This window comes from Ovis canadensis, chromosome 17, assembly GCF_042477335.2.
Source record: "Ovis canadensis isolate MfBH-ARS-UI-01 breed Bighorn chromosome 17, ARS-UI_OviCan_v2, whole genome shotgun sequence".
Classification (NCBI taxonomy): Eukaryota; Metazoa; Chordata; class Mammalia; order Artiodactyla; family Bovidae; genus Ovis; species Ovis canadensis.
In genome coordinates this window covers 46472529-46616707 of record NC_091261.1, presented here as the reverse complement: position 1 = coordinate 46616707, position 144179 = coordinate 46472529, and the positions used below count along the sequence as shown (strand labels likewise).

General features: G+C 37.5%; 1 pseudogene; it reads right to left on the bottom strand.

The window, feature by feature from the left end:
* Positions 1-52775: 52775 nt before the first annotated feature.
* On the bottom strand, positions 52776-140070 carry LOC138422281 (tubulin beta chain-like; annotated as a pseudogene).
* Positions 140071-144179: the final 4109 nt, after the last annotated feature.

Genomic DNA, 144179 nt, shown 5'->3' with positions numbered 1-144179 from the left:
CAATAGTTTTGTCCAAAGTAATGCTTCCTATGTCCCAGCTGACTTCACATTCCAGGATGTCTGGTTCTTAGAGATTGGCCACACCAACATAGTTATCAAGGTTATTAACACCTTTCTTGTACAGTTCTTGTGTATTCTTGCCACCTCTTCTTGATATATTCTGCTTCTGTTAGGTCCTTACCATTTCTGTCTTTTTTTGTGCCCATCTTTGAATGAAATGTTCCCTTGATATCTCTAATTTTTTTAAGCAATCTCTAGTCTTATCCTATTGTTTTCCTCTAATTTGTGCATTGTTCACATAAGAAGACTTCCCTAACTTTCCTTTGTTATTCTTTTGAACTCTGAGTTCAGTTGGGTATATCTTTCCATTTTCCCATTGCCTTTTGGTTCTCTTCTTTTCTCAGCTATTTGTAAAGCTTCTTCAGACAACAACTTTGTTTTCTTGCATTTCTTTTTCTTTGGAATGGTTTTGCTTAACACTTCCTGTACAATGCTATGGGCTTCTCCCCATAGTTCTGGGACTGGATCTGATTTAATTCCTGCTATTTGTTTGTCATTTCCACTGTATAATCCTGGGCTTCCCATGTGACATTAGTGATAAAGAACCCACCTGCCAATTCAGAAATCATAGAGATGTGGGTTCAATCCTAGGGATGAAAAGATACTCTGGAGTAGGGTAAGGCAATCTACTCCAGTATTCTTCCCTGGCGAATCCCTTGGACAAAGGAGCCTGGAGGGCTACAGTCCATTAAGAGTCAGATATTACTGAAGCAACTGAGCACACACTGTATAATCATAAGGGATATCATTTGGGTCATACCTGAATGGTCTAGTGGTTTTCCCTACCTTCTTCAGTCTAAGTCTGAATTTTGCAATAAGGAGCTCATGATCTGAGAAACAGTCAGCACCCAGTCTTTTCTTTCTGACTGTACAGAGCTTCACCATCTTTTGTGGCAAAGAATGTAATCAATCTGATTTCATTATTGACCATCTGGTGATGTCCATGTATAGAGTTGTCCCTTGTTTTGTTGGAAGAGGGTGTTTACTATGACCAGTGCATTCTCTTGGCAAAACTCTGTTGGCATTTGCCCTGCTCCATTTAGTAATTCAAAGCTAAACTTCCTTGTTACTACTTTTGCATTCCAGTCCCCTATAATGAAAAGGACATCTATTTTTGGTGTTAGTTCTAGAAGTTCTTGTAGGTCTTCAATGAACCATTTGACTTCTGCTTCTTCAGCATTTGTGGTTGAGGCATCAGCTTGGATTACTGTGATGCTTAATGGTTTGCCTTGGAAACAAACTCATATCATTTGGTCATTTTTGAGATTGCACCCAAGTACTGCATTTCAGCCTCTTTTGTTAACTCAAGGGTTACTCCATTTTTTTCTAAGGGATTCTTGCCCACAGTAGTAGATATAATGGCCATCTGAATCAAATTCTCTCATTCCCATGCATTGATTCCTTAAATTTGATGTTCACTCTTGCCATCTCCTGCTTACCTTGATTCACGGATCCGACATTCCAAGTTCCTATGGCAATACTTTTTTTCCAGCATTGGATTTTACTTTTACCACCAGGCACATCCACATCTGGGTGTCATTTCCTCTTTGACTCAGCTTCTTCATTCTTCCCAGAGCTATTTTTCTGCTTTCCCCCAGTATCATATTGGATACCTACTGACCTTGAGGGTTCATCTTCCAGTGTCATATATTTTTACCTTTTTATACTGTTTATGGGGTTCTCAAGGAAAGAATGCTGAAATGGTTTGCCATTCCTTTCTTTAGTGACCCACGTTTTGTCAGAACTTTCCACCATGATCCATTCATCTTGGGTGGCTCTGCATGGCGTGGCTCTGCATGGCATGTCTCATTTTTTCTTTGAGTGGCATATGATCATTTTGGTTAGCTTTCTGTGATTGTGGTTTTCCTTCTCAAGGTCATGGGGTTAAAGTTCTTACTTCTTTTGTCTGCCATCTGATGGATAAAGATAAGAAGCTTGTGCAAGCTTCCTGACTGGCTGTGGGGAAATTTGGATCTTGCTCTGGTGAGCAGGGCAATGTTCTATAAATCTTTAATCAGTTTTTTAGCTGATGGGTGGGGTTGTGCGCTTGCCCTGAAATTTGGCCTGAGGCAACCCGGTCTTGGAGTTTGCTGTGTCTGTGATAGGGCTATAAACTCTTTGGTAGCACAAATACCAACCTCCTCCAAGAGAACTTATGCCAACATGTTGCTCCTCCCAGGTCTGCTGTTGCCACTGCCTCTGACTCTGCAGCAGGCCACTGTCAGCCCATGCCTCTGCTGGAGACTCACAAACACTCACAGGCAACTCTGGCTCAGTGTCTTCAGGGATCACTGCTCCTTTCTCCTGAGTCTGCTGGGCACAAGATTTTGTTTATGCCCTCCAAGAGTCTGTTTCCCCAGTTCTCTGAAAGTTCTGCATTCAAATCCCACTGACTATCAATTCAGGTCCCCTTGGCATTCCCAACTCCATTGACAGTTCCCCAGGTTGAGAAATCTGATGTGGAGCCTATAACCTTTAGTTTATTGCAAGAACTTCTTTGGTATAATTGTTCTCCAGTTTGTGGGTTGCCCACACAGCAGCTCTCTGGTCAGGCTAATAGTGGCATCCTCTAAGAAGACTTATGTCACAAGCCATGCCTCATAGGACAGCTGCTGCCAGTGCCCCTGTCTCTGAGGCAGGCCACTGCTGACCATGCCTCTGCAGGAGACCCTCAATCTCTCACAGGCAGGTGTGGCTCAGTCTCTTATGCAGATCATTGCTCCTTTCCCCTGGGTCCTGCCATGGATAATGTTTTGTTTTGGCCTCCTAGAGTCTGCTATTGGAGTGGGGTTTGATTTTAATGTGATTGTGTCCCTCCTACTGTATCATCTATGCTTCTCCTTTGTCCTTAAATGTGGGGTATTTTTTTAGGGTGGGTTCCAATATCCTCCTATTGATGGTCGTTCAGCAAGTAGTTGCAATTTTGGTGTTCTCGAAGGAGAAGGTGAGCACACATCCTTCTTCTCTGCCATCTTGTAACTAATGTCCTCTATGAGAGTAATATTTACCTAAAAATTATTGCACTATACTACATTACATTACACTGAAATATAATCTTAGTATGAAAGTTATAGCCTTCTAGTTAGAAATGGAGATTAGTTATTAGTCTTCAAACAAGAAATGTTTGGAAAGTGAAAGAGCTATCAACATACTTTTAATGTTGGGATCAAAATAAACTGGATGGGGCCAGGTGTTCACATCAGACCTGGAGTTCAGTCATAAACTGTGTTTTTAGAAAACCCACAAGTTGAAATTACATAAGCCTGTAAGTTTGTCAATTTTTCTGCTTAGAAAGTCCCTAACCAAAATTGTTGATATACGCAGTCTTCAAGGATTTTCAGTCATGCTGTCAAGGTCACCCAATCCCTTTAGGAGTTTCCTATCTATGGTTTCTGCAGTTTTTCCCTTTAAAACCCCTTGTCTGCAGTTCACCTCCCCTGAAACATGCTTTCAATTACTGTTGAAAGCAGTCTGTACCCCAGGTAAACTCTGGAAACAATGAAGTTGCCCTCTTGTTTCAATACCACTCTGATTACTTTCTGGAATTTATTTCTAATTTAGGATGATATTCTTTGGTGTCAGAAGTGGGATCCGTAGCAATTACCAAACACCTACCCATACTATCCCAGACAAAGTCATGGTACCTGCATGAGCAGCCCCTTGAGCTCAGTTGCTCCTTGTCAGTATTGAGAACTGGCCAGGAAATCCAGGGCTTTCCATATCTTGATCAGTTTCTTTTGGTTTTCTAGTCTCCTTTCTCATTAGTTTGGGCCTCATTTGTCCTTGATAGGGGATTTACAGACAATGTTTTTGTTTCCAGTTTTCTATTATAAGACATAAAGTTATTCTGGCCTTCATAAGGATGAAATTTAGTGGACTAACTCAATGGTCCTAGAAGAAAATTTATAGGCAAAGGCAATTTCCACTTCTCTGTTAATAGGTAAAGAACACAGGTAAAAGTGGGGAACTCCTGTGTTTTTGATGAATTTGAGGATCTTGCTTTATCATGAAAGAATTTGGAGATGAAGTGATAGATAAGAAGTGGATTTATTTAGAGAGAAACACACTCAACAAACAGAGTATGGGGCACCTCAGAAGGTGAGAGAGCCCCAAAATGGTATGATTAGTTTTTATGGGATTAATTTCATAGGCTAGTGAATGAAAGGATTATTCCAATTATTTTGAGGAAGGAGTGGGCATTTTCAGGAATAGGGCCACAGCCAACTTTTTGGACTTTAATGGTTAGCCTCAGAATTGTCATAGCATTTGGTAGTATGTCATTTAATGTATTATAGTGAGCATCAGTTCAGTTCAGTTCAGTCACTCAGTCGTGTCTGACTATTTGCACCTCCATGAATCACAGCATGCCAGCCCTCCCTGTCCATCACCAACTCCAGGAATAGTGAGCATATAATGAGGCAAAGTCTTCTGGAAGTCAAATCTTCCTTCATCTTGGACCTACTTAGTTCTAATCAGATTCTGTCATGTTCTATGTACATCATATTCTTTTAATAACTGTGCCCTGCCCCATCCCTCTTCTTTCATCTGTTCTAAAGAGACTACAGGTGACCAACCTCCCTCCAGAACAAAATATTTTAAAACTTTGTTGAGCCATGGGATCTACTTGATATCTCTAAATTGGTTTGTGTGTTCAGTTACAAAGAAGAGGATATTGGACTCATCAGATTCAATAGAAAATTTATTTTAATTAGTATTTTGAGGATTTCAAAAAATCAAGAATCCATTTTGCCTTTATGCCTCACTGAAAGAAAATAATTCTAAATTAATCAATGCAGTGGAAAAGTTAGGAAAGGCTAGTCCTTTACAAGAATGTTGCTCAATTTCATCCTTCTTCACTTTCTCTTTCTTATGCTGTTCCACTCCCTCCCCACTATCTTTTTCCTCTGCCTCCCCCACCCCAATTGCCCCTTTCCAAATTAAGTCAAATAAGGAAAAAGGACTTGTGACCTAGTGACACTGAGGAGGTTACTCACTTGAAAGACAATACAAATTTTCTCAGGTGAAAGATACCAGGAAAATTCAGACTATGTGATAAGCTAAGGGACTCACCTGGCAGCCTTTCTCAAACTGGTTATTTCAACAGAATTTTTAGAACAAAAATGAAAACACCACAGAGGCCTTTGCTTCCTCAAGCAATTAAAAAACTTGGGAAAATAAGAGAAGCAAATCTTCATAGTATGCACCAGTCCCAAAGGGAAAACCACTTATTAATTAACAAATTGTTCTAACATGTATAAGTAAGGATTGATCACCTAGTACTCCTGCTACGCATGGCACTTGTGACATAGTAGAAACAAAGACACATAAAAGAGGTGAAACGACTCCAGGGTCACACCTAAAGGAGGTAAGCTCACAAACAACACGCTAGCCCAACACAGTTTTCAACAATAAAATTTTGTCTTAATAAACCAACATTAAAATGAGAAAGTCACTCAAACAGGAAAAAAAGAGGGGACAACAGGCAGCCATCCTCCAACGAAGACCCCAGCTGAGTTTTTGTACATATGAAATTTACACTTGCAAGTGAAAGCATGTAACTCAGATTGGGACTTGAATCTGCGGTGCTGGGACTTGAACCTGGCCAAAATCAAGTTGGATTCTGAAATGTCCAAAACCCACAGCCTTTTAGCTGAGATCACACACCGTCCTGGTTTCAGGACTTAATGAAGCTCAGGTTCTTGATGTTTCATTGCAGAAAGAATTCAGTGAGAGGAAAAGTGATAGGTAAGAGGTAGATTTATTTAGATAGAAACACACTCGTTTGAAAGAGTGTGGGTCATTTCAGAAGACAAGAGAAGCCTTGAAATATGTTGTGGTTAGTTTTTATGGGCTGGGTAATTTCATAGGCTATTGAGGGGAATGATTATTCCAACTATTTCAGGTAAGGGATGAAGATTTCCAGGAATTGGGCCAGTGTCCATTTTTTGGACTTTGATGGTTGGCCTCAGAATTGCCATGGCATTGGTGGGTGTGTCAATCAGCTTTCTCATGTATTATGATGGGATGGGTGTATACTGAGGCTTGAGGTCTAGTGGAAGTAGATTCTGTCATCTTGGACTTATTTGGGTCTAATCAGTTTACATCAGGTCCTTGGACTATGATTGTGCCCTGTCTCCTTCTGTCCTGTTTCAAAAGTATTTACTTAAATATAAGCTAAGGGAGACTGAGCTACGAAATGACTGAGATGAGGCTCTTTGAAAATTCAAAATTTACTTTTGTGTATGTACTTAAAGAAAGTCAACTTGATAAAACATCTTTTCAAAATTTTGACCCTGAAGGAATAAAAGTCCTTCTGGGGAAAGTTTACATTTATCTCTCTTTGCCTTTGAAATGTAAATGTTCTACAAATTCTCCTCAGGAAACTCTTTTCTAGACCACCTAGAATTCCTGGGACAGAGGGAAAAAAGGGAAAACAAAACTTTTTTTAACTCAATTGAATAAACAATTTATTCCAACGGCTATTTATAATTGATGAATTTTATATTTTAATACCTGATTCATGACTAAGTTTTAAAACAAATAAACGAAAAAAGAGATATCTGTCTCTGTCTATCAAGATGTATGAAGGTCTATATATGGAGATTATAAAAGCTTATAAATATGTTTTTACCTTAGGATGGTACTGACAAAATTAGTTTGTAAATAATCTACATTTTAATAGTTTAAAGGAAATTAAGTGCTTAAATAAATTATTAGGAATATAATAGAAACTACCCCCAAATAAGTTTCAGGTTCATATAATCTGAGCAATTTCACTATTAAATTAATATTTTATATCAAAGTTAGGTTAAATTTGCTGTTTTAATTAATGTAGATGTGTCTTTCAAGTAATCAAAATTAAGTATAATAGTTGTGTTGTACTTAGGTTTACTGAAGCTCAGTAAGCTTATGTTATCTACATTACAGAATTTGTCAACAAGAAGAACATGGTATGATGACTTTTTGTAAGGAAATCTAGTGCAAACGGCATAAGAGTTCTCAGGTGAACTGTATAGCGATAGTTATGTCCTGTGATACGTCTAGATAAAATTAGTTTATCTAGACTTTATTGATAACTTGAAACTTTGGAGTTTTACTAAATTAAATAATGTCTTGCTCACTTCCAAACACAATAAAATACTGAAACATTAATTACTGAACATTTACTTCTGCTTTATTGACTGTGTTAAAGCCTTTGACTATGTGGATCACAACAAACTGTGGATAATTCTTGAAGAGACAGGGATACCAAACCACCTTACCTGCCTCCTGAGAAACCTGTATGCATATGAAGAAGCAACAGTTAGGACTGGACATGAAACAATGGATTGGTTCAAAACTGGGAAAATGGAAACAGTGGAAACAGTAACAAGTTTTATTTTCTTGGGCTCCCAAATCACTGTTGACTGTGACTACAGACACAAAATTAAAAGATACTTGCTCCTTACAAGAAAAGAGCCATTACTTTGCTGACAAAGGTCCGTATAGTCAAAGCTATGGTTTTTCTGCTAGTCATGTGTGGAAGTGACAGCTGGACCGTAAAGAAAGCTGAACACCAAAGAACTTGTGCTTTTGAGCTGTGGTGCTGGAGAAGACTCTTGAAAGTCCCTTGGACTGCAAGGCAAACCAGTCAATCCTCAAGGAAATCGATCCTGAATATTCATTAGAAGGACTGATGCTGAAACTGAAGCTCCAATACTTTGGCCACCTGATATGAAGAGTGAACTCGTTAGAAAAGACCCTGATGCTGGGAAAGATTGAAGGCAGGAGGAGAAGCAGATAACAGAGGACAGATGGTTGGATGGCATCACTGACTCAATGGACATGAGTTTGAGCAAGTTCTGGGAAATGGTGAGACATAGGGGAGCCTGGCATGCTGCAGTCCATGGGATTGCAAAGAGTAAGACATGACTGACTGACTGAACAACAACAATTACTGAACACAGGCTTTCTTTCACAGAGACAAAAAGGTATTTAGAACTATTGATAAAATTTGGTACCATATTGAGAAATTTCTATAAAAATGCATATGTTTTTAGAATTTATAAATAGTAAGTATAAGTTATGACCAACCTAGATAGTATATTCAAAAGCAGAGACATTACTTTGCTGACTAAGGTCCATCTAGCCAAGGCTATGGTTTTTCCTGTAGTCATGTATGGATGTGAGAGTTGGACTGTGAAGAAGGCTGAGCGCCGAAGAATTGGTACTTTTGAACTGTGGTGTTGGAGAAGACTCTTGGGAGTCCCTTGGACTGCAAGGAGATCCAACCAGCCCATTCTGAAGATCAACCCTGGGATTTCTTTGGAAGGAATGATGCTAAAGCTGAAATTCCAGTGCTTTGGCCACCTCATGCAAAGAGTTGACTCACTGGAAAAGACTCTAATGCTGGGAGGGATTGGGGGCAGGAGGAGAAGGGGACGACAGAGGATGAGATGGCTGGATGGCATCATGGACTCGATGGACTTGAGTCTGAGTGAACTCTGGGAGATGGTAATGGACAGGGAGGCCCGATGTGCTGCGATTCATGGGGTCGCAAAGAGTCGGACACTACTGAGCGACTGAACTGAACTGAACTGAACTATAAGTTTGCCAATCTAAAGAATGGTAATAAAAGAGTTAATACTTGTTCATTCTTAGTTTACATTAAAAATAAAGTTTTTAAAGATTAAGAATTCTGAATAATATATATAATTAAAACTACAATATAATAAGGAAAACTTTTTTAAGCATTTTATTAAAGAAAAAAATTAATTTTTTCCTACAGTTATAAAAGTAGACTAAGAAAAAAGAAAAACATAGTACAAAATCTGAAGGTCAAAAAGGAAGTTTTAGAATGCTTGTGGAAAAGAAACCCTGAAAATATCATTTCATGAGTGGTCAGAACTGATTATGATTAGAATAAATTTAATTAAATAATTAAATTTATTAACATTAAGTAAATACATTTTTATATTTAAAGTGAGCTGATGCAAAACTAGAATTTGATTTTCTCTGTTAAGGAAGCAAAATTTTTCCGGACTATTGATCTGTTTTTGATTCACAATATAAAGCTTCTTTACCTTTTAAGCTGTTGAAGTTTCCTGTGTTTATCTACTGAAATATTTTATTACATCTTTGATTATGTGAATAAGTATTGTTTCATAGTAACCTATAATCCTATTTGACCAAATATTTTTAAAACTTTTGCTATCTTTGACAGAATTCCACCAATCAGATTTTAAATAAATTTCTTTTGACTTCTCACTAACTTTGGGAAGATTCAGAGGGTCACTGGATCATTTCAGAGAAATTAAAATAATTAGGCTTATTTGTTATGTTACATGGGAAACATTATCAAATGATGAAACTTTTTAGGTTATATTTTATGGGTAAGTTTATTAATATAAATGTCCTTGAAATTATATGAGGTCCCTAAAATCTGTATACCCATCTGAATGCAGAGTTCCAGAGAATAGCAAGGAGAGATAAGCAAGGCTTTTTAAGTGAACAATGGAAAGAAATAGGGGAAAACAATACAATGGGAAAGACAAGAGATCTCTCCAAGAAAACTAGAGATACCAAGGGAATACTTCATGCAGAAACAGGAACAATAAAGCACAGAAACAGTATGGACCTAACGGAAACAGAAGATATTGAGAAGAGATGGCAAGAATACACAGAAGAAGGAGATGATGATGCTTTAAAGTGTTGCACTCAATGTGCCAGCCAATTTGGAAAAAGCAGTGGCTGCAGGACTGGAAAAGGTCAGTTTTCATTTCAATCCCAAAGAATGTTCAAACAACAGCACAGTTGTACTCATTTCACATGCTAGCAAAGGAATGCTCAAAATCATTCAAGCTAGGCTTTTACAGTATGTGAATTGAGAACTTCCAGATGTACAAGCTGGATTTAAAAAAGGCAAACAAATCAGAGATCAAATTGCCAACATCCATTGGATCATAGTAAAAGCTAGAGAATTCCAGAAAGACATCTACTTCTGCTTCATTGACTATGTTAAAGCCTTTGACTATGCGGATCACAACAAACTGTGGGAAATTCTTCAAGAGATAGGAATACCAGACCACCCAACTTGTCTCTTGAGAAATTTTTTATGCAAGTTAAGAAGCAACAGTTAGAACCAGACATGGAACAACAGAATGGTTTCAAATTATGAAGAAGTATATCAAGGCTGTATATTGTCACCCCACTTGGTTAATGTATATGCAGAGTACATCATGAGAAATGCCAGGCTGATGAAGCACAAGCTGGAATCAAGATTGCTGGGAGAAATACCAATAACCTCAGATATGCAGATGACACCACCATTATGGCAGAAAATGAACAGGAATTTAAAGCCTCTTGATGAAGTTGAAAGAGGAGAGTGAAAAAGTTGGCTTAAAACTCAACGTTCAGAAAACTAAGATCATGGCATCTGATTCCATCACTTCATGGCAAGTAGATGGGGAAACAATGGAAACAGTGAAAGACTTTTTCTTGGGCTCCAAAATCACTGTGGATAGTGACTGCAGCCATGAAATTAAAAGATGCTTGCTCCTTGAAAGTAAAGCAGTGACAAACCTAGACAGTATATTAAAAAGTAGAGCTATTACTTTCCAGCCAAAGGTCCCTGTAATGAAAGTTATGTTTTTTTCCAGTAGTCATATACAAATGTGAGAGCTGGCTAATACTAAAGAATTGATACCTTTGAACTGTGGTGTTGGAGAACACTCTTGAGAGTCCCTTGAACTGCAAGGAGATCAAACCAGTCAATCCTAAAGGAAATCATCACTGAATATTCGTTAGAAGGATTGATGCTGAAACTGAAGCTCCAGTACTCTGGCTACCTCATGTGTAGAGCTGACTCACTGGAAAATACCTTGATACTGGGAAAGATTGAAGACAGGAGAAGGGAACAACAGAGGATGAGAGGGTTGGATAGCATCACTCGACTTGATGGACAAGAGTTTGTGCAAACTCTGGGAGATAGATAGAAGGACAGGAAATCCTGGCAGTCCATGAGACCATGGGGTCGCAAGGAGTCAGACACTACTGAGCAACTGAACAACACCAACAAAAGCTGTACATATCCTGGTATATTGTTATAATTCTAGCTATTATTTTTAAATGTATGTTGCAGAAATAGTCAAATGTATTTATCAATAGCATTGTAATTAGATCCTTTGCCATGCCATTTTAAGTCTTCTGTCATTTATAGACAGCTATTGTTCTACTGTTTTAGAAAAAATGAGAACTTTCATAAAATGGATTATTGAGAAATAAACATTTTTGACAACTTTTAGATCATACTCCCCAGGTGACTCAGTGGTAAAGAATCCACCAAATAATGCATGAGATTCAGGAGATTCAGGTTCAGATCTCCTGGAAGGAGGAATGACTACACAGTCTAGTGTTCTTGTCTGGAAAATCCCACGGACAGAGGAGCCTAGTGGGCTACAGTCTAGAAAGTCGCAACGAGTTTGACACAACTGAGTGACAGCATGCACTCATTAAGCTGGATAAAAAATTACAGAATTCTAACAGAAGATCTGATGGTTTCATAGACTGCTAACAAAAGAGCAATATCAACAAGAATTAGGTGTATAAAAATGAATAAGCTAATCAATATGATTATAATTTTTGTCTGAAATATAACTTTTTAATCTTTATTTTCCTGTTATGAAAAACGTTTATCTTAAGCTAATCATAACTTGTAAGAGTTTAAGAAAGTGCATCTTTGCAAACCAAGATTAAACGTTTAACTTTTTCTCTGATCCTCCAGAAGTGGAAAATCTTAGTTGAGTATTCTTATTTTTATGGCAACATAATTATTTACATAGTTCAATAAGAATCTGTTCTCCTTAAAACAAGACACAGTGGGAAGCATTGATTATATTTCAAGGCTTTGACAGGAATAATATGTTTGAGAGAGACATACCTAGACTCAGATATGACCAGACAGTTTTAAAGAATAGAAATGGACTTTCAGTTCAGTTCAGTTCAGTTCAGTCACTCAGTCGTGTCCTACTCTTTGCGACCCCATGAATTGCAGCACACCAGGCCTCCCTGTCCATCACCAAATCCCAGAGTTCACTCAGACTCACGTCCATCGAGTCTGTGATGCCATCCAGCCATCTCATCCTCTGTCGTCCCCTTCTTCTCCTGCCCCCAATCCCTCCCAGCATCAGAGTCTTTTCCGATGAGTCAACTCTTCATATCATGAGGCGGCCAAAGTACTGTAGTTTCAATTTAGCATCATGCCTTCCAAAGATATCCCAGGGCTGATCTCCTTCAGAATGGATTAGTTGGATCTCCTTGAAGTCCAAGGGACTCCCAAGAGTCTTCTCCAACACCACAGTTTAAAAGCATCAATTCTTCGGCGCTCAGTCTTCTTCACAGTCCAACTGTTACATTCATACATAACCACAGGAAAAACCATAGCCTTGACTAGATGGACCTTAGTCGATAAAGTAATGTCTTTTCTTTTGAATATGCTATCTAGGTTGGTCATAACTTTTCTTCCAAAGAGTAAGTGTATTTAATTTCATGACTGCAATCACCATCTGCAGTGATTTTGGAGCTCATAAAAATAAAGTCTGACACTATTACCACTGTTTCCCCATCTATTTCCCATGAAGTGATGGGACCGGATGCCATGATCTTCATTTTCTGAATTTTGAGCTTTAAGCCAACATTTTCACTCTCCTCTTTCACTTTCATCAAGAGGCTTTTTAGTTCCTCTTCACTTTCTGCCATAAGGGTGGTGTCATCTGCATATCTAAGGTTATTGATATTTCTCCCAGCAAACTTGACTCCAGCTTGTGCTTCTTCCAGCCCAGCATTTCTCATGATGTACTCTGCATAGAAGTTAAATAAGCAGGGTAACAATATACAGCCTTTACGTACTCCTTTTCCTATTTGAAACCAGTCTCTTGTTCAATGTCCAGTTCTAACTGTTGCTTCCTGGCCTGCATACAGATTTCACAAGAAGCAGGTCAGGTGGTCTGGTATTCCCATCTCTCTCAGAATTTTCCACAGTTTATTGTGATCCACACAGTCAAAGGCTTTGGCATAGTCAAGACAGCAGAAATAGATGTTCTTCTGGAACTCTCTTGCATTTTCCATGACCCAGAAGATGTTGGCAATTTGATCTCTGGTTCCTCTGCCTTTTCTAAAATCAGCTTGAACATCTGGAAGTTCACAGTTCACGTACTGTTAAAGCCTGGCTTGGAGAATTTTGAGCATTCCTTTACTAGCATGTGAGATGAGTGCAATTGTGCAGTCGTTTGAGCATTCTTTGACATTGCCTTTCTTTGGGACTGGAATGAAAACTGATCTTTTCCAGTCCTGTGGCCACTGCTGAGTTTTCCAAATGGGCTGGCATATTGAGTGAAGCACTTTGACAGCATCATCTTTCAGGATTTGAAATAGCTCAACTGGAATTCCATCACCTCCATGAGCTTTGTTCGTAGTGATGCTTTCTAAGGCCCACTTCATTTCACATTCCAGGATGTCTGGCTCTAGATGAGTGATCACACCATCATGATTATCTGGATCGTGAAGATATTTTTTGTACAGTTCTGTGTATTCTTGCCACCTCTTCTTAATATCTTCTGCTTCTGTTACGTCCAGAACATTTCTGTCCTTTATCAAGCCCATCTTTGCATGAAATGTTCCCTTGGCATCTCTAATTTTCTTGAAGAGATATCTAGTCTTTCCCATTCTGTTCTTTTCCTCTATTTCTTTGCATTGATTGCTGAGGAAAGCTTTCTTATCTCTTCTTGCTATTCTTTGGAAGTCTGCATTCAGATGCTTATATCTTTCCTTTTCTCCTTTGTTTTTCACCTCTCTTCTTTTCACAGCTATTTGTAAGGCCTCCCCAGACAGCCATTTTGCTTTTTTGCATTTCTTTTCCATGGGGATGGTCTTGATCCCTGTCTCCTGTACAGTGTCACAAACCTCATTCCATAGTTCATCAGGCACTCTATCTATCAGATCTAGGCTCTTAAATCTATTCCTCACTTCCACTGTATAATCATAAGGGATTTGACTTAGGTCATACCTGAATGGTCTAGCAGTTTTCCCGACTTTCTTCACTTTAAGTCTGAATTTGGCCATAAGGAGTTCATGATCTGAGCCACAGTCATCTCTCTGTCTTATTTTTGTTGAGTGTATAGAGCTTCTCCATCACTGGCTGCAAAGAATATAATCAATCTGATTTTGGTGTTGACCATCTGGTGATGTCCATGTGTATAGTCTTCTCTTGTATTTTTGGAAGAGGATGTTTGCTATGACCAGTGCATTATCTTGGTAAAACTCTATTAGTCTTTGCCCTGCTTCATTCTGCATTTCAAGGCCAAATTTGCTTGTTACTCCAGGTGTTTCTTGACTTCTTACTTTTGCATTCCAGTCCCTTATAATGAAAAGGACATCTTTTTTGACAGAATGTGGCCCACTGGAGAAAATGGCAAACCACTTCAGTATTCTTGCCTTGAGAACACCATGAACAGTATGAAAAGGTAAAATGATAGGATACTGAAAGAGGAACTCCCCAGGTCAGTAGGTGCCCAACACACTACTGTAGATCAGTGGAGAAATAACTCCAGAAAGAATGAAGGGATGGAGCCAAAGCAAAAACAATACCCAGCTGTGGATGTGACTGGTGATAGAAGCAAGGTCCGATGCTCTAAAGAGCAATATTGCATAGGAACCTGGAATACAGCATCTGCCTACAATGTGGGAGACCCGGGTTTGATCCCTGAGTTGGGAAGATCCCCTGGAGAAGGAAATGGCAATCCACTCCAGGACTATTGCCTGGAAAATCCCATGAACAGAAGAGCCTGGTAGGCTACAGTCCATGGGGTCACAAAGAGTCGGACACGACTGAGCGAATTCACTTCACTTCACTTCACTTCACTTCGCTTCACTTCTTCACTTCACTTCACTGGAATGTCAGGTCCAGGAATCAAGGCAAATTGGAAGTGGTCAAACAAGAGATGGCAAGAGTGAACGTCGACATTCTAGGAATCGGCGAACTAAAATGGACTGGAATGGGTGAATTTAACTCAGATGACCATTATATCTACTACTGCGGGCAGGAATCCCTCAGAAGAAATGGAGTAGCCATCATGGTCAACAGAAGAGTCTGAAATGCAGCACTTGGATGCAATCTCAAAAGCAACAGAATGATCTCTGTTCATCTCCAATGCAAACCATTCAATATCATAGTGATCCAAGTCTATGCCCCAACCAGTAATGCTGAAGAAGCTGAAGTTGAACGGTTCTATGAAGACCTACAAAAATGGTACATACATACAACGCAATATTACTCAGTCATAAAAAAGGAATGAAGTTGGGTCATTAGTCGAGATGTAGGTAGACCTTCAGTCTATCATACAGAGTGAAATAAGGTAGGGGGGGAAAAGCATATATTGTATATTAAGGCATATATATGGATTCTAGAATACTGTTACAGATGAGCCTATTTCCAGGGCAGGAATAGAGACAGAGATGTAGAGAATGGGCATGTGGTCACAGAAAGGAAGGCTAGGTGGGGTGGGATAAATTTGGAGATTGGGTTTGACATATATGCAGTACCATGAGTAAAATAGATAGCTAGTGGAAATGTGCTGTATAGCACAGGGAGCTCAGCTCAGGGCTCTCTGGTGACCTACAAGGGTGGAATTGGGGATGGAGTAGGAGGGAGGTCCAAGAGGGAGGGTATATATGTATACTTATACTTGATTCACTTCACTGTACAGCAGAGACTAACACATAATAAAACAATTATATTTTTTATTTGTATTACTATTATTAATTATAAAGCAATATATATTATAAAGCAATTATACTCAAATGAAAAATAAAGCCTCATAGCAAAACAGTCTGATGCTTTGCCCACAGGGTCCCAGCAGCTTTAGCAGCTAAAGAAAAATAATTTTTTGACAAATCTTAGAACCTGAAGATTTGTTGGGTACTTGAAAAGAAAGAAATTCACCCAAAACTGCAGGCATTTGAGACAAAATGTGATCTTTAACATAACTTTCCTGGCCTTGAGAGATTTTAAAAGTTTTAAGATTCCTTATGAAACTTTTAGCAAAGGTAAATTAAAGGAGACTAGGTGATCAGTTGCTCTTCTCATTATACTTATGTAATTAATCAGGCCACATTTACTAAAACCAGACTTATTTTGCAAATAAATTAGTCAATATGACTATATTTAGTAAAAAAGTTATTTTAGACAGAAAAAATGTTTCAGTGAACATTAAGTTCTAATGTTGTTAATTGTCTTTAAGTTTTGATATTTACTGCCTGAAACTTAGTTTCTAGATAGTTCCTTGTTACTATGTTACATTATTGTAAAGTTTAATTAGGCTATTAAAAGGACAGTCTAAGCTGGTTTCTGAAGCCTATCACTATAATTTGCCTTTGGTTGAAGACCAGATGTCCCATGACATGCAACCAGGAGATCATGCATCCTGGGAAATGCATCATTTAGAGCAGAGGTCCTCAACCTGGGGTCCAGGAATCAGGGAGCAATTTCATCAAAGACAATTTTCCCATGGACTGCAGAGGTAGGGGTGAAGGGGCAATGGTTCAAAATGGTAATGCAAGCTATAGAGAGCAGCAGAAGAAGCTTTGATCACTTGCCCTGATGCTCATCTCCTGCTGTGTGGCCCAAGAAAGGGGAGCTGGGAACTCCTGATATAAAAGGTTTTGCCCAGTCTGGATAGAGGGATCCTAATCAGGTACTCTTAACTAGCTCATGTACAGCAAAACTGAAGGGAGCTGATTCTTGGATTCCTATTTTCCACACAAAGAAAGGCCACTTCACCTGACTAGTCTATAGAGAAGACAGCTGACTTCAAACTCTCCTTAAAACAACAAACAGAAAAGAAAGGATATCCACACCAGGTAGAGAAGAAACCATTTGAGTAGAGAGTTTTCCCAAGGAACCATATCAGACCAGTATAGTCATGTTCAGTGACCAAATTTTCAGATTGTTCCTAGAGATCTTTACCCTTCCAGTTCTAGTCTTTTAATGCCTTAGTTTAAATTGCCTTCTCCCAGTGTGACTGATCTTTATTTGGGTCCTGCTTATTAAACTGTATAACTTCTTTTGTCATCTGACAACCTTCCAGCATACGCATCCTGTCTCCAACTCACAAAAACATTGTCCCTGCCTCTTCAGACTCTCCACACTGAATGACCCATGACTCCAGGTAAGCAATGACCAAACTCTGTCCTAAAACCCCAATAAACTTGTAAAGAGATGCCCAGCACACACTATCTGCATAGCCCAATTTGCTCACTTGGCTGCTTAAGACCCCATGAGCCCCAGGTCCCTCTGTGGGTAAAGATCGTTCCAGGTCAGGTAGGCAAGCTACACAGAGAATGAAAAGGGCCATTTGAAACTCACTCTGAATATCCACACTGCTTTAGGCAGATTTTAATCAAAATGGGTAAATGTTAGAATTAAATTAAAATCCCCTAAGGAAAGAATTAACAATGGATCTGGTGTGGTTAGGAGGGACCCAGAATAAAATGGGACCAGGCATTCATGACAGATCTGGGGTACTGTACTTTGCGTTTTAAGAAAAACCATGAGCTGAAAATATACGAACTTTTAACTCTTTATTTCTGCTCAGAAATCCCTTAAGAAAATGTCCTGACTACAACCAATTATCAAGGTCTTGCAGTCAAGTTGTCAAGTTCACCCAGTCCTTTACCAGTTTCCCAGGTGTGGTTTCCATGGTTTTTGTCTCCATTCAATTCCCTGGGAGCATACTTTTGGTTACTGCCAAAGACTATGTGTCCCTAATTTACAAACTCTGGAAGCAATAAAGCTGTCTTCTTGTTTCCAAAACATACTGTTGCTTTTCTTGAATTTATTTCTAATTTGGGACAACAATTTGATTTAACATTCCATTTTCACATTTTTTTTTCTTTAGCTAAGAGCTAATTATTTGAACAGCAGAGTAAAATGAAACAGTTTTTCCTTTAAACATTAAAAAAAGAAGAATAACAAAAAGTAACAAAGTAGAATCTTGATGAGGCATTTCCCTGGTATGCTAGTGGTAAAGAATCCACCTACCAATGCAGAAGATATAAAAGACTCAGTTTCGATCGCTGTGTTGGGAAGACCCTCTGGAAGAGGGATGACAACCCACTCCAGTATCCTTGCCTAGAGAATCCTATGGCTAGAGGGGCTTGGCAAGCTATAGTCCACAGGGTCGCAAAGAATGTGACATGACTGAAGTGACTTAGCAGGCACGCATGCAGAATCTTGGTAAACAAATGAATCATTTACAATATCTCCTTTTTATGCCATATGCCACCTGGAATATTCAATTCAATGGCCAATAATGTGAACATATACAATATTAACTAACATTATATTTTGTATATAACTCATATGTTTTATAAAAATATAAGCAATGGAATATGTTCTAGATTAATGCATTTATCTTCCAGAGTTTTAAATTTATCATTTAATGGGTTATGTTATGTTTTTCAATTTTCTGGAAGAAAAGCTTTAGTCATTATTAGGAAAACTAATGTAAAGCATGCTCACAAGACATGAAGAAAAAATGAATTTCAATCATTATTTCTTAAAGTATAAACTCCTATAGAATATTGTAATAGAAAAAACACAATATTTAAAAATCCTCTTTATTGCATATTGTTTTCAAAAGTACAAAATTCATTCAGATGATATCAACAAAAATGTCTTGTCCTTCTCTGGTACGTTAGTCTACAGTTGATAATGTATTATTCATAAAGTTGATAAATACTGGAAGCCAAATGAAGCTTGTGTATGTGTATGCTAAGTTGCTTCAGTTGTATCCGACTCTTTGCAACCCTATGGACTCTAGCTGGCAAAGCTCCTCTGTCCATGGGATTCTCCAGGCAAGAATGTTGGACTGGGTTGTCATGTCTTCTTCCAGGGGAACTTCCCTACTCAGGGATCGAACCCATTCTTCTTACATCTCCTGGACTGGCAGGTGGGTTCTTTACCACTAGTGCCACTTGGGAAGCCCAAATAAGGCTTAAGGAAAACTAGTTTTTATTGTCCCATTCTCTCTCCAGACCTTTCCTCTTTCTTATTGATGTAATTCTCATTATAGGAACAGTTAAAATTTTAAATGGAAATGAAATGACACCATATTAGCCTAAATCTCAGGCAAGGAAAATAGAAAATGATGTATTTCAAGGATTCCACCCTCCAAAAAAAACACATAGATGATAATGATGATATAGATATATTTATTAATAGATATATGGATACAACAGTCATTGAGAACTCTCCCCTTGTAACATACTCCATTCATTCTGTTGAAAAGATGACTAAAGTGAGCAGATCCATTTGGAAAAAAGAAGAAATTGGAAGCAACACAGTGATCACTGCCATATCTCTCAGGGCATTTTCATTTTCTCTAAATTTACTCCCTGAGAAATTTTCTCATATATACTATACTTCATGATCAGATATGAACTGGAAACAGAAAAATAACTCTTGTAGAATCTCTATATATTTTGTGGTTTACCTTCTATGCATATGTTTAGAGATGCTTAAACATTCTTAAGATTTGCAAAATTATGGATCATTGCTGAAAAGGCCTGAGATTTGTTCATTTTGCAACTAAATTTGCATATACACACATACGCACAGAAGATCTTACTAGAGGATACAATAAATAGCTGATAGAATATTTATACACTTTACATTTCCAGTTTGCTGTTGTTGTAACCTTCATAGACACACAATTTGATTCCCAAGTTACACTACTTTAAAATGTATTCAGCTATTTGTACGTCAGAGTAAGGATTACCAACTCAGCCAACCCCACAGATGGGGGCCTCTCACTTACCACACCCAAGTTATGGTAGCAATTTGCTTCAATAAGAACATCTGAGGTTGAAAGACTGAAAAAACACCTGAGATTCCAAACTAGAAAACCAGCATCAGGCTTAGATGAGACAACATAAATATTTCCACTGATGGTAGCAAAAGAATAACTTCTGTTTTTGGGGTGAATCTTCCCAGAAGTAGACCCTCAGACATGGATTTAAAAGCAATAATTTTATTGTCAGATAATCCTTGGAAATATCAGTAGTGCAGAGTGGAAGTAGAATGTGTAGGAAATGGAGCCTGAGAGAGTGAGGAAATGACTAGTTTACTCAATGGTACCCATGAGAGGTATTTATCAGCCTCAGACTTTTCCTACAAGAAGAAAGTATGTATCTTTTCCTATAAGTCTCATAACATATTACAAAAGCACAGCATTTTAAACAACTCAAAATTATAATCTTCAGTTCAGTTCAGATGCTCAGTCGGGTCTGACTCTTTGCAACCCCATAGACAGCAGCACACCAGGCTTCCCTGTCCATCACCAACTCCTGGAGCTTGCTCAAACTCATGTCCATCAAGTTGGTGATGCCATCCAACCATCTCATCCTCTGTCATCCTCTTCTTCTCCTGTCTTCAATCTTTCCCAGCGTCAGGGTCTTTTCTAAGGCATCAGTTCTTTGCATCAGGTGGCTGAAGATTTGGAACTTCAGTCAGTATCAGTTCTTCCAGTGAATATTTGGGACAGATTTCCTTTAGGGTTCACTATTTTGATCTTCTTGCAGTCCAAAGGACTCTCAAGAGTCTTTTCCAACACCACTGCTCAAAAGCTTCGATTCTTCGTCAGCACTCAGCTTTCTTTATGGTCCAATTCTCACATCCATACGTGACTCCTGGGGGAAAATATAGATAGATAGATAGATAGATAGATAGATAGATAGATAGATAGATAGATAGATAGATGGATAGCTTTGACTAGACAGATCTTTGCTGGCAAAGTAATGTCTCTGCTTTTTAATATGCTGTCTAGGTTGGCCATAGCTTTTCTTCCAAGGAGAAAGTGTCTTTTAATTTCATGACTGCAGTCACTGTCTGCAGTAATTTTGGAGCCCAAGAAAATACTCACTTTCCATTGTATCCCCATCTATTTGCCATGAAGTGGTGGGATAGGATGCCATGATCTTTGTGTTTTGAATGTTGGATTTTAACCCAGCTTTTTCCCTCTCCTCTTTCACTTTCATCCAGAAGCTCTTTAGTTCCTCGTCACTTTGTGTCATAAGGGTAATGTCGTATGCTTGTCTGAGGTTATTGATATTTCTCCTGGAAATCTTGATTCTGTCTTGTGCTACATCCAGCCCAGCATTACACATGATGTACTCCACATATAAGTTAAATAAACAGGGTAGTAATAAACAACCTTGTCTTACTCCTTTCACAATTTGGAACCAGTCCGCACAACTCAAAATTATTATTTTATACATGCCCAAATGAGTTTCACATAACCAAGGTTATTGGCAGGGCTATCTTCCTGATTCTGAAGGCCTTGGGGGAAGATATGTTCCTTACCTTTTCCACTTTCTGAAGGCATCCTCATTTCTCTGCTGTGTTCTTCCACCCACAAAGCAGCAGCAGTGTTTGATCTTTCTTCCATCACTCTCTCCTCTGTCTCTCTTCCATGTTTAAAGGGCCCTTTTCATTTGTGTGTGTGTGAGTTGGTCAGTCGTGTATGACTCTTTGTAGCCCCATGGTCTGCAGCCCGCCAAGCTCCTCTGTCCATGGAAAATTCTCCAGGCAAGAATACTGGAGAGGTTAGACATTCCCTTTTCCAGGGGATCTTCCCCAAGGAGGGATCAGAGCCAGATTTCCTGCATTGCAGGTAGATTCTTTACTGTCTGAACAACCAGGGAAGCCCAATTAACCCATGATACTCTCTTTAAGGTCAGCTGATTAGCAACTATAATTTCATTTGCACTTTCCCCTTCCATGTAACAATATATTCAGAGTTTCCAGAGATAAAGATATGGAAATCTTGGGGTGGTTATGGTGGTCTATAACAGAGAGGAAATTGGGGTATTTATATACCATTCTCATCTGCCATTAGTTCAGGGCTACTCATAAGAAATTATTTTGTGGCAATTTATTTTGGCCCAGCTATGGCTGAGCATTCTCCCGTAGCAAGGTGAGTAGTTCCTATTAGGTCTCAGAAGATTGCATTAAGAATAGCATATACATGTCTGTTTAGCTCAGCTATTGTCTTTTACTTTCCATTCTTTGCATTAGTCAGACCCACACATGCTTCCATAATACTATTTTGTCATTAACTTATCAAGGCAGTAGTCAGTCAGAAGTTGTTAATTAAAAACAAAAATTTACCAAAGAAGAATTAGACATAAAAGGTATACCACTGGGCATTATTGATCTAGTTGGTTCCCAAACTGGAATTTACAAAAGCCAACATCTCCCTGCTCTGTCACACATTCTAGATTTCCCTTCACAGCCAGTGCTTGGTCTAGTGCAGGCTGCTCGTCACACGTAGTAACTCAGACTTTCAGCCCTCAAGAGCTTAGCCTCTGGCTATTGGGCCCTTGTGGAGACATGGTTGCTGTGTTTATCTGTTAATGATTAACACTGAGCAAGAAAAAAATAGGAAACATCTACTTAGTAAGTGCTTGAGTTTTAGGTGTAATTCTTCCTGCCTTGGTTATGAAGAATCAGCCACTATCCCCAATGAAACTTTCAGTTAATTACTACTGCCTCTATAGTAAGTTGCTTCATTGCTTGCTAGTCCAGAGACATGTGCTTAGTCACTAAGTCATGTCCAACTCTTTGCGATCCCATGGACTATAGACTTCCAGGCTCCTCTGTCCATGGGAATTCTCCAGGCAAGAATACTGGAGTGGGATCTTCCTTAGGGGATCTTCCCATCCCAGTGATTGAACCAAGTCTTGTGGATTGCAGGTATTCTTTACCGTCTGAGCTGTGACTATGTGGCAGTTACAGCTACTGGTTTAGTGGAAACTTTACTGTTGACCAAGGGCTTCCCAGGTGGTGCTGGTGTTAAAGAACCTGTCTGCCAATGCAGGAGAGGAGACCGTAAGAGACACGGGTTTGATCCCTGAGTTGGGAAGATCCCCTGGAGGAGGGAATGGCAACCACTCCAATATTCTTCCTGGAGAATCCATGGACAGAGGAGCCTAGTGAGCTATAGTTCAGAGGGTTGCAAAGAATCAGACATGACTGAAGTGACTTAGCGGTCACACACCCAGATGACAGTGTTCTTTTGTAAATTTGACAATAAAAGTGCATACCATCTAGAAGTCAGAAACAATAGTAAACTATTTGCATAGTTGTTGCTTTCTCTTATCATCATGCACCTGGAATTCCTAACCATATCAGTGATAGAGAACCCATCCCTGTTAGGAATAAACACAACCACTGCATCTCCCTCCACCTTCTGCCTCAGTCTTAATGATTTGCCATTACTCTTGCCTAGTTGCAGCATCTATCACCTAAGGGCTAGAAGCTTTAAGTCAAGAAGTATTTTTTCAGTGCAAATTTCAAAATAGATCACTGGCATTAATGGTTAAAGGGGCCACACAAAATTCTACATTTAAAATTTTTTTCTGGACCGGGGTATTTCAGTTGTTGAAATCAAGCAATATAAAACAACCATTGACTATATATATATATATATATACACACACACACACATACATATATATATATATGCATATACACACACACATATATGGGCTTCCCAGGTGGTGCTGGTGGTAAGGATCCGCCTGCCAAGACAGTCACATTAGAAACATGGGTTTGATCCCTGGATCAGGTAGATTGTCTGGAGGAGGACTTGGCAACCCACCCCAACATTCTTGCTTGGAGAAACCCATGGGCAGAGGAGCCTGACCAGCTACAGTTCATGAGTCTCAAAGAGTCATATATGAGTCAGCATGAATGAATGCATATACATATATATTGTTGTTGTTTAGTCACTAAGTCACATCCATCTCTTTGCAACCTCATAGACTGTAGCATGCCAGTCTCCTCTGTTTTCCACAATCTCCTGGAGTTTGCTCAAATTCATATCCATTGAGTCAGTGAAGATATCTGACAATCTATCCTCTGTCATCCCCTTCTCCTCCTGCCTTCAATCTTTCCCAGCATCAGGGTCTTTTCCAATAAGTAAGCTCTTCATATCAGGTGGCCAAAATATTGAAGTTTCAGCTTCAGCGTCACTCCTTCCAATGAGTATTCAGGGTTGATTTCCTTTAGGACTGACTGGTTTGATCTGGCAATTCAAAGGACTCTCAAGAGTCTTCTCCAGCATCATAATTTAAAAGTATCAGTTCTTTGACACTCAGCCTTCTTCATGGTCCAGCTCTCAGATCCAAACATAACAATTGGAAAAACCATAGCTTTGACTATATGCACATTTGTCAGAAAGTGATGTCTCTGCCTTTTAATAGACTGTCTAGGTGACTTAGCTTTCCATCTGAGGAGCAAGTGGCTTTTAATTTCATGGCTTCAGACAATGTCCACAGTAATTCTGGATCCCAAGAAAACAAAATCTGTCATTATTTGTACTTTTTCCCCTTATATGTGCCATGATGATGAGATTGGTTGCCGTGATCTTAGTTTTTTGAATGCTGAGTTTTCAGCCAGCTTTTTGACTCTCCTCTTTCACCTTCATCAAGGCCCTCTTTAGTTCTTCTTCATCTTCTGCCATTAGAATGCTATCAGTTTCATATCTGAGGTTGTTGATATTTCTCCAGGCAATCTTGATTCAAGCTTGTGATTCATCCAGTATATAAAGTGACAGTATATAGCCTTACTGGATTCCTTTCCAAATTTTCAACCAGTCAGTTGTTCCATGTAAGGTTTTATCTGTTGTTTCTTGACCTGCCTACAGGTTTCTCAGGAGACAGGTAAGGCAGTCTGATATTCCTATCTCTTTAAGAATTTTCCACAGTTCACTGTGATCCACAAGTCAAAGGTATTAGTATAGTCAATGAAGCAGAAGTAGATGTTTTTTCTGGAATTCCCTTGCTTTCTCCATCATCCAGTGAATGTTGGCAGTTAATCTCTGCTTGCTTTGCCTTTTCTAAACCCAGATTGTACTTTTGGAAGTTCTTGGTTCACGTATTGCTAAAGCCTGCCTTGAAAGATTTTGAGCATAACCTTACTAGCATGCAAAATGAGCACAATTGTACAGCAGTTTGAATATTCTTTGGCATTGCTTTTCTTTGACATTGGAATGAAAACTGAACTCTTCCAGTCCTGTAGCCACTGCTGAGTTTTTCAAATTTGCTGACACACTGAGTGCAGCACTTTAACAGTGTCACCTTTTAGGATTTGAAATAGCTCACCTGGAATTCCATTATCTCTGCTAGCTTTGTTCCCAGTTTGTTAGGAACGCTTCCTAAGGCCCACGTGACTTCACTCTAAGATGTCTACCTCTAGTTGATTGACCACACCGTCATGGTTATGCAGGTCATTAAAGCCTTTTTTATTTTTTATTTTTTTGTATAGTTCCTTTTTTTTTTTTGTCACCTCTTCTTAATCTCTGCTTTCACTCAGTCCTTTTCATACAAGAATGTGCCCATCCTTGCATGAAATGTTCTCTTGATATCTAAAATTTTCTTGAAGAGATCACTAATCTTTCCCATTCTATATACATATATAATAAGTTGTTCATTCTTGTAAAATGTCACCATTAAACCTTAGTTGCTTAGCTAAAGAGAGATAAGTCTTTATAAGTGATCAAAGAAAAGAAATGGGGGAAAACAATAAAATGTGAAAGACTAAAGATCTCTTCAAGAAAACTAGAGATACCAAGGGAACATTTCATGCAAAGATGGGTACAATAAAGAAAAAAAAATGGTATGGACCTAACAGAAGCAGAAGATATTAAGAAAAGGTGGCAAGAACACACAGAACTATACAGAAGAAGACCTTAATGATCCAGATAACCGCGATGATGTGATCACTCACCTAGAGCCAGACATCCTGGAATGCAAAGTCAAGTGGAGCTTAGGAAGCATCACTACGAACAAAGCTAGTGGAGGTAATGGAAATCCAGCTAAGCTATTTTAAGTTCTAAAAGATGAGGCTGTTAAAGTGCTGCACTCAATATGCCAGCAAATTGGGAAAACTCAGCAGTGGCCACAGGACTGGAAAAGGTCAATTTTCATTCCAATCCTAAAGAAAGGCAATGCCAAAGAATGTCCAAACCACTGCACAATTGCACTCATCTCACACATTAGCAAAGTAATGTTCAAAATTCTCCAAGCCAGGTTTCAACAGTATGTGAACCAAGAACTTCCAGATGGTCAACCTGGATTTAGAAAAGACAGAGGAACAAGAGACCAAATTGCCAACATCCATTGGATCACAGAAAAAGGAAGAGATTTCTAGAAAAACATCTGCTTTATTAACTATGCCAAAGCCTTTGACTGTGTAGATCACAACAAACTGAAAAATTCTTCAAGAGATAGGAATACCAGACCACATTTCCTGCCTCCTGAGAAATCTGTATGCAGTTCAAGAAGCAACAGTTAGAACTGGACATGGAACAATGGACTGGTTCCAAATTGGGAAAGGAGTATGTCAAGGCTATATGTTGTAATCCTGCTTATTTAACTTATATGCAAAGTATATCACGAGAAATGCTAGGCTGGATGAAACACAAACTGGAAACAAGATTACTGGGAGAAATATCAATAACCTCAGATATACAGATGACACCACCCTTATGGCAGTAAGCAAAGAGGAACTAAGGAGCCTCTTGATGAAGGTAAAAGAGGAGAGTGAAAAACTTGGCTTAAAACTCAACATTCAGAAAGCTAAAATCATGGCATCTGGTCCCATCACTTCATGGCAAATAGGGAAACAATGGAAATAGTGGCAGACTTTATTTTCTTGGACTCCAAAATCACTGCAGATGGTGACTGCAGCCATGAAATTAAAAGACGCTTGCTCCTTGGAAGAAAAGCTATGACCAACCTAGACAGCATATTAAAAAGAAGAGACATTACTTCACCAACAAAGGTTTATCTAGTGAAAGCTATGGTTTTTCCAGCAGTCATGTATAAATGTGAGAGTTGGACCATAAAGAAAGCTGAGTGCCAAAGAACTGATGCTTTTGAAATGTGGTATTGGAGAAGACTCTTGAGAGTCTCTTGGATTGCAAGGAGATCAAACCAGTCAATCATAAAGGGAATCAGTCCTGAATAATCATACAAAGACTGATGCTGAAGCTGAAGCTCCAATCATTTGGCCACCTGATGCAAAGAACTGACTCACTGGAAAAGACCCTGCTGGTAGGAAAGATTGAAGGCAGGAGAAGAAGGGGACAACAGAGGATGAGATGATTGGATGTCATCACTGACTCAGTGGACAAGATTTTGAGAAGGCTCTGAGAGTTGATGATGTCCAGGGAAGCCTAGTGTGCTGTAGTCCATGGGCTTGCAAAGATTCAGACACGACTGAGCAACTGAACTGATCTGAAGCCTTAGCTGCACCTTTTAAATTCCACTGGAATATTCTTTCATGCTGCGATCTTTCAGATAAGCTAGTAAAAAAACTTTTTCTGATTGAAAAATGGATCCTAAGACGTTTGTCAATTGTTGTATCTTCTTCGTTATGAAGCAATATTTTTATTCAAAGTGTTCTTATGTAACATTCTGTTATAAATCAAATACTCTAAAACTTTCACAGAGTACTGTTGCCATCCTGAATAAGAAGATAAAGTTAAATCTGGCATGTATATCAATCCCAGAGAAGAGGAAGTACCTCTGTATCCAGGGTAGAAGAGGTCTAATAAAATCAAATTGATATCAATGCAACTATATCAAAAGCCCAGGAGTCAGTTCTGCTCTAGTGGGACATGGTGACCTAGCATGTCTCTCCAACATGAAAGCTGATTCAGCTACTCTCACAACTGAAAGTTCATTTTATGTCATGATGGACATTGAGAAGAGACTCAAAGATCTACACATTTTGTTCTATTTTCTGTGGGTCCATCATCAACCCTTCTTCTTGCTTTATTTATTTTCAGGTCCCTGACAATCCAGTCAGATAATTCCCTCCTATTCAGGAGTCAAAATACATACTCTACTTATCTTTTTATCTTTACTTATTTCTCCCATATCAGGTTGATGAGCGAAAGGTTTGGATAAATTTCTTTCTGCCTCTTGGGGGCCTATTAAGTAGTAGAGCAGCAGTTCATTTTCAGTTCACTTCTGTATACTGAGACTCAATCTCAGATATTCTCTTCTTGTAATAGGAAACTGCTCAGAAGGCTATGTGCATGCCTAGTCTCTTCAGTCATGTCTGACTCTGTGTGATCCTATGGACTATAGCCACTCCACGACCAGGCTCTCTGTACACAGGGATTCTCCATGCAAAAATACTGGAGTGGGTGGCCATGCCCTCCTCCAGGGCATCTTTCTGACTTAGGGATCGAACTCACATCTCTTATGTCTCCTGTATTGGCAGGCAAGTTCTTTACTACTAGCACCACCTCAGAAGCCCTCAGAAGGATATCAGGGTTAGCAGAAAGGCAAGAATCTGGTAATACATGAGATCTGAGCCTCTTATCCTCTGCATCTGCTTGCTCCCTGCCTGAGTGTACCAATTTCATTTTATGAGAGTGATGCTGTTTATATTCAAATTTTTGAGATGGTGGATCTTACAATATGCAGTTTAAGATTCCCCAACTCTGGACATAGGCAAATGGTGTGTGAAGGTCAGATAGTGTCTACTAAGGCCCAATAGCATTATCAAGTGCTGATTTTCAAGTGATGAATGATTTCTTGCTATAGCCGCATGACTCTGAATCACACCCTGGAGTGTATTCATCCCTGCAAAGCTCCTATTTAGACTGGCCAGAGAGTCCACACATTGGACTTTTATTCCTTTTATGTTCTGGCATCTGCTGGGTCATATGAACTAAATTGGAGTCATTTGAACATCATTCTGAATGTCTTGCTGAACACTCTCTTGCTCAGGCCCATTTAAAATTTGTAGCTTTATGACTCACCCAATAAATGGGTTGAAGTAGTAAGCCTAAGTGATTTATATATTACCTTCAAAAGATAAAGAGGATCAGAGAGCTCCATGCTCTTTTTAGAGGTAGGATGTGCAAGATGAAATAACTTTTCATTACATTAGAAGGGATGTTTCAGCATAGACTAGAGAAAGGGAAAATTTTTCTTTGAAAGGGACCAAGTAGTATATTTTTGGCCATAAAGTCTGTGTTGTAATGTCCAGCTGGATATCATGGTGGAGCAAGAGAGTGGCCTTAACCTGGGGAAATACTGTAAATGCACAGGTAAACCCTCTTTAATTATCCTTTCTCAAAGAAATTAAAAAAGAACCCAATTATTAGATTAGCAGTAAATTCAAATTCTAAGTTAATCATTTTTATTAAAAAAAAAAATAATACTGTGGACAGCAGCTGAAACTGGTTAAATTTAGATCTGCCTGTGATCCTTCAGATTTCTGTAGACATCAAAGCTATAAATTAAATAGTGATATGATGGTGACTACCACTCTTACATCCTTTAATTATTTGAACATACTTCTGATATTTTTCATTTCAACTGTGATAAGATGTTTCTGATTCATTATTTTGTCCTGGTTTGAGGTGAAGGAAGAGGAACAATTTCAAAAACGTTTTATTTTTTTTTTTTATTATTATAATGTGAATGACTTCACAGGTCAGAGAAGCCATGTGAGCAAGTCATTGTTGTCTATCTATTCCTATGATAAAATCAAGTGTGGGGAAACTGTTATAGCATTCTTCAGTAGACCATTAGACCTATGATGAGATGGTTTGGGACTTTGATTCTGTCACCAGTGCTTTATAGTTAGAGCACTGTGTTATTTTGATTCCTGTGATATTAACATCAGCTAATATCCTGCATCCAACCAGTCCGTGAAATTCCCTGTTTTCCTTTCCCAGTGGATAGCTACTCTCATAAATGGGCTTGGGTCCTTTTGAGGGAAGAGTAGTGATTATTGATATTTGCTATGACATTTTGTACTTCCTCAGAGGTATCTGGCTTCCAGTTTAGTTACTGGGGTCTAGACTGAGAAATAGCTCAAGTCTGAAAACTCTCAATGGATTGTGATTGTTCATTGTGATAGTTGACATCAGCCTTCTTTTTTTCACATTCCTTCACTTTTGATTTTTTCTAGTTAATTGTGTCAAGCAATAACCTAATTAACTGCCCATCTATTTTGCTTCCCTGAAAAAGCAACCTGGTCTCTTGTCGGTGAGGCCTATGGTTAAAGTGCATATGGATTGACAGTCATCTTGCACCTAATGATCATAAATTGACACCCTAAGTCTACTGTTCCAGAATCCTGACCTCTGCACTAACTTTAGGAAGACAAATTAAAGCTGTATATCTTACCGTCAATCCTTGCCCACAGAGGACAGCCACCACTAGCTTTCTCAGATGGGCCAGTGCTTCACTAGTGCATTTCTTATCTTCGTATGAAGGCGTGGTTCCTGGATCACCCTGGGAATCATTCTTAGCCATCAGGTGCTCAGGTCTTAGGTAACATTCATTCCAACATGCCCACATTTCAGAGCCATTTGAGTTGAAAATCTGGACCTTGTCAACACAGTTATGGCAGCTCTAACTCATTCATTAACCATCATTGTTTCCAAGCTTCAAATAGCTGTTCCAGGTACATTTATGACTTGAAGCATCCTTACCAACATGATAAATTTTGAGTCCTCAGAATATTCACCAATATTAAGAAACTTCCCCTTCCATTCTTGTGTCCTTCCTTCACTGATCCAGCCCCAACCCGTTTTGCTTCCAGGCATTATCTTGCAGTTGCTGCCAGTGTATGCTAATCACATTTGTCAGCTCCCTGGCAAATAGATTTTTCTTCTCACAGCAGAGATGGTCCTTTGGGGCCCAGTGATGTTAATGTTCTATTCTTGCTATTGATGTAGAAAAAATGAAAAGAGTGAGTGAAAGATCTGGAAGACCTTAAGCATAATCACCAACCTAGATAGCATATTGAAAAGCAGAGACATTCCTTTGCCAACAAAGGTTTGTCTATTCAAGGCTATGGTTTTTCCAGTGGTCATGTATGGATATGAGAGTTGGACTGTGAAGAAAGCTGAGTGCCAAAGAATTGATGCTTTTGAACTGGTGTTGGAGAAGACTCTTGAGAGTCCCTTGGACTGCAAGGAGATCCAACCAGTCCATTCTAAAGGAGATCAGCCCTGGGTGTTCTTTGGAAGGAATGATGCTAAAGCTGAAACTCCAGTACTTTGGCCACCTCATGTGAAGAGTTGACTCACTGGAAAAGACTCTGATGCTTGGAGGGACTGGGGGCAGGAAGAGAAGGGGATGACAGAGGATGAGATGGCTGGATGGCATCACCGACTCGATGGACATGAGTTTGAGTGAACTCTGGGAGTTGGTGATGGACAGGGAGGCCTGGTGTGATGCAGTTCATGGGGTCACAAAGAGTCGGACATGCCTGAGCGACTGGACTGAACTGAACTGAACTGAAGCATAATCATGCATAGCATCTTTTTCAACTAAGAGCTCTTCATTGTCTCAAGGAAATGAGAGATTGTCTACTCCTAACAAAAGGAAAAGAGCCATTTCTGCCAACTCAAAACATTTGTGAATTGAAGATTTGTGAATTCAGTTTTCAAGCACTTCCCCCAAAATACCAATCCTAGGTCTCTGAGTTCCTCTCTTTTCAAAATATTTTAGTGTAGGAACCAGCAATTTAACTTTAGCTTCCTTTATAATTCCACTACTTTTGCTATCAAACCCTGGGCCTGATATCCATCATAGTTTGAATTTACCTGCATGAGATGAGTATTTCTTTAAACAACAAAATTATAGCCTTTCAGCTTTCACACTGTGCCTTGGATCAATAATTTGCTGGCCTCGGACTATTATTTCCTTCAAAGTTTCTATGCCTATTGACAACTATCAAACAATGTCTCAATCCTTATCATTGCCATTCCTCCCTTACATTTGAAGTTTTCATTCTACTGCAATAAACAGTGCATCTCTTTTCCAATATGCATCCCTTTATATCCCCATTCTCAAGTGAAAATATAAGTAATTGGTAAATCTTATGTATATTAGGGATGATTACAACAGCAATGAATTTCTTTTTTTTTTTTTTTTTTTTTTTTTTTTTTAAGATTTCATCTTTTTATTGCTAAGTAGTATTCCACTGTATATAATACAAAAACTTCTTTACCCATTTATCCGCTGATGGGCATTTAGGTTGTTATCCTATCTTGATTATTATGAATAATGCTGCAATGAACATAGGATTATATATAAGTCTTTCTGAATTAGTGTTTTCATATTCTTTGTAAATTAGAGATTTTTCTTATTTCTTAAGGTAGGCCTGTATTGCTGTGAACTTCCCTCTTAATACTGCTTTTGCTTCAGGCTCACCTCAGATTTTGGTTTATGCTATTTTCTTTTTTTTTTTTCTTTTTTTTTTTATTTTAGTTTTTTATTTTTTAAATTTTAAAATCTTTAATTCTTACATGCATTCCCAAACATGAACCCCCCTCCCACCTCCCTCCCCACAACAACTCTATGGGTCATCCCCATGCCCCAGCCCCAAGCATGCTGCATCCTGCGTCAGACATAGACTGGCGATTCAATTCACATGATAGTATACATGTTAGAATGTCATTCTCCCAAATCATCCCACCCTCTCCCTCTCCCTCTGAGTCCAAAAGTCCGTTATACACATCTGTGTCTCTTTCCCTGTCTTGCATACAGGGTCGTCATTGCCATCTTCCTAAATTCCATATATATGTGTTAGTATACTGTATTGGTGTTTTTCTTTCTGGCTTACTTCACTCTGTATAATCGGCTCCAGTTTCATCCATCTCATCAGAACTGATTCAAATGAATTCTTTTTAACGGCTGAGTAATACTTCTTGCTAACCATCTGACCAGTGAGTAATCTAGTCATAGAATTCCAGTGTAAGGGTCTATTCCTAAAGGCATTTATGCTACTGATTGTCTTAGTTAAGCTCTTTATCTCAATAACAGGGAAAAAAGGATTTTAAACACTGATCTGAAAACAGTGAATATATGAATAAGTGCAACTGGGCCTTGACCCCACTTGTAACCCATGAAAACTGTGAGGATCAGATCTTAGAGTTGTACCATTCTAAGAGTGAAAAGCTGGGATATATTCTTCTAGAGAGAATTTGTCCCCCCTCACCAAAGATGTCCATGTCCTAATCCTCAAATCTGTGACTATTTTATGTTACATGGCAAAGAGAAATTAACATCGCCTGTGGAACTAAACTTGTGATTCACTTGGTCTTAAAATAAGGAGATTATTCTGTGTTATCCTCCTGAGTCCAATATAATCACCAAGAACCAGTTCATGGAAGATAAGTTTCCCACAGACTGAGGTGGAGACAGTTTGGGGATGAATCAAGTACATTACTTATATTTATTATTGTATCAGCTCTTGACCATCTGCAGTGGAGCTGATATAATAATAAATAAGTGTAATGTGCTTGAATCAACCCAAAATCATCCTCACCTTGGTCTGTGTGAAAATTGTCTTCCATGAAATTGGTTCCTGGTGCCAAAAAGTTTGAAGGCTGCTGACATAGAGGGAGACAGGGAAAGAAAGAGCCAGGCCAGAGTGACCAGTTGTGATAAGTACATAACTCACTGTTATGAGTTTAAATATGGAGCAAAGAGAGCATAAGCTAAGGATATGGACACCCCCCACCAAGTGGAAAAGCAAAGAAATAGATTATCCTCGTCTCTCCCCAAAGAAACACGATGTTGCCCACACATTGATTTTTAGCTCAGTGACACTGTGTTAGATCTCTACCTACAGAACTGCAAAATAATACGTTTGTAATAGTTAAGCCACTATTTTGAAGTAATTTGGTAAGTAGTTAAGTAGTAATCATCCTCAACATGTATGCTATGATCTATACAATGATTGTACCTATTTCTGCAGCTTAAAATAGCTCTCAAACAGAGAGTTTTGGGTAATCCCATTAAAAAACAGAAAAAGCGAAAATAAGGATGGTGACAACAGTGTCTGCTATAAGACTGTTTGCAATTACTTTTGTAACTAACTATTTTTTTTAATACTTATCAAAAGTATTGAGCTGGAGTAAACATTTTTAAATGGAAAAGAAAAGGAAAATTCATTTTTATTTGCAGATATGTTTCTGTGAAAAACTAAAGAACAGAAACTAATTTTTTGGCTAATTATGAAATGATGAAATAAAGTGATTTGGCACAAAAATTGAGTATGAAAATGAGTTACTAATAATGGCCTGCTGGAAAATAAGATGGATGGACATGCTTGCATTAGTTTTCTATCGAAGCATAACAAATTAACACAAATTGAGTGGCTTATAACAGCACATATTGGTTAGCACATATTTCTGTTTATCAGTTTGGCACAGGACAATTGGAGTCTCTGCTCACACTGAAATCAAGTTGTCAGCTTAATGACTTCTTATCTGAAGCTCAGGATTCTTGTCCAAGCTCATGCCTGTTATTTCAAAGGTAGATTTCTGTTCCTTGAAAGTGTCTCACTGAAGTCTCTGTTGTCTTATTGACTATAGGCCAGGAACTACTCCTAGTTCCTAAGGGTGACCCTCAGGACATTACTGAAGAATTGTTTTTGAACTGTGGTGTTGGAGAAGACTCTTGAGAGTCCCTTGGACTGCAAGGAGATACAACTAGTCCATCCTAAAGGAAATCAGTCCTGAATATTCATTAGAAGGACTGATGCTGAAGCTGAAATTCAAATACTTTGGCCACCTGATGTGAAGTACTGACTCACTGGAAAAGACCCTGATGCTTGGAAAGGTTGAGGGTAGGAGAAGAAGGGGGTGACAGAGTATGAGATGGTTGGATGGCATCACTGACTTGACGGACATGAGTTTGAACAAACTCCAAAAGTTAGTGAAAGTGATAGTGAAGAACAGGAAACCTGATGTGCTACCATCCATGGGGTGATAAAGAATCTGACACTACTGAGCAACTAATAGTTTCACTTTTTTTTTTTTTCATGCTAAGGGGTTAGGACAAATCACTGCCCTTCAGGGTAATGACAGGATGGGAAAAAGCTTCTGAGTAAAATATATGGTTTCCCAAAGGCAATTATGGAAACTCTTTAGCTGAAGCTAGATCAGGATATTAGCCATATATTGTTAACACATTTATATAGGCTGTACATTTTTTGAGAAATAAAAGTATAAGGAAATTTTGAAAGATATTCAATAAATATCTACATTATAATTTAACCAGTCCAGTAGAGAGCTTCAGTTCAGTTCAGTTGCTTAGTAGTGTCCAACTCTTTGCAAGCTCATGGACTGCAGCACCTCTGCAGGCCTCTCTGTCCATCATCAACTCCCAGAGCTTGCTCAAACTCATGTCCATAGAGTAGAGAGCTTAGATTTTGCCATTCATGATTGCCCTTTGGAAATTATTTTTTATGGAACATGAGTCTCATTAACATTTTATTGAGAGAAGTTAGGAAAAAACCTTCAATGTTCTCTATAATCCTTTTTTTAAAGGCACTGCTAATTATAGTGGCAAAGAAGGCAATGCCAAGGCACTCCAGTACTCTTGCCTGGAAAATCCCATGGACCAAGGAGCCTGGTAGGCTGCAGTCCATGGGGTCGTTAAGATTTGGGCACGACCGAGCGACTTCACTTTCACTTTTCACTTTCATGCATTGGAGAAGGAAATGGCAACCCACTCCAGTGTTCTTGCCTGGAGAATCCCCGGGATGGGGGAGCCTGGTGGGCTGCCGTCTATGGGGTCTCACAGAGTCAGACACGACTGAAGCGACTTAGCAGCAGCAGCAATTATAGTGGTGTCTTTTTACAGGTAACTTCGAGAAAAATTGATTTTTCACTGTAAAAGGAGTGATTGTTTTGTTTCTATTCTGTGGTCATGGTGTATTATCAGTCTACTTAATTTGTCATTTCATTTTAATGTACAAAGCTTAGAGTCAAATCTATGGCCTATTGTTTGTTTATATTGCATTTATGTCATGCATTTTTATTATTCTAATTGATTCCCCATTTTAAACCCCTACTCCTCTTTTTATGATCACCTTATGTTCTCTACATTTTTCACATATTTTATTGTTGGGGGGATTATGTAATTTCCTCAGTTCTGTCTCACCACAGCAAAAATTTGAAGTGATGGATACACCAGTGTTATAGCTCAGTTTTATTTAGAAAGCAAATGAAAATACGTCCTTGAGGTCTGAGGGTGGGCCAACCCAAAAGACAAGAAGAGAAGAGAAGCCCCTGGCTCAATTTTGGCTCATCTTTTTATATGTTTTTTTCTCCTCCCCCTGAGCCTGCCCTATGTAAATTGGGTTAGCCAGGAAGACTCTTTTACCTGAGGATCTCACTCTGGTCTTGGACCTTCCTTTGTTCTGTTTTCATGGGCTTTTCCTTTCTTTGTCTTTTAGCCACTGCCATTTTGGACTCCTATTTCTTATTCTTCCTACCTAACATTATGTTCAGTCTTATAGGGGAATGCAGGATGGAAGAATATAGTTAAATATGCTGTTTGAAATTTAAGATGTTTTGCTGAATTTGGGCTCAGTTTAGGCTAAATTTTTATACATATAAAATTCTGGGCCATATCATCTTCCATCATAACTCAGAAGCTGAATTATTACTCCCAGTCTCTGTGACTAACTCAAGATAATGGAATGCCAATTTAGTAACAGCATATGTTTTCTCACAAATATAAGTACTCTAAAAGCTCTACAGTGTGTTCTTTCCATTAGAATTTTTACAAAAGATAAAAGCTAAAAATAATGAAAAAGATAATGCCTTCAAATTTATTTCCAAAATAACATTATTTGGTTTTCACAGATTTGTCATTATATGAGATTTATAAAAATATGCTTTCAAATAAGTAATAAACACCTATGTATGTAACCTCCCCACAATGGCAATTTCAATGTGAATATTTCAATATGCATTATAAAATTAGGTTTGTAAGTAACAGAAGTTAATGTATTTCAGTGCAAATTATGCAAACCCCATCTTATTTCCATGGTAGTAGTAAACTGACATATAATTGCACATATTCACATTTAATTAGCTGTCAAAACACCTATGGCTGCATTTATCCAATTTGCAAGTGCAAAGAGAAAGCATATGAAAGAGATTGCACACCACATTTGTAGAATCCATGCTTTGCCTGCTTTTGCCATTTAGTTTCAGGTTCTTAGTAATGACACTAAAATATACAATGCTTATTATGCTTGTTCCTAAACATAAATAGCATGTTATATTGTAATTGTTAGGGACTGAGAGAGGGAAAATAATGATCAGAATGGATCAATAATAGATGTATTGTTGCTTTTATTTTAAAGACCTTTACTTATTTATTCCACGGAAAGACATAAAAGAGAAGAGCAAAAGTATAGGAAATGAAATGCAGATTATACAGAACACAGTGAATAATGGTAAGAGCCTTAAACAGAACTAATTCAGTCTTTAGAATGAATTTGCTCATGTCTTGTGTTACTGCTTCTTAACCATCATCTAAATCGCAGCCTGCAAAACTTGAAATAAACACAAAAGCACATATTTGTAAACTGAGAAAGGAGAGCCTTCTCATATAATACTGTTTAAGCACTGTAAAATGAAGTATTTCTTATTAAAATACAATCAGCTTAAATGATTTAATCATATGCAAATTAAAGTTACTTTTTTTAAATCCAAGTGTATATAAGTGAAATTACTTTGTATGAACTATAGTTTACATATTTATTCAATTACTTATGCAAATTTCTCAGTTCATTCTTTCTGAGAGTTTCTAATGAAATGTCCTATTTTAAACTATTTCATTATGTTTTTATTTTGTCTGTTTCATTACTATAGAGAAACTCCTCAAATATAGTGTGTATATTTTACTGTGTAATTTTGAAGACATAAGTGACACTGAACTAGAGCATTATACTTAAGAAAAACTTTCTCAAAGCAGAGGGTTAGTAATCAAAGAAAATTTTGTATGTATAATATATAATTGAATGTGTAAGAATAAGTATAAAACAATAAAAAGTGTTAATCACAAAGTCACATCTAATGGTTTGTGACTGACCCCATGGATTGTAGACCACCAGATTCTTCTATCCATGGGATTTCCCAGGCAAGAATACTGGAGTGAGTTGCCATTCCCTTCTCCAGGGCATCTTCCAGACCCAGCAATTGACCCCGGGCTTCCCTACATTGCAGGCAGATTGGATTCTTTACCACCTGAGCCTCCAGGGAAGCCCATAAAACACCAAGGCTTATTCAATTGAATGATACGAAATCAGACTTTTTGAACCAGAAGAAACCTTAAAGACCATTCATCAATTTTCCAATGATTAGTACATCCTTTTCTGGATGAATTCTCTAAGTCATATTGTTTTATAAATTTGTACATTTTAATTGAATAAGCTTCAACCTAAAAACTTAGAAGAGCTTCCCTGGTGGCTCAGTTGGTAAAGACTCTGCCTACAATGCAGGAGACCTGGGTTCGATTCCTGGGTTGGGAAGATCCCCTGGGGGAAGGCATGGCAACCCACTCCAGTATTCTTGCCTGGAGGATCCCATGGACAGAGGAGCCTGGCAGGCTATAGTCCATGCAGTCACAAAGAGTCAGACATAACTGAATGGTGACTAAGTACAGCACAGCACAAACTTAGAAACATGTTGCTTTTCTTTATTTTCTTTCTCATCTGTACACACACACACACACACACACACACACAGACTGTTTATCACATTCTTTGTTGCCAGGTGATTAGCTGGCCCTATGCCCTCTTCCCCTCCAGGTAAGAAAAAACAGTTGTAGCTGTTTGATCTCCGCAGCAAACTGACACAGCAGCTGTCTGCACATCGGATTCCTATTTTATAGACTATAATCACATTGCCTAGTGGTTTTATTAACTTTTCATTCTCTGTTAATATCTATTTTTATTAATGTCCTTGGACTTTTTGATGTTTAATATCTACTGTACTTCCACAATGATTCTGCAAGATGGCTTTCTTACACTTATAGAAACTACTGCATCTAATTTCTTCCAACTGTGTTTCTGGCATGTGCCAAATTGCCCTTATCACCAGTGATATGAGTTAAACTATATTATTAAAAACTATTCCTAAATTAAAAGAAAAAAATCAATGACATTTCTAGAAACATTACACCTAGCAACATGTATTCTCTAAACTTCACTCAATATTAAATATTATCAGTTCAGTTCAGTTCAGTTCAGTTGCTCATTCGTGTCCAACTCTTTATATTATAGAACATAACAATTTTTTAAAGGTCAATTTGTTTAAGTTACAAAAAATGTGTAGCAATCTACTATTTATTACACAGAGTGGTTAGCCTTTCCTGTAAGATTTCTCTGTTAATAACAGGTTCTATGATGAGACTGATTTTTCTCATGTGCAGCCCCTACCATGATACCTGTTACTCTCTGTTCTACTTAGCCTACATGATGCAAGAAATATGGAAAAATTGAAGAGGGAAAGCCATGCACCATAATTGCATATGGTATACATGCATATTTAGTACTTATGGGACTAGAATATATTTTAATTAAACTGAGTGGAGTTTTTGATTTATTGACCTAATATAAGCATATTTATATTGGGTTAACCAATATAAACTTTGGTTTACCAAAAAGTTTGCTTTGGTTTCTCCATAACATCTTATCGAAGATCCCAAATGAACTTTTTGGCCAACCCAATGTATGTGTAAAATACAGATAGATAGACAGATAGTTGAAAATGGCATGACTAGGCAAAATAAAGTTTGTGTTTGGGCCCAACTTATAAGTTATACTGGAGGAAGTGGGGGCAACAAATGAGCAAAAATCAAGTAGGTATTTTGTAGAACAAAAGTGTTACACATTTACTTTATTGCAAAGTAAGGGATTTGAGGATAGAGGATTTTATGTAAATCATGCTTTACATTTAAATATTGATAATTTCCCTCTGTTTATCTAGCTGAACTGCAAATTCTTTTATATACCACTCAGAACAGTCTCCTCAAATACAATAGATTTTGTTATGCTCCAGATTTTATGGCACATTGGCACATAATAAATGGAATGTTTTCTGTATGGATATTCTCTGTGTATATGAGTTTGTTTTATATTTTGTCTGTTTTGGTTTTCCTCATATGAATGAAATCATACAGTATTTGTCTTTGTCTAACATTTCACTGAACATAAAAACCTTCAAGCTCCATCTATGTTGTCACAAATGGCAGGATTTCATTCTTTTATATGGCTGAGTAGTGTTCACTTGTATATAGATACACACATTGTCACCCATTTATCCATCCGAGGATGCGAGTTGTTTCCATATCTTGGCTGTTATAAATAATGCTACAGTAGGTATTATTGTAAATAATGAATCTTTTTGAATCAGTGTTTTTTGTTCTTTGGATGAATACCCAAGTATGTATAAGTAGGTCATATTTTAGCTCTATTAGTGATTTTTTGAGGACTGTCTATAGTTTTTCCAAAGTGACTTCACCCGATTATAGTCCCAACAACAGTATACAAAAGATACCTTTTCTCTGCATCCTCTCCAACACTCATTAGTGATTGTCTTCTTGATAATAGCCATTTTAACAGGTATGAGGTGATATCTCATTATGATTTTGATTTAGAGTTCCCTAATGATTGGATCATGGCATCTGGTCCCATCACTTCATGGGAAATAGATGGAGAAACAGTGGAAACAGTGTCAGACGTTATATTTTGGGGCTCCAAAATCACTGCAGATGGTGACTGCAGCCATGAAATTAAAAGACACTTACTCCTTGGAAAGAAAGCTATGACAAACCCAGAGAGCATATTCAAAAGCAGAGACATTACTTTGCCAACAAAGGTCCATCTAGTCAAGGCTATGGTTTTTCCAGTGGTTGTGTATGGATGTGAGAGTTGGACTGTGAAGAAAGCTGAGTGCCAAAGAATTGATGTTTTTGAACTGTTGTGTTGGAGAAGATACTTGAGAGTCCCATGGACTACAAGGAGATCCAAACAGTCCATCCTAAAGGAGATCAGTCCTGGGTGTTCATTTGAAGGACTGATACTGAGGCTGAAACTCCAATACTTTGGCCACCTCATGTGAACAGCTGACTCATTGGAAAAGACCCTGATGCTGGGAAGGATTGGGGGCAGGAGGAGAAGGGAACAGAGGATGAGATGGCTGGATGGCATTACCAAATTGGAGCACATGAGTTTGGGTGAACTCTGGGAGTTGGTTTGTAAGGCCTCCCCAGACAGCCATTTTGCTTTTTTGCATTTCTTTTCCATGGCGATGGTCTTGATCCCTGTCTCCTGTACAATGTCACGAACCTCATTCCATAGTTCATCAGGCACTCTATCTATCAGATCTAGGCCCTTAAATCTATTTCTCACTTCCACTGTATAATCATAAGGGATTTGATTTAGGTCATACCTGAATGGTCTAGCGGTTTTCCCTACTTTCTTCAATTTGAGTCTGAATTTGGTAGTAAGGAGTTCATGATCTGAGCCGCAGTCAGATCCCAGTCTTGTTTTTGCTGACTGTATAGAGCTTCTCCATCTTTGGCTGCAAAGAATATAATCAATCTAATTTTGGTGTTGACCATCTGGTGATGTCCATGTGTAGAGTCTTCTCTTGTGTTGTTGGAAGAGGGTGTTTGCTATGCCAGTGCATTTTCTCAGCAAAGCTCTATTAGTCTTTGCCCTATAGCTGTGAAAAGAAGAGAGGTGAAAAGCAAAGGAGAAAAGGAAAGATATAAACATCTGAATGCAGAGTTCCAGAGAATAGCAAGAAGAGATAAGAAAGCCTTCTTCAGTGATCAATGCAAAAAAATAGAGGAAGAGTCCAAAAGTCCTCTTCTGTGTATTCTTGACACCTCCTCTTAATATCTTCTGCTTCTGTTAGGTCCATACCATTTCTGTCCTTTATCGAGCCCATCTTTGCATGAAATATTCCCTTGGTATCTCTAATTTTCTTGAGGAGATCCCTAGTCTTTCCCATTCTGTTGTTTTCCTCTATTTTTTTGCATTGATCACTGAAGAAGGCTTTCTTATCTCTTCTTGCTATTCTCTGGAACTCTGCATTCAGATGTTTATATTTTGTATACTATCATGTAAGAATTGAATCGCCAGTCTATGTCTGACGCAGGATACAGCATGCTTGGGGCTGGTGCATGGGGATGACCCAGAGAGATGTTATGGGGAGGGAGGTGGGAGGGGGTTTCATGTTTGGGAACGCATATAAGAATTAAAGATTTTAAAATCTAAAAAATAAAAAAAATAAATTAAAAAAAAAGAATACACAGAAGAACTGTACAAAAAAGATCTTCACGACCCAGATAATCATGATGATGTGATTACTAATCTAGAGCCAGACATCTTGGAATATGAAGTCAAGTGGGCCTTAGAAATCATCATTATGAGCAAAGCTAGTGGAGGTGATGGAATTCCAGTTGAGCTGTTTCAAATCCTGAAAGATGATACTGTGGAAGTGCTGCACTCAATATGCCAGCAAATTTGGAAAACTCAGCAGTGGCCACAGGACTGGAAAAGGTCACTTTTCATTCCAAATCCAAAGAAAGGCAATGCCAAGAATGCTCAAACTAACACACAATTGCACTCATCTCACATGCTAGTAAAGGAATGCTCAAAATTCTCCCAGCCAGGCTTCAGCAATACATGCACCATGAACTCCCTGATGTTCCAGCTGGTTTTAGAAAAGGCAGAGGAACCAGAGATCAAACTGCCAACATCTGCTGGATCATGGAAAAAGCAAGAGAGTTCCAGAAAAACATCTATTTCTGCTTTCTTGACTATGCCAAAGCCTTTGGCTATGTGGATCACGATAAACTGTGGAAAATTCTGAAAGAGATGGGAATACCAGACCACCTAACCTGCCTCTTGAGAAATCTGTATGCAGGGCAGGAAGCAACAGTTAGAACTGGACATGGAACAACAGACTGGTTCCAAATAGGAAAAGGAGTACGTCAAGGCTGTATATTGTCACCATGCTTATTTAACTTCTATGCAGAGTACGTCATGAGAAACGCTGGGCTGGAAGAAACACAAGCTGGAATCAAGATTGCCAGGAGAAATATCAATAACCTCAGATATGCAGATGACACCACCCTTATGGCAGAAAGTGTAGAGGAACTAAAAAGCCTCTTGATGAAAGTGAAAGAGAAGAGTGAAAATGGTAGCTTAAAGCTCAACATTCAGAAAACGAAGATCATGGCATCTGGTCCCATCACTTCATAGGAAATAGTTGGGGAAACAGTAGAAACTGTGTCAGACTTTATTTTGGGGGGCTCCAAAATCACTGCAGATGGTGACTGCAGCCATGAAATTAAAAGACGCTTACTCCTGGGAAGAAAAGTTATGACCAACCTAGACTACATATTCAAAAGCAGAGACATTACTTTGCCAACTAAGGTCCGTCTAGTCAAGGCTATGGTTTTTCCTGTGGTTATGTATGGATGTGAGAGTTGGACTGTGAAGAAACCTGAGTGCCAAAGAATTGATGCGTTTGAACTGTGGTGTTGGAGAAGACTCTTGAGGGTCCCTTGGACTGCAAGGAGATCCTATCAGTCCATTCTGAGGGAGATCAACCCTGGGATTTTTTTGGAAGGAATGATGCTAATGCTGAAACTCCAGTACTTTGGCTACCTCATGGGAAGAGTTGACTCATTGGAAAAGACTCTGATGCTGGGAGGGATTGGGGGCAGGAGGAGAAGGGGACGACCGAGGATGAGATGGCTGGATGGCATCACTGACTCGATGGACGTGAGTCTGAGTGAACTCCGAGAGATGGTGATGGACAGGGAGGCCTGGCATGCTGCGATTCATGGGGTCAAAAAGAGTCGGACATGACTGAGTGACTGAACTGAACTGAATCGAAGTTTATTAGCCTGTAAATTTTTGTTGTTGTTATATCCTCATCTGGTTTTATCAGGGTGATGCTGACGTTCTAAAATATGCTGAGTGGTTTCCTGTGCTTAAGTTTTTTTTAAAAGGATTTGGAAGAATAAGCATTATATCTTCTGTGAATAGTTTGTAGAATTTGACAGTGAACCAGTTTGGTCTGTAGTTTTTGTTTGTTGACAGACTATGGATTACTGTTTCAGTCCCCTTGCTAGTAATTAATCTAATTCAGATTTTGTATTTCTTCATGATTTAATCTCAGAAGATTGTTTATCTTCCAAAGGATAATTTAGGAAATTGCCCCTTTCTTTTAGGTTGCCCATTTTCAAAATAGTCTCTTATTATCCTTTGTATTTCTGAGGTTTCAGTTGTAGTTTCCACTTTTCATTTATGATTTTATTTGATTCCCCTCCCTTTTTCCCTTGGTCAGTCTAGCTAAAGGTTTGTCCATTTTGTGCACTTTTTCATACAACTAGTTTTCATCATAGTTTCATTGATCCTTCTTCCTTTTTTTGGTCTTGATTGTGCTCATTTTCATTCTAACCGATAATATTTCCTTCCTTTTACTAATTTGAGGCTTTCTTTGTTCTTTTATTCCTAGTTCCTCTCTATGTGAAGTTAGGTTATTTATTTGAGATTTTGCTAGTTTATTGAGGTAGACCTGTGTTGCTATGAACTTTCCTCTTAGACTTGCTTTTCTGCACCCCATAGATATTTGGGGTTCTGTTTTCATTTGTATCTAGGAATTTTTTCATTCTCCTTTAATAAATCTGATGACCAATTAGTTGTTCAAGATCATGTAGTTTAATCATGTTTTGTGGTTTTATCTCTTTTTTTATTGCAATTGATTTCTAGTTTCACACTTTTGTGGTCAGAGAAAATGTGTGATATGACTTTAACCTTCTGGGATTTATTGAGACTTGTTCTGTGATCTAACATGTCACTTCCTATAGAGAATGTTTCATGTGCTCTTGAGAAGAATGTATATTCTACTGCTTTTGAATGAAATGTTCTCTATATGTTTGGTTAATCTGATCTAATTTGTCATTGAATTCTGCTATTTCTCTATTTCTGTCTAGATGATATATGCATTGATTTAAAAACAAAATACACATTTTTAAGGATTTGAAAAACAAGTAAAAAACTATGTCCAGGATAAAAAGAGTCTAGATTTATAGATTTTCCCCCCAATCTGTCACTCTTGTTTACATTGTCAAGTGCCACACCATTTTTTCACTTTAATTACTTTTATTACTCTTCTTCACAGCAACTTTTCTTCTTTATAATAAATAGAATTGTATTGAAGTATAATAAACATAACAAAATTTAATCATGTATCTACATAATTTAATGATTATTAGTAAATTTGCAGAGGTGTACATCAAAACAATTCAGTTTGACATTGTCATCACCACAGAGAGATTTTTTTTCTGTTCATTTGCAGATAATACTTCTCACCTGCTTTGCCAGGAAACAGCCAATCTATATTTTCTACCTCTACAGGCAGATCTTCCATATAAATAGAACCACACAGTACGGGATCTTTTAAGTCTGGTTTCTTTCTATTAACAAAGTATTTTGAAACTCATCCATACTTTATTATATGTGGGTAATGCACTTCTTTTTGTGTCTGAATGGTGTTGCCAGGAGTCCTCGGTGTTTCAGGGCTTATAAAGGCATTACTCCAGTAATTGTCAATGGAGTTCTTCCAGCTTGTCTGTGTCTCCTCTATTTTCTTTTAACATCAGAGGGTGGTATGATTTGAGAGAATAGCACTGAAACACATACATTATCATATGTAAAACAGAAAACCAGTGTGAGTTTGATGTATGACACAAGGCAAACAAAACTTATGCTCTGTGACAACCTGGAGAAATAGGATGGAGAGGGAGGTCGGAGGGGTTTCAGGATGGAGGGCACACGTGTATACCTATGACTGATTCACAATGATGTAAGACAAAAACCATCACAATATTATAAATTAATCATCCTTTAATTAGAATAAATAAACAAGAATTTTTAAAATGCCAATCATTGGATTAGGATCCAAGTTAATTTAGCATGACCTTGTTTAACTGGTTACATCTGTGAATAACATATTTCCCAAATAAGATCATGTTCTAAGGTTCCCAGTGCACTTGGATTTTATGTGATACAATATGCAGCCAGCACACACAGTTTATTTATCATTTATCAGTTGATAGAAATGGAGACATTTCTAGCCCTTGACTGTTATGAATAATACCACTGTGAGTATTTGGGTGTATGTGGTTATGTAAACAAAATTTTAATTTCCTTTGTGTAGATATCTTGGTGTGGAACTGCTGAGTGGTGTGAGAAATTTAAATTTTACTTTAAAACTATAAGTTACAGAAATAGCGTTTAATTGTAAAACGTATCAAACTAGGCAGTATACTCAGCCCCTGGGTGTATTATCTCATTTAATTAATATGAAAACCACATGGAATATCTTCTGTAAAACCACATGGAATAGCTCTGACTAAAGCAAAGTGAATGTTTTACATTCTCTTTAAAAAGGCCCAGGAGTTTATGCTTGCTTCATTTTCAAATGACCTCACATGGATAGTTACCTGATTAAGATAAGCTTGGGGAATACCAGGAGGTTTTTGTATCTGTCTAAGCATCCTGGTTGTTGTTTAGTCACAAAGTTGTATACTCTTTTGTGACTCCTTGGACTGTAGCCTGCCAGGCTCCTCTGTCCATGGCATTTCCCAGGGAAAAGTACTGGAGTAGGTTGCCATTTCCTTCTCCAGGGGATCTTCTTAACCCAGGTCTCCTGCTTGGTGGCAGATTCTTTGCCACTGAGCAACCAGGGAAGTCCCAATCTTCCCAGAGCCCATCAGAAAAATTAATGAAAGTTTTTTTTTTTTTAAAGGAGCTTGATTACACAGTCTGGACCACAATATACAGCCCAGGTAATCTAATTAATACTTCTGTTCTAACACCTTATGCATGGGTTCCAACTATGAAAAATAATTAATCTTATATGATGACATCTTATGCTGAAGTTCTAAGATGTCCATTTTTTTACATAACCTGCCTATCATTTCAGCATCATGATTTCTATCTACATATGATATCTTCATGTTTAAAAGTATTGATAGAGAATGAATGCAAATAAGAATTTTTTATATGTTTATTATACCAAAAACTCACTGCCGTTTATGTCTCTCTTATAATAATAAAGTATTTTACTTATTTTATTCCCAAGTTCACTGTACTTATTAGATTGATTAAAGTTACAATTCAAATGTCAAGAGATAGATTTAAGGTGACGCAGACAGGTGGAAAAGAGCAATTTGATAAACATTTGAAAATTGAAATAATGTCCAATAGCAGAGTCTTTTTCAAATTGTCAAAGATTCATAGTCACAAAGGTAATCTTAATTAACCTGATGGAAAAAGTTAAATTATAAATCTTTTCTATGTTAGATTCCCAGCCAGACAAACCTGTGTGTTCCTCTGATGGCACATGACCTACACATGACCTCTTAGCTCCAAAGTCCTCAGCTTTATCTCTGCTTTCTTTTCCCAACAGACCTCAATGTTTTTTCACTTGGCATTTTTATTTGACTCAACATCATTTCTCTTCTTAGATTATGAATTGCTTTTATATTGTAAAAATGCCTTATCGATTCTCTGTACTTACGAATGATGTTTACATGAACACCCTTTAAATCATCTCACAGATTTTTCCTTCCAATCACATGTATTCCTTAAGCCAATATACTACCTGTTAGCTGCTGGGACAAGTAGTGCCAAAATAGAACTCAACATAGGCAACTTTTTACAGATGAAAGTCAATCAATGCTCAATCATAAACAAATATAGGAGCTGCCATATGATCTTTATTTTCTGGAAAATTATGTGTTTTTTTAAGAACTTCAAAAATTGAAATAATCCATTTTTTATTAGTTGTAAAAATACATTGAACAGTAATGGTATGTTTCATCAGGCAGAAAATCTACTGAACAAAACCAATGATGTTGGGTTCCCCTTCAACACATTCTGAAAAATTACATTACAGGGCTGTCAAACACAAATTCCAACCAAAAAGTCATGTTTGTACAGAAGCAACAATCTGAAGGACAAAGCGAATGTCACCTTACCCTAGAATCTCCAAAGGTCGTGCTTCCTGTGATTTAACTGTAGTTTTTCAGGGATGAATCAGCGTTCTTCGTAATTTTACCCTCCTATGAAAACAATGCAGAAACAATTGCTTGCGCCACATAATTGGTAATTCAATAGAAAATATAGAACTAGGAGATTTTACCATTTTCTATAATGACAATTAAATCTAAATCTGAACTATCTTCTTTTCAATGAAAAATATAAACTATCTAGAGTAATTGATTTCTAAAAGTTGACTTGAAAGGAGAGAGTGTATACATTTTGAATTCCACTTTTAAATGTGCCACCTTGCCAGAGAGCTGCTTCAAGCATCTAGGAAACTGTGGTAAGCTTTGCTTTGCTTCATGATTTGTTTTTATATTCTGAGGGAGGATAAGACTGAGACACAGGGCATCTAGTATTCCTATTTCCACCCCAGGTTCACTATTGGTACCAAGTTCATTGTTTATTCATCCTCCTCCATTATATTTAGTCTTTGGATGCTGATCTGTGATGCTTGTTTGAGTTAGACTTCTGTCTGCTCTTTCCTGCATGAGATTGTGTTGCATAAAATTGGTTTGAATTACCTAAAATTCACTCAAATCCTCTATAGCCAATCTCATGATTGCCTATTACTTATAAACTTAGATTCATAAAGCAATGAAAAAATATATATTTTCAGCACTTTAAGGCAGGGATTTTTATGCATTTTATTCTCTTCTTTATTCACAACACATAGAAAAGTGCCTGGCGCATGGATACTTGCCTATTAGGTTGGGGCAAAAGTAATTGCAGTTTTGAACCATGAATTTCAAATCATTATAAGTGGGCTCAAACACATCTTTATTAACCAAAATAAGAACCATTACAATCAATATATTTTTACCAATGAGAAATGTTTGCTTATTCCTGTAGCATAAAAATCCATGCTTCAGGATTTGATGAACTCTTGGAAAGCATTTCCTGCTGCCTGCTGGTTGTGGAAGCATATTCCCTGTAAAAAGTTGTTGAGATGCTTGAAGAAGTGGTAGTCAGTTGGCAAAAGGTCAGGTGAATATGGCAGATGAGGCAAAATTTCATAGCCCAATTCATTCAAATTTTAAAAATATATATATTTAATTGAAGAGTAATTGCTTTATAATATTGTGTTGGTTTCTCCATACATCAACATAAATCAGTCATAGGTAAACATATGTTCAATTTTTGAAGTGCTAATTGTGCAATGTGCAGTTAGGTGTTGTCATGGATAATAAGGCCCATTCTGTTGGCCAATGTCAGCCACAGGCATTGCAGCTCTAGGTGCATCTCATCAATTTGCCGAGCATACTTAGATGTAATGGTTTCACCAGGATTCAGGAAGCTGTAGTGGATCAGACCAGCAGCAGATCATTAGTGACTGTAAAAGCAGAGACATTACTTTGCCAACAAAGGTCTGTCTAGTCAAGGCTATGGTTTTTCCAGTAGTCATGTATGGATGTGAGAGTTGGACTGTGAAGAAAGCTGGGCACCGAAGAATTGATGCTTTTGAACTGTGGTGTTGGAGAAGACTCTTGAGAGTCCCTTGGACTGCAAGGAGATCCAACCAGTCCATTCTAAAGGAGATCAGTCTTGGGTGTTCTTTGGAAAGACTGATGCTAAAGCTGAAACTCCAATACTTTGTCTACCTCATGTGAAGTGTTGACTCATTGGAAAAGATTCTGATGCTGGGAGGGATTGAAGGCAGGAGGAGAAGCAGATGACAGAGGATGAGGTGGCTGGATGGAATCACCTACTCTATGGACGTGAGTCTGAGTGAATTCCGGGAGTTGGTGATGGACAGGGAGGCCTGGCGTGCTGCAATTCATGGGGTCGCAAAGAGTCGGACACGACTGAGTGACTGATCTGAACTGAACTATGCTTAAATATACTTCTGCCAAACAAGACCTATGTAAGATTTACCCAATAATATCCAATTCTTGCCTCAGCTATATTTGGCCTTGTCCATAGTAGCCCAACTGCATTGCAGGCAGATTTTTTACCATCTAAGCCACCAGGTAAGCTCAACTAGTGATAGTAGCCCAACATCATTTGTTATGAACCTAATAGGAGAAAATTACTTTCTAAGGTAAAATACTAGTTTCAAAAGCATGAAAGACACTAAAGTTTCAAAACATTGACTTAAAACTTGTAATTGAAGAAAACAAGATAAATCTCACAAGGGAAATTCTTCGTGAAGACTTAAGGTATACTTCTAGCAAGAGGCATGAATTGATCTTTTTTTAATTAGCATTTAATCTTAGGGTTTACCATAAGAGAGTAATTTGAAAACAAAAATAATTCACTTTAATATTACAGGAACTAAAATCAGTGTGAACTGTTTTTTCTAGAAATGGAATAATGGCTTTTGTGTGTATTTATTCATTCTATCCGTGTCCTTTATGTCATTGATCAGTTCAGTTCAGTTACTCAGTCGTGTCCGACTCTTTGCGACCCAATGGACTGCAGCACGCCAGACTTTCCTATCCATCACCAACTCCCAGAGCTTGCTCAAACTCATGTCCATCGAGTCAGTGATGCCATCCAAACATCTCATCTTCTGTCATCGCCTTCTCCTGCCTTCAATCTTTCCCAGTATCTGTCTTCTCCAATGACAATAATGAGCATGTGTTTTAAAAATTGAGACATTTTTCAGAGAAGAATATATAAAAGGAGGTCTGTGATAAGTAACTCTACAAACTAAAGACCATGCATGCATACTGTGCCTTGGAATTTTCCATGGATAAATACTGGTTTAGCTTAATCAATATTTTCTTAGCTTAATAAGGTCTTCATTTTATCTGTCTAGGGAGATTTTATGATTCCTCTTTCCAGTGCTGATGGCTTTGCCTCAGTCATAATTATTTCTTATCTGAAAGTGAAGTGAGCAAAGCAAACCAAGAAAATGCTTACCAAAGCAATTTATACTGATTCCCCCTGTTCTCCTTCAGAAACCTCAAGACTTTTCCTCTTCCTCTTATTTGGTCAAGTCTCTCAAACCTGAATATGGTTTGAAATTAACCTTATCTCTCATTTTTCTTTTATCTCTCCTTTTTTTACCTACTTTGAGCATTATTTTTTAAAAAAACTGTTGACAAAAACAGGTATTGTCAATAATTATTTATATTACTATTTGTGAGAGGTTCATTCTCATGCTAACTCATTTCATTTTCATCAGATCAATGTATACTTTCCATCTTACAGAAGGAAACTAGAATAAGAAACTGACTTTATTTCAAATCACTAATTTAGTAAGTGAAGCTGGACTTGAATGCACCCAGAATTTGAACTCTTCCATCCTTCTGATTATAAGAGTTAGCACACTGTCCAGTGTAAAAGAAGAGATTAAATCTATGGTTGAGTAAATGATTACATAGGTGTGCTGCTGCTGCTAAGTCACTTCAGTCATGTCCAACTCTGTACGACCCCACAAACGGCAGCTCACTAGGCTCCCCCACCCCTGGGATTCTCCAGGCAACAATACTGGAGTGGGTTGCCATTTTCTTCTCCAGTGCATGAAAAGTGAAAAGTGAAAGTGAAGTTGGTCAGTCATGTCCGACTCTTCACGACCCCATGGACTGTACCCTACCAGGCTCCTCTGCCCATAGGATTTCCCAGGCAAGAGTACTGGAGTGGGTTGCCATTGCCTTCTCCTACATAGGTGTATGGTTCTGTAAATATTTATGAACTTGGTATTTTTTTTCAATAAAGCATGCCACGTCTTTATATTGCATATATTTGCAGAAATCCATTAAATATGTAAGTGATCAATGTTAGTGTATATTGGAACCAGAAGAATAAGTAAATAGAAACTCTCAAAAAAATTTCAACACAAAATACTTTGTCATTTTTATTATTAATTTGTTTTCTGTATTGTGCCTTTATCACATGTGACTCAAGTGATAAAGAATCTTCCTTCAATGCAGAGACCTGGGTTGGATCCCTGTGTCGGGAAGATCCCCTGGAGAAGGAAATGGCAACCCTCTCCAGTATCTTGCCTGGAAAATTCCATGGTGTTGACTGGTACTTTATGGTAACATTTACTAGGCCATTCACATGGAACAACTAAGGAATAACTTGCTAAGGAACAACTTTATCTGATGAAATATATGCTTACTCTGATTTTATTTTGCTTGATTCATTTATGCTAGTTGCACTTACAATAGCACTATTTAATTTAAAGAAATATAGGTATACCTTAGAGATGTTGCAGGTTAGATTCCAGATCACTGCAATAAAATGAATCCCACAATAAAGTGAGTCACATGAATTTGGGGGGTTCTCACTAAATATAAAAGTTATATTTACACTAATAGCCTAAGTGCAGTAACATTATGTCTAAAAACAAATGTGCATACCTAATTTAAAAAGCACTTTGCTGGGATTTCCCTGGTGATCCAGTGGTTAGGAAGCCACCTTGCAATGCAGAGGACACAGGTGTGATCCCTGGTCAGGGAACTAAGATCCCACATGCCGTAGAGCAACTGACTCTGTGAGCCACAGCTGCTGAGCCCTCACACCACGACTAGAGAGTCCAGGTGCTGCAACAAAAGGCCCCACATAATGTAACAAAGACCCCGAATGCAGCAACTAACACTTGAGGCTGCCCAATTGTTTAATTAATTAATTAAAACAAGAAAAAATACTTTTAGCCTTTGCTAAAAATGCTAACCATCATCTGAGCATCCAGTGTGTCATAATAAAATTGCTGGTGGAGGCTGTTGCCTTGATGTTGGTGGCTGCTGGATGATCAAGGTGGTGGTTGCTGAAGATTGGGTGGCTGTGGAAATTTTATAAAATAGAGCAGCTTGTCCTTCTCCTTGGCCACAGTATCCTTGTATTGCTAAAACTTTGATGCCAAGTCTTTCATGTCAGCCTGGGGGAACTTCATCTCATCCAACCCTTGCTGGTTAGCCAGTGCACCTTGCTCTGCACATGATTATGAACTTCTCAGAAATACGCTTGAACACCTCAGGGTGGCAGGGCTATTGCCAATGAAGGTGGTGGACTTTTATACCCCCTGGGGTGGGAGGTCACAGACAGCTGCTTTCACATAGTTGGGGATTTACTTGACAAAAATGCCCACAGTTCTTTCTTTTTACTTTATCATTTTAGATTGAAGTATAGTTGATGTACAGTGTTTCAGGTATACAGCAAAGTGAATCGTACACAAACACACACACACACATATATTCTTTTTAGATTATTTTACATTATAGGTTATTACAAGATACTAGATATAGTTTCCTGTAAGTCCTTGTTGCTAATCTATTTTGTGTATTGTAGTATTTGTTAACCCCAAATTCCTAATTTACCCCTCCTCTCCTTTCCCCTTTGTAACCATAAGTCTGTTTTCTATCCCTATAAGTCTGTTTTGAAAATAATAGCTGCTGTTCTTGTTTTGGAGTTGATTAGTTGCCTGCCCACCTGCATGGACATGCCTCCCCTGAACCTAGCAGCCAAGGTCAGACAGTAACCATGGTGGGAGTCACAGGTGGCCATTGAGTTCTTAGAATGGAACATCTGGTGAGTGAGCTAGGGCACCTTGAGGACCCGGTTGTGCTGACTGCCCGTGCTGGTCAGTGGGGTGAAGACAGGCTAGAAGAAATACAGGCAAGGGAAGAGCACCATGCTCATATCTGGCTGTCACAGATCAGCACTGAGCTGACGTGGGAAGCACAAGTGGTGTGGTCAGCTTTAGATTCCTGTAGCAGATGGCCCTCATTATCAATGCAAGAGATCTCGTTTGTGTTTTCTAAGAGCTGATGGAATGAGAGAGTGCACTGTAGGGCTCTACCATCAGTGACACCTTGGGCAAGTTCTGCTGACAGATGAGTGCAACAAATATGATAATGAAAAAGGTGGAAATATTGAGAAAATTGCCAAAGTCTGACACAGAGACTGACATCTGAGACAATGTTGTTGGGAAAATGGTTGATGCCACAAACCTTCAACGTGTACCAAACAAACAAAGTCTGAGAAACTCAACATGAAGCCCAGGGTAGGGGCCATGCATGTAGCGTGTATTACATAAGCCAACAGAGAAAATGAAAAAACAATATTGTTTATTCGATTATGCAAGTTTTGTAAATTCTGCTAACTCTGTATTTACTTCACAAAGGCAAGTTACTAAAATATGACTACATTTAAGAACAGAAAAAGGACTTCCCTGGTGGTCCAGTGGTTAAGAATCCGCCGTGCAATGCAGGGGACATGGGTTCAATCCCTGAACTGGGAGGATCCCACATGCCAAGAAGCAACTAAGCCTGAGTACCACAACTACCAAGCCCATGCTCTGCAGCAAAAAAAGCCACCACAATGAGAAGCCTGTGCACGGCAACTGGAGGGTAGCTCCACCTCCCTGCAAATAGAGAAAAGCTGTGAGCTCCAACAAAGACCTGGCATGGCCAAAATACATAAATAATTTTTTAAAAAGAATAGGAAAAGACATAAAATATTAGAGAAAAATAATGAGCATATAGAATTATAATGAATTCAGATTACTTTGCCGTCATCTTTAGAATTAATCTTAGCTCAGAGAACCCAGCTGAATACTGTAGGTGATGTTCCATGGGTTTGTTCTATAAATCAATGATGATGAATGTTAGTCATTATTAAGATTATACCTAAGGGGAAATTGGCTCTATACAAAATATGTTGAATAAATATACTTTTTATTGTTTTAAATTAAAAAACAATATTAATGATATATAGTGTAATTTTGCTAATGATCTTCTATTGTCAATGTTTTACCTCAATCAGCCAGGTATTGATCCCAATGAACATGAATAAGGTCTAGTAACATACACAAATTGGATTATGAGAGGCTAGGTTTAAGATAAAACAGAGTAATGGAAAGTAGGAAATCCATTTAGGAGACTGAACTGTTACAGAATAAGAACTACTGTTGTGCTTCAAAACTTTAATAGAATCAGCTATGTGATGTAAGCATGCATGATCATATTAGATGATCTCTTGAGGACAGCTGTATTCTGTAACTACAGAAAAGCAAATAACTGTTCCATAGTATAGAAAATAATGTGTAATCAAAAACGTTTTTTTTATTTGAGGTGTACTAGTTGCTCAGTCATGTCTGGTTCTTTGCAACCCCGTGGACTGTAGCTCACCAGGCTCCTCTGTCCATGGAATTCTCTAGGCTAGAATACTGGAGTGGGTTGCCATTTTCTTCTCCATTTCTTTGAGGAAAGTAATATAAAACACCATAAAGACTGCATATGAAAATGGAATCAGCTATAAGTAGAAAAACTAGAAAGTAAGGTGTCTGTATATAAATTTAAGTCAGACACTGTTGTCAAGTGTCTGTTTGTTCTATTTACGGCAAAACAATAAATAAAGGATTAAGACTAGTTGTTAATCCATTAAGGTAAAGTTACATGTAAAATCAGATTAGGCTGTGTTTTCTTTATTGGCATTTGGCATTTTACTTTATTGTTTTTATCTGTCATTTTAGGTCATGAAGTAAGGATATTCTTACCATCAGATCCTATTACTCTTTATTCTTACAACTGCTAGTCCTATATTCTCTTAATCCTAGTTGGCAATCATGTTACTAGTTAGTCCAATTCTTTGCTAAAGATCAAATAATCTTTGTACTAAATATTCCTTTCTTCAAACTACTATGTGATTTCTGTTACTGAATGGACTCTGACTGTTACAAAAATGGAGCTTCTTTGTTATCAATGAAATCATCACCCAAGGCCAGTCTTAGAATTTTAGCATGAAGGATTTCATCTCACTATAAGTTGTTAGGCTATTATTCCACAAAAGTTCTTTAAAATACTGAAACAAAATTAAATACAAACAGTTTTTTATACGGCATGGTTACATTACAAACATCTCCTTAAATTAGACTACAAGTAAATAATATAATAATACATTTATTATACAATTTTTGCTTATATGAACTTCACTGAGATGTGAATTGCATATGGTAAACCACATATGTTTACCATTAAAAATGTGATGAAATTTTAAAATCACATACTTCTATAAAATCACCACCACCAGAATCAAAATAAAGAACATTTCTATTATGCCTAAAAGATCCCGTATTCCTCATTAGAGTTCATCATTCCCTCTGTCCTCAATCATAAGCAACTACAACTTGTATTTTGGTCACTGTAGATTAGTTGGCATTCTCTAAAATTCTTTATATATCTAAAATTTTTTCAGTCAGTGTAGTGGTTTTGACATTCATTTCTGTTGTTGTTTGTTTCAGAGGTTTGTTGCTTTTTATTGTTGTGTATTGGTGGCTCAGTGGTAAAGAATTCGCCTGCCAGTGCAGAAGTCTCAGACTCAGACTCCAGTTTGGGAAGATCCCCCGGAGAAGGCAATGGCAACCCACTCCAGTATTCTTAGCTGGGAAATCCCGCAGACACAAGAGCCTATCAGGCTAGAGTCCATGGGGTTACAAAAGAGTCTAACATGACTTAATGACTAAAACAGCAACAACAACATTTGTTGGGTATTATTTAATTGTATGGAGATGTCATAGTTTATTTAATCTATTCATCAATCCATACACACAAGATTTTTTTCCAAGCTGGGCTATTAGAAGAAATCTGTGAACATTCATGTGTAAGTCTTTGCTTGGAATTTTCTTATTTCCCTTGTGTAAATAACTAGATATAAAATTATTGGATTATATGGTAGGTGTTTTTTGAACATTTTAAGAAATTTCTAAATCAATTTCTAAAATCATGTGTAATTTACACTCTAATCAATATACAAGACTTTTGTAGTGCTCCACATTTGCATCAAGTCTTTGCTCTGCCAGACTTTTAAAATTTTCATCAAAAGTAGGTTTTTGCACTTTAATAAATTGCTTAAAGGCAAAATATTTTCAACATCATTACTTAGGAAATGAAAATTATAACTATATCAAGAAACAACTATCAAAAGTTCATCAATGAATTGATTTAGCACCTTTGTTGAAAACTGACCATATCAGCAGGTCTGTTATGGACTTCACTTTGTTCTATCAATGCCTTTTGACAAATTCCACAGTCTTGATCAGGGTCAGCAAATCATAACCCTCAAGGAAATTGGGGCCGCTGCTGCCAATTTTTATAACATTCTATTACAGCTAAGCAATCCTATTTGTTTAGATAATTATCTATGCAACTTTCATTCTACAGTGGCAGAACTCTACCATAGTAATTGTGAAAAGATAATATATAGAGACTGCAAATGCTAAAGTATTCACTATCTGCTCCCTTTCAGAGAAAACCTGTGAACCCAGGGTTTTGATGACTATAAATTTATATTCTAAAATTGAGTATTACTTTTCCTCCCAAGTTTGTTCATTTATTTAAATTTATTTTGCAAATTTATCTATCAACTTTAGAATGGACCTGTTATTTGTTTTAAAAAGTGTGCTTTACTTTAACTGGTATAGTTTTACATATCACACATATATATATTCATTTCATATACAGTTGGTTGGTATATATATAAATATGCTTATGTATATATAATTTATACATATATGTTTATATTTATGTTCACTCAGATATTCACCATTTATTATGTTCATTCTTTGTTCTTAATAATTGAAACTGTTATCTGGGATAATTAAATTATAAGAATTTAACATTTCTCTCTCTTATTTGGATCAAATTTCTCTTTGATTGTCTATATTAGAATATGTTTTACCTTTGTTATTTTTTTCATCATAAAAATATTTCTTCACTCTCTTTTGCCCTACATATTTTCTGCAGAAATGCCAAAAATCATTCTAATAATTGTTCATGTATATTTGAAAGTGAAAGTCACTCACTCAAGTCCTACTCTTTCCGATCCCATGGACTATACGGTCCATGGAATTTCAAGGCCAGAATAGTGGAGTGGGTAGCCTTTCCCTTCTCCAGGGGATCGTCCTGATCCAGGAATCAAACCAGGGTCTCCTGCATTGCAGGAGGATTCTTTATCAACTGAGCTATCAGGGAAGCCCCATTTATATTTAATGTATTTTTTTTCTATGTGATTTCTGGCATTTCTATTAATATTGGCTTTTAGTAGTTTAACTTTGAGGTGCTTATGGGTGTGTGTGTATGTGTGTGTGTGTGAGTGTTTCTATTTATCCTGTTTGGATCTTGATGAACTTATTGAATCTATAAATCTCTGTTGTTTTTTTTTCTAATTTGGGGGATATCCAACAATTATTAGTGTAAACATTTTATTTGTTCAGTTTTCTCATTCACCTTGTCATTTCAATTAATAAAAATGGTCAAAGCTTCTTGGGTAAAAGTATGCCACATGTCTCAAGGACATTGACAATTTTATTCATTAATTTTTTCCTCTCATCTTCAAATTGAATAATATTATCTCTATTAATCTGTCTTCAAACTTCCTGAATCTATCCTTTGACGTCTTCTTTCTGCCAGTAAGACTTCCTTCTCAATATTTCATTTTAGAGACTGTATTTTTCCATTCTAAATTTTTTCTTTTAAAAATATTTTCTACTTGTTTGTTGAAATTTTCTATATTTAGTTCACTTGTATCAATTATAAATATTAAAAACTGGCAAAACCAATACACTATTATAAAGTAAATAATAATAATAATAATAAATTTTAAAAAAGAAAAAGACAAGGGGAAAAAACTGCTTTGAAGTCTTTAATAAACTCATATCTGGGTAGTTTTTCATCTGCTGCTCTTCACTTTCTCAAGAAAAATCTTCCATTTTATTTAGCTTTTTATACGTCAGATGATTTGGGATTTTATCCTGGACACTGGGAACCTTGTGTTGTGAATATTCTGAATTTTTTTATGATTATTTTACGTTGTTCTGAAGCTAGTTGATGTTTTGTCTAGCAAAATTTAGGTTGGACCAAAAACCAACTATGTCTTTGGCGAGCTCAGATCTCAAATCATACTGCTTTCAGATTTTTTGTTTGTTTCTGCACAAGTACACAATCTTAGGGAACTTATATACAGAATATGGAGTTTCTTTCTCTGGTTCTTTTCTTCCCAGAGTTTGCTGGTCACTTTCTGATGACCTTTGTTCTCTGAGGCTCCTTCCCTTGGTTCTTATTTCTAGAAATATAGCTGTATTTCTGGTTGGCATTTCAGCCACTCTGTGACCTCAAATAGGAAATACATTCATATGTATCACTTACTTTCAGACTGAATTCCTCCAAATTTTCCCTGTATTTATTCACTCATCAGAGACCTCAAGTTGTTTTATTTGCTATTTTGTCCAGAGTTTATAATTGTTGTTTTATCATCCAAACAATTGTGACATTTTAAAGTCAGAATACTCACTAATCACTTTAAACAGCAATTCATTTAAAGTTTAAAATAAGTAACAAATAATCACTGATTTCTCAATACCATCAAAGAACGTTTGCTTAAAAATTAATATTCTTGTTTGATATTAATGATTTAGAATGGGTACCAAGACAAAATATAAATATAGAATGTTTATCTTGGCATATTTCTCATTAAAATGATGTAAACATAATGTAAGTCTGGCTCTTGTATGTTTATTCATTCAGAATTCCTAGATTTTAGATCTGAACTTTATTTTTCATTTGAAAGCAAAAGTGATTTATTAGTAGTCCTTATAATTTAATATATAGTTCACATTAGATTGCATAAATAAGTGCAAAGCAGTTCAGTTATTAATTAAAAGTGCATCCACTTTCATTTTGAGAATACTTAGTATTGAAGTAATGCCTTAGTATCATATATGCTGAATGCCATAAAGTACATACATTTTCACTCTAAGACTTTATTTGGGAAGAACATAATGCTATGAAACTGCCTCATTTACTGTACGTTACATTTTTTAAAGAAAGACCTTTAAGACGTGTTCTCAATACCAGTTTTGATTAGTACACTCATTTCCACAACCTTTCATATTTTATTATAGCTCTCAAATGTATAACCTTTGCCAAATACCAAGCTCAGTTCAATATCTCTCAGTGGTAACACTAAACTCTCTTCCTAATTCCTTAAACCGTAACCTAATATCTTTATTGTCTTGCTTCCCTGCACCTGTTGGTAATTCCAAAACATTCAAATGTCAGGTGTTCAAGCTTGCTGTCTGGGAGGGCTTTTCATCTTCCTGTGGGTGGTGTTTTGCCCATTACTACCTGTGCTTCTTTTTATGGGCAGGATAATGATATTCATGGGAAACTGTCTGCTAGAGAACTAGGCTGAACACTGCAGCAAATCTGCATCACAATGCACTGCCCTCTTTTTACTACTGTGAGAAAGGAGCGGAGCTTTAAGGACATTGCCTATGACCTTCACTGTTTAGTTCATGTAGAAAATTGGTTTGGGAATCTGATTATTTAGGAGGATATCTCACAGGAATATTAATCAAGTGCACAATTTTGGAACCTACCTTTTTTATTCTTTCTCTTCAACTGTTTTCTTCCTCTTCTTTTTTTTTTTAATAAAATATTTCCATTTTGAAAATTAAATGGAAGAAAGAGACCAGATGCAAAATGATAACTTTTACAGGGACATAGGGATCTCTTCTGACCTAAAGATTACAAGCAATGATTTCAGGAAGAAGCAATGTGAAAGAAAAGAGAAAACTGTTTGCTTATATTCTGGCTTGGTATAATCACAGGTGTGTAATTTCATAATAAGTCTCTAGGTTATTTATTCAGGGGTTCACACACCCAATTTCAGAAACATAGTCTTTTATGTATATCATGGTATGTGGGTAACTGTGAACAGGTAACAAATTAGTAAAATTTCAAAATTATTTTTGAAGCACACTATGTATATTTGGTAATTTCCAGGCAATGAATTATGGCCAAAAAATTCAGTAGTGGAAAAACCAGATATGACTCCAGGCCATATAAAACTTAAAACCAAAACCATGTGTGGTAAACAGAAAGTAATTAGGTAATGTCAAATTCTAAATTGTAAACTATAGTTAAATGTTATGAAAGGAAAGCATGGGGATCTATGCGGCCTTAAAACTAAGGGCTCTGGAATATTTTAGTCCTAGCCTTAGAGAAGGCCCCTGAAAAAGGAAAAATGAACAGTGAACTGAAGGTTAAGTGGAAATTAATGGAGAAAAAATGTAAGAGTATCATCTACATGGAGGATGTAGCAGTTTTACAGGGATTGGAAATGGCAATGGTTACAGCGTTTTGGAAAAAAAAATGCTGAGAGGTTTTTGGTTTTTGTATCTAAAACAGAGCACAGGAAAAACAGACTCAAATTGCCTAAATGATACAGAATTTGGAAACCATTGTAAGGTTTGACTCTTTATTCCATGAACCATGAAAAGATTAGAGTATTGGGACCTGACCTGAGCCATGACAGGCTCAACAGGCCACACTAGGCCTAAGCCTCAGGTACTTGTAAGCATGAGTCATAATTCTGGGAAGCCCCACCAAGGTCCCCGATGACACCAAGGTCCCCCCCACACCCCCACCGCCGATGACGCCAAGGTTAAGTCAATCACCATGATGACCCAAGGTTGAGTCAATCACCGCATGCCAACTACACTATTGCTGAGACAAAAGACCACCTGTATATAAGCAGCTGTGATTCAGAGCTCCGGGCTCTCATCAAGACTCCACTGCGCTGGATGAGACTTGAGCCCTAGCTCGAGCTAGCAATAAACCCCTTTATGCTTTTGCATTGCTGTGGACGTCTTATTCTCTCAGTTTTGGGGACTCGGACACTGGGCATAACAAGAGGAATTAAAAGAGGAGCACATTGTCAAGCTCAGATTTGCATTTTCGATGTGGTCTCTGTGGCTTGAGTGTGGTAATTACATTGGATAAAACATGTAGGTTTGAAGGAATTAAACAGGAGACCATTAGCTTTAGCAGGAGATTTACCTTGATAAAACATTGGGCTAGCATAGTGGTACAATAAGGGGAAAGACATTTACTATTCAAGAGATATTCAAGAGATATTAGCAAGTTATATAAGGTAGACTTGACAGACTGGTTGTTTCTCTGAGCAGGTCATCATCAAGATTATATGGTTTCTGACTTGAACAAGAGTTGGTTAGGCACACTGTCACTGAGATGAGAAACAGGCTCAATATTTCAGGCATAGTTTTGGCTACAGTGAATGTGAGGTACTGTTGAGATATTCTAGAGATAACTTGAAGGAATCCACTGACTGTATAAGTATGGAAGCCAAAAGAAAACTCAGGAGTGAAGACATAAATTCGAGAGTCACTTATGTATAGTTGGTAAACAAAGTTCTGACTAAAAATGAAATCTGCTTCAACACCTTGTCTTAAATTAAAAAATAAATCAGACAGTAAAGAGGATTTAGGGGCTTCCCTGGTGGTTTAGATGGTAAAGAATCTGCCTGCAATGTTGGAGACCCAGATTCAGTGCCTGAGTCAGGGAGATCACCTCGAGAAGGAAATGGCAACCCACTCCAATTTTCTAGCCTGAAGAATCCCTTGGATGGAGGAGCCTAGAGGGTTACAGTCCATGGGGTGGCACAAATTCGGACATGACTGAGCAACTAACACTTTCACTTTCAGAAAGGATTTAAGGAAAAAAAGCAGTGAAGAACAATGAATCCTGGAATACATAATAAATCTTTATTTTCTTGCAGCTATAGGTAAGAACAAAGAAGACAATGGCAACCCACTCCAGTATTATTGCCTGGAAAATCCCATGGATGGAGGAGCCTGGTAGGCTGCAGACCATGGGGTCACTAAGAGTCAGGCATGACTGAGCGACTTCACTTTCACTTTTCACTCTCATGCATTGGAGAAGGAAATGGCAACCCACTCCAGTGTTCTTGCCTGGAGAATCCCAGGGACAGAGGAGCTTAGTAGGCTGCCGTCTATGGGGTCGCACAGAGTCAGACACGACTGAAGCGACTTAGCAGCAGCAGCAGCATAGGTAGGAAATTGAAGAAGTTGATACTAGTGATAGAAAACTCAAACCAGTTCTTCCCCTGAAAATATTGACCTTTATTTGCAAATATATGGACAGACTTCCAAGGTGCTACTAGTGGTAAAGAACCCACCTGCCAAAGCAGGAGACATAAGAGATGTGGGTTCGATCCCAGGGTTGGGAAGATATCCTGAAGAAGGGCATGGCAGCCCACTACAGTATCCTTGCCTGGAGAATCCCATTGACAGAGGTGCATAGTGGGCTACAGTTCAGAGACTCACAGAGTCAGACACGACTGAAGTGACAGCACACACACAAATTTTTTCATTCAGCAAATTGTTCTGTTTTCTTACAAATTACTTGCCTTCAAAACTTTGGCTTCTTTTTTTTTTCCAATTTGAGCTTTAAACATATTTAATATTGAAATCTTTTTCAAAGAATGGTCATATACAACAGCAAAAACTCTAAGTCTGTCTCCTGCTGTTGGTTAACGGTTTTAATAAGTTGCTTACAAATATCCTTAAAAGTGATTTAGGTACAAACAGCTGTTTTCACTACATTTTGCAAGCAATTGCAAATTTCCAAAGAAAATTTCCAAAGGAAGTATAGCAGGATATTGTGCTCCCAAAACACGAAGAGGCTGAGAGTATTGCAGTATTATTTCTGTGAGCACTGAAATTCTCAAGTAGTAATGTCCAGGATAATTTAAATACACTGCATCACATATTGCGTTTGGTATTTTACCCATGACCACTGTATTAATAGAAATATCAAGTTGGTTTGTGTACTGTCAAAAATATCTATACTCTTTAGGCTGCTAAGGTATGTTTATATGTTAATCCAAAATTAACGTTTCATGCTAATGCAATTGTATCCAACTCCAAACAAACTATTAATAGATGAGTCACAAAGTCAAAGACAAAAACAGCAACATCTGATTACAGATAGGGGTATCTGCTTGACCATACCTGATTAAACTGCTTACCATTTTATCAGAAGATTAGAAAATCAATTTAAGCCTAAAATTGTTCTTTGATAGAAGTAAAATGTATAGAAATATGTGGAATTTTAACAGTTTCATGCACGTCTTACTTGAATGCAACTTCTTTCTTTGCAATAGGATATACACTTCCACAGAATTCAGATTTAATGTATTAATTAATAAAAAAAAAAGAAAAACGTATGGAGATACTACCTTCATTGTCATTGACATCAACAACGACGAGGTACTATTAGCTGAACTATTTTAAGTTACATTAAGAACAAACTGGACCTTTTTAACTGTAGAAATAAAGCATTAAAGAAAATACATTTTATAAAAATGAAGCTAATCACCAAGTAGTTTTTCTGTGTGTTTGTTTTAGGTATGTCCACAATACTGTAAGAATAGCAAAAAAAACAAACAAACAAAAAAACTGACACTCTTGAAAATACAGTAGATAAGATTTTAATCGGTTTAGTTTCTTCCTCAGGGACGAGTAGAATATGCTGCTCAGACTGCCTTTTTATCTTCCATCACAAAATAAAACCACCTACAAAGTAAAAGACCAAGTCTCCCCAAAAACACAATAGATAAATAAATGGATAGAGAGATAAAATGCTGATGCTTCTGGCACCTCCAGAGTACTTTTAAGAACATTTCAGCCGAGGGGCTGGATTTCTAAAATGACTTGACAAATTTAGCAGACATTAAAACTTGGTATGAATGCTTGTAGATTAAATGGTTGAGCTGATAGTTGGTGAAAATAATTTTTTCCATTTTATTCAAACTTTCTGCCACTTCATATTCCTTTTCTGCTTTGAAATAGCTAGTATGTTTTATATAGGTAGAGTAAAATTCTATGGTAAATGAGTAAGTCAATTAGACATAAAATTCTCTCAATATATATTGCATTTACCAAAATTCTGCTGTTGATTGGACTGTATATAATTTAACAGGCATCAAATATAGTCAGTATTTTAAAATTTTAGTATAAACTGGCAGATTATCTATGTTGATTTTTTTGAGGTTAATTTGGGCTTTTATTTGTCAGTATAATTTAACCACAGTGGCCTGCAAACTTTTTTGATCTAAAAAGTACATTTTATATCTATGTTGATATTTTTAAATAGACCTGTGGTATGCCACATAAAATCAAGGAAAACATAGTTAATTATTTCTTTTAATGGTATTTAGTTAACTGCAAGGATTAAGTTTAACAAGTATACCTAGGTTACAAACATAAAAATGTTAAACTATATTTAAATATTAAGATATTTTTGCTATAAATATTTGACCTGATTACAAGAACAATTTTCACTCTGAGCAAACATTTCATACTTCTCAAGTTGTTAAATATTTGCTTTGAAACCCATGATTGTCTTCTCTGATTAATATAAAAAATCAAACACAAGGTCATTTCCTTTTAATTGAGAATTGCGTTATCATTTTTCCAAGTACAGGTAGACACGTTAAGTCACTAATCTGCTCCTGAAACCCAGATGCACCACACAGAACAAAACACAACTATTTAACATTTTCTATTTGCAGTATAAGACAATAAGCAAGTTAATTATGTAAATCAAATAATTACAAGGAATAGCAATCTTGCAAGAAAACAGAATTAACTTGGGAATGAAGACAAGTTCAAGGTACAAATAAACAAGTTAAGGAGATATATTAAACAGCATAAAGAATATGGTCAATAATACTGTAGTAAGCTTGTACTGGAACAGATGGTTACTAGGCTTATCATGCTGATCACTTCATAATGTATTTAAATATTGAATTGTATACCTGAAACTAACATAATATTGTACCCCAACTATATTAAAAACAAATAAATAAGAAATATTGACTAGCTAAATTAGACTTTAAAAATACAAATGATGCTTTAAAAAATATAACTGAAGTGCTAGGAGAGAATTTACCATTTAATGAGGAGTACAATTCAGGTTTTTAATCAGAACAGACCATTGGGAGGCAAAACACATAAAATAGTTGTTATAAACATAGACCCTGAAAACAGATTTTCTAGATTCAAATCCTGACTTCATCAAATACTCACTTGACCACATTATTTACTCACTCTATACCTCAGAGTCCACACTTACAAAATGGGCACAGTAGTAGTAATTATTTCCTAGTAGCAAGTGAATGAGTACATGCAAAGTTCTTAGACTTTTCCCCCTAGACTGATATCAGGCACTCAAGATGATGATGATGTTGATGATGACAAGTTCAAATGTTCCAAGGTGAGGACTTTGTTTGGAGGTTGTAATATCAGTGTTTGGAAAACAGGATGGAAATACAGATGAACAAGAATTCTCCTGTATGATAGGATATGTTAAAAAAAAATGAGTAAAAATTCCTGATGGAGTGGGATGAAAAGAAAGTGGGTTTGTTAGAAAAAAAATTCAGGTATCAGCTAAAAATGTATACAAATCTTGAAAAACTATTGAAAACATTTAGCACACATTGCTTTATATGCTAGTAGAACATATAAAAAGATGAAATTCCCAGGCATCAAAGATAAAGACTCTGCTAAAATTTACAGAGCTAAGTCCCCCACAAAACTTTGGCTGCCTCTTAAGGATTTTGCTGATAGCTTAATGGCCATGCAGGTATGGAAGACAATACTTTATAAACACTTTTGCAAAGAGTGAGCATCGACATTTTAGGAATCACTGAACTAAAATGTACTAGATAGAATAGGGGAATTTAAGTCAGAGGACCATTATATCTACTACTTTGGGCAAGAATCCTTAGAAGAAATAGAGTAGTCCTCATAGTCAACAAAAGAGTCCAAAATGAAGTACTTGGATGCAATCTCAAAAATGACAGAAAATCTCTGTTCATTTCCAAGGCAAATCATTCAACATCAGAGTAATCCCAGTCTATTCCACTACCACTAATGCCAAAGAAGCTGAAGCTAAATGGTTCTATGATGACCTACAAGACATTCTAGAACTAACATCAAAAAGGAAAAATGTCCTTTTCATCATAGGGGACTGGAATGCAAAAGTAGGAAGTCAAGAGATACCAGGAATAACAGGCAATTTTGGCCTTGGAGTACAAAATGAAGCAAGGCAAAGGTTAAGATAATTCTGCCAGAGAATGTACTGATCACAGCAAGCACCCTCTTCCAACAACACAAGAGATGACTCTACACATGGATATCACTAGATGGTCAATACGGAAATTAGATTGATTACATTATTTGTGGCTGAAGATAGAGAAGCTCTAAACAGTCATCTAAAACAAAACTGGGAGCTGATGGTGGCTCAGATCATGAACTCCTTATTGCCAAATTCAGACGGAAATTGAAGAAAGTAGGGAAAACCACTAGACCATCCAGGTGTGATCTAAATCAAATCCCTTAGAAGATTATACAGTGGAAGTGAGAAATAGATTTAAGGGACTAGATCTGATAGAGTGCCTGATGAACTATGAATGGAGGTCCTTGACATTGTACAGGAGACAGGGATCAAGACCATACCCAAGAAAAAGAAATGCAAAAAAGCAAAATGGCTGTCTGAGGAGGCCTTACAAATATCTGAGAAAAGAAGAGAAGTGAAAGGCAAAGAAGAAAAGGAAAGATATACCCATCTGAATGCAGAGTTCCAAAGAATAGCAAGGAGAGATAAGAAAGCCTTCCTGAGTGATCAATGCAAAGAAATAGAGGAAAACAATAGGATGGGAAAAACTAGAGATCTCCTCAAGAAAATTAGAGATACCAAGGGAAAATTTCATACAAAGATGGGCACAATAAAGGACGGGAATTGTATGGACCTAACAGAAGCAGAAGATATTAAGAAGAGGTGGTAAGAATACACAGAAAAACTGTACAAACAAGAGCTTCATGACCAAGATAATCACAATGGTGTGATCACTCACCTAGAGCCAGACATCCTGGAATGTGAAGTCAAGTGGGCCTTAGAAAGCAACAGTACGAACAAAGCTAGTGGAGGTGATGGAATTCCAGTTGAGCTATTCCAAATCCTGAAAGATGATGCTGTGAAAGTTTGGGGCACTGAATATGCCAGCAAATTTGGAAAAGTCAGCAGTGGCCACAGGACTGAAAAAGATCAGTTTTCATGCCAATCCCAAAGAAAAATAATGGCAAAGAATGTTCAAGCTATCACACAATTGCAGCCATCTCACATGCTAACAAAGTAATGCTCAATTTCTTCTAAATGAGTCTTCAAAAGTTCTAGAATAATTGAGAACTTTCAGATGGTCAAGCTGGATTTAGAAAAGGCAGAGGAACCAGAGATCAAATTGCCAGCATCCGTTAGATCATAGAAAAAGAAAAGAGCTCCAAAGAACATCTACTTCTGCTTTATTGACTATGGTAAAGACTTTGACTGTGAGGAACACAACAAACTGTGGAAAATTCTTCAAAAGATGGGAATACCAGACCACCTGACCTGCATCCTGAGAAATCTGTATGCATGTCAGTCAGAATTGGACATGACACAACAGACTAGTTCCAAATTGGGAAAGTGAAGGCTATAAATTGTCACCCTGCTTTTTATTTATATGCAGAATACATCATGTGAAATGCTGGGGTGGATGAAGCACAGGCTGGAATCAAGATTGCCAGGAGAAATATCAATAATCTCAGAAACAAAGGTGACACCACCCTTATGGCAGAGACTGAAGAGGAACTAAAGAGCCTCTCGATGAAAGTGAAAGAAAAGAGTGAAAAAGCTGACTGAAAACTCAACATTCAGAAAAATAAGATCATGGCATCCAGTCCCATCACTTCATGGCAAATATATGGGGAAACAGTGGAAAGTGGCAGACTTTATTTTCTTGGGCTCCAAAATCACTATAGATGATGACTGCAGCCATGAAATTAAAACAGGCTTGCTCCTTGGAAGAAAAGCTATAGCCAACATTAATAGCATATTGAAAAGCAGTCACATTACTTTGCCAACAAAGGTCCATCTGGTCGAGGCTATGGTTTTTCCAATAGTCATGTATGGATGTGAGAATTGGACCATGAAGAAAGCTGAGCACCAAAGAATTGATGCTTTTGAACTGTGGTGTTGGAGACTTTTGAGAGTCCCTTGGACTGCAAGGCGATCAAACCAGTCAATCCTAAAGGAAATCAGTCCTGAATATTCATTGGAAGGACTGATGCTGAAGCTGAAGCTCCAAAATTTGGGAACCTGATGTGAAGAACTGACTCATTGGAAAAGACCCTGATGCTGGGAAAGACTGAAGACAGGAGGAGAAGGGGATGACAGAGAATGAGATTGTTGATGGACACGAGTTTGAGCAAGCTCCGGAAGTTGGTGATGGACAGGGAAGCCTGGCGTGCTGCAGTCCATGTGGTTGCATACAGTTGGACACAACGGATTGACTGCACTTAACTGACTGATTTTAGTATAAGGGTCAGACAAAGGGGGTAGTGTTCTCTGAAGCAGGTCATTATGTACCATTATAATAACAAAAATGCAAAAACAAGGGTTAAAATCATGGAACGCATGTACACCCATGGCTGGTTCATGTCAATGTATGGCAAAATCACTACAATATTGTAAAGTTATTATGCTCCAATTAAATATTTTTTTTAAAAATCAGAGAAATATAACCAGGAAGGGTTAATTTTGACTCCATGAATCTGTTCTTCTTGCCTTAGTGCTTGTTTTGTCGTTTTGGTTATTATAAGCATACATGATTCCCTGCCTCAGGGAATCCTGGCCCCCTTGCCTTACCTGTTAAACTAAAATGCTTTTCATCATAATCCTCTCCACCTGGCGATTGCACGAAGAAAGAAATTAAACTTCCCCGTCTTAAGGCTTGTCGTTCTCATAGATGCTTGCAAATGGTCTTTTTTACTTTGTCTCCTTTCTTGCCCCCATTTCTGATCCATAAAAGAAACTGACATCCAGGCCTGGACAAGATAGTTATTTCAAGACATTTGTCTGCCATTTTGTCAGTCAGCCATCTCTCTGAATAAAGTCATATTCCTTGCCTCAGCACCTCATCTCCCAGATTTATTGGCCTATTGTACAGTGAGTAGAGTGAGCTTGCACTCAATAACAAATTTGGCCCATTCATCTGTGTGTGTGTGTGCTTAGTGCATATCTGACTCTTTGAGACCACAGGGACTATAGGCTGCAGGACTCCTCTGTCCATAGTGATTCTCCAGGCAAGAATGGCAGTGCGTTCCCATGCCCTCCTCCAGGGGATCTCCCCAACCCAGGGATCAAACCCAGGTCTCCCACATTGCAGATGGATTCTTTACCATCTGAGCCACCAGGGAAGCTTTGATGCAATTTGTGCCACTTTTTGCTGAAATTTGCCTATATCTTTTGTGTTTTAGTGTTATCAAACTTACATAAATGAGGAGTGCTCCATCTACCCCGAAAAAGTATATGCCTTTGAGGCATGTATTAAATAAATGGGCAAAATATAGCCATAAGCCTATGACTAAGAAAGATACGATTTACTTTTATAATAAGGTGAGGATCAGAAGAGTGATGGCCCCTGAATGGCTCATTCAGTTATTACACAATCTCACAGTTAGAAATGTTCTGCAGAAGAGTAGGGAAGAGAGACGCAATTCCATACATAGAAGCATTTATGCTATTACATCAGGAGAAAAAGTAGTCAGAGGAATGCCATTTTATGATGCAGGGATCCAAAAGAAAACCCAAGGGAAATTAAACTCCCTTCTAAATCAGTAGATGTAGCTTTTAAAGTATTCGACAACAGGAAACAGTGACGGAAGCAAGAAAATAAAAAACAGAAAACAGCTTTTCTGGCAGCAGCATTAAAGGGGAGGGACCTAAAGGAAGGTAAACCCCTACTACAGAAGGAACAGTGTGCTTATTGCAGGGAAAATGGGCATTGGAAGAGATAGTCCCTAAACTATGGAATAGTAGAAGGAAGATAGGAGCCTCTCATACGGCAGAAGGAGAGGAACACTCTAATAATGAACAGCCCCAGTGACTCCCTTGGATCTGATTATAATCTCCCCTATAGGTATCCTGGGTAAATTTGACAGTGAGGAATTTTAGCTCCAATTTGGGGAGCTCCCCCTGTGAAGGGAAATGAAGACTTCCTAAGGAGAAACTTATATTTCTATATGTCTTTGAGATGCAAATGTCCTATCTGGTCTCATCTCTGTTGTCCTTTGGAATGCAATTTTAAAATGGGAAAAATTAAAATCGGCTTATCCAATGTAATAGAAATCCTAAATGTTTTTTTCCTTTTCTTTTTCTTTTTTTTTTTTTTTTATATTTAGCCATCTAGCCAAGTGAATCTGTCTTGTTCCATCAGTGAGAAGCCCATTTTTAACCCAACCTCCTTTGTAGACTTCTGGGTTTTATACTGCTGAATCTGACTCAGGATTGAAATAAAAATAAGAACTAAGGCCTCACTGTTTATGCGTCTGTATGTGTCTCTGTCTTTAGATAACATTGCTGCAGTTGATTTGTAAAAGAGCTCTATTTAATTGGCTTAAATAAAAGTAAGCACTTACAAACCAAACAATTTTAAATACAAGAGAGATTAAACTAAATAAATGTTGGGTTCATGTGAATTGGGAAATATTCAATATTAAATTAGTACCTGGTATTAAGGCTTAAATTACTTTTTATAATACACACCTCGAGTCATCGACATTAAATATTAAGTACAATACTTTCATTACGCTTAGATTTGATATAAGCTAAATAAGAAAAATTGTCAGCAAGGAAAGTAACTCAATGTAAAGAAACTTTTGAGGAAAGAAAGTACAAATGAGATAAGAATCTTGAGTGAACCTTTAGAAATATGTTTTATGATCTCTCCAGATAGTCTACAGCTTAGAGGTTAAAACTGTGTTAAAATAAGTTAAGTAATGAAAGGTTTGTGGAAAATGGACCCCAAAAAGGATTTTGTATATGATCAGTCAGAATTGAGTAAGTTTAAAACAACTTTGAGTAAGTGAAACTTTAAAGTAAGTTGGTACAAAGTATAAATTTGGCTTTTCTCCCTATTAAAACAAACAAGTTTTCTGAAGATGCTAAACTTCCTTTGATAACAGATTTTTAAGTTTATTTACCTTTTAAGTAATCTGCACTTGCCTTTGAAATCTTTTATTGTCACTCTGGCTAACTTTCACAATGACTTGTGGTCCTACTATATTTTAAAATATTTGTTGATGCTCCTTTGACAAAGCTTCCAAAATCAAGTTATAATGAAGTTCCTTTGACCTATAGCTAATCTTGGGGTGCTTCCAAGAGTCCCTGAGACATCCCAAAGGGAGCTATCAAACTGATTAGGTTCACTTGGTATATTAATCTGTAAGAGTTGTTATCAAATGAGTAATAAATTTTGTTATATAATAAATGATAGAGATATTCTAGAGATTATATGAAGTTCCTAATGATCTAATATGTCCTGGTAGAATATTATTGGTCATAACTCCAGCTATTTTCTGAAAGTGTTATATGTCACAGCAGTAACCAGATTGCCTTGTCAATTGCACTATAATCAGATTTAAACTGTCTTTTTTTAAGTCATTTTGTAAAGAGTTTCACTCTGCCTTTGCAAAATTTTCTCCTCTTCAAGATCTATAAAAAAGACTTTCGGGTAAACACAAGTTTCTGATTTCATTAACGCTGAAGTGGCTAAGAAATCTAAAAATTCTAATAGGAAAACTGACAACTTCATAAAGCTGTAAATAAAAAGAATTGGTTACATAGAACTGAGTAAACAGGCGAATAAATTTATAGTTTTTATGGTTTCTATCTGAAAGGATTACTGGTTTAAATCTGTGTTTTTCAAGTGTAAGGAAAATTTATCCTTAAATTAATTACGATTTACAGGAACGTGGTAAATTATACTTTTGTTAGCAAACTTGATATATTTATCTTTTTCTCTCTGCTTGGCTGATCCTTGCAGTAGCATGTGCTTGTCTCAAAGATTAAGCCATGCAAGTCTAAGTATGCACGGCCAGTCCAGTGAAACTGGGAACAGATCATCGGATCAGCTATTCTCCTTTGGTCTCTCAATTATTACAACTGGATTTCAACTAGTTATACTAATTAGTATTTAAATTTTTTCTTGTTTTCAAATCATGCTTTGTATCTGCTGCACTATGTCATTGTCAGTGTTACTAGCTGCATTACTTATATTCTAATTTGTAATCAATATGTAAATCAGGTCTCCAACAAAGCATCTATGGTTAGACACTTTTGAGGAAATAATTGTAATAGTGCAATTTTAGGTTTAGGAAGAAGCAACAAGGGGTAATGTTTCCTGGATAATATTAAGAGACAGAATCCAGAGAATTCTAATTATTGATTGGGTCTGGTCCAAAACTTAAAACCTGGAATGAAATATTAAGAATTTTTGCCTGAACTGGGATGAACCTTCCAGCAGCATGGGACAAAAGGTGATCATGAAATGTCTCCCAAGAGGGGAAGACCTGAGAAATGGGGTCAGTGATTGCAGCCCTTCCAGTGAGCTCCAAGGGAGGGGGAAAAAGCAGTCATAGTAGGGGGAAAAATCATAAAGGAGCACAGATAGATTTATTAGACAAAAATAAACATGGAGGGAAAGTGAATATTATCAGTGATATGAAACTTTGCATGACAATCAATTGTTTTATTAACTAAAATTTGTGTTTCAAGTTGATAATATAATAATGGAAGGTATACCTGAAAAAAAGAAAACAAATTCTCTTTCACAACATGGGAGACATTAAAAAACTTCTTGGTAAGTGATTGATCAAGCAAATCAAAATGCAAATTAAAAGGTTTTCTAAAAAGCAAAAATTAAACAAGCAATGTCCCCAAAGTCAGACAGAATGGTGCCCCCTTAAATTTGAGAATCCACAGTTACATGTAATTTTAAGAAATATTGACTAGGTACTAAAACTCAAAATATGTGAAAGAATTGATCATTTTCAGACTATTTTGCAATTATACAGTTAAGTTTGACTTTGAATACAAAAATACAAGGATAGGAAAGCACACCAATTCCATACTGAAGGATACAGAGTTGGGAAGGTATAATAACAACGAGGCAATAACACATCAGAAACTTAGAAAAGGGAGGGGAGATCAATGTTCTTGTTTTAGGATGTGACAAAAGATTGTGGAGTGAGAGACAAAGCTGGCACTGTTTAGTCTCAAATACCCCCAGTTCAGCTCCAGGTATTTGGTATTCAAAGCAACTAGGCGCTTCCCTGGTGGCCCAGACAGTAAAGAGTCTGCCTGCAATGCAGGAGACCCAGGTTCATTCCGTGGGTCCAGAAATCTCCTGGAGAAGGGAATGGCAACCCACTCCAGTGTTCTTGCCTGGAGAATTCCATGGACAGAAGCCTGGTGGAATACAGTCCTTGAGGTTACGTAAAGTCAGACACGACTGAGTGAGTAACACACATATGAAGAGACTAATGAGCATGGACAATTCCCAGGAAGATTGTTGGAAGCTGGATTACTCTTTTTTTTTTTAATTGTTTTTATTTTATATTATAGTTGATTTACAGTGTGGTGTTATTTTCAGGTGTATAGCTAACTGATTCAGTTTTACATATACATAACAGTTATCAAAGCAGAAAGGTTGAGGGAAATAATAAATTAGGAATTGGGGACTGATGTTTACACACTGCTATATATAAGAACAGAGAAGGCACTGGCAGCCCACTCCAGTACCCTTGCCTGCAAAACCCCATGGACTGAGCCTGGTGGGCTGCAGTCCATGGGGTCGCTAACAGTCGGACGCAACTGAGCGACTTCCCTTTCACTTTTCACTTTCATAAATTGGAGAAGGAAATGGCAACCCACTCCAGTGTTCTTGCCTGGAGAATCCCAGGGACGGCAGAGCCTGGTGGGCTGCCGTCTATGGGGTCGCACAGAGTCGGACACGACTGAAGCGACGCAGCAGCAGCAGCAGCAGCATATATAAGAAAACTAATCAACAAGGGCCTACAGTATAGCACAGGGACTTCTACTTAGTATTCTATAACAACCTAAATGGGAAAAGAATCTGGGAAAGAATGGATACATGCATATGTATAACATTTAATCTTGCAGAGTAGTGATGGGAGACAGCACGAGGCCCTGAGGCTAGTTGAAATGTGTATTTCAGAATGTGAGTTGTCAAAACATGAATGAGTGATGGCAAAGAATGCAAGCTACATTTTGGGGTGCATATATTGTGAGTATTATGATCTCAGAAGGGCTTCTCTTAAGCTGAAGATAAGAACCATGGGTTCATTTTCCTGTTATTGAAGGATAAGGAATCTTGGGTTTTCAGATGAGTTTGCATATTTCCTCTCAAGTGTATGATTGTGCACTAGAAATATGAAAAGCCTCATATATTCCCAGAGCACTTAATCAAATTCAAAATCAAATTTGTGAATCCTATGACCACTATTTAACTGTCTTTAGTCTATGTCTTCTTGTCATGTTTTAAGACCATATTTTTACTTCTCTGATTTTCATGCATATACGAAAAGAAAGCACACAGGATGTATTTTATTAAATTAACATTCTCTACTGCCCTGACAAGCACAAGCTAACACTGAAAGTCTTTTTTTGTAGCAGCCCAGATTTATCATAATAGTTTATATTTTTAGGAATAAGTAGTTATCAGAATCTCAAATAAAACAGCCATATTTTACAGCAAAGAATATTATATACTATAGCCCAAGCCTCCAAATAATTCTGTCTGCTAGTATTTCCTAAAAAATAATAAAGCCAAAATATCATTCATAAGCACACATCTAATTTAAGAATTCCTGTGAAACATTTAAACTTAAATACATATAGTGCATGTCAGTTGTACATATTCAGATATAGTATACATAATATCTAAGGCTCCAACTTACAGCCTAGTCCTTGGAAAATAACTTATTTCATAGTTTTTAGACTGGAAATTGGTCTGAATGTGGAAATTGGTCTAAACACTTAAATAGGCTGTTTTAATATATGATAATGATTCAGTTCAGTTCAGTTCAGTCGCTCAGTCATGTCTGACTCTTTGCGACCCCGTGAATCACAGCATGCCAGGTCTCCCTGTCCATCACCAACTCCTGGAGTTCACTCAGACTTGCGTCCATAGAGTCCATGATGCCATCCAGCCATCTCATCCTCTGTCGTCCCCTTCTCCTCCTGCCCCCAATTCCTCCCAGCATCAGAGTCTTTTCCAATTAGTCAGTTCTCCACATGAGGTGGCCTAAGTACTGGAGTTTCAGCTTTAGCATCATTCCTTCCAAAGAAATCCCAGGGTTGATCTCCTTCAGAATGGACTGGTTGGATCTCCTTGCAGTTCAAGGGACTCTCAAGAGTCTTCTCCAACCAACACCACAGTTCAAAAGCATCAATTCTTCGGTGCTCAGCCTTCTTCACAGTCCAACTCTCACATCCATACATGACTACTGGAAAAACCATAGCCTTGACTAGATGGACCTTAGTCGGCAAAGTTAATGTCTCTGCTTTCGAATATATTATCTAGGTTGGTCATAACTTTTCTTCCAAGGAGTAAGCGTCTTTTAATTTCATGGCTGCAATGATTAATTTATTATAAAATTTAACTTCCCTACATTAAGTAGAAAATAATGTATTTATAGGATAAATGATTTCCATAATCAATTTAGGAATTTAAAGCAACCTTAATTGACCAATTTATTATTATTTCCTTGAATCTTGGCTTCTTGGAAGGTGATAATGCCTTTGCTTTCTCACTGCATAATCTAAAAGCTCTATTTCATAAATTGATTTATATGTTTAAAATATAATAAATAAAGACTTTGGGATGGATAAAATATTAACTGGGCTTCCCCAGTGACTCAGCAGTAAAGACTCTGCCTACAATACAAGAGACTTCGGAGGTTCCATGGGTTCCATCCCTAAGCTAGGAAAACCCTCTAGAGAAGGAAATGGCAACTCATTCCAATATTCTTGCCTGGAAAATCCCATGGACAAAGGAACCTGCTGAGCTATAGTCCATGTGGTCGCAAACAGTTGGACATGACTGAGCACAGACACACACAAAATATTAGTCACTTATATTAGTATTTTGACAAATACTTGCTTATTTAAAAGAACGTATTTTAAAAACTAGTATGCAAATTCCCTGGAGGAGGGCATGGCAACCCTCTCCAGTATTCTTGCCTGGAGAATCCCCATGGACAGAGGTACCTGGTGGGCTATAGTCCATTGGGTCACAAAGAGTCAGACACGACTTAGTGACTAAGTACATGCAGTTGGGATTTATGGACAAGGGTGCAAATAAAGAAATAATTTTTCATACAATAATTTAAAGTTTATTTTAAAATTAATAAATATCTGGAAAAGTTTAAGGATGAATAAATAGCAAATAAATAGTGACTGTTTATATCAAATAAATAGACAGCACAGCCACCATAGGTTAAGGAATTAGGATCTCACATATTTTGATGATACATCAATATCCTCATCTGTGAAACAAGGATAATAGTATCTGCTTCACAGGCTTCTAAAATGGAGGAAAGTGTTAGTGTTTGAAAAAGAATTAAATGGGCTCTAACATAAAGTAAAAGCTAAAGTTAGTGTCATATGTAATGCATAAGTTATTTTATTTACATGAATTGTCATGTCTTTAAAAACTTCTGCATTAAATGATATTAAAGAAGGGACTTGAACAGTCTATTTTGCTTGTGGGGTTAATCCCATGAATCCTGAGTGATAAAATTGCAGAGAACCTCACACACACACACCCACACTGTGTATATACAGACACTGATACCTGAGTTCAGGAAAAACTGGTGAACTCTGAATAAGGTCTTAGATTGTACCAAGGTCTGTTTCTCAGTTTGGGGGCTGCTCTATTGTTATGTAAGATGTTATCATTGGGAGAAGGGTAGACATGATTTCTCTGTACTAATCTGACAACCTTCTAGGAGTCTATAATAGTTTCAAATTTTAATAGTTAAAACATTCTGAGGTTAGAAAAGTTCTCTATAAGTGCTATATTATGACCAAATCCACAAACTCAATCTCAACTGTCTGCATCATCATGTGTTTACCTTCAAGGAGTGAATAGGGCTGACCACATAATTTGAAGGGCCCAGTAACCTCAGATATGCAGATGAAACCATCGTTACGGCAGAAAGCAAAGAGGAACTAAAGAGCCTCTTAAAAGTGAGAGTGAAAAAGCTGACTTAAAATTCAACATTCAAAAAACTAAGATCATGGCATCTGGTCCCATCACTTCCATGACAAATAGATGGAGAAACAATTGAAACAGTGACTTTATTTTCTTGGGCTCCAAAATCACTGCAGATGGTGACTGCAGCCATAAAATTAAAAGAAGTTTGCTCCTTGGAAGAAAAGCTTTGACCAACCTAGCCAGCATATTAAAAAGCAGACACATTACTTTGGCAACAAAGGTCCGTCTAGTGAAAGCTATGGTTTTTCCAGTAGTCATGGATGTGAAAGTTGGACTAAAAAGAAAGCTGAGCACTGATAAATTGATGCTTTTGAACTGTGGTGCTAGAGAAGACTCTTGAGAGTGCCTTGGACTACAAGGAGATCAAACCAGTCAATCCTAAAGGAAATCAATCCTGAATATTCATCAGAAGGATTGATGCTGAAGCTGAAACTCCAATACTTTGGCCACCTGATGCAAAGAACTGACTCATTAGAAAAGACCCTGATGCTGGGAAAGATTGAAGGCAGGGAAAAGGGACGACAGAGTATGATATGGTTGGATGGCATCACTGACTCGATGGACATGAGTTTGAGCAAGCTCTGGGAGTTGGTGATGGACAGGGAAGCCTGGGGCACTGCAGTCCATGGGTTCACAAAGAGTCGGACATGACTGAGTGACTGAACTGAGTGAAGAATGAAAATGCAGGGCCTCTGGTTCAGAATTATTCAGAATTTTAAGATGGTAACAGCAGAGCATGAAGCAGGTGTGAAGCCCTCCCAGGGGGATATCTTGGTGAGTTAGATTGCACAGGTCACATGACCAAGAACCTGCCCATGTCACCAGCACCCCTCCCCACCTCAGCGAGCTAGAGACACTCACTCATTCTGAAGTCAGCTTTGTTACCTAACAAAATACTGGATATATGGATGAAATAAAAAAAACAAATTTTAAAAAAGCAGTTAAGTGCACTTAAAACTTAACTGGGTTTCTAACGAAAATGGAAAAACGTATTTATCTGGGAGACAAAGACATAAAATGCAAAATATCTCTTTTGTGCTGGAAAACTTATATGACGTTTCATAAACCATCACCAAAGAGGCTTTGACAGCACCACCTCTGCAATTTGGACCCATTTACCCATGAGGACAATATTGAAAAATCAGACATGTAGTAGTTTGCAGTCCTTTTGACTATTCAAATACTATGTCTTAAATAAGAACAGATATAGATAAAAAATTTTGATAGCTTTGTTTTAAAAAGTGATAAGAATAAATTAAAACCTCCTATACGTGTAGTTTTCTCTGGGATTTTATCTCCCTTTACTTCTTCCATCTTGAAATAGACCTCAGCCCCAGCTTTACCCTCCTTCATTACGGAGCAGGACCCTATGGGGCCTTCCTACATATCCTCTGCTTTAGCTCTTCTTTGAAGTACCTGGATGTGTTCAGTCGCTAAGTCATGTCCAATTCTTTGCCACCCCATGGACTGCAGCATGCCAGGCTCCTCTGTCCTCCACTATTTCCTGGAGATTGCTCAAATTCGTGTCCATTGAGTAGGTGATGGTACTGAACCATCTCAACCTCTGTCACCCCCTTCTCCTCCTGCCTTCAATCTTTCCTAGCATCAAGGTCTTTTCTAATGAATTTGCTCTTCTCATCAGGTGGCCACCCACTCCAGTGTTCTTGCCTGGAGAATCCCAGGGATGGGGGACCCTGGTGAGTTGCTGTCTATGGAGTAGCACAGAGTTGGACACAACTAAAGCGGCGCAGCAGCAGCAGCAGCAGCAGCAGCAGCAGGTGGCTGAAGTATTGGAGTTTCAGCTTCAGCATCAGTCCTTCCAATGAATATTCAGGGTTGATTTTGTTTAGGACTGACTGATTTGATCTCCTTGCAGTCCAAGGGCCTTTCAAGACTCTCCTCCAGCACCACAATTCAAAAACATCAATTCTTCAGTACTCAGCCTGCTTTACAGTTCAACTCTCACCTCTATGGATGACTATTGGATAAACCGTATCTTTGATTATATGGACCTTTGTCGGCAAAGTGATGTCTCTGTTTTTTAACACACTGTCTAGGTTTGTCATAGCTTTTCTTCTAAGAACCAAACATCTTTTAATTTTGTGACTGCAGTCACCATCCGCAGTGGTTTTGGAGCCCAAGGAAGTAAAATCTGTCACTGTTTCCACTTTTTTCCCCATCTATTTGCTATGGAGTGATGGGACTAGATACCATAATCTTAGTTTTTTGAATGCTGAGTTTTAAACCCAAAACTCTCTTTTTGTGAAACTCTCCACTTTCACCTTCATCAATAGGCTCTTTAGTTCCTCTTCACTTTCTGCCATGAAAGTGGTATCATTTGCATATCTGAGGTTGTTGATATTTCTCTTGGCAATCTTGATTCCGACATGATTCATTCAGCCTGGTATTTCACATAATGCATTCTACATGTAAGTTAAATAAGCATGGTGACAATATACAGCCTTGACATGTTCCTTTCCCAATTTTAAACCATTCTATTGTTCCATGTCCAGTTTGAACTGTTGCTTCTTGACCTGCTACCTGCATACAAGTTTCTCAGGAGACAGGTAAAGTGGTCTGGTACTCCTATCTCTTTAACATATTTCCACAATTTGTTGTGATCCACAAAAAGACTTTAGTGTAATCAATGAAGCAGAAGTATATGGTTGGTTTTTTTTTAATTCCCTTGCTTTTTCCACCATCTTATGAATGTTGCCAATCTGATCTCTGGTTCCTCTGCCTCTTTGAAACTCAGCTTGTATATTTGGAAGTTATTGATCCAGGTACTGCTTAAGGCTAACTTGAAGGATTTTGATCATTACCTTGCTAACATGTGAAATGAACAGAATTGTATGGTAGTCTGAACATTCTTTGGCACTAGCATTCTTTGGGATTGGAATGAAACCTGACCTTTTCCAGTCCTGTGACCACTGCTGAGTTTTCCAAATTTGCTGAGGGACTGAGTGAAACACTTTAGTAGCACCATTTTAAATAGCTCAGGTGGAATTCCATCACCTCCACTAGCTTTGTTCATAGTAATACTTCCTTCCTTGGAGTACTGAGGTAACTGTATTTGATGCACATTTCCAGATTTGTTATACACATGTGAAAACCTCCCTGAAGATGGAAAATGTTAACTACTCGATGACCATAAGTACACAGCCTCAAGCCTCCTGGAGTCAAAGGAGCATGTTAATTCCTGTGACACCACCCACCATCAGCTAATCAGAGAATTGTGATCACACAGCCTGCTCCCTCTCCTCCCTCACCAGACCTTTAAAAATGCTTTGCTGAAGCTCGTTGGGAGATCAGGCTTTTGGGGGCTGCAGTCACTCTTCTCCTTGTGTGGCCTTGTGAAAAATCTTTCTCTGGTCCAGACTGATGTTTTGGTTTGTGTGGGCTCATTGTGCACAGAATCTTGTGCTAACACTTTTGTACTCAACAGCCAAGGTTAGTCGTGAAGAATGACAAATCTTTAAAATCTTTTACTGGTAATTGCTACATACATAAACCAAGTCACATTTCCTCTAATTCTGAGACATACTTGCAAATCAATATTTTTGGTGAACATATTTCAGGTATCAATATATATATATATATATTTTTTAATTCTGAAAAAAATGCAAGAATTAGTATCTTCCACTGAAACTTTTTTTCTTTTGCCTTGCAGCAAAGAATTTAAATTTCATTCCAGAAGTACTTTCTTTAAAGTTGTAACCTTTACACCACCCTACAGGATTTAATGAAATGCCAGGAGTCATACAAATGAAGATACAATTACTTAACTAATTTACAATGTTCAAGTCCCTATGAAATGTACTGTAGGCTAATTCACTTTGAACGTCATCTAAAAGATATTTACTTCCAGAAGCATCAGAAAACCTGTGTTTTTGCAAGTTCAAGAAAAACTGATTAACAAGCTGAAGTGTGTGCAAGGTTTTAAATAAGTACATCTCTTGTAAATTCATAATTTACATAGGAGATATTTGTCAACAATATTAATGTAAAGACTATTCATTTTTGTCTAATTTCCTCACAAGGAGTCTAAATTATAAAAATTATATAAATGATTTGCATCTTTATAACATTTAATATTTTCTCTCAAAATGACCTTGTATAACCACTTATTTGATCAAATTAATTTAAATATGTTTAGAGAACTATTTTGTCAACTATCATACCTGGTAAAAGATTTGACAGAAAAATGTATTTTTATAAGTGAGTTCATATGTGTGTGTAGAAAATCACCTACTGGGTTTTTCCAAAGGTGGCATTTATAACCATGCCATTTAGGAGAAAACATGTGGATCTGGATCTGGCTCTATAAAAGTAAGAGTCAATAAATTAAATTTTAAAAAAAAGAAATGCTGCTGGTGTCTATTGTATATATTTTTATTAATGAATATATAAATTTATTGTCATCATTGTGACCAATGGATATTTCCTCTTAAATATATCATGATTAATTTAACCAATCTCTTGTTGAAAAACATGTAAGTTTTTCCAGCTTTTCACTGGGATAAATTGCTCCAGTATGTCTTTATAATCACACTTAACACACTTTTCATTTTAACTGAAGATAAATTGCTGAAATTGAATTGACAGAATAAAGGTCATGAGCCTGAAGTGTCTTTTATATCAAATGGGAGTAAATAAAGTTGACCCTCTGCACTATAATCTATGATAGTGTTCCATGTCATTTATAAAAGAAATATTGCAGGTAAGTTGTATCTCATATGATTCATTGATTTACTTACTAGTAAGGTCAACTATGTCACATTTACTTATTTGCCTTTGACATGTTTCCCTTTCTAATTAATCTGTTTCAGTTCTATGCTATTTTTCTGTTTCACACACAAACTTTTCATATTAATTTATAAAATCTCCTAATTTGTTAAATATATTAGAGTGATCTTTCACCCATGCTACTGGCTATGACACACTTGCTTTCTTTAGTTTCTTTAACTTTGATTTTTCTGCTTCCATTTTGATTGTAGTTTTTGCTGTCAAATCTACTGTTTTTATTCTTCATATATTTTTATTTCTGATCTTTTGGTAATGTCAGCTACAAAGTGGTGCTTGCAAAGGGCCTTTGCCATCTACCTCTGTGAGGACCGAATCCTGTACTTCTGCAGCAGTTGACCTTTGGCTCGCCCTGAAGGCAGCTCAGAGTAGAGAATGAATCACTTTGTACTCTAGGGAAACTGGAGAACAGGTCTTGTAACAGTTATTTTCAGGAACTGATTTCAAGATCCCAATGCTTTGTTGTTGTTCGGTCTCTAAGTCATGTCTGACTCTTTGCAACCCCATGAACTGCAGCACACCAGGCTTCCCTGTCCTTCACTGTCTCAGAGAGGTTGCTCAAACTCATGTCCATTGGTCAGTGATGCCTTCCAACCAACTCATTCTCTATTGCTCCTTTCTCCTCTTGCCCTCGATCTTTCCCTGTATCAGAGTCTTTTCCAATGATCTGGCTCTTTGCATCAGGTGACCAAAGTATTGGAACTTCAATTTCAACATCTTTTTTTCCAATGAATATTCAGAGTTGACTTCCTTTAGGATTGACTGATTTGATCTCCTTGTTGTCCAAGGGACTCTCAAGAGTCTTTCCCACCACTCTTCGAAAGCATCAATTCTTCAGCCCTTGGCTTTCTTTATGTATGATCCATCCTTCACATCCATACACACTACTGGAAAAACCATAACTTTAACTATATGGACCTTTGTCTCTGTTTTTTAATATGGTCTTATGTTTAACATAGCTTTTTTCCAAGGAGCAAGCATTTTTAATGTCATGGCTACATTCACCATCCACAGTGATTGTGAAGCCTGAGAAAATAAAATCTGTCGCTCTTTCCATTTTTTCCCATCTATTTACCATGGACTGATGGGACTGGATGCCATAATCTTAGTCTTATGAATGCTGAGTTTTAAGCCAGCTTTTTCACTCTCCTCTTTGATCTTCATCAAGAGGGTCCTTAGTTTCTCTTCGCTTTCTGCCATTAGGGTGGCATCATCTGCATATCTAAGGTTGCTAATATTTCTCCCAGGAATCTTGATTCCATTTTGTGATTCATCTAGCCCAGCTTTTGCATGATGTACTTTGCAAATAAGTTAAGTAAGCAAGGTGGCACTATATTGCCTTGATGTACTCCTTTCCCAATTTTGAACCAGTTTGTTGTTCCAATTTCAGTTCTAATGTTGCTTCTTGACCTGCATACAAGTTTCTCTGGGACAGTTAAGATGATATAGAATTCCAAACTCTTTAAGAATTGTCCACAGTTTGAATTCTCCAAATGTCTACAAGAGATTCAATTGTTGCATCTCCTCATATTTAGAAAAGCACTAAATCCCTTCATGATGACATCAGCTCTTCATGACTAGTGGACAACTTTTTGTAAAATAAGAATTTGATTACATTGAACTCTTCCTTCACCAAAATCTTGTATATTGACCTTCCCCTACTACCTCTTTGGGGCAGTTTCTCAGAGATATCACAAATGTTGTCTCCTAGGCTTCAGTCCTCATTTTGCCCCAAATAAAATTTAACTCACAAATTTCACAGTGTGCGTCTTTTTTAGTGGACACTTAATAACTGTTTTATAGCATAGCAATGTTGCCTACACTTGGCCTCTGTTCACCAGTGACAAATAGAAACATGGAGACATATATTTGAATGAAGCAGAAAAGAATAGCTTTATTGTTTTGCCAGGTAAAGGGGGCTGGCATGGGATAATGTCCTCAAGACGGTCCCACCCTGAGGGGCTAGTGAAGAGTCTTATGCTGTTCAAGGAGCAGAGTGTGGTCACCTCATGGATGTTCTTCTGATTGATTGGTGGTGAGATAATTGAGAGCTAGCATCATCAACCCTCTGGGTTCCAAATGGTCTGGGTTTACATGCTTGTGCACAGCCTACAGTTAATTTCTCTCACCTGGTGAGGGTTTCAGTACCAGCAAAACATCTCAAAGGACATGTTGTTAGAAGTTAATCTGACATGTGTCAGAATTTATCTATAGTCCTTAAGGCAGAACTAAAAGTTCTTGACTTTGTTCAGTGGCTAAAATATTACTAATTTGTCTTGCTTGTCTATTTTCCTTTCTGCATTCTCTCACTTCTTTGATTACATTTATTCAGATTTTCTACAGGCAAAAGGCAGGTGGAAGACATGCGTGGGAGTCTATTCTGGGAAGTAAGGCCTCATAGGGCCCTGCTTGGTTACAGTAATAGTAACTGAAATACATCAAACATTTTTTTCCTGATAAATACAGTGTTTTATTTTCCATTTTATAAGTATCCTTTCTTTCACTTTGATTCATATTGAACTCATTTGATGAAACTGAGAAGGTAACATATATCTTTGTTTTATATCCAAGTATGTAACAATTGCCCCAGTTTTACTTTTGAATATTTAATATTTTTTCTATTAAAATCAGACTTGTGGTTTGTAGATTCTCACTTCTGTTTCTTTGATCTCAGTTTTTATTCATGAACTAATGTCACACTGGTCTAATGCTATAGAAGTATATTTTAACATCTTTTAACATCTTTTTAGGGCTAGGGCTCTCTCATTTCTTTGCTAAAGCACAATAAGCTGCGTGAATCCCGTCCATTTATTTTTCCAGTGCATGTTGTCAAAAAGAGTCTACATAATGCTTTATAATTATCATATAACTAGTAGAAAAATCAGTTAAGATATTAATAAATAGAAGAAAAATAAGAAAACTCAGGGCTTACACAAACTTAGAGTAGTTGGTTTCCTATCAATTTACATTAATGTAGTCCAGAAAGTAATTCTCCTAAGGAAAATAATCATTTCCTTGTTGCATCAATCTCATGTAATTTGAAGGATAATAAAATAGGGCAATGTGTATAAATTGCTTATGAGTGCCTAGTACATGAGTATTCAGCTCCATACATTAGGCTATGTCTAGTACTATCATCAATATTATTATCCATGTGTATGTGTAACCACTGTAATATTTTTGCTTAAGCCAACATGATACTTATAGAAATGAATCATATAGGATAGATTACATCAAATATACATTATTTTTAAATATAATTTGATTCTTAAATATCAACAGCATCTAATAAATATAACTGTTATTTGAACATCCTTGTATACTAGTTTTGACAATTTAGTTACTGCATTGCACCCTTTTCTAAGCCTGGATTGTTGTCCCACTTAGTACCCTACCTAATTGCCTTATTTAACTGGTGTCATGACTTGCATGTGCTAATTGTTCTCACAGAGTCTCATTCCCCTCATTTCTATATCTGATCACAGGCAGTTGAAAATTTTTCAGATTTTTCTTTTCTCATAGTTCAATTAGTGACTCAATAAGCAATTACATTATTGTAATTTTTTATCACTAAAACATTATTTCTCTTAAATAAGTCCAAGGATTATTTATCAAAATTATTCTTCCCATATTAACAGCAATATAATTTAGAATTTATTTCTTTAGAAAACATAGAAATAGATGTGTGTGGTATAGAATATGTCCTGAAAGTGCATAAAAATTTTAAGAAGCAGAGAGACTGTTTTATCCTCTAGACCAGACTTCTAAGCAAAGAAAAAATTTGAGACAAAGAGGATCATTATAATGATAATAAAAGCAATCTACCAGGAAGACATAATCAATTTAGCTCTGTATACATCAAACAGAGCTTCACCATAAATAAAGGAAAATGATAGAACTTAAAGGAGAAAAAATTTATAATTATAATTGATAGAATTACTCAGCAGACAGTCAGCAAGGAAATAAAAGACCTGAAAACACAATCAATCAATAGGATCTAACTGACATATATACAATATTCTACCAAAAAGCAGCAGAACACAAATCTGTTTCAAGTGGCATGGAATATGGAATATTTATCAAGATATACCATATCTTGGATTATGAAATATATCTCAATTTTTTAAGTTATTATAGAATGAGTTAACTATTATGTAATCAAAGTAGAAATTAAAAATACAAAGACAATAGTAAAATATCTAAGCTTGTGGAGATTAAACAATGCAGCTGTAAATAATTCAATAGTAAAAATAAAATCTTAATGGACATTTTTAAAAATTTGCAGAAAAGAATTAAACAAGTAGTATGCAGTTAAAGCAGTGTTGAGAGAGAAATTTGCAGCATTAAATTCTCATATTAGAGACAAGGAAATTGAAATAAAAATAACCCAATAACAAATGAAAATGACCCAATTTTTCTCCTGTGAAACAAACAAACATATATATATATATATGGAGAACAAAGTAAGCCAAATACAAGAAGAAAAATTAAAATCAATGAAACTGAAAATAGTAAAATGATAGAGAAAAATCAGTGATAAAAGCCAGTTCTCCGAAAAAGGTAACAACAAAAATGATGAGCCTCTTTAAATGACAAAAATGAAAAAAAGGGAAGATATTAATGGCCTAGATCAAGAATGAAAAAGGAGATATAACTAGCCATTAATAGATAACCAAAGATATTATAGCCATTAATAACAGAGATAAAATGGAATGAGTATGAACTTGGAAGAAATGGGTCAATTTTTCTGTGAAAGCCAGAAACTACAAAAAGTCTGCTAAATTGGGATAGATAGTCTCAACATCTATATTACCATAAAATAAATTGAATGAATAATTTAAAACTCCAGGAAAATAAATCTATAGACCCATTGGAGAATGCTAATAAACATACTTGAAAAATTAAAATGTATATACAATCTCTTTCAGAAATTATAAAAGGAAATAATTTTTACCAACTCATGTGGGATCAGATTTATACTGATTTAAGAGACAAAGGTAACACAAGAGAAGAAAGCTATAGATTAATATAGAGATAAGAATCTTGAACAATACTCTAGCAAACCAAACCTGGCATCATACAGGGAAAAAAGATTATACACAATAACCAAGTGAAATTTACTCCCAATATGCAAGGTTGTTTCAACTCTAAAATTAAACAATGCAATAAGTTATATCAATAAGTTAAAGAAGAAAAAAATTATGACTATATCAACTGACACAGAAAGGCATATAAAAAAGTCAGTACCCATACATGATTTTAAAAACTCCAGCCGGTTAGAGATAAAAATGCATTACAACAACCTGATAAATAGTATCTACAAAACAAAACAACTATAACTGTGTCTTTTTTTTTTCTTTTAGAGGAACCCTTATTCAATTAAATGAGTCATAGAGGATTTTATGATATTGACGTTTTGTTTTGTTTTGTTTAACTTTTTTCAAATTATTTTTTAATTGGAGAAAAATTGCTTTACAATGTTGGTTTCTGCTGTAAAACAACATGAATAAGCCATAATTATGCATATATGCTCTCCTTTTTGAACCTCCTTCCCCTACCCCATCCCAATCCTCTAAACAGTCATAACATTGGATTCAGTAATGATGATAGAAATGATATTAAGGTAAATTAGTTTTTAATAATGACTTTTGATAATTTCCTGTAATTATCACAGAAGGCTAACACAGTTCCTTTTCACTGATTTCAATCAAAAGACACTTTTCAATAAATTCTGAAACACATATTTATTTACCACCACATTATTTCCTGAAAGTAATTTATCTTTTAGTTCATAAATATATGCCCAAATATTTATGACTGAACTAAATGATAATTGGGGTTTCATTTAAAACAGTTTAGGAGAGTGAGAGTTTAAAGAATTAAAGGAGGCACAAAATATGAGAATTTATTAGGTTGGTGCAAAAGTAAATGCAGTTTTTGCATTGTTTAAATTTGCCATTTGATACTGGAATACATTCAAAATAAATGTGGTTAAGTTGTAGATCATTTTAATGCATATTTTTCACTCTTTTTTTTTTGCTAATGACATTGCTTGCTGTTTATTTTATATTTAGAGTATGGAAATGATGTTAGGCAAAAAGCAAAGTTGAGTGATATTCTTTAAAATGAATCGTAAAGCATCAGAGATAACTTGCAACATCAACAGTGCATTTACCACAGGAACATACAGTGCAGTGGTGGTTTAAGAAGTTTTGCAAAGGAGATGAGCACCTTGAAGATGAGGAGTGTAGCGGCTGGCCACTGGAAGTTGACAATGACCAATGAGAGCAATCATCAAAGCTGATCCTCATAGCTACACGAGAAGTTGCTGAAGAATTCAGCAAGGACCATTCTATGATCATTTGGCATTTGAAGCAAATTGGAAAGGTGAAAAAGCTTGGTAAGTGGATGCCTCATGAGCTGACTGCAAATCAAAAAAATCAGCATTATGAAGTGTCATCTTCTCTTATCCTATGTAACAACAATGAACCATTTCTTAAGCGATGAAAAGTGGATTGTACATGAAAACTAGCAACAACCAACTCAGTGGTTAGACTGAAAAGAAGCTCCTAAACACTTTCCAAAGCCAAATTTGCACCAAAAAAAAAAAAAAAAAGTTCACGGTCATTGTTAGGTGGTCTGCTGCCGATCTGATCCACTACAGCTTTCTGAATCTAGCCAAAACCATTTCATCTAAGAAGTATGCTCAGCAAATTGATGAGATGCAATGAACACTGCAAGGCCTGAAGCCAGCATTGGTCAACAGAATGTGCCCAATTCTTCTCATGACAATGCCAGATCACACATTGCACAACACTTCAAAAGTTGAATGAATGGGGCTACAAAATTTTGCCTCATCCATCATACTCACCTGACCTCTTACTAAGCAGTTACTACTTCTTCAAGCATCTTGACAACTTTTTAAAGAAAAAATACTTCCACAACCAGGATGCAGAAAACGCTTTCCAAGTCTTTGCCAAATCCTGAATCACAAATTTTTATTCTATGAGAATAAGCAAACTTAATTTCTCAGCAAAAATGTTTGATTATATATTTTGATTAATAAAAATTCATTTGAGTCTAGTTAAAATGATTCAGAATTCATGGTCCAAAACTAATTGTGCTTGCACCAACATAACAATTGTTGAAGATGGAACATTTTGGTATCTTTATTGTTGTTGTTTGGTTGCCAAGTTGTGTCTGACTCTCTATGATGCCATGATCTGCAGCACACTGGGGCTCCCTGACCCTCACTATTTCCCAGAGTTTGCCCAAGTTCATTGTTCATTGAATCAGTGATACCATCCAGCCATCTTATTCTCTGTTGCCCCTTCTCCTTCCTTCAATCTTTCCCAGCATCAGTGTCCTTTCAAATGAGTCAGCTGTTTCCATCAGATGGCCAAAGTATTGGAGCTTCAGCTTCAGCATCAGTCCTTCAATGAGTATACAGGACTGATTTCCTTCAGGACTGATTTGTTTGATCTCCCTCCTGTCCAAGGGACTTTCAAGAATCTTCTCCAACACCACAGTTCAAAAGCATCAATTCTTCAGTGCTCAGCTTTCTTTATAGTCCAACTCCATACATGACTACTGAAAAATATGTAGCTTTGACTATACAGACCTTTATTGGCAACGTAATGTCTCTGCTTTCTAATACACTGTATAGATTTGCTATAGCGTTCCTTCCAAGCAGCAAGTGTCTTTTAATTTCATGACTGCAGTTACCATCTGCAGTGATTTTGGAGTCTAAGAAAATAAAGTCTGTCACTGTTTCCATTGCTTCCCCATCTATTTGCCAGGGAGTGATGGGACAGGATGCCATGATCTTAGTTTTTTGAATGCTGAATTTTAAGCCAGCTTTTTCACTCTCCTCTTTACCTTCATCAAGAGATTCTTTAGTTCCTCTTCACTTTCTTCCATTACAGCTGTATCATCTGCATATCTGAGATTGTTGATGTGTCTTTTGGCAATCTGAATGCCAGCTTGTGATTCACCTAGCCCAACATTTCACATAATGTTCTCTGCCTATAAGTTAAATAAGCAGGGTGATAATATACAGCCTTGACATACTTCTTTCCCAATTTGGAAACAGTCCATTGTTCCACGTCCAGTTCTGTTGCTTCTTAACCTGCATACAGGTTTCTCAAGAGGCAGGTCAGGTGGTCTGGTATTCTCATCTCTTAAATAATATTCCACAGTGTGTTGTGATCCACGCAGGTCAAAGGCTTTGGCATAGTCAATGAAGCAGAGGTAGATGTTTTTCTGGAACTCTCTTGCTTTTTGATGATCCAACAGATGTTGGCAACTTGATCTCTGCTTCCTCTGCCTTTTCTAAATCCAGTAAATTCTAAATTCTTGTCCACAGTAGTAGATATAATGGTCATCTGAATTAAATTTTCCCATTTCTGTACATTTTAGTTAACTGATTCTCAAGATGTTGACGTTCACTCTTGCCATCTCCTGTTTGACCATGTCCAATTTACTTTGATTCATGGACCTAACATTCCAGGTTCCTATGCAATACTGTTCTTTACAGCATTTGATTTTACTTTCAGCACACATTCACAACTGAGTGTTTTTATTTTTTTTCTGCTTTTGCCCAGCTCCTTCATTCTGAAGCTATTAGTAGTTGCCCTCCGCTCTTCTCTAGCAGCATATTGGACACCTTTCAAACTGGGGGTGGGGGGTGGAGGAGTGGGTTGTCTTTCAGTGTTATATCTTTTTTGTCTTTTTATACAGTTCATGGGGATCTCATGGAAAGACTACTGGAGTGGTTTACCGTTCTCTCTTCCAGTGGATCATATTTTGTCAGAATTTTCCAAAATGACCTGTCTATCTTGGTTGGCCCTGCACAGCATAGCTCATAGCTTCATTGAGTTGCACAAGCCTCTTAACCAAGACAAGGCAGTGATCTATGAAGTATTTGGGTATCCTAAATTAATTTATATATTTATCTATATTTAAATTCTATAGCAAACTATTTAAACATTATAGATACAAATAAATGCATTTTGCATCATGTTAAGACATCATGAACAGGGCTAAAATTAAAAAGAAAGAATGAAGTCATATCATAAAAATTAATATATTAACTTGACCTTGAAACAAGAATTTCATCTGTTTGAAATTAATCATAATGGATAAAATGATGAACAGCTGTATTTCATATGAATAAAGACAATGTGGTAATAATGTAGAAATGAAGAGAGGATCGGTATTACCTTATTCTTGTAAAACAGCTTTTCTATTCATTCATTCAATTTACTTAAAACATAAAATTTCACCTATTTCTCCCATTAATCCCACCACCTTCCTCTGGCAATCATCAATCTGTCTTCAGCGTCAATGAGCTTGGTTTTATATTTATTTATCTTTAGATTCCACATATAAACCATATCATACAGTATTTATCTTTCTCTACCTGACTTATTTTACTTAATATAATGCCCTCTAGGTTCATCCATGTTGTCATAAAATGTGTGATTTCATTCTTTTCTATGGCTGAATTATATTCCTTTATATCTATATATAGATATACTTTTTTATTAATCCACTCACGAATGGACAATTTTTTATATTCACATTGAATGTGAGAATATGTACTTTTTTTGAGTTAGCGGTTTTCTTTCCTGTGGATTAATAACCAGAAGTTCCACTTCTGGTTCATATTAGTTCTAGTTTTAATTTTGGAGGGAACCTCTGTACTGCTTTCCATAGAGGCTACACCAGTTAACATTCTCACTAACAGTGCACAAGCGTTTCCTTTTCTCCAAATACTTGCCAACACTTGTTATTTCCTGTCTTTGATAATACCATTCTGACGGGTGTGAGTAACATCTCACTGTGGTTTGATTTGCATTTCCCTCATAATCAGCGATGTTCAGTAACTTTTCATGTTTCTATTGGTGATCTAAATGTTGTCTTTCGAAAAATGTCTACTCAGATTTTCTCCCAGTTTTTAAATAAAATTACTTAGTTTGCTTTTGAATTATATGAGTTCTTTATATATTTTGGAGATTAGCCCCTTATCATATATATCATTGCAAATATTCTCTCCCAGTTAGTTGGCTGTCTTTTCATTTTCATTGTGATTTCCTTTGCTGTGCATAAGCTTTTGGGTTTAATGAGGTACTACTTATTTATATTTGCTTTTGTTGATTTTGCTTTTGGTCTCAGAATCAAGAAATCACAGTCAAGATCAATGTCAAAGAGTTTACCACCTATATTTTCTTCTAGATGTTTCAGAGTTTCAGGTCTTACATCCAAGTTGTTAATCCATTTTGAGTTAATTTTTCTTTATGGTATAAGATTTCCTCATTATATTCTTGGCTCCTTTGTGATAAATTAATTGACCATATATGCATGGGCTTATTTCTGAGTTTTCTATTATATTCCATTGATTTATGTGTCTGTTTTATGTCAGTAATATATTGTTTTAATTAATATATCTTCATGATATAGTTTGAATTCAGAGAATATAATGCCTCCAGCATTATTCTTTCTCAAGGCTGCTTCAGCTATTCAGGGTCTTTTTCAGTTCTACACAGATTTTAAGTTTGTGTGTTTACTTCTGTGAAAAATGTCATTGGAATTTTTATAGGTTGCATTGAGTCTGTATATTGCTTTGGGTACTATGGACATTTAACAATATTTATTCTTCTAATTCATGAGGAATATCTTTTGATTAATTTGTGCCTCTTTAGTTTATTTACTTAATATCCCATAGTTTTCAATATCCATCTACTGGTCTTTCAGCTCTTTAGTTAAACATATTTCTAGGTTTGTTTTTTTTTTTGATGCAGTTATAAATGGGATTATTTCATTAACTTTTCTTTCTGATAGTTCATTATTAGTGTATAGAAATGCAACTCACTTTTGCATATTAATTTTGTATCCTATAACTTTACTGAGTTGATTATTAGTTTTAACAGTTTTGATGAAGTCTCTAGTGTTTTCCATACACAGCATCATGTCATCAGCAAATAGTGACAGTTTTATTTCTTCCCTTCTAATTTGAAATCCTTTTTTTTCTTTCTTGTGGCTAATTACTCTGGATAGGACTTTCAATACTACACTGAATAAGAGTGGTGAGAGTGAGCATTCCTATATTATTCCTAATCTTAAAAGGAAAGCTTTCAGTTTTCATTGTTGAGTGATGTTAGCTGTTGGCTTGTCTTAAATGGCCTTTTATATTTCGAGGTGCTTTCCTTTTAGACCCACTTTATTGAGAGTATTTACCTCAAAATATTGATTCTCAAATGTTTTTTCTAACTTTATTTAGATGATCATATGATTATTTTCTTTTGTTTTGTTAACGTGATACGACACACTGATTGATTTGCAAACTCTGCTTCCCTAGAGTAAGTTCTACTTGATCATGGTGTTTGATCTTCTTAGCATATTGCTAAATTTCTTTTGCTATAATTTTCTGAGGATTTTTGCTTCTATGTTCATCAGGGATATTTGTCTGTATTTTCTTTTCTTTTCTTTTCGTGTATTTTCTTCAGCATTCTTGTCTGGCTAGTATCAGTTTTTAATGATTAAAAACTAAATATATTTCCCATATATTGGGAACAGGAGAAAGCTGGCCATCCTCTCCTTATTCACCATAGGTTTGGAAGGTCTAGACACTGAAATGAGGAAAGAAAAATAAATTTTAACACAATTTGAAAAGGAAGAAAGGCAACTATATATGCAGATATAAATATTTACATAGAGTATAACAACTATCCTAAACAACAACAACAACAAAAAAAAACAGGAAACCTAGCAAAATGAAGTTAGTTCAGTTGGCTGCAGTATACAAGATCAAAACACAATCAATCAATTTCTGTATACCAACACTAACACACAGAAACTGAAATTAAAGATATAATAAATAATGGCACCAAAAATAAAATACCTAATCATACATTTAATAGCCCATATATAAAATCTTTATACTGATAATTACAAAAGGCTAATGAAAGAAATCAAAGATATAACTAAATGGAGAGACATACAGTGTTCTTGGATAGGAAGGCTGAACATAGGAATGATGTCAAATTGGTCTAGAGATTATCAATATTCTAACAAAGACTGTTATAGACTTAGAAAAACCTATCCTAGAATAATTATAATAGTCTTAAACTTGTCAAAAAAATAAATAAAAGGAGGAGGGTAGAACTTACTATACATAATCTTGAGTTCAGTTCAGTCGCTCAGTCGTCTCCAACTCTGCGACTCCATGAACTGCAGCACGCCAAGCCTCCCTGTCCATCACCATCTCCGGGTGTTCACTCAAACTCATGTCCATCGAGCTGGTGATGCCATCCTGATGTCTCATCCTCTGTCGTCCCCTTCTCCTCCTGCCCCCAATCCCTCCAAACATCAGAGTCTTTTCCAATGAGTCAATTCTTCACATGAAGTGGCCAAAGTACTGGAGTTTCAGCTTTAGCATCATTCCTTCCAAAGAACACCCAGGGTTAACCTCCTTTAGAATGGACTTGTTGGATCTCCTTGCAGTCCAAGGGACTCTCAAGAGTCTTCTCCAACACCACATTTCAAAAGCATCCATACTTCGACGTTCAGCCTTCTTCCTAGTCCAAATCTCACATCCATACATGACCATTGGAAAAACCATAGCTTGACTAGATGGACCTTAGTCGGCAGAGTAATGTCTCTGGTTTTGAATATGCTATCTAGGTTGGTCATAACTTTTCTTCCAAGGAGTAAGCATCTTTTAATTTCATGGCTGTAATGACAATCTGCAGTGATATTGAAGTCCAAAAAAATAAAGTCTGACACTGTTTCCACTGTTTCCCCATCTATTTCCCATGAAGTGATGGGACCGCATTCCATTATCTTCATTTTCTGAATGTTGAACTTGAAGCCAACTTTTTCACTCTCCTCTTTCACCTTCATCGAGAGGCTTTTTAGTTCCTCTTCACTTTCTGCCATAAGGGTGGTATCATCTGCATATCTGAGGATATTGATACTTCTCCCGGCATCTTGATTGCAGCTTGTGCTTCTTCCAACCCAGCATTTCTCATTATGTACTCTGCATATAAGTTAAATAAGCAGGGTGACAATATACAGCCTTGACGTACTCCTTTTCCTATTTGGAATCAGTGTGTTGTTCCATGTCCAGTTCTAACTGTTGCTTCCTGACCTGCATACAGATTTCTCAAGAGGCAGGTCTGGTGGTCTGGTATTCCCAACTCTTTCAGAATTTTCCACAGTTTATTGTGATCCACACAGTCAAAGGCTTTGGCATAGTCAAGAAAGCAGAAATATATGTTTTTCTGAAATTCTTCTGCTTTTTCAATGATCCAGAGGATGTTGGCAATTTGATCTCTGGTTCCTTTGCCTTTTCGAAAACCAGCTTGAACATCTGGAAGTTCACGGTTCATGTATTGCTGAAGCCTGGCTTGGAGAATGTTGAGCATTACTTTACAAGGATGTGAGATGAGTGCAATTGTGTGGTAGTTTGAGCAATCTTTGGCATTTCCTTTCTTTGGGATGTGAATGAAACTGACCTTTTCCAGTCCTGTGGCCACTGCTGAGTTTTGCAAATTTGCTGGCATATTGAGTGCAGCACTTTCACAGCATCATCTTTCAGGATTTGAAATAGTTCAACCTGAATTCCATCACCTCCACTAGCTTTGTTCATAGTGATCCTTTCTAAGGCCCACTTGACTTCACATTCCAGGATGTCTGGCTCTAGGTGAGTGATCATACCATCGTGATTATCTTGGTTGTGAAGATCATTTTTTGTACAGTTCTGTGTATTCCTGCCACCTCTTCTTAATAAATTCTACTTCTGTTAGGTCCATACCATTTCTGTCCTTTATCGAGCCCATCTTTGCATGACATGTTCCCTTGGTATCTCTAATTTTCTTGAAGAGATCTCTAGTCTTTCCCATTCTGTTGTTTTCCTCTATTTCTTTGCATTGATCGCTGAAGAAGGCTTTCTTATCTCTTCTTGTTATTCTTTTTTTTTTGTTTGTTTGTTTGTTTGTTTTGTTTTTTTTTGTTTGTTTTTTTTTTTAATTTTTAGTTTTTTATTTTTTAAATTTTAAAATCTTTAATTCTTACATGCATTCCCAAACATGAACTCTGCATTCGGATGCTTATATCTTTCCTTTTCTCCTTTGCTTTTCACTTCTCTTCTTTTCACAGCTATTTGTAAGGCCTCCCCAGACAGCCATTTTGCTTTTTTGCATTTCTTTTCCATGGGGATGGTCTTGAAACCTGTCTCCTGTACAATGTCATGAACCTCATTCCATAGTTCATCAGGCACTCTATCTATCAGATCCAGCCCATTAAATCTATTTCTCACTTCCACTGTATAATCATAAGGGATTTGATTTAGGTCATTCCTGAAAGGTCTAGTGGTTTTCCCTACTTTCTTTAATTTAATTCTGAATTTGACAATAAAGGGCTCATGATCTGAGCCGCAGTCAGCTCCTGGTCTTGTTTTTGCTGACTGTATAGAGCTTCTCCATCTTTGGCTGCAAAGAATATAATCAATCTGATTTCGGTGTTAACCACCTGGTGATGTCCATGTGTAGAGTCTTCTCTTGTGTTGTTGGAAGAGGGTGTTTGCTATGATCAGTGCATTCTCTTGGCAAAATTCTATTAGCCTTTGTCTTGCTTCATTCCGTATTCCAAGGCCAAATTTGCCTGTTACTCCAGGTGTTTCTTGACTTCCTACTTTTGCATTCCAGTCCCCTATAATGAAAAGACATCTTTTTTGGGTGTTAGTTCTAAAAGGTCCTGTAGGTCCTCATAGAACCATTCGACTTCAGCTTCTTCAGTGTTACTGGTTAGGGCATAGACTTGGATAACTGTGATATTGAATGGTTTCCTTGGAAATGAACAGATATCATTCTGTCATTTTTGAGACTATATCCAAGTACTGCATTTCAGACTCTTGTTGCCTATGATGGCTACTCCTATTCTTCTAAGGGATTCCTGCCTGTAGTAGTAGATATAATGGTCATCTGAGTTAAAGTCACCCATTCCAGTCCATTTCAGTTCACTGATTCCTAGAATGTCGACATTCACTCTTGCCATCTCCTGTTTTAACACTGCCAATTTGCCTTGATTCATGGACCCAGCATTCCTGGTTCCTATGCAATATTGCTCTTTACAGCATCGGACCTTGCTTCTATCACCAGTCACATCCACAACTGGGTATTGTTTTTGCTTTGGCTCCATCCCTTCATTCTTTCTGAAGTTATTTCTCCACTGATCTCCAGTAGCATATTGGGCACCTAATGACCTGGGGAGTTCCTCTTTTGGTATCCTGTCATTTTGCCTTTTCCTACTGTTCATGGGGTTCTCAAGGTAGAATACTGAAGTGGCTTGCCATTCCCTTCTCCAGTGGACCACATTCTTTCAGACCTCTCCACCATGACCCGCCCATCTTGGGTTGCCCCGCGGGCATGGCTTGGTTTCATTGAGTTAGACAAGGCTGAGGTCCCGGTGTGATCAGATTGGCTAGATTTCTGTGAGTATGGTTTCAGTGTTTCTGCCCCCTGATGCCCTCTTGCAACACCCGCCATCTTTTTTGGGTTTCTCTTACCTTGGACGTTGGATATCTCTTCACGGCTGCTCCAGCAGTGCAGCTGCTGCCCCTTACCTTGGACAAGGGATATCTCCTCACTTAAGATGCATAATCTTAAGGCTTACTATAAAGCTACAGTAGAGAAGTCCATGTGGTACTATTAGAGAACTAGAAGCACAGATCAATGGAATATAATAGATTATCTGGAAATACTTCCAAACAAACATGCTCAAATGACCTTTGAAAAGAAAAGAGGCAAAAGCAGTTCAACAGAAGGAAGAGAATAGTCTTTTCAAACAACAACAAGAAAGTTGGACACTCAGAATGAAAAAACAAACAGAACCTCAGTCTGAATCTTACACCTTATACAAAAATTAATACAAAAGAGATCTGGAACTTAAATGTAAAATGCAAAAGTATAAAAATTTTAGGGAAAAAGACAGGAGAAAACCTTTGAGATCTAGGCCTCCTATGACAAGCATTCTTATCAATACCAAAAGCATGATCTATAAAAGAAAAAAAAATGATGAATGAATTGAAATAAAATGGTCATTTTTCTACATGTAATAACATAAAGCTTATTATCATCTTATTAAAAGAAAAAAGCAGAAACAAAATTTAAAAAATCAGTAAACCAGAGAGCTAGGAGAACATAGCCTCTGCTATTGTCACAGTCATAGAGGGGGCCTGTCAGCTGCCCAAGGGTCACTGCACCTACCAGCTTCATTGACAGGTGAACCCAGTTTAGGCCAGAGTAAATTCACCACCACTCATCTCAATCCTGTCAGGTCCCTGAGGGCAAAGAGCATTTGACCAACAGCACTGGTTTTTCTGTAAAACATTGTTTTCCTAAAAAACTGAGGCTGGTGTCTTTGAGAGTCACATTGGAATCCCACAGATTAGCTGCAGAATATGTGTTCCTTTTACCTTACTGCAGCAGATTAACATGGTTTGTAAAATGAAAAATAAAAGTATTAGTTGCTCAGGAGTGTCCAACTCTTTGAGACCCCATGGACTGTAGCCCACCAGGCTCCTTTGCCCATAGGATTCTCCAGACAAGAACGCTGTAGTGGGTAGCCACTCCCTCCTCCCGAGGATTTTCCTGATCCAGGAATCGAACCCACTTCTCCTGTGGCTCCTTCATTGCAAGCAGATTCTCTACCATCTGAGTCACCAGGGAAGCCCAACATGGTTTGTGAAAGTTGATACAAAAAGCATTAAAAGACTAGCTTCAGCTAGGAGAAGATATGTGCAAATCACATACTTGATAAAGCACTAGTACTTCAACTATATTAAAACTCAACAGTTAAGAAAAAATCCATTTCAAAAGTAAGCAATAAAACGTGAACAATATTTCACTGAAAAGGAGATACAAGTGACAAATGAGCACATGAAAAGATTTTCAACATCAGTAGCTATCAGGTAAATACCAACAAATCCACAGTAAGGCTTCACTATCAGAATGGTTAAAAATGTAGGGAATGCCCCAAAAGTCAGAAAGGATGTGGAGAATGTGAATAGCTCAAATATTACTATTGGGAATGTAAAGTGCCACAGTCAATATGGGAAACAGTCCGAAAATTTCTTATAAAATTAAAACTGAAATTCCCATATGATTTGTAAATTGTACTCTTGAGTATTCATGCCAGAGACATGAAAATATGTTCACAGAAAATCCTATACACCAATGCACACAGCAGCTTTATTTATAATTGCAAAACTAAAAAAAAAGTTCAGATGTCTTTCAGTGGTTAAATACACTGTTGTTTAGGCAAATTGTTGTGTATACATAGTAAGGAATATTACTGTAAAATAAAAACAAAGGAAATTCACATAAACACCACCTTGGGTGAATCCTGAGACAGTATGAAGGAAGGAAATACAAATTACATAACATGGAATTCTACTTAAGTAATATTTTTGCAATGACATTGTCTGATAAATGAAGAATAGAGCAGTAGATTTCAGCAGGTAGGGACAGGGAGAGGGTTAGGGTTCAGTGTGGTTATAAAAGAGCAGGTGGCTCAGATGATAAAGTGTCTGCCTGCAGTGCGGGAGACCTGGGTTCAATCCCTGGGTTAGGAAGATCCCCTGGAGAAGGAAATGGCAACCCACTACAGTACTCTTGCCTAGAAAATTCCATGGACTGAGGTGCCTGGTGGGCTATACAGTCCATGGGGTTGCAAAGAGTCTGACACAACTGAGCGACTAGGATTAATTAATTAATTAATTAATTAAGGGATACTTTTGATGATGAAACTTTTTTGTATCTTAATGTGACTGTGGTTATATAGAACTAGATAATGATAAATTTGTAAAAGACTTACACACATATACATAGAAAGAAAAGTGAATACAGGTAGAAAGGAAAACTTAAATATGGTCAATAGAATGCATCAATGTCAAAATCTTGTTTGTGTTACATATACACACACATATATTCTGTTCAGTCACTAAGTTGTGTCCAGCTCTTTCTGACATCATGGATTGCAGCATGCCAGGCTTCCCTGTCCTTCACTATCTCTCAGAGATAGTTTCAAAAATCAACATCTGTTTGTTAGATACCAGAAATTATAAATTTCTTTATAAAGTTATGCAAGGAAAAATGCAAATGAATTTTTTGCCCAACTTTATATGTGGGTGTGTATATATACATATATATAGATATGTATACTCACTTTGAAACTCAATTTATGGAATTTCTTCTCTCATTAAAATCCTGCTCCTGCTGCTAAGTTGCTTTAGTCGTGTCCAACTCTGTGTGATCCCATAGACAGCAGCCCACCAGGCTCCACCATCCCTGGGATTCTCCAGGCAAGAACACTGGAGTAGGTTGCCATTCCCTTCTCCAATGTATGAATTAAGTACACAAATTTCGACCATCATATGCTACAGAAAAGTAAACAAATGGGTGTTCTTTGGTACCACCTATTTTAGTTATAGTAAAATTTCCTAAAAAAAAAAACAAGCAATCATCTTTATTAAACAAGCTTCTTTTCTATGCAGTAGTTTTCAAAAAAAAAAATCCCTTTAAAAGACTCATTCTGGATTGAAAGGTAGGGAGAGAGACTTCTAGATATTTCATCAAAGTTATATAGCCCTATGTGTTTCCCCATGTGCTTTAGAACACTTTCTAAACCTCCTAGTATTTTATGTAAGTTACATATGTGCTGACCTGGTTGCTCAAAGTGTATTTGAGAATATAAAAAATAGAAAGTGAGAACCTCACAGTGCAATGGTCAGAAAGAGAGAATGCCTTTAAAAATGCTCATTAAAAATTATTTTTCTATTACATGCTCAGGGCCAATGTATGGACTGAAAGTTTGTTTTTCTCCTCAAATTCATATGTTAAAGCCTTAATCCTCAATATGATGGTAGTTGGAGGTGGGGCTTTTGAGAGGTGGGGCCCTCAAAATCAGATTAAGCCCTTGTAAGAAGACACAGGAAAATGTTCTCTCTCCACCCTCCCTCTCCATCTCCTTCTCCCAAGAGTCCGTCTCACTCCTACTCTTTCTCTCTCTCTTTGTGTCTCTCTCTTTCTCCAGTACATTCACCAAGGAGCAGCCATGTGAGAAGGTAAGAAGAAGATGACCACCTGCAGACCAGGAAAAAGGCCCTCAATAGATGTCAAGTTGGCTGGCACATTGATCTTGGGTTCTTCGTCTTCCAGAACTGTGAATATTTATTGCTTAATCCACTTGGTCTATTAAATCTGTTATAGTAACCCAAAGGAATAAGCCACTATAGTTCAGATAGCCAAATTTCAAAGAGGCCAGTCCTACAGTGTGCTGAATTTAAAAACTCTGGCCCAAGAGTTATGAAGGATATTTCCTGATTGGTAATTTAGGACACAATGAATATTGCTCAAATCAACTTCTCACAAATTTCCTTTCTGAGGTGGCACTGCCTTCACATTTGGCTTCTCAAGAGAAGGTTTCTACTGTGGGAGAATTTGGTTGGATGTCTCATAATGATGGGAACTCATAGTTGGCATATTATTTATTTGGCACCTTCCAAAATGAACTATGGATGGATGTTCATGACATTGTATAGGAGACAGGAATCAAGACCATCCCCAAGAAAAAGAAATGCAAAAAAGCAAAATTGCTGTCTGAGGAGGGCCTTACAAATATCGTGAAAAGAAAAGAAGCGAAAAGCAAAGGAGAAAAGGAAAGATATAAGCATGTGAATGCAGAGTTCCAAAGAACAGCAAGGAGAGATAAGAAAGCCTCCCTCAGTGATCAGTGCAAAGAAATAGAGGAAAACAATAGAATGGGAAAGACTAGAGATCTCTTCAAGAAAATTAGAGATACCAAGGGAACATTTCATGCAAAGATGGGCTCAATAAAGCACAGAAATAGTATGGACCTAAGAGAAGCAGAGATATTAAGATGTGGCAAGAATACACAGAAGAACTGTATAAAAAAGATCTTCATGACCCATATGATCATGATGTTGTGATCATTCACCTAGAGGCAGAAATCTTGGAATATGAAGTGAAGTGGGCCTTAGGAAGTACCACTACAAACAAAGCTAGTGGAGGTGATGGAATTCCAGTTGAGCTATTTCAAATCCTAAAGAATGATACTGTGGAAGTGTTGCACTCACTATGCCAACAACCTGGAAAACTCAGCAGGTGCCACAGGACTGGAAAAGGTCAGTTTTCATTCCAATCCCAAAGAGAGGCAATGCCAAAGAATGTTCAAACTACCGCACAATTGCACTCATCTTACACTGGCAACCCACTCCAGTATTCTTGCCTGGAGAATCCCAGGGACAGAGCAGCCTGGTGGGCTGCCATCTATGGGGTCACACAGAGTCAGACATGACTGAAGCGACTTAGCACCAGCAGCACATGCTAGTAAAGCAATGCTCAAAATTCTCCAAGCCAGGCTTCAGCGATACATGAACCATGAAATTCCAGATGTTCAAGCTTATTTTAGAAAAGGCAGAGGAACCAGAGATCAAACTGCCAACCACCACTGGATCACCAAAAAAGCAAGCATTCCAGAAAAACATATATTTCTGCTTTATTGACTATGCCAAAGCCTTTAACTGTGTGGATCACAATAAACTGTGGAAAATCCATCAAGAGATGGGAATAGCAGGCCACCTGACCTATCTCTTGAGAAATCTGTATGCAGGTCAGGAAGCAACAGTTAGAACTGGACATGGAACAACAAACTGGTTCCAAATAGGGAAAGCAGTACGTCAAGGCTGTATCTTGTCACCCTGCTTATTTAACTTCTATGCAGAGTACATCATGAGAAATGCTGAGCTGGAGGAAGCACAAGCTGGAATCAAGATTGCCAGGAGAAATTCAGTAACCTCAGATATGCAGATGACACCACCCTTATGGCAGAAAGTGAAGAACTAAAAAGCCTCTTGATTAAAGTGAAAGAGGAGAGTAAAAACGTTAGCTTATTGGTGTTTTTCTTTCTGGCTTACTTCACTCTGTATAATCGGCTCCAGTTTCATCCATCTCATCAGAACTGATTCAAATGAATTCTTTTTAATGGCTGAGTAATACTCCATTGTGTATATGTACCACAGCTTTCCTATCCATCCATCTGCTGATGGACATCTAGGTTGTTTCCATGTCCTGGCTATTATAAACAGTGCTGCGATGAACATTGGGGTACATGCGTCTCTTTCAATTCTGGTTTCCTCAGTATGTATGCCCAGCAGTCAGATTGCTGGGTCATACGGTAGTTCTATTTGCAATTTTTTAAGGAATCTCCACACTGTTCTCCATAGTGGCTGTACTAGTTTGCATTCCCACCAACAGTGTAGGAGGGTTCCCTTTACTCCACACCCTCTCCAGCATTTATTGCTTGCAGACTTTTGGATCGCAGCCATTCTGACTGGTGTGAAGTGGTACCTCATTGTGGTTTTGATTTGCATTTCTCTAATAATGAGTGATGCTGAGCATCTTTTCATGTGTTTGTTAGCCATCCCTATGTCTTCTTTGGAGAAATGTCTATTTAGTTCTTTGGCCCATTTTTTGATTGGGTCGTTTATTTTTCTGGAATTGAGCTGCATAAGTTGCTTGTATATTTTTGATATTAGTTGTTTGTCAGTTGCTTCATTTGCTATTATTTTCTCCCATTCAGAAGGCTGTCTTTTCACCTTGCTTATATTTTCCTTTGTTGCGTAGAAGCTTTTAATTTTAATTAGATCTACTAACACATATATATGGAATTTAGAAAGATGGCAATGACGACCCTGTATGCAAGACAGGAAAAAAGACACAGATGTGTATAATGGACTTTTGGACTCAGAGGGAGAGGGAGAGGGTGGGATGATTTGGGAGAATGGCATTCCAACATGTATACTATCATGTAAGAATTGAATCGCCAGTCTATGTCTGACGCAGGATACAGCATGCTTGGGGCTGGTGCATGGGGATGACCCACAGAGGTGTTATGGGGAGGGAGGTGGGAGGGGGGGTCATGTCTGGGAACGCATGTAAGAATTAAAGATTTTAAAATTAAAAAAATAAAAAACTAAAAAAAAAAAGTTAGCTTAAAGCTCAACATTCAGAAAACTAATATCATGGCATCGGTCCCATCATTTCATGGCAAATAGATGGGGAAACAGTAGAAACAGTGACTGACTTTTTTTTTGGGGGGGGGGGCTCCAAAAATCACTGCAGATTTTGGCTGCAGCCATGAAATTAAAAGACGCTTATCCTTGGAAGGAAAGTTATGACCAACCTAGACAGCCCATTCAAAAGCAGAGACATTACTTTGCCAACAAAGGTCCATCTAGTCAAGGCTATGGTTTTTCCAGTAGTCATGTATGGATGTGAGAGTTGGGCTGTAAAGAAAGCTGAGCACCAAAGAATTGATGCTTTTGAACTGTGGTGTTGGAGAAGACTCTTGAGAGTCCCTTGGAAAACAGGGAGATCCAACCATTCCACCCTAAAGGAGATCAGTCCTGAATGTTCATTGGGAAGACTGATGAAACTCCAATATTTTGGCCACCTGATGCAAAGAGCTGACTCATTTGAAAAGACCGTGATGCTGGGAAAGATTGAAGGCAGGAGGAGAAGGGGATGACAGAGGATGAGACAGTTAGATGGCATCACTGACTCAGTGGACATGAGTTCAGATAAACTCCAAGAGTTGGTGATGCACAGGGAGGCCTGGCATGCTGAGGTCCATGGAGTCTCAAAGAGTCAGACACGACTGAGTGACTGAACTGAACTGAAAATGCCCCAAACACCAAAAGGATCACAGGTATTTTCCACTCTATATGGGGAATAGATATGAAGGTTACATTACAGTCTGAAAACATTAGATTGAACTATATTTGTGGGGAAAGGAGCCAATAAGAGAAACGTGGATTCTCAAGTGGTCTGTATTCACTTGTTTGGTTGACAAACACCTAGGCTTCATGTTGGCCTATACTAAGTATAATCTGGATGCTAAAAATTAATTGCATTATGTAATGGGAACAATCAAAGGAGATTGAAATGTTAGAGGAGCTGTATCATATGACTCTTCTTCCATCCTACCCTACCCCTTCCCAAGAGTATTATAGCATACTTTTTTGAAAACTGTATTAGTGAGGAGAGTAGTAATACAAGAAAACTTTCTTTTAGTAGTCCTAGAGGAGCTAGTCCATGTCCGAGGTCAGGGGCAGCAGCCTAGAGTGCCAGGCTGCGACAGCGCAGGAACAGCCGAGAGGAACTACGCTGCGTCCGAGGTCAGTGGCGGTGGCTGGGTGGAGCTACACCACGTCTGAGGTCAGGGGTGGCTGGGAAGAGACACCCCGCGCCCAAGGTCAGGGCAGGGGGCCAGGAGAAGCTACACCCCGTCCGAGGCCAGTGGTAGCCGGGGGAAGACACCCCATGGCCGAGATCAGGGGCGGCCAGGAGAAGCCACCTCACACCCAAGGCTAGGAGTGGTGACCTTGAGGAGCCACCCCGAGCCCGAGGCCAGGGACGGCAGCTAGGAGGAGCCACCCACACCTGAGGCCAGGGCCAGTGGCCCAGAGGAACAACCCGAGGAGTGGTGGCTGCGCAGGCACAGGAGGGCCTAGAGGAGCTATCCCACGTTGAAGGTCAGGAACAGTAGCAGTAAGGAGATACCCCTCGTCCAAGGTAAAGAACAGTGGCTGTGCTTTGCTGGAGCAGCCATGAAGAGATGCCCCATGCCAAGGTAGGAGAAATCCAAGTAAGATGGTAAGTGTTGCAAGAGGGCATCAGAGGGCAGACACACTGAAACCATACTCGCAGAAAACTAATCAATCTAATCACACTGGGACCACAGCCTTATCTAACTTAATGAAACCAAGCCATGCCTGCAGGGCAAACCAAGACTGGTGGGTCATGGTGGAGAGGCCTGACAGAATGTGGTCCACTGGAGAAGGGAATGGCAAGCCACTTCAGTATTCTTGCCTTGAGAACCCCATGAACAGTATGAAAAGGCAAAATGACAGGATACCAAAAGAGGAACTCCCCAGGTCAGTAGGTGCCCAATATGCTACTGGAGATCAGTGGAGAAATAACTCTAGAAAGAATGAAGGGATGGAGCCAAAGCAAAAACAATACCCAGTTGTGAATGTGACTAGTGATAGAAGCAAGGTCCGATGCTGTAAAGAGCAATATTGCATAGGCACCTGGAATGTCAGGTCCATGAATCAAGGCAAATTGGAAGTGGTCAAACAAGAGATGGCAAGGGTGAACGTTGACATTCTAGGAATCAGCGAACTAAAATGGACTGGAATGGGTGAGTTTAACTCAGATGACCGTTACATCTACTACTGTGGGCAGGAATCCCTCAGAAGAAATGGAGTAGCCATCATGGTCAAAAAAGAGTCCAAAATGCAGTACTTTGATGCAATCTCAAAAACGACAGAATGATCTCTGTTCGTCTCCAAGGCAAACCATTCAATATCACAGTTATCCAAGTCTATGCCCTAACCAGTAATGCTGAAGAAACTGAGGTTGAACAGTTTTATGAAGACCTACAAGATCTTTTAGAACTAACACCCAAAACAGACGTCCTTTTCATTATAGGGGACTGGAATGCAAAAGTAGGAAGTCAAGAAACACCTGGAGTAACAGGCAAATTTGGCCTTGGAATGCAGAATGAAGCAGGGCAAAGACTAATAGAGTTTTGCCAAGAAAATGCACTGGTCATAGCAAACACCCTCTTCCAACAACACAAGAGAAGACTCTACACATGGACATCACCAGATGGTCAACACCAAAATCAGATTGATTATATTCTATGCAGCCAAAGATGGAGAAGCTCTATGCAGTCAGCAAAAACAAGACCAGGAGCTGACTGTGGCTCAGATCATGAACTCCTGATGGCCAAATTCAGACTCAAATTGAAGAAAGTAGGGAAAACTGCTAGACCATTCAGATATGACCTAAATCCAATCCCTTATGATTATACAGTGGAAGTGAGAAATAGATTTAAGGGCCTAGATCTGATAGATAAGAGTGCCTGATGAACTATGGATTGAGGCTCATGACATTGTATGGGAGACAGGGATCAAGACCATCCCCACGGAAAATAAATGATAAAAAGCAAAATGGCTATCTGGGGAGGCCTTACAAATAGCTGTGAAAAGAAGAGAAGTCAAAAGCAAAGGAGAAAAGGAAAGATATAAGCATCTGAATGCAGAGTTCCAAAGAATAGCAAGAAGAGATAAGAAAGCCTTCTTCAGTGATCAATGCAAAGAAATAGAGGAAAACAACAGAATGGGAAAGACTAGAGATCTCTTCAAGAAAATTAGAGATACCAAGGGAACATTTCATGCAAAGATGGGCTCGATAAAGGACAGAAATGGTATGGACCTAACAGAAGCAGAAGATATTAAGAAGAGATGGCAAGAATACACAGAAGAACTGTACAGAAAAGATCTTCACGAGCCAGATGATCATGATGATGTGATCACTAATCTAGAGCCTGACATCCTGGAATGTGAAGTCAAGTGGGCCTTAGAAAGGATCACTACGAACAAAGCTAGTGGAGGTGATGGAATTCCAGTTGAGCTGTTTCAAATCCTGAAAGATAATGCTGTGAAAGTGCTGCACTCAACATGCCAGCAAATTTAGAAAACTCAGCAGTGGCCACAGGACTGGAAAAGGTCAGTTTTCACTCCAATTCAAAAGAAAAGCAATGCCAAAGAATGCTCAAACTACCACACAATTGCACTCATCTCACATGCTAGTAAAGTAATGCTCAAAATTCTCCAAGCCAGACTTCAGCAATACGTGAACCATGAACTCCCTGATGTTCAAGCTGGTTTTCGAAAAGGCAGAGGAACCAGAGATCAAATAGCCAACATCCACTGGATCATCGAAAAAGCAAGAGAGTTCCAGAAAAACATCTATTTCTGCTTTATTGACTATGCCAAAGCCTTTGACTGTGTGGATCACAATAAACTGAGGAAAATTCTGAAAGAGATGGGAATACCAGACCACCTAACCTGCCTCTTGAGAAATCTGTATGCAGGTCAGGAAGCAACAGTTAGAACTGGACATGGAACAACAGACTGATTCCAAATAGCAAAAGGAGTATGTCAAGGCTGTATATTGTCACCCTGCTTATTTAACTTCTGTGCAGAGTACATCATGAGAAGTGCTGAGCTGGAGGAAGCACAAGCTGGAACCAAGATTGCCAGGAGAAGTATCAATAACCTCAGATATGCAGATGACACCACCCTTATGGCAGAAAGTGAAGAGGAGCTAAAAAGCCTCTTGTTGAAAGTGAAAGAGGAAAGCAAAATTGTTGTCTTAAAGCTCAACATTCAGAAAACTAATATCATGGTATCGGTCCCATCACTTCATGGGAAATAAATGAGGAAATAGTAGAAACAGTGTTAGACTTTATTTTGGGGGGCTCCAAAATCACCGCAGATGGTGACTGCAGCCATGAAATTAAAAGATGCTTACTCCTTGGAAGAAAAGTTATGACCAACCTAGATAGCATATTCAAAAGCAGAGACATTACTTTGCCCACTAAGGTCCATCTAGTCAAGGCTATGGTTTTTCCTGTGGTCATGTATGGATGTGAGAGTTGGACCGTGAAGAAGGCTGAGCGCCAAAGAATTGATGCGTTTGAACTGTTGTGTTGGAGAAGACTCTTGAGTGTCCCTTGGACTTCAAGGAGATCCAACCAGTCCATTCTGAATGAGATCAACCCTGGGATTTCTTTGGAAGAAATGATGCTAAAGCTGAAGCTCCAGTACTTTGGACACCTCTTGCGAAGAACTGACTCATTGGAAAAGACTCTGATGCTGGGAGAAATTGAGTGCAGGAGGAGAAGGGGACGACCGCGGATGAGATGGCTGGATGGCATCACAGACTCGATGGACGTGAGTCTGAGTGAACTCTGGGAGATGGTGATGGACAGGGAGGCCTGGCGTGCTGCGATTCATGGGGTCGCAAAGAGTCGGACACGACTGAGTGACTGAACTGAACTGTACTGAACTGAACCTGAAGATACAGGTTGGTGATTATGCACTGAATACGGTTTCCTAATTTGAATGAAAATGATAAGATTCTCAAGTGGCAGATCACTAGAGCCTTTCTCTTTTCCTGATGTAAACTACAGATCCTGAGGACCCTTGGAGGGAAGTGGAGTCTGCATACTCTTAAGGGAAGATCATGGTCCCAAATCTCATGTTTACATTATGGTATATTAATAAATTGACTTGAAGTTTGAGTCTGACTCTTGGTGGAAACTGTGGGACCCCAAATCCTTAGAGTTGTTAACCTTCAACTTCTGAGCATGCAGCTGGTGTTGATATTTGAAGACAATATAAAATCTATTCATTGGTTCTATGACCCATTGTATAGACTTTTTGGTTTAAAGGGCCAAGAAGATGTATTACATGTTACCTATTATATCAAAAGAATAAGAAAAAGCAGTGTCAAACCCTGGGGTAATCACAATGCTAGAACTACATCAAAGATGTGAAAGGTTTACAGTTGATTAGCCTTTTAAGATCACCATTTAGCCTATCTGTTTGGACTCTGAAAAAGATGTATAGAGTGGATGATTATAAACTTAATAAGATTTCAAATTGCAAAATTTGTCAACTATGCTCCCTTTATTGGAGAAGAAAATATATACCTTAACACTTGCTAGGGAGTCATCTATTGGAAATCACTCGCTGTTGTAGCCACGAGTTTCAGGAAACAAACTCACTCAGAAGGACAATGCAGAGAGTGGAGTGCAGTTTATTATACTAGTGGGCCAAAGGCAGAGTCTCCTCTTAGCCAAGGACCCCGACCAGTTTTTGTGAAACCTTAAATACCCTAAGTGTACATGGTCAAACCCACCTCCCCAAATTCTCTGAAACTAGTCTGAACAAAGGAAAAGAAAGATATAATTAAAGTTAACCCTTGATTCATATGCCTTAAACATGTGATTTATATGCCTTAAGCCTAGGTAGTTAACAGTGGACAATTATTAATAGGCCTGAGATCATACTCCATAAGCATAATAGAATTTATGATTCTATTTGGTTACACAGATAATTAGGGTATTCTTTTAGGTGAAGGAGAGTCTAGGTATGAGCCCTGGGTCTCTTCCATCCTGGGAGTCTGGTTTTTCCAGTTAGTAAGTCATTTCCATAAATACTGGGCATATAGCTCAAAGTCCACAGTCTAACCCAAGATGGAGTCCTGCTTTCAAGATGGAGCCTGGTCTGTCTGTTTCCTCCTTCACCACAACAAACAAAAGGCTGATTTCTCCTGGAAAGAATAGCAATGCACATTCTTCATCCTGTCTCAAGGATATGCCAGTTCTCTATATGTGTCTCACTATTCAGTCAGTGAAGTGAAGTCGCTCAGTCGTGTCTGACTCTGCAACCCCATGGACTGTAGCCCACCAGGCTCCTCCATCCATGGGATTCTCCAGGCAAGAACACTGGAGTGGGTTGCCATTTCCTTCTCCAGGGGATCTTCCCAACCCAGGGACTGAACCCGGGTCTCCCACCTTGTAGGCAGATGCTTTACTGTCTGAGCCACCAGGGAAGCCCAGTAGACACTAATTCTCATCCATCTACAAGACTTCCCACTGTCTCACTAAGCAGAGTATGTACCTAAACTCAGCTGGACTGCACAGTAACATCACTGATCATAAGGCAGAAGTATGGGGAGAAGGAGGATTTTCACACAGGCCCAAAGTATCACATCTGTTGCATGCATTCCCAGGGTACCTATTCCCCCTCATCACTTTGCTTCCTTTGTTTCATTTCTAGGGTCTTGTGAAGAAATTATGTACCTGTATTAACTGAGGAAGAGTAAAACTGATGATAATTGCAACTGACTGCATAATATGTTGTCAACAGGCAGAAAGGAAGACTCAGACCTGTGCAGTGGTGATTTGAAGGGAAGTGGAGAAGATATATTATTACAGGGAATTTAGCTGCATTTCATTGTCTATTTTGTTTGAGAAGGTGAACACCTAAAGTATTTTTAGAGACTAAACTCCATTCCTATTGGAGACTTTCCAAATATATTGATGTGATCATCTCATCCTCAAGAAGTATACTGCTGCTGCTGCTAAGTCGCTTCAGTCATGTCTAACTCTGTGTGACCCCATAGACGGCAGCCCACCAGGCTCTGACGTCCCTGGGATTCTCCAGGCAAGAACACTGGAGTGGGTTGTCATTTCCTTCTCCAATGCGTGAAAGTGAAAAGTGAAAGTGAAGTCGCTCAGTCGTGTCCGACTCTTAGCAACCCCATGGACTGCAGCCTACCAGGCTCCTCTGTCCACGGGATTTTCCAGGCAAGAAGTATACTAGGAAATGATATTAAATACAGCCTATTTATTTACTGAGTTGATACTATAGAGTGTATTAACGACAAAGGGTTAAAGATAATATTATACTAGTAATGAAGAGTTTGTTCTACGTAATTTTTGTTATATTTACAGCAGCTTTTTAAAATTTGATATTCACTGAAATAAGATCATGGCATCTGGTCCAATCACTTCACAGCAAACAGAGGGGGAAAACACAGAAAGAGTGACAGATTTTTTTCTTGGGCTCCAAAATCATTGTGGACCATTTTTAGGGAAATTAAATAGTCTTGTTTAGGCTTAAGAGACAAAGCAGAGCAGACCTCTGACCTTGCTTCTGACCTACCTGGACACTGCTATGGGTGTCAGCCACGCCAGCTGTAAGTGTCAGAAGAGAAACACAGTAGACAGATAGAAAGCTGATCTTGGAATTTAAGTTCCTGGAGGAGGTCTGGACAACAACTCCCCACACTTCTCAACATTCCAAAATCTGCAGATCAAAGCAAACAGCATTGTAAAAATTAACATAATATCAGAGCTGCAGTTTTGCTCACAGATTGATAATAATAACAGTTTGTTTCCTGGGATTATAAACGGGAACACTGAACTGCAGTCTTTGAAGTCTCACCCATGGAGCTGACATGCTGCCTGGGGCCTTTTCCCAGTTGGGACTCCAGATGTGCTGTGACAAGGGACTTCCCAACACTATTTAAGTCTGGATGCTGTTCAAAACCCAGTTTGGTGATGTAGCCTCTGCTGTTTCTATTTCTCTTTTCTTTTAACCTTAGTATATTGAAAGTAAACTAGATAATTCTCTAATAAATATTTGTATTACTTATTTGTATATAGCGAGTGGCTTATTATGTTAACAAATTCTTTGAAGCTGAGATGAAAATGAAAATTTTCAGCAAAACAACCACGACTGCAGTCATGAAATTAAAAAATGCTTGCTCCTTAGAAGGAAAGCTACAATAAACCTAGACAGCATATTCAAAAGCAGAGGCATCACTTTGCAAATAAATATCCACATAGTCAAAGCTATGGTTTTTCCCGTAGTCATATATGGATGTGAGAGTTGGACCATAACGTAGGCTGAGGGCCAAAGAATTGATGCTTTTGAATTGTGGTGCTGGAGAAGACTCTTGAGAGTCCCTCGGACTGCAAAGAGACCAAGCCAGTCAATTTTAGAGGAAATAAGTCCTGAATATTCATTGAAAGGATAGATGACGAAGTTCAAGCTTCAATAATTTGGCCACCTAATGTAAAGAGCCAGCTCATTGGAAAAGGCCCTGATGCTGGGAGAGAATGAGGACAAAATGAGAAGACATCAGAGGATGAGCTGGTTAGATAGTATCACCAAGTCAATGGACATGAATCTGAGCAACTCCAGGAGATAATGGAGCTATCTGCCAGGAGCCTGGCATGCTACAGTCCATGGAGTTGCAAAGAGTTGGACATGATTTAGAAATTGAACAACAGCAACATTTCAACATTACTGAAAAAATTTAAGTGTTTAATTTTAGCAATTTTATTTAGCCTAGCCTATATGTGAAAAGAATGCCATTTTTCTTTACCCATCTTATTGAAGAAATTGAAACATATTAAATGTTTTTCAACCTTAACTTTTAAAATATTTGATGTTATTTACAGCGTGATACACAAGAGTAAAATAAAACTGGATAATGCAACTTGAAGAAGTTGATGAAGGCATAATTTTACCTGATTATAATACTGTGGGTTGAAAGGATTAGCCGAGAACAATTGTTTTTAAGAAGGTGATCCAATATAGGGGAAAAAAAATACACTAGTTCATTATTTAACATCATTCACTCATTCAATATTGGCTACAATTTTTAGAATTTTATACCAAAACACTTCTTCAGTTCACAGTGTGACAAACAGATTTACTTGTCCTTATTAAACCTGGGTTGTTAAGACAGAATTATTCACAGAACATTATTATAAGACACCTCAGGGGCATCTCTGACACACAAGCAATAGGATAAACTGAATTTGCTTGCTTCTGGCTTCTTTGTTATGTTCCCATAGAAGCAAATAAACTTTGCAATCACTTTGTTTTCAGAATTTATTCAGCCTGTTTTCATAAATCACTTGGAAGGTGCCAGATATTTTTAAACTCATGGAGGAAAATCTTTTCATGGGCTTTCTGAGAGCCCAAAAGGAAGGCAATCTTTTTGTGCCCTGAGTGATACTTGTTTCATTCTTTTCATACTCTATTCTCACACAACTCTATTCTCACACTAACGATGAGCAAGAAGTGAGGACTAAACAGAGTTCAATCACTGACACTTATTACAAAAGCATCACACCCAGGTTCTACCTTTGGTAAAATCATAACTTAAGCTGAAACAAAGAGGAACACAAATCCCTGAGAGAAGGCATGGTGAGAGAATTTCCTTCCTGAGGCCAATCTGTTCCCACCTCCATTTAGCTTTATGGCGCAGTCAAATAATTTATCCTGTCCACCTTAATTTCCTCTTCGTAAACTGGGAGAATAATAGTCCCTGCTTCAGGAGGTTGTTTCAAAGGTTGAATGAGATAATATACATTAACAATGTGAGGCAGAGGTCAATAAGTATTAGAAATTAGATTTTTAATCACATTTTGTAGAATAGGATATAAAGGAAAAAGTTATCTTTGAAAGAAATAGTAAATCCACTAGCATGCTACCTAGGAATCCTAATACTGATATAACAAATTGCTACCTTCTTAATGAAAAGATCTTCTGAAAAAGCTAATGTTTTATTGTGTATAAGCATATTTGGTTAAAAATATGCTGAATTATTCATGATACATGAGACTATTGATATTTTATTAAATTTTAAATATATCATAGTTCTGTAATAATATGTATAGCTTTTGTTGATTGTTAATTAAACTTTGTAAACTGAAAAAGTCTGGGCATTATTGTGCAAATGATTTTTTAAAAAGGAAAATTAGATATTGGAGAATACACATTTCGTGGTCCTCAAGATTATGCCAAAATTAACAAAATATCACTACCTTTAATAAAGCCAGATTTAGTTGAATTTGTTTTTTGTGCTTGGTCTCCATGTCTTGCCTTTCTTCCCAGCTGGAATATATGTACCAAACCTGGAAGTGAAACACATATATTGCATCCATGAACACAGTTACACCTCCAGACAGAGTTTAAAAGATTGATAATATCATGAGCTATTATACTAATTTATCTCTGCCTAATTCTGAATCCACTTTACATTTTTAAAAAGGGAACATTAATAACTATTTCTTCCCCTCTTTTCTATTAGGATCAATCTAATATGTTCAGTGTATGTATTTAAAATGCAATTTTTATTGCAAAATATTAGTTGTTGTTCATGAATGTGTCATTTTAATTTACACAAATGTTATTAAACTTTCAGACTTTACTATTTTTCTCATTCCTACAGATTTTTGAGATCTACCTATGGTGCTATACGGATTTTACTCTTTCCTCTACTGCTAATATCTGTCCATAGTAGTTTCTCATTTGTTATCTATATGCTTAGAGATAGAGCCACTTCCATGATAAGAAATTTTCCACAAATACTTTGTCACTAGTCTTCTCGGGTCCTTTGAGAAATTTTCCTTCCTTTAGGAATGCATTACTCTACAGTAAGATTATTGAATCTTAAAGTATATGTATGTTTAGTTTCCTTAAGTGCCGTCAAGGATGTCCTTTCTTCATACTCTTATCACCGGTGGATTGCATACATATTTCTAATTTTTTTCACTTTGATGTTTTAATTTGCATTTATTCTGGTTACTTATGAAGTTTGCATAGCCATTGGGCTACAACAGTTACAAATTTCCTGTTCATGTCTTTGTCAATATTGCTGTTAAATATTTTCTTTTTTATTGTTCTATAATTAGAGCTATTTCTTATTGATATTATTAATCTTTTTAGCTTTTTAGAATTTAGAAGATATTTAGAAATACCTTTCACTTGTTTATCTGTGACTTTGGTTACAGAGCCTGTCAGTGAAGATAGTTAATGTGTGCATGTGTGTGCTGTCAAATCTGTTTTTCCTGTTCTTGTCTGTGCTTTTCAGATCTCGTTCAAAATGGGTTTCTCATCCCTTGGCAACAACAACAACAAAAAAAAAACCATGAAATTAAAAGATGCTTGCTCCTTGGAAGAAATATTATGACCAACCTAGATGGCATATTAAAAAGCAAAGACATTACTTTGCCTACAAAGGTCCATCTAGTCAAAGCTATGGTTTTTCCAGTAGTCATGTATGGATGTGAGAGTTGGACTGTAAAGAAAGCTGAGCATCGAAGAATCAATGCTTTTGAACTGTGATGTTGGAGAAGACTCTTGAGTCCCTTGGACTGCAAGGAGATCCAACCTGTCAATCCTAAAGGAAATCAGTCCTGAATATGCATTGGAAGGACTGATGCTGAAGCTGAAACTCCAATACTTTGGCCACTTGATGTGAAGAACTGACTCATTTGAAAAGACCCCAATGCTGGGAAGGATTGAAGGCAGGAGGAGAAGGGGATGACAGAGGATGAGATGGTTGGATGGCATCACCTACTCAATGGACATGAGTCTGAATAAACTCTGGAAGTTGGTGATGGACAGGGACCCCTGCTGTGCTACAGGTCATGGGCTACAGCCCTGGCATGCTACAGTCTACTCAAAGAGTTGGACAGGACGGAGCAAATGAACTGAACTGAACTGAACTGAGCTGTGTTCCAGAGCAGTGTTCTAGAGCAGTGTTCTTTGTGCTGTACAGTAGGTCATTATTGGTTATCCATTTTAAATAAAGCAGTGTGTATATGTGATCTTAAACTCCCTAACTATCCCTTCTCCCCATTCTTCCTCCCGGAACCATAATTCCATTCTCTAAGTCTGTGAGTCTGTTTCTGTTTTGTAAGTGAGTTCATTTGTATCATTTATTTTTAGATTCTACATATAAAGGATGTCATATGACATTTATCCTTCTCTGTCTGACTTGCTTCACTCAGTATGACAATCTTTAGGTCCATCCACCCTGATGTAAATGGCATTATTTCATTCTTTTCTATGACTGGGTAATATTCCTTTGTATACATGTAATACATTTTTGTTATCCATTCCTCTGTTGATGAACATTCCGGTTGTTTATATGACTTGGTGATTGCAATCAGTACTTTGGTGAATATGGTGATTGCAGCCATGAAATTAAAAAACACTTACTCCTTGGGAGGAAAGTTATGACCAGCCTAGATAGCACATTTAAAGGCAGAGATATTACTTTGCCAACAAAGGCCCGTCCAGTCAAGGCTACGGTTTTTCCAGTGGTCATGGATGGTTGTGAAAGTTGGATTGTGAAGAAAGCTGAGCGCTGAAGAATTGATGCTTTTGAACTGTGGTGTTGGAAAAGATTCTTGAGAGTCCCTTGGACTGCAAAGAGATCCAATCAGTCCATCCTAAAGGAGATCAATCCTGGGTGTTCATTGGAAGGACTGATGCTAAAGCTGAAACTCCAATACATTGGCCACCTCATGCGAAGAGTTGACTCATTGGAAAAGACCCTGATCCTGGGAGGGATTGGGGGCAGGAGAAGAAGGGGACGACAGAGGATGAGATGGCTGGATGGCATCACCGACTCGATGGACGTGAGTTTGAGTGAATTCTGGGAGTTGGTGATGGACAGGGAAGCCTGGCGTGCTGTGATTCACGGGGTCACAGTCGGACACGACTGAGTGACTGAACTGAACTGAAAGGTATCCTTTCAAACCACGTTTTTCTCAGGATATATACCGAGGAGTAGGATTGCAGGGTCATATGGTAGTTCTCGGAGAAGGCAATGGCACCCCACTCCAGTATTCTTGCCTGGAAAATCCCATGGACGGAGGAGCCTGGTGGGCTGCAGGCCACGGAGTCGCTGGGAGTCAGACACGACTGAGCGACTTCTCTTTCACTTTTCACTTTCATGCATTGGAGAAGGAAATGGCAACCCACTCCAGTGTTCTTGCCTGGAGAATTCCAGGGACGGGGAGCCTGTTGGGCTGCCGTCTATGGGGTCGCACAGAGTCGGACACGAATGAAGCGACTTAGCAGCAGCAGCATGGTAGTTCTCTTTTTAATTTTTTAAGGAACCTTCATAGAATCTGTATCAACTAATTTTCCTACCAACAGTGTGGGAGGTTTCCCTTCTCCCCACACCCTCTCCAACATTTATTGTTAGTGAATTTTTTCATGATAGCCATTTTGATTGGCTTGAAGTGATATCTCATTGTAGTTTTGATCTGTATTTCTCCAATAATTAGCAATGTTGAGATATCTTTTCCATGGCTCTTGATCATCTATATGTCTTCTTTGGAAAAATGTCTATTTAGGTCTTCTGCCCATTTTTTTTTATTGGATTTTTTGTTTTTACGCTATTAAGCACCATAAGCTTTCATTTCCATTTTAGAATAAGATTGTCAAATGTCTCAGAATGCTCATCTAGAAATCTTACATTGTTTGTATTGATAATCTATTTTACTTTGAAGGAAACTGATATGTAAGACATATAAACGAAGCTACTTATTCTTCTACATGGTATATTTTTCATTTATGTAAATCTACTTTTATTAATTTTATTTATGCATTTCATAACTCTGTTATAGATATAATTTATTTTTTACAGTAAAATGTTAGCTCTTTGTGTTGGTTCCTAGGTATTTTAAATTTTGGTTCCTAGTAAGAGGAATATTTATTTAATATAACATTTATTGGTTGATTGATGCTTCCACACAGAAGTGCTATGGATGGCCATAAACTGATGTTTACTTAGCCACCTTGATGAACTTTCTCAAACGTTGGTTCTCTTGAATTGTCTTAATATGTGGTAATATGAATAGTAATATGAATGTATCACATTTTAAAAGTATTTTCTCCTGCAGAATGGCAAAATATATTTAAAGTGATGAAAGAGTCTACAACCAAGAATACTCTACTCACGAAGACTCCCATTCAGGTTTGATGGAGAAATCAAATGTTTACCAGACAAGCAAGAGCTAAGAGAATTTAGCACCACTGTCATAAAGAGGGGGGACTACCTGACCACCTTACCTGACTCCTGAGAAACCTGTATGCAGCTCAAGAAGCAACAGTTAGAATCAGACATGAAACAACAGACTGGTTCAAAATTGGGAAAGGAGTACGTCAATGCTGTTTGTTGTCACCCTGCTTGTTTATCTTATATGCAGATTGCATCATGCAAAGTGCCAGGCTGGATGAAGCACAGCTGGAATCAAGATTGCTGGGGAAATATCAATAGCCTCAAATATGCAGAATGTATAAATAAGGCTCAGAGAACAAATAAGATCAACAAGAAAGAAAAACTTCTAGTGGTGCTGACTAAGGTGAGAGAAGGGGAAAATATGAGAATTAAAGCATTAAATAAGAACTAACACAGTAGAGGTTTAAAATAATAATTACAGAATAGTGTGCACATGTATGTGCTAATTAATTTCACAATATAAACAAATTGTGGAATTTTTTATATAACATGCTAGAATTAGGTGAAAAAGAATTAGGACATTGGAATATACAAATGTACAATAAAGAATCTGAAATGAAATATAAGATCTTTTTTTTTCTTTAAGCAAACATGACAAATGTGACCCAGGATAGGCAGAATAATTTCCCTGCAAAGATGTCCAAGACCGAATCCCTTGAACCTGTATATATGTTACTTTACCCCTCAGAAGAGAATTATGTTGGTCATCAGATGACCTGCAAAGGAGAGGGCCCTGTATTATCCACGTGCAACCAATGAATTCAAATGGGTCCAGAAAAACAGAAGGAAGGACAGACGAGTCAATGAAAGACATGTGACAGTGGAAGAAGAGGCGGGAGACTTTTTATACTTTGTAATTTTTGGAAAATTGCTTTACAATGTTGTGTTGGTTTCTGCTGTGCAAAAATGCATATCAGCCATAATTTTATATATGTATATATATATATATACATATATATATATATATATATATATATATCCCCTCCCTCTTGAGCCTCCCTTCCCTCCCTGTGACCCCATTCATCCCACCCCCACTAGGTCATAAGACATTCTGAGAGTGCAGGGACTAGGTCCATGATTGCTGCTTTGAAACTGGAGAAAATAGGTCAAGAGACAATTGTAGTCAGACTGGATCGGACAGGCATCCAGAAAATAGGGACCGAAGTCCTACTGCTGCAAGACAAAGATACCTGCCAGCAATCCAGATGAGTAAGGGCGTGAATTCCCCCCAGAGAAATCCACAAAGAGAAGCAGCGCTACTGAATCTTGAAGTCAGCCTCATTGTCAAACTTCTGAACGGCAGGATTATAAAATAATAAATCTGTGTTGTTTCATTATGTTTGTAATAATATTTTACAGTAGCCATAACAAGCTAATATATGATGTGAACTTATTTTAGACTTTATTTCCTGCTTCTCCTCAAAAATCCTGTGTTCCAACTGTATTAAATTTACTTCCAGTTTCACAGGTACTTCATAAATAATGAATTTTAAGCTTGGACACTTTTAAAATGTATTTTTCTTCAGAATGCTCTTCCCAAGGAGTCTTACTTAATTATCAAACAGCATTAAAAATTTCTCTTCTTTGTAAAGACTTCTCTGACTCCCTTCTCTGTATCTCAAATGACTTTCTACCCTTTGGTGAAAATAATAAGACTCTGAGTTTGATAGGACAAGGACTGTATCTTATTTAACTTTAAATTTCTGGCTCAGAATCCCACAAATAGGAAAAAGTAACAAGCACTTGTTTTAAAAATGAATAACACATTGATAGGAAATCCCCTGACTTGATAAACCTAGGGAAGCAGTCAGCATAAAAAACAGGAAATAAATTTCAGGGTACATAGGTTCTGAGAGAAACATAGATATAAGACTTTGGAAACATTTTAGAACTACAAAACGTGGGGAAAAAATCAGAAAGGGTAATGCTTGGATGTGCATTTCCCCTTTTGGAAATTGTCTTTCTGTTGATCCAGACCTCAGTCAATTCACTTTGACTAATAGCCTACTACATCAATAGTGACATATCACTAAACTCACATGCACATTTGGGGCCAGAGGAAACATCTTTGAAATTATTTCCAGGATTGCCTGACTGCCCACATGTCCTCATCTTTTAAATATTTTATTTTTGGTGTCAGCACAAATGTTGTCTATCTCTAAAAGAAAATTCTCAAGGGTAAACACCAGGTCTATATTTGATTTACTTCTCAGTACTTTTTCTTCTCTACCTTTTTTTTTTTTTTTTTTTGAATAGCATGTAGTAGAATACTCTGTAACAGTATGTATCCAAATGACCTAAATCTTTTATTTCTAATTTCATTTTTTCTAAACTATAAAGGTGATTTCACTCCTCACCACATTTTTTCTTTATTAGCCAAGTGAGCCCATCCTGTACACACAAACTAAAAACCATCGTTCAAAACTTGGAGCACTGCAGATGGCTTTCCAATACTGAAATCAGGCATTGATTGAGCTTATCTCTTGCTTACACTTGAATCGGGACCTCTGAGATAGTCAAATGACTGAGTGCCACCTGAGTATACCTCAATATGTATCATGTGCTCTATTTTTAATAATTTCATACCTTTTATTGAAAATAATATCTTATTTTGGAATAGGAAAGAATGAATATTAAGTCAAAAATTATCTTGATTTTCCCCCAGGTCATTCATAAAGATTTTTTGAAATACCTGTGTTTGTGAGTTGGATAAATCACTAAAGAATGAATTGACAAATAAAAAATCTATTTTTAATGTCAAATGTGAAAAAATGAATTGAAAACCAAGTACTATTGATTTCAAGTGAAACTACCCTTCCTAAGCAATTCATCACATTAAAGGAAAAACATTGTATTTCAGAACTTTCCTAAATAAGACCAGACACAGTACAAGGCTGATCAATATTTGACTTTTTTCCAAAGTGCTTCACAATCTTGAACCTGAAAAATACACTAATTTACATAAAATGCAAATATTTATTTTGACTCTTAATGACAGTATTGTGAAAAAACAGTATTATGAAAAAACAGCATTATAAAAGTTATTTTAAAGCATTTTAATTTAGATGCTATTATTCATGTTTGGGGCATCCCAGATAGTGCTAGTGATAAAAAAAAAAAAAAGCCTGCCAATTCAGGAAACATCAGAGGTGCAGGTTTTATCCCTGTGTTGGGACGATCCCTTGGAGAAGGAAATGGCAACCCACTCCAGTATTCGTGCGTGGAGAATCCCATGGACAGAGGAGCTTGGGGGCTACAGTCCATACGGTTGCAAAGAGTTGGACACGACTGAAGTGACTTAACACACACATGCATTCATCTTTTGGAAGCAGGAAAAATGAAGCTTACAGAGGTTAAGTATTTTAAAACAACCTAGTTTATCTCAGAGTCAGAATTCAAATGATCTATTTACCCCAAAACCAAATAACATAGCCCTTTATCTCAAATTGATAAAAATAAATGTTCCTGTCTTTTGTTTAGCACATAAAATTTTCAGAAAATAGTAAATCTTTTACACATAAAATATTCTTTATTCTCTATAGCAAGCCTAAATATGATTATTCCCTACAGAAAGCATTGGGTACAGTACCTCCTGCAATCAACCAACACTCAGTGTTAGCTCCTCATGTTACTAGTATTATTGTTAGTCTTGCTATCATCTCTATGTTAGAGATTTAAAAACATTGAACTTCAAAGCAGAGTAATTTCCCTCAAGGTCACATAGATGGTAAGTGGCTAAGTAAGAATTCGAAAGTAAATTTATTTCTTGCTCTGTTTAATATTATATACTAAACCAAACCTGCCAGCTATTCAGGTATGTAAGTCAAAAATAAGAGCATCCTGAAACATTCTTGTTTCTTGGGTCTTTTTAGTGTCTTGATAACAACATATGCAATCACCCTAATGATGTGCTTCCTTCTTAATGAAATTTCTTTGACATAATTTAAAACAAGTTCCTCCTTTACCTAATTAGATTTCACAATTAATCTGATAACACCAATAGCTTTGTTCTGGGGCACATGATTTACTTCTATGTATTCACTATGTCACCAAAAATATATAAGATTTAAATAATAATATTAATTTTATTTGTATAAAATATTGAGTGATTTTCAAATTATGTTGTAATTTGCATATAAATTTTCATGAACCCTTATAGCAGCCATCTGAAAAACCCTGTGAGATAGGACAAAAAGTATTCTACAGCAGTCACCAGTTAAATAAAATAAAGAAAATGGACAATATGCAAAATTACATAGCTAAGAAGTAGCAGAGCAGAAACTGGTATCTGAGCTTTTTCCTGTGATTCCTCATGTTTCATCTCACCATGTTCTCCTGATTTCCTCACTAATCCTACTTCACTCATGTCTCTTAACAGGTAGCTTCCAGATTCAAAAACTGTAATGAAGTTGCTCATAAACAGATGATGGAGTTATACAGATATTTAACACTATCTTCTTCTAAAATTGGTTTCTTTGAATTTTTTATTAATAAGGGAACCCATTTATAATAGCCAAGACATTGAAGCAACCTAAATGTCCATTGTTAGATGAATGGATAAAGGAGATTGGTATGTATATACAATGGGATATTTAGAACAACTTGCATGAACCTAGGATTATCATACTAAAACAAATATCATATGATTTCACTTATATGTGGAATCTTAAAAAAATGATGCAAATGAACTTATTTACAAAATAGATCCACAGACATAGAAAACAAACTAATGGTTACCAAATGGGAAGGGGGTGTAGGGATAAATTCGGAGTTTGGGATTAACAGATACACACTAGTATGTGAGAAACAGATAAACAACAAGTTCCTACTGTGTAGTACAAGGAACTACACTCAGTATTTTGTAATAATTTATGTATGTATATACACATGTAAATATAATTGAATCAGTTTGCTGTACACCCAAAACTAACTTATCATTACAAATTAATTATACTTCAATTATTTAAAAAAAAGAGAGAACACATTAAATATTGGAGGAGGAATAAAAATATTTAAAGAGTTTTTTTCTGTGTATGTGTTAGTTGTTTCAAAGTCATTACAAAATAGAAATTTAGTAAAATTTGTTTAAAATTTGATGAAAAAGATCTCTTCCATGAAGTAATATTAGCAACTATAGACACTACTGGTATAGTTTCGTTCTGATGTTAACCTTTTTCCTCCTATAATGTTAAATAGGGAAACACAACATTTTATTCATTTCTTGGTGGCATTAAAAATAAAATTGCTAAAGAAAATGACATCCAATTTTGATTTCTAACTTGTGATCAGTTAAACCTTTTGCATCACCACCAAGTAACATATTAGTCTCAATTTCAGAATTATTGACATTTTTAAACTTGTATTTAAGTCTCAATAGATTGAAAGTCTTACCTTCAAATGAAGAGCATAAGAATTAAACTTAGTTTAATGCCATTTGGCTTTTATATTGAAACATATTAAACCACATCTGTATGGAGTAAGGAAGAAATATTGTGTATGTCAACTGGTTTACTGTGTTATTAATTCCCATTTATTTAAAATATTTCCATTTATTTAAAATGTCAAAAGGAGAGGAAGTAGTTACTCTAAAGCACAAAGATAAGGTCAAGAACCTAAGAAAGTATGATGTGACATTATCTAGAAAAGGTTTTATTATATAAACTTACAACAACTTCTGACATGATTTTAAAACATTTATTCTAAAATGTATACTTTAATTTTTTAAATACTTGGGTCACAAATTTTTACCAAAAAAATCAAAATATTTTTTCTAACTATAAAAAATATTTTACTTAAAAGTTTTCTTTTGCTCAGCCATTAAAATCAATTATCCAAGAATGTATGTGAGTTCCTGTAGACTGGTTACCTTTTCTTTTCCATGTGTAATATCTGTCCTATCCATATTATTGCTCCTCTGAGTCTGAGCACATATTTGCTTCCTGAATTTCTTAGTATTGGTGATTTAAGATGGAGAATTAAAATGTCACTGGACTCTGATTGAGTTGTACCATTTTAAAAAGTATTTCTGTTGTTGTAGTTTGTTTCTTATATAATTTTTTAAACAAATATTTGATCCATACATATAACAAGACATTTAATGAAGTCTTGTGTGACTCCATTCAGGTTTACTGAATGTTAACATAGTCTACATTTGAGCAGAAGTCCTTCTTTGTGAACACAGTCATAGCTGAAGACCCTGCAATGCAGCTGAAGACCATATTTATTCTCATCAGTTTTCATTCCCATTAACAAGCTGCCGAGTCAACTCCAAGATTCTTTCTTTCATCTTACTCCATCTGTGCCTCTAGTTCAAACTGGTAGTGTTTCTGCGTCTATAATCCCATAAGCTCTTTATCAAGCAATAGTCTAGTTGATGTTCTGAGAACATGTTTTCTCATTTTTTTCAATTGAATAGCTGAAAGTTTTTCCATTCATCAATTTCTGGTTCCTTTTAATTTAACAATTTATATTTTAATTCATCTCTGTCCTCCCACATTTTATATAAGTGGTCAGGAGGAATCAAGGTACTTCTTCAGCACTTTGCTTAGAAATCTCCTCAGCTAAATATCTAATTTCATCACTTATGCACCCTGTCTTCCACAAAATGCTACAACATTGTTCTGGCAAATTCATTGACTCTTTATTACAAATACCACCTTTCCTTTAGTTTCCAATAACACGTTCCTTGTTTCTGTTTGAGAACTCACTAGAACTGCTCATAATGTGGATATTTCTAGCATGGCCTTGAATCTTTCTAGCCTCCATCCATTACCCAGTTTCAAAGCAATGTCCACATTTCAGATATTTATTACTACAGCACCCCACTCCCAGTACCAAAATCTATCTTAGTCAGCTTGGACTGCCATAAAAAAATACCACAGACTGAGTGGCTGAAGCAACAGAAATTTATTTATTTTTCATAATTTTGGCAACTGGAAGTTCAAGATCAAGGTACTAGTGTGATCTCTTTGTGGTGAGGACTCTCTTCTTTGGTGATAGATGGCTACAATCTGGTTGTGTCTTCACATGGCAGAGAGTGAACAAGCTCTGGACCCTTGTCAGGGTATTAACCCTATCGTGAGGGCCCCACCGTTGTGACCTCATATAAACATAATAATCTCCCAAAGGCCCACCTCCAAACGCCATCATGCTGAGTTTAGAGCTTCCAACATGGGAATTAGGGGGAGTTTATTGTTCAGACCATAGCACTGAGTACTGGAGAATGGAAAATAATTAGACATTTTTGAAATTGTTGTAAGCTATCTCTTATTTACACAAATTTTTAAATACCAAAACACCACTGTGGTCCACTAGTCGGACAAAGAGCAGATTATATTTAGGTGATCTCTCTAAATTTCATCTAAGGTTTGTCTCTCAGTGATCTGAATGCCTCCTTGGTCCTATCTCATGATAATCCAAGTTCTAAAATGCTTAATAGGAATAAATACATATCAACTGTCAAAATCTTGTATTAGTTCCTTGATGTGTATCATGAAGCTAATCTTGTAGCAAAAAGCCAACAGAAGTCAAAAGAACTTCCTCAACCTACCAAAATAGTAAATCAAAGAAGGCTTGAATTCCTGGGAAAATTACAGATTAGTGCCACTACTAAGGTCTTGAAAGAGGCAGGGAGTAGTGGTCCTATTACTTCACATTTAGTGTGCCTATTTTAACTGTACACAAAAAAGATGTATTTCAAATAGTGATGGTGAAATATTATGAATTTAAAAGGTGGTGACTTCAACTGAAGTTGCTGTTTCAGATATAGTTGCATTGCTTCAGTAAAGAACACATCCTCCAGTGCTTGTACACAGCTATTGAACTCAACAACATCTTCCTCTCTATACCTGGAAGTAAATATCATCAGAAACATTTTGCTTTCAGTTCTGAAGTCCAGCAATATACCTTCTCTATTGTGCCTCAGGTTATTTCAACAGACCAGACCTGTAGCATAATCTAGTCATAAGAAATTATATATCTCTAGTTCACAGATTATCAAATTGGTTCATTAAATTGATGATATCATGCTGATTGCACCCTGATGAGCTGAAAGTAGCAATTATAATAGATACGTTGATTTGACACATGCATGTCAGAATGAAGGAAATAAATACATAAAATACAATGTCTTGTCAGTTGATGAAATTTCTCAGTGTCCAACAGTTTTGGACAGGGTTTGACACACTATTTTTTAAAAGGGAAATAGCAAATATTTTAGGTTTAGCCATACATCTCTATCATAACTACTCAAATCTGCTGTTATAACATGAAATAGCCACAGGTAATATGTGAAGAAATGAATTTGGCTGTTTCTCCAGTAGCTTTCATTACAAAATAGGCAGTAACCTTGGTTTGGTTCACAGGCTGTGGTTTATTGACACTCAGAATAGGGCATGTTGTGATATTCCTTCAAAAGAAAAAAATATATGTTACTAACTCTTCTTCTACAAATAATAATGCCATGTGGCCTCTTTGCATCTTCCAGGCAACATATAATTTTTTTAGGCACACTCCCATAATACATTTTTGAGTATGGGAAGCAGATGGTTTTGAGGTCTCCCACAACAAGACAGTAGCTGCGTCAGTTCTATATTGCGGTGAAAGCTACTCGGACCCTTGGGCCTTATGACTCAGTAGATTCAGTGCTGCCTGAAGTTTCTATGGTAGATAGAAATGCCATGGAGCCTTAGAAAAGACACACAGGTGAATCATAGCACAGTACTGACCCTTTTCAGGTTTTGGAGCAAAGCGATCTATCCCTTGCAGTTAATTCTTCTCCTTTTGAGATGTAATGCTAAGCCCCAGCAGAGACCAAACATTTCTCAGGTAACAAGCCACAAGGCAACCTGAGTTGCCCATCATGAAAAAGTTACATCTTACCCAACAAGCCATAAATTTGGATGTACACAGTAGATACTCTTATTTAATGAGGACAGACTGCATAAAAACAGCAATAAGTATGAGCTGAATAAAAAGGGTAATTTCCATGATCAAGTGACAGAAATGTAATTCATTAGGTAATAAATGGATTCATATTTATACTTTCATATTTATATTTAATTGTAAAATATATTAAGTATTAATTGGATTATGTTATAAGCAATTGGTTTATTGTTTGGATTATTGGTTATAAGCAATCAATTTTGTACTGTCACCCCCACCTTATTTTTAAAATATAAATTTCGATCCAAGTCTCAGACAGCTTATATGTGTGTATGTCTGTGTATGTGTATGTATGCTTATGATCAACCTATATAGTATATTGAAAAACAGAGATATTATTTTGCCAACAAAGGTCCATCTAGTCAAGGCTATGGCTTTTCTAGTGGTCATGTATGGATGTGAGGGTTGGACTGCGAAGAAAACTGAGAGCCAAAGAATTGATGCTTTTGAACTGTGGTGTTGGAGAAGACTCTTGAGAGTCCCTTGGACTGCAAAGAGATCCAACCAGTCCATTCTGAAGGAGATCAGCCCTGGGTGTTCATTGGAAGGACTGATGCTGAAGCTGAAACTCCAATATGTTGGCCACCTCATGCAAAGAGTTGACTAATTGGAAAAGACTCTGATGCTGGGAAGGATTGGGGGCAGGAGGAGAAGGGGACAACAGAGGATGAGAGGGCTGGATGGCATCACCGACTCCATGGATGTGAATTTGAGTGAACTCTGGGAGTTGGTGATGGACAGGGAGGCCTGGTGTGCTGTGATTCACGGAGTCACAAAGAGATGCTTATGATATGTACCTTGTTTTCCTTCTTAAAACTATAAAATCCTGTAAGATAAAATTTCTGAGTCATTAATTTTTGGAATAATATTTATGTTAATTGGAAACTGCATTTTTAACATAATATTCTTTAGGTCAAATTTTTCTACCATGAAAGTTTATAATAATGTTTGATCATTTATGGAAAGACCTCTAACTCATAACTACTATCATCTCTTTGTTATAATCACTGAGACTCAGTGATTATAGATTTTGTTCACTATTATTTTAATTTTTTTAATTTTATTTTAATTTTAATTTTTAATTTTAATTTTAATTAAAATTTATATTTATTTTTGCGATAATGTACTGACACTCTTTTTATACTATGTCCTAGTTTTTTTAGCACAATCAGCATACATTTTCCTTTTATAATTTTATTGTTCATACAATTTTTCCTTTTGTAACTCTGTTATCTTTTTACCTCAGTCTATGATCTTGAGCTTTCATCATCCTTATGACTTTCTGCCTTTTTTAAGTTGAAATTGAAATTAACTTTTTAATTTTTTTTGCTTTCTATTGTAGACAGTATCCAGAGTCATGTTTTCCAATTGACACAATATCATTGTGTTTTCGAGATAAGATATTAACTCTACTTCTGCTGTATTTTTTTGTATAAATCACATTCTTGGAAACAGTCTACCCAGAATCAATGTATCAATAGAAAAGAGGTGTGGGAAGTCATCCATCTTTGATCTTCTGACTGATCTGCTTGAGTGATGTTTTAATTCACTTCTTAGATCTATAGTTTGATGCATACAGTTACCATTAACCAGTCATCATTTATCAGGCATGATCTAATTCCACCGAGACAGGATCTTTGCATCTTCAGAGTACCTGAATCTCTGTCAAGGAGAAATGATAGATTTTTGGTGGAACATTTAGCAGAATTGTATGGCTGCTGCTGCATTTTCTGTTGATAGTTTTCTCACAGCACTTTGCTCAGGCACAGCAGATGTGGAGGATCAAGTGTATAGCACTGTGCCCTTGACAGCATCCTTCATTCTCTTTGTTGCACTATTGCTTTGATTTTAAAAGATTCTCAATGAAGAACAGAAAGTCATTATTGTATTTACCTCAGAATCAGCCTATGAATTAAGACATTTCATATATTTTCTGATTGCAACACCAAAGCCTAAAGAGAGAAGAGGTGTACAGGATACAGGCAGGGGAATGGACAGGAAATGGCTTTATATTCTTTCAGCTGTACTGGATTTCATACATCTTATCAACATAGGATCTATCATTCAATCATTATAGGATTAAATCATCTCATAGAGATTTATGGACATTGACTTTATTCTTAGACCTGACAATGAGATGCAGATTAACAAAATTGTCAGTCCCAGTCACATCATTTGCTTTTCCAGCATCATTTATAATAGGAGATTGACAATTTATTCTCAAAATATTTTTTCCCCCAAAAGTTAGATTCCAGAATGCTTCTTTCTCAATTATCATACTTCATTAGTTGGTCCTTTTCAGTCTGTTTTTCTCTGTAACTCTCATCTTCATGGTTGATTAACTTTGGGTGTCATCAGAGTTAGTCTTTATAGCATTTCTCTTCTCTCTGTACTCAGCTATTCCTGTGATGCTACCCTGCCTCATGGTTCTGAAGTCATTATGTGATTCATGAGACAAAAAAAAAATTATATATATTCCTGTTTTATTTTATACTCTGTAGTCTTGATTTACATATTTTAAAAGTTCTATATAGCTCTATATCTAAGTGTCATTGAAGAGTCATTAATAAGATTTTATCATAGACTTTCAATTTGGATAAAGAGCAATGACATATTTTGGCTTAGATCAAGACTCTTAAGGTCATCCTTTTCTTTTTCTTGAAACTCACACCCCTATTCAATATATTGCCAAATATTCATCTTTAAGACATGTGTGTGTGCTCAGTCACTCAGTCATGTCTGACTCTTTGCAACCCCATGGACTGTAGCCTACTAGGCTCCTCTGTTCATGGGATTCTCCAGACAAGAATACCGGAGTAAATTGCCATTCCCTTCTCCAGGGAATCTTCCTGACCCAGGGATGGAAGCCACATCTCTTGCATTGGCAGACATATTCCTTTATCACTGAGCCACCTGGGGAGCCCTGCTAACTTGTTAGACTGTCCAGACCACCAAATATTCATAGTACTACTTTTAAGATATCCATAATCTACCATTTCCCATCAACTTTAACACTATAACCCTGTCAAGATGCTTTTCACATAGATCACTGTAATAACTTCCAAAGTGTGTGTATGTGTATGTGTGTCCCTATAGATCACTGTAATAACTTCCAAAGTGTGTGTGTATGTGTGTGTCCCTATAGATCACTGTAACAACTTCCAAAGTATGTATGTGTGTGTGTGTGCGCACGCGTGTGTGTGTGTGTGTGTGTGTGTGTGTGTGTGTCCCTTATCCCCAGGGAATTAATTATCCACTCAGCAGCATAAGTTTTGTTTTAATGTGAGCCACAATACATCATTTTTCTGATAAAACTCACCAATTACTTACCATCCCTGTATATTATAATACACACATGCATCGCAACTGAGCAACTGAACGAAAACAAACCTTGTTCAAGCTTCAGAAGTGGGAGAGTGGACTTCTGACTGACTTCTGACCTACCTGGACTAAGTGCCTGCATGCAAGCACACCAATTATGTCAGGTCACACTTTGGATAATAAAGGAAGTGGGTCTAGGAATCTCTTAAACCCCTAGGGGCCTGGCCACCAGCCCCAGCCAGGGTCTAAGAAGTCTTATGACTCACAAGGTGAAACTAATAGCATTGTAAAAGTTCAAGAAAAACCAGAGCTGCATTTCACATGCAAACTGATGATAATATTAGTTTATGGGAGCCTCCAAAACTATAATTTGAAGTCTCATCATAGAGGTAAATGCACTGCCTGGGATCCTTTTTACAATTGGGACCCCAGACTGTTGTTACATGGGGCTTCCCAGTGCTATTAAAATCTAAATATAAGTGTCAGCCCAAAGTGGTGATGTATAAGCTATTATCTCTCTCTTTTGTTTCTATTTCTTTCCTTGTAACGACTGCATATTGAAATTAAGTTAAAGAATCTTCTATTAAATATTGAAATTATTTATCGTGTGTGTAATGAGTAGTTTCTTTTGTTAACAAATCCTTCAAATCTAAAATGAAAATGAAGCTTTTAATAAAGCAACATGTGGCAAATAATAGTCTGGTAACTTCAAATCAAGGTGGAAAACTCACTTCCATTTAACTCCTTTTACTTTACTCAGTTTTAAATGCTGCTATAAGAATCACATGGAATTTTATTTTAATTTCAATAATCAAACATGACATAAATCATACATTTACATCCTCATTTATAAACTTATAAGTATTTTATAGAAGTACTCATATAAAAGCTCAAGAAACAGTATATTGTGTGAACCCATGTAATACAACTAGAAGAAATCCTTTAGCCAGTTTTTAAGAGTAAGACTGCTATTTGCAAATTCTCTCAACTTTTCTTTATAAGAAAATGTTTATTCTTTCACTCCCGAAAGATAATTTCAGCAAATATAGAACCCATGGTTGACAATTATTTTATTTCAGCACATAAAAAATATCATGCCACTTCCTTCTGGCCTCCATGGTTTCAGATGAGAAATCAGATATCATTTGAATTGACTTTCCCCTACAAGTATTATATTATTTAACCCTGACTGCTTTCAAGATTTTATTTTTGTCATTAGCTTTCAAAAGTGTAATTACGGCATGCTGTAATGTGGTTTTCTTTCAGTTTGTTTGTTGCATAAATGTTGAAAATGTAACAGCTAGGGAAACACAGATTTATATAATGTCTGATTGGAATAAGATAATGAAATTGTAATGGAAAGGTCAAAAAGAATGTCTGGGGCAGTTTAATACAAATTTTTACTAAAATCCACAAGAATAGAGTAAATTGCCATAAATCAAGAGGTCTTCTTTAATCACCGGCTAAAAGAAATTTGAAAAAGAAAGGTTAAACAAAACAAAGAAATGTCATGGTCAGATTTTCTATTGTACAATAAAGAATTTGGTTGGCCTTTGTCTCAGGTTGCTGAAAGGGAGTCTCTAAATTTGGTGGATTTCCCAAGTGATAGAATATTATTGTTTTTCTATTTAGTAAGTAGTTCATGTTAATGAGGTGACTCAGTGTGGGCTCCTAGGTAGTTTATTCTGAATGATGATATCAAGATGAGCACTGGCAGAAAGATCACATGGCTAAAAGGTTGGGACTTTGAGCCACTTCGTATCAGCACAACATCCAGGGAATGAAAGAGAATATAGACAGAGTCAGTGACACAGCCAAAGATTTGATCAATCACGTCTACATAATGAAACCTCAATAAAATCTCTACATATCTCTAGAAGAGACACCCCAGGGATCTTTTCTTTTGGTAGATACTGATTTGTATCCTCATTGCTACAATGAAACTGCATTTGTAAGTATAGTACTGTCAGCACCTTCAGTGAGTCATTTCAGTGCATTATGAACTGAAGAGACAGAAGAAACTCTCAAATTTGAAGCCAGCTGGCCAGGACTGTGGGTGTCTGGGAATCCCCAAATTTGCAGCTGCTGTCAGGTGAAGGCAGACTTGTGGAGAGGCTTCATGTTCTTTTGTGAAGTTTGGCCTAAGTCTGGGTAGTCACTTAAGTCATCATGAGTTAGTTATTGCCAATCTTTTTAACTTAGTTCTTAATGCTATCAGAATCAATCCTGAGGTCAGATTTTTCCATCCTACCTACAGATCAAGAAAATTTCATTAATATTTTTAGATTATTTTGAATTACAAAATGTAGTTTATTTTTTCATTTTTAGGAAAATGTACCTTGAACTGTTGATAGTGAGTGCAATAATCAATGAAAATATTGTCTAACAATTTGTATAATGTATTTCATAATATATATTACGTGCTATTTTTATCTTTGCAATTGAACTAAGATTTTCAATGGTGGTAAACGAACCACAGACACAACAGTCATCCTAATTTGATTTTGAAGATCTGTTTACATGAAATTAATTGTGTTATAAGATACATTAGGTTGTGGTTTTAATTAATTAATCTATTTACTTTTGTGTGGTGTGTTCCACATTACATTACCTTATGTCTTTGATTTTTAATCAATATTGTCTTTTGGGGAGAATAAGATATTTCAAGTCAGTATTCTTATCACAATAATTTTGAAGAGAGCTCTCCAAAATGTTATTCTTTCTGCGCATTGATTATAATTGTGGTAGAGTTTGGAGATGCTCATTAACTGATTCAAAGGATTTGAAAACATACATATCATGATCCGCTTTCAAAGCTGGGAAAAGAGTACATCAAGGCTGTATATTGTCACCCTGGTTATTTAACTTACATGTAGAGTATAGCATGTGAAATGCCAGCCTGGCTAGCACAAGCTGGAATCAGGACTGCTGGGAGAGAATTCAACCTCAGATGCACAGATGACACAACCTTTATAGCAGAAAGTGAAGAGGAACTAAAGAGCCTCTTGATGAAACAGGAGAGTGAAAAAGCTAGCTTAAAATTCAACATTCAAAAACTAAGATCATGGCATCCAGTCCCATCTCTTCATGGGAAATAGATGGGAAAACAAGGCTCCAAAATCACTGCACATGGTGACTGCAGCCATGGAATTAAAAGATGCTTGCTCCTTGGAACAAAAGCCATGAGAAACCTAGACACTATATTAAAAAGCAGAGACATTACTTTGCCAACAAATATCTGTGTAATCAAAGCTATGGTTTTTCCAGTAGTCATGCAGGAATGTGAGAGTTGGACCATAAAGAAGGCTGAGCGCCAAAGAATTCATGCTTTTGAACTGTGGTAAGGAGTAGACTCTTGAGAGTCCCTTGGACTGCAAAGAGATCGAACCAGTCAATCCTAAAGGAAATCAGTCCTGAATATTCATCAGAAGGACTGATGCTGAAGCTGAAACTCCAATACTTTGGCCACCTGATGTGAAGAGTTGACTCATTAGAAAAGACCTTGATGCTGGGAAAGATTGAGGCTGGAGGAGAAGGGGATGACAGAGGACAAGATGTTTGGATGGCATCACCGAATTGATGGACATGAGTTTCAGCAAGCTCTGAGAGATGGTGAAGGACAGGGAGGCCTGATATGCTGCAATCCATGGGGTCGCAAAGAGTCAGACTCAGCAAAAACAATGTGATCTGCTACAACCAAAACTATTTCGTATTAAGATTGTGATCAGAGCTAGTATGCTGAGGTTTGTACCACAGCATAATCTCTAATGGATTCATCCTTGAGAACTATAGAAAAAAGTATATGATAGTGAAAATAAGACAAAATAAGTAGAGGAAAGATTATCTGCCTAAAACTATGTAAGACAAGGTACCTGGCACAAGTTCTTCTAAATCTAATAGGATGTATTATGAGGGGAAAGATGCCTTCTTCTGCACGTTTCCAGCAGTAGAGCAAATTAGCTTTAGACCCACTGCTGTCTCAAGGCATTTCATTGGGGCACAAAGGGGAAAACAGCTGCAGTAGCAGCAGAGACTGAGACCATGGTACTCAGTACAGTAATGGCAGTGCCTGTTGAAGACGACTTATCCTAAGGCAGCATCCACAGTGCCTAACAGTATGGTGGAGATGCCCATTGAGATGAAAACACTGTACTCAGAATGGTCCTAACTCTGCCAAGGAGAGCACTGCACTGCCTGCTGAACAGTGGTCAAGCTACCAGGGAGCTGGCAGAACAGTATTCAGCGAGATAGCTGCACACATAACAGGCAAATAAGAAATCTCTTGGGACCTTAAAAAAAAATCCTTGCACATGAATAATGAATAAATATTTAAGGGGAAATATGCAGGATCCTAAGGACTTCCATGACAAGTTGTAGGTAAATGTCCATGGATCTTAAGTCAATATTGCTAATGTAAACCACAGACAGTTGAGACCTGGGGAAATTAAGCTCATGCATAGGTAACACTTTTTAAATTATATTTTTCTACTAGACAGTAAACCTGTAATTGTGAAAGAATGGCTGGCTTATTATTCAAAATACATTTAAGGATTTCAATAATTTTCTGAGTAGCTGTTATTGCTGACATAAATTCTGAAACATATTTTAAAACATTACTGGAAACATTTTAAAAGTTATATTATGGAGATGAAGCAAAAACTTAGCCATTACTTTAAAATCTCAGCTTTGCCAAGGGAAAAAATGATGAATAATTTACCTGGAGTAAATCCAACAATTTTCTATAATGTACATAAAACACTCTTATGAAAATATCTTCTCCTTCAGGAAAAGAGGAAGAAGATATTTTTCCTTGCCTTTTCATGAAACACAAGTGTTTTTGAGACACAGTTCTGAAAAATGTTGTCCAAGAGCCTGTCTTTAATAAACAGAGTCCTCAAGTTGTAAATGGGCTGGGCACTAAGAGTTCTGATTCATTCAATTCTCTCCATTTTTTTAAAACTTAGAAGTGCCTGCTCGCACACACGATTCAAGGGAAGAAAAAATGCAAAGAAGAGGGTGACAGAGGATAAGATGGTTGGATGACATCACTGATTCAATGAGCATGAACTTGGGTAAACTCCGGGAGATGGTGAAAGACAGGGAAGCCTGGCGTGCTGCAGGCCATGGGGTTTCAAAAAGTTGGACAAAACTTAGTGACTGAACAACAGCACTCCCTTCCTTCATTAATTCCAGTTCAATTCAGTCTCTCAGTCCTGTCTGACTCTTTGAGACCCCATGAATAGCAGCACGCCAGAACTTCCTGTTCATCACCATCTCCTGGAGTGCACTCAGACTCACGTCCATTGAGTCCGTGATGCCATCTAGGCATCTCATCCTCGATCGTCCCCTTCTCCTCCTGCCCGCAATCCCTCCCAGCATCAGAGTCTTTTCCATAGAGTCAACTCTTCGCGTGAGGTGGCCAAAGTACTGGAGCTTCAGCTTTAGCATCATTCCTTCCAAAGAAATCCCAGGGTTGATCTCCTTCAGAATGGACTGGTTAGATCTCCTTGCAGTCCAAGGGACTCTCAAGAGTCTTCTCCAACACTACAGTTCAAAAGCATCAATTCTTTGGCGCCCAGCCTTCTTCACAGTCCAACTCTCACATCCATACATGACCACTGGAAAAACCATTGTCTTGACTAGATGGACCTTAGTCAGTAAAGTAATGTCTCTGCTTTTGAATATGTAGTCTAGGTTGGTCATAACTTTTCTTCCAAGGAGTAAGCATCTTTTAATTTAATGGCTGCAGTCACCATCTGCAGTGATTCTGGAGCCTAAAAAAATAAAGTCTGACACTGTTTCCACTGTTTCCCCATTTATTTCCCATGAAGTGATGGGATCGGATGCCATGATCTTCGTTTTCTGAATGTTGAGCTTTAGGCCAACTTTTTCGTTCTCCTCTTTCACTGTCATCAAGAGGCTTTTTAGCTCCTCTTCACTTTCTGCCATAAGGGTGATGTCATCTGCATATCTGAGGTTACTGATATTTCTCCCAGCAATCTTGATTCCAGCTTGTGCTTCTTCCAGTCCAGCGTTTCTCATGATGTACTCTGCATAGAAGTTAAATAAGCAGGGTGACAATATACAGCCTTGACGTACTCCTTTTCCTATTTGGAACCAGTCTGTTGTTCCATGTCCAGTTCTAACTGTTGCTTCCTGACCTGCATACAGATTTCTCAAGAGGCAGGTCTCGTGGCCTGGTATTCCCATCTCTTTCAGAATTTTCCACAGTTTCTTGTGATCCACACAGTCAAAGGCTTTGGCATAGTCAAGAAAGCAGAAATAGATGTTTTTCTGGAACTCTCTTGCTTTTTCTGTGATCCAGCGGTTGTTGGTAATTTCATCTCTGGTTCCTCTGCCTTTTCTAAAACCAGCTTGAACATCAGGGAGTTCACGGTTCACGTATTGCTGAAGCCTGGCTTGGAGAATTTTGAGCATTACTTTACTAGCATGTGAGAAGAGGGCAATTGTGCAGTAGTTTGAGCATTCTTTGGCATTGCGTTTCTTTGGGATTGGAATGAAAACTGACCTTTTCCAGTCCTGTGGCCACTGCTGAGTGTTCCAAATTTGCTGGCATGTTGAGTGCAGCACTTTCACAGCATCATTTTTCAGGATTTGAAACAGCTCAACTGGAATTCCATCACCTCCACTAGCTTTGTTCGTAGTGATGCTTTCTAAGGCCCACTTGACTTCACATTCCAAGATGTCTGGCTCTAGATTAGTGATCACATCATCATGATTATCTGGGTCGTGAAGATCTTTTTTGTACAGTTCTTCCGTGTATTCTTGCCACCTCTCCATAATACCTTCTGCTTCTGTTAGGTCCAGACCATTTCTGTCCTTTATTGAGCCCATCTTTGCATGAAATGTTCCCTTGGTATCTCTAATTTTCTTGAAGAGATCTCAAGTCTTTCTCATTCTGTTGTTTTCCTCTATTTCTTCGCATTGATTGCTGAGGAAGGCTTTCTTATCTCTTCTTGCTATTCTTTGGAACTCTGAATTTAGATGCCTATATCTTTTCTTTTCTCCTTTGCTTTTTGCTTTTCTTCTCTTCACAGCTATTTGTAAGGCCTCCCCAGACAGCCATTTTTCTTTTTTGCATTTCTTTTCCATGGGGATGGTCTTGATCCCTGTCTCCTGCACAATGTTACGAATCTCATTCCATAGTTCATCAGGCAATCTATCTATCAGATCTAGGCCCTTAAATCTATTTCTCACTTCCACTGTATAATCATAAGGGATTTGATTTAAGTCATACCTGAATGGGCTAGTGGTTGACCTGAATGGGCTAGTGGTTTTCCCTACTTTCTTCAATTTCAGTCTGAATTTGGTAATAAGGAGTTCATGATCTGAGCCACAGTCAGCTCCTGGTCTTGTTTTTGTTGACTGTATAGAGCTTCTCCATCTTTGGCTGCATAGAATATAATCAATCTGATTTCAGTGTTGACCATCTGGTGATGTCCATGTGTAGAGTCTTCTCTTGTATTGTTGGAAGAGGGTGTTTGGAATGAGCAGTGCATTTTCTTGGCAAAACGCTATTAGTCTTTGCCCTGCTTCATTCCACATTCCAAGGCCAAATTTGCCTGTTACTCCAGGTGTTTCTTGACTTCCTACTTTTGCATTCCAGTCCCCTATAATGAAAAGGACATCTTTTGGGAGTGTTAGTTCTAAAAGATCTTGTAGGTCTTCATAAAACTGTTCAACTTCAGCTTCTTCAGCATTACTGGTTGGGGCATAGGCTTGGATAACTGTGATATTGAATGGTTTGCCATGGAAATGAAGAGAGACCATTCTGTCATTTTTGAGACTGCATCCAAGTACTGCATTTCAGACTCTTTTGTTGACCATCATAAGGGTCATCTGAGTTAAATTCACCCATTCCAGTCCATTTTAGTTCGCTGATTCCTAGAATGTTGACCTTCACCCTTGCCATCTCTTGTTTGACCACTTCCAATTTGCCTTGATTCATGGACCTGACATTCCAGGTTCCTATGCAATATTGCTTTTTACAGCATCGGATCTTGCTTCTATCACCAGTCACATCCACAACTGGGTATTGTTTTTGCTTTGGCTCCATCCCTTCATTCTTTCTGGAGTTATTTCTCCACAGATCTCCACTAGGATATTGGGCACCTACTGACCTGGGGAGTTCCTCTTTTTGTATCCTATCATATTGCCTTTTCATGCTGTTCATGGGGTTCTCAGGGCAAGAATACTGAAGTGGCTTGCCATTCCCTTCTCCAGGGGACCACATTCTGTCAGACCTCTCCACCATGACCCGCCCGTCTTGGGTTGCCCCGCAGGCATGGCTTGGTTTCATTGAGTTAGACAAGGCTGTGGTCCTAGTGTGATTAGATTGACTAGTTTTCTGTGAGTATGGTTTCAGTGTGTCTGCCCTCTGATGCCCTCTTGCAACACCTACCATCTTACTCGGGTTTCTCTTACCTTGGACTTGGGGGGTATCTCTTCACGGCTGCTCCAGCAAAGCACAGCCACTGCTCCTTACCTTGGATGAGGGTTATCTCCTTACCGCCACTGTTCCTGACCTTCAACGTGGGATAACTCCTCTAGGCCCTCCTGCGCCTGCGCAGCCACCGCTCCATGGGCCACAATTTGATTTCCTGGACTGTAGCACATTCCCTAATTCACCAGCTTTAACATTATTATTGCATCCTCTCACACTCTGCCAATATAGGCTCACTCTGTACTTTGAAAATCTACCTTCCTATTTTCTCTTAACTGCAGGAGAAAAGGGACAACAGGAATTTCTCACATTTGCTTTCTGAACTAGTATGAAGTATGGAGGTAGAAGTATTCTATGCAAGGTAAAATTCTTAGGCAATTTTTTCAACAGAAGTGTATTATAGGCCAGTATGTGAAGAATGCTAAGAATACAGTAGTGAGTGAATCCAGCCCTGACCACATGTAACTAACAGTTGAATGAGGGAAATAAACACATAATAAACCAAAAATTAAATGATGAGCTAATTAGGGCAAGTACATGATACACAGAAAAGCCCGGATGCTAGGAAAGACTAAAGGCAAGAAAAGAAGAGGGCGGAGATGGTTGGATGGTATCATCGACTCAATGGAAATGAGTTTGAGCAACCTGGGAGATATCGAAGCACAGGGAATTCTGGCATGCTTCAGTCCATGGAGTCGCAAAGAGTCAGACACGACTGAGTGACTGAACAACAATGACAACAGGATACTGTGATAGCATGTGGAGACTCATAGAAGGCTTGCATGTGTATGTGACAGTTGAACCTGTAAGATGATTAGGAAATAATCACAGGAGGAGTGTGGAGGGAAAGCATTACAAATAGAATGGCTGCCAGAAACAAAGACTGTGTGGAGCCCCAGGGACTGAAGGCTCTAAGGACTAAGCACTGTGCTAAGCCTTGGAATGACCTGAATGTGAATCAATGAGGTGTGAGGGAAAGAGAATGGACAGGTCACATTCATCTTTCAAAAACAGCATCTGGCTATGAATGAGGGGATACAGATAAGGGCTGGGACAGGCACAATGGATATGTAGTTGTCTGTTGCAAGAGATAATAGTAGCTTGGATTAGGACAATAGTGAGTGAAATAGAGAGATGTGAGTGAATTCTAGAGGCGTTAGATTTATGATTTAGTCTTGAGATGGATCCAACACAGGTAATAAGAAGGAAGATTGTGAAAGATCCCAACTATATTTTCATAATTGCACAGGAACATTGGTGTATATATAGAAGAGAGCAGAGGAAGTTCTCTTGAAACCTTTGGCTCACATATGGTATGAACCTCATCAAAATGACACCTCTTGCCCAAGAGTAAAATGGAAATTTTCTGAAAGTGCAGAACCAGAGTGACAACTAATTGGTCACAAACCACAGGGTGCAGAATAGCACAGTCAAAATCTGGGACAATGAAAGGACACAGATGGAATATCTGGAGATCCCCTACATCACCAGGTGATTGGGGTCAAGAATGTAGAAGAGGCTGTTGAACTAGACTGCTATCAAGAATGCTTAGTGTCCCCAGCTGTGACTCAGATAAAATTAACCTGGAAACATGCAGCACTCAGATTCTGTATCCTGGTGGACATTATTTAAGTGCTATTTAACTCTATTATGCTTTTGAATATTATAAATAGTGAACTCAATTTGTCTGTAATGATTTTGCTGCTTCTTATAGTTTAGAAAATAAATTTGATTTACATTTTTCCCAAAGGTGGGCACAGTAAAGGACAGAAAGAGTAGAGACCTAGTAGAATCTAAGAGATCAAGAAGAGATGGAAGGACTACATGGAAGAACAATGCAAAAAAGATCTTAATGAACCAGATTACTATAATAGTGGGGTCAGTCACCTGGAGCCAGACATTCTGGAGTGTGAAGTCAAGTGGGCCTTGGGAAGCATGCTGCTAATAAAACTAGTAGATGTGATGAAATTCCAATATAGCTATTCAAAACCCTAAAGAATGATGGCATCAAGGCGTTACATTCAATATGTCAGCAAATCTGGAAGACCCAGTAGTGGCTATAGGACTGGAAAAGGTCAACAAATCCCCAAGAAGAGTAATACTAAAGAATGTTCTAGCCATTGGGCAACTGCACTCATCTCCCATGCTTAGTAAGGTCATACTTAAAATCTTGCATGCTAGGCTCCAGCATTATGGGAACCAAGAACTTCCAGATGTCCAAGCTGGGCAGAGAAACCAGAGATGAAATTGTCAATATACGCTGGATTATAGAGAATGCTAGGGCATTCCAGAAAAACATCTGCCTCTGTTTCATCGACTACACTAAAGCCTTTGACTGTGTGGACCATAAAAAACTGTGAAAGCTCTTAAAGAGATAGGAATATAGACCATCTTACCTGTCTCCTGAGAAACCTGTATGTGGACCAAGAAGCAACAGTTAGAACTCTGTGTGGAACAACTGATTGGTTCAAGATTGAGAAAGGAGTACGACAGGGCTGTCCACTGTCCCTGTGTTTGTTTAACCTATAGGCTGAGCACATCATGAGAAATGCCAAGCTGGATGAGTTACAAGCTGGAATCAAGATAGGTGGGAGAAACTTCAACAACCTCAGATATGCAGATGATACCACTCTAATGGGCAAAAGCAAAGAACTAAAGAGTTTCTTGAGGCAGTTGAAGAAGGAGAGTGAAAAAGCTGGCTTAATACTAAGTATTAAAAACCTAAGATCATGGCTTCTGGCCCCATTACTTCATGGCAAACGAAAGGGGAAAATGTGAAAGTAGTGACAGATTTCCTCTTCTTGGGCTCTAAAATCACTGTGGATGATGACTGCAGCCATGTAATCAGAAAACAATTGCTCCTTGGCAGGAAAGCTCTGACAAACCTAGACAATTGTTGAAGAGCAGAGATATTACTCTGCTGACAAAGGTCTGTATAGTCAAGGTTATGGTCTTCCCAGTGGTCACATATGGTTGTGAAAGCTGGACTGTAAAGAAGGCAGAATGCCAAAAAATGGATGCCTTTGAACTGTGGTGCTGGTGAAGACTCCCAAGAGTCTCTTGGACAGCAAGGAGATCAAACCAATAATCCTAAAAGGAATTAACCCTGAATAATTGTTGATAGGACTGATGCTAAAGCTGAAGCTCCAGTATTACAGTCATCAGATGTGAATAGTTGACTCATTGGAATATCCCCTGATGCTGGGAAAGATTGAGGGCAGAAAGAGAAGAGAGCATCAGAAGATGAGATGGCTGGATGGCATCACCGATGCAATGCACATGAACTTGGGCAAACTTTGGGAGATGGTGAGGGACAGGGAGATTTGGCATGCTGCAGTCCATGGGGTCACAAGGAGTTGGACAAGACTGGATGACTGAATAACAACATCAGTGCATAACAAAGAGAGATGACCTAGACACACACAATTATTTTTATTACTTATACCCTCTACATTTGATTAGACTCCATCAGTACCCAACTTACGACTTGGCATGTCTGGTACCTCAAGTTCACGAGGGTCAACCCTGATTTCATAGTCACTGTTCCATCATCAAGTATTCCCCATCTATTGGGACCTGGTAGCATGTCAAAAGCTGCTGATTTCTGCTACACAAATGACAATGCTTCTCTAGAAACATGAGTTTTCACTGTTATCCCCTTATTATTGTTTCCAGAGACACTATACAATACGCTCATTCACTTCCAGCACCTTTGGGTCTATCAGATAAAATGACTAAAGTGACTGAGCTGAAGGACAGATTTACCAAAGCCCAGATCTGCTGCAGAGCCTTATCTTGCTCTGGGTCCACTAAAAGTTGGCAACCTTTGAATTGTCTGATATCTATTTATTTACTTACTTATTCATGTCTGTGTTGGATCTTAGTTGCAGTGTACCGATTCTTCGTTGCTGTGAACTAGCTTTTCTCTAGTTGCATCACACAGGCTTAGTTGCCCTGTGGCATGTGAGATCTTAGTTCCCCCACCAGGGATGGAACTGACAACCCCAGCATTGGGAGGTGGATTCTTAACCACTGGACTACCAGGGAAGTCCCCAAATTTTCTAATAAATAGGTTGAAAAGAATTCCAAAAGAGCTATGCTCTTCTCCAAAATCCAAAAATGCCTACAGAGTGCTATTCCCTTTACAGTGTTAAGAGAGGTAAAATATAATAATTTATATTTCCACTGAAGGAATGTACTGGCATCTCCAGGCAATTAAAGCCTTTTCAAGGTCACCCATGTGACAGGCCCCTGAATCATCACAGGATTTATTTTTGACCCT